This window comes from Aptenodytes patagonicus, chromosome 3 (assembly GCF_965638725.1).
Source record: "Aptenodytes patagonicus chromosome 3, bAptPat1.pri.cur, whole genome shotgun sequence".
In the NCBI taxonomy this organism is placed as follows: domain Eukaryota; kingdom Metazoa; phylum Chordata; class Aves; order Sphenisciformes; family Spheniscidae; genus Aptenodytes; species Aptenodytes patagonicus.
In genome coordinates, this window is record NC_134951.1 from 78,619,263 (window position 1) to 78,728,932 (window position 109,670).

At 42.6% G+C, this 109,670-nt stretch overlaps 3 protein-coding genes across 7 annotated transcripts; 1 reads left to right on the forward strand and 2 right to left on the reverse strand.

The window, feature by feature from the left end:
- The first annotated feature begins 6,761 nt into the window (after nt 1-6,761).
- On the forward strand, nt 6,762-38,765 carry SLC22A3 (solute carrier family 22 member 3). Its single transcript, XM_076333946.1, has 11 exons — nt 6,762-7,449; nt 20,484-20,587; nt 22,546-22,700; nt 25,648-25,813; nt 26,862-26,979; nt 32,267-32,364; nt 32,505-32,719; nt 35,807-35,915; nt 36,160-36,272; nt 37,645-37,744; nt 38,512-38,765. Exons 1-11 carry the CDS (start codon nt 7,036-7,038, stop codon nt 38,567-38,569), a joined length of 1,650 nt encoding a protein of 549 aa, XP_076190061.1. The 5' UTR covers nt 6,762-7,035; the 3' UTR covers nt 38,570-38,765.
- Nucleotides 38,766-43,014: 4,249 nt separating this feature from the next.
- On the reverse strand, nt 43,015-69,108 carry PLG (plasminogen). The gene is made up of 19 exons (XM_076333945.1): nt 68,984-69,108; nt 65,123-65,258; nt 62,603-62,709; nt 58,041-58,155; nt 57,051-57,190; nt 56,340-56,460; nt 56,099-56,217; nt 55,042-55,204; nt 54,313-54,443; nt 53,382-53,547; nt 52,466-52,632; nt 51,408-51,556; nt 49,844-49,937; nt 48,176-48,296; nt 47,356-47,430; nt 46,848-46,988; nt 45,897-46,003; nt 44,917-45,062; nt 43,015-43,707 (listed from the first exon to the last, which is right to left on the reverse strand). The coding sequence occupies exons 1-19, from the start codon at nt 69,030-69,032 to the stop codon at nt 43,546-43,548; spliced, it is 2,409 nt and encodes an 802-aa protein (XP_076190060.1). The 5' UTR covers nt 69,033-69,108; the 3' UTR covers nt 43,015-43,545.
- A 797-nt stretch (nt 69,109-69,905) lies between these two features.
- On the reverse strand, nt 69,906-108,837 carry LOC143158242 (plasminogen-like). 5 transcript variants are annotated; one of them, XM_076333940.1, is made up of 19 exons: nt 108,712-108,837; nt 105,742-105,877; nt 104,993-105,099; nt 99,128-99,242; nt 97,892-98,055; nt 97,235-97,364; nt 96,993-97,111; nt 95,354-95,516; nt 94,126-94,253; nt 93,103-93,262; nt 91,228-91,418; nt 90,082-90,230; nt 89,265-89,358; nt 87,182-87,299; nt 86,062-86,136; nt 85,395-85,535; nt 81,897-82,003; nt 80,208-80,353; nt 78,890-79,167 (listed from the first exon to the last, which is right to left on the reverse strand). In XM_076333940.1, the coding sequence occupies exons 1-19, from the start codon at nt 108,758-108,760 to the stop codon at nt 79,009-79,011; spliced, it is 2,451 nt and encodes an 816-aa protein (XP_076190055.1). In that variant the 5' UTR covers nt 108,761-108,837; the 3' UTR covers nt 78,890-79,008. The 5 variants fall into 5 exon arrangements, with proteins under 5 accessions (XP_076190058.1, XP_076190055.1, XP_076190056.1 ...); XM_076333943.1 differs by lacking the exons at nt 78,890-79,167; nt 80,208-80,353; nt 81,897-82,003 and adding an exon at nt 69,906-69,983; XM_076333941.1 differs by lacking the exons at nt 80,208-80,353; nt 81,897-82,003.
- Nucleotides 108,838-109,670: the final 833 nt, after the last annotated feature.

Sequence of the window (109,670 nt, forward strand, 5' to 3'; positions counted from 1 at the left end):
AACTGGCCTTTGTTTCAGCTCATCTGGTTGCTCAGGATTTCGGGATCTCAGACCAATGGAAACAATTCCTTGATTTTCAAATGTTTGTTGAATCATTCTTGCTTTGCGTCTCCACATCAGATATTTACATCTTTGTAAATAGATACATTTTTTTCTTAAATACACTCAGGAACATTACTAGGGAAGGGAAAATATAACAAATCCTGTGTAATAAATATACTGACATTTAAAAGCAAATAAGCGTTAAAACAACTGAAAGTACTGAGCAATTGAAGTACCCTGTGGTAGGTCCACATATCAAAAAAATGCCCGTTTTAAGTAGTGTGCTAGGTGCTGGATCGTGAACAGCGAGCATGTACGTGCAGCTAAATGGCCTTATGAAAGTGGTCTGGTCCCTCTTCCTATTAATAAAGCATGCTAATCAAGCAAGAGGTGAGAACCCAGCTGTAAAGAATTCCTTTGGGTTGGTATTATGCAGTTAGGACAAAGGACACAATGTTATAGCGGAGATAAACTACAAAAACAGAGTCAACTATAAATAGATTGTTACCACTAAGGGCTTCCAAAAACAACTACAGGGAGATTAGAGAAAGGCACTGAGGAATTACTAGTTCCCATCCATCCTTCCAGAATGACTCAAATTTTTGCTGGTGCATTTGGACTGTGCTCAGTCTCTGATGCTGCTCTGAATTCACCCATCTCCTGCAGCCTTTTTTATTTTCTGCAGAGCTGTATCTCGCTTCTTTTTCAGTGGTGGTAAAAATATTATTATCTTGGAAAGCCAGAAACAGGAATTTGCTGAAACTAAATAATTTTTCACATAAATATTATATTAATTCTCCCATGTGAAGTTTGATCAGCTAGCTATTCAGGCTCATGGGGTATTTTGAACCTGAATTGTCTCCTATACCGAGTCATGCTGCTTCTACCCAAAGCTGTCCATAAGATGGGCAGTGGTGGTCTGTGAGAATTGCTCTATTACCGTCTTCTCATATGTATGAATGCTAGCATTTTTGTTACACTGACCAGCTTAGTGGTCTTCAAAGATCCTAAGAGTTCTCAGAAACAGAAATGATGCAATAGAAAGGCCACAAAAAAGGCTTGTTGGGAATATTTGATATAACAGCAAACTGAGAAATGGTATGAAAGTAGATAAAAAAGACTAATGTTAGAAACTCTGCAAGGTTTTTTTGTGGGTTTTTTTCTTTTTTTAATGAAAGTCCCACTTCAGAACCAGCTAAGGAAGCAGGCAGCTAGTGAGTGGCACCCCCCAGAAGTCTTCATTGCAGTGATACCGTCCTTGATATGGTTTAAATGTTTCACCTTTATTCTCACAAAACAGGGCTGGAAAATTTCGCGCAAAGCCCTTTTCTTAATATTTAGAAATGTTTGCTTCCAAACTTGATGCAAACTGAGTCACAGGAGAGGGATGTGCAACCATGAGAAATCACAAACAAAACTGATGTGATTTCCCCCGTTCTTCCAGGCAGGACTTGAGGCAGGTGTGGCTGAGAGCGAAAGCAAGCTTGTGATTCACAGCTGGCTGATAACACGGGAGGATGTTTTTGTTTTATCAGGTCTTTACACCCATCTCTGGAAATATCCCTTGTTCATTCTGTTGTGTAAAATAGCCTTTGGTGAACTCAGTTTGTCTTATCTCATGGCCAAAATGCTCGGTTATTCGAAGTCATTAGCAAGGGTCCTGACAAACGTGCTGTGGGATTATGGCATATTTATCTGAACAGGAAGGCAGAGCCTGGTGCAGCCCCTCTGCTGGCCTCCAGAGTGACCGGGTGAAGAGGAAAAGGATGAGGGAAGCCACATATAGACTACAGAAATATGTGTATAGGACCCCCTTTTCCTCTGGCTGCCCTTCCTTCAGCTGGCCTTGGAGAAGCTGATGAGCCCTTTCAGTTCCTCCGTCTGTCTCATACTGTGCTGAGATCCTGACAAGCAGGTGTTCTCAGACGTGCTTGGAGAGCCATAGGTTTCTGCTGCTTTCCCTACGTAGGATTAAAGTCAGTGGGGAACAGACACTGGCTATCTATGGGCACCCAAATGTGTGGCACCTGGTCTCCTCCAACAGGCAAAGAGGAACAGCATGCAAGCGCCATAGTGGCGAAACAGCACTGGGTTTGGGTAAGAAAACACAGACCCACCAGGAGCCCATTTGCCTTGCGGCAGAAGATACTTTGACCCCAGAAAGAGTGTGTGCTAGGAGAGGTGTGGGGCAAGAGGGCAGTGGGGAGGGAGCTCTTGCTGCTGGCTGTGGTGGGGATGAGCCTGCGGGAGCCCCAGGGGCTGCGAGCACCTAAACCTCGTGTGCCTTCTACCCTCTGCACCCAGGCAGCAGGAGAAAAAGCTAAGGGTGTGAGAACGAGCACAGGCTGCGGGTGAAGGATGGCTTCCTCCCCTGCTGTAAGTTTTTTACCTGCATTTGCTCAAAATGACAGACTACGGGCTGTCTCAGGTGTGGTCACTACTGGTTTGGGTTTATTTTTTCTCTCCTGCGAGGAGAGAAACAGGAGCCTCTTTGATCCTGTTTTGCTTTTCCTTTCACTCTCTGCTTTTTTTCTTCCTTGTTTGGATTTTCCCTTCTCTCCCTGTGTCCCTATTTTCCTCTGCTGTTTCAGCTGCTGTCCTAGTGATGAGTACAGATCCTTCTGGTTGTTGTACTCTACAGTTCCTAGAACTACATTTATTTATATTTGTTCTTAGAACCAAGATGGTAAAAATAGCCTAAAGGCCATGGAAATAGTGAGGGAGGGGAGTATAATGCATTGTGCATTGCTTTCATGGATTGCCAAAAGGTGGAAACCCTGTTGATTGGAATTGACTTTTCCCATGTCTCAAAGTTAGCCTGTAGCTCACTAAGTTGATCTGGAGGCCTGGGAAAGGACATACTCCATTGAGTATAGTTGCCACCTTTTAGAAAGAAAAAGAGGAAATCTGGAAGAAAAAGAAGGAGGAGATAAAAGAAGATGAAAGTGGGTGGTGGGAGGAAGAAGAAAGATTAGTAAAGTGAAGGGAAAAACCCAACAGCAGCAACAAAAACCAAAGCACAAGAACTGTCAGAGAAAAAGTTGCATGTAATTTAGTGTCCGGACTTGGAATGCGACTGTACCATGTGTGGGAGCGGGGAGCGTAAACATCTCTAATTGCCCCACAAAGAGGTCTCGCTCTGATCTCAAACAATCCACTATTTATTTAATCTCCAAAACTGAGCTCCTATACTCTTTCCAGCCTGGCTTCTTAACGAGATATGTTGTAACAGCGTGAGCTCTATGAACATGCGGTGTTTCTGGGGCTGGCGGCAGGCTTCTGCACTGCAGCATGGAAGAGCAATGATTTTTGCATGGGAGAGCCAAACCCGCAGGATGCAGCTGGAAGGTGCGTGAAAGGTGAAGTGAGCAGTGAAGAATGACAAAGGGTTCTGCCATCTTCCGCTGTGAACCAAGCTTTGCCATTAAGGTCTGCGCAACGTACTTTGAGCTACTACTGCCGGGTTCCTTGTGGCAGTCTCTGCTGTGGGGTCACCAGGTAGCGGAGGTACAGATATTCCCCAAATGCAGGGCTGTGGAGATCCCTGCCCCTTCTTCTGGCATGGAAAGCTGAAGAAAAGACTGGTGTAGGCAGTCTGCTGGCCCTAGGATAGTGTGATGCTGACTGGTTTGCACCCCTGCTGCTTAGGGCTGTCTAGTCTATAGCAGATTTGTCTGGGGGATGAATATTTGGTGCAATATGAAGCAGCGTCAAGCGGTGAGATAACAGGCAGGGTGGATGATCGCTGCCCAAGCTTGTTCACAGGCCCTCTTTTATTTAGCAAGAGGCATGCGTCTGTAGGAGATCATAAACCTAGGTCATGCTTTTCTGTGTAACTTTATCATGGAAACGGTGCTGTTATGTAGGATGGTGCCCTCAGCTGTCTGCAGACTGGCTGAAGTCACTGCCCTACTGCTTATAGTGTCCCAGAGAAGGACTTTGAGGTTTTTAAGTGTTTCTCTGAAGCACTGGCAAAGGTTATCCAGGGCGTTACAGTGAAGATGTAACTTTCCAGGATTCAGTCAGGGTAGCTATTGATCCAAGTATCTCATGCTGTCATCCAGACATGTATAAACAGTAGTCTAGTGTCATGAGTGTACAGTGAGTGTATGTGCTTTCCCCTCTAGACTGCATAGTTTTCATTCTGCTTCCGAAATAGCTGTGACATTTGGGCCTCTAAACAGAGCTCCAACGGAAGATGCTCATGATTGTAATTTAGTTGTACTTCTATATCTCTTTCTCCTCTGCTCCCCTTTCATCACCCACTGCTTCTGCCTCTGCTCTTTCGCTGGCTTGCTGCCTTCCCCCTCCCTCTTTCTGTTCTCTTCTCCGCATCTATTTTTACTGCTTCTGTCTTCTTCATCAGTCAACATCTTCCTTGTTTCTTTCTTCCCTTGCTTCTTTCCCAGTATCAAAGAGCATAATTTTTTACTGTGTATATAGGATAAAATGTTTAAAATGCTGGTTTGACCCTGAGATTTGTCCTCAAAGATTTAAAGGCATTCTTTCAAGAGGTTACAGTTACAGGCTTTGTATACAAACCCATCATCTTCCTGTCCTTAGATGTGTTCAGCTCTCACAGTACGCGGAGCTGAAGTTCCAGGAAAACCTTGGGGAAGCTGGGAATTGCGTGCTGTAGAATAAATGCACTAATGCACACTCTCATGCATCTGTCACTGGCATATTTTAGATTTCTTTGACAAACTGGAGTCTTGCATCTCACTGATATGGTGGCAAATACTCATAAGCCATTTTTGGACAGAGAAATAAAAACATGGGTGAACACTGAGGAACCAAGGTCACTTTGACATCATCTATGCCAGACAGTTGAACTGATTTTACTGAATGAATCTTCACGTGTATGACCAGCAGTGTAACTGTGGGGAATGTTAGGAAGACTCCCAGATGTCTGCTGCCGTGACATTAGCGCTGATCTCTCTCAGCTGCCAGGTTTTCTGGCTTCAGGTCTGGCAGGCTGCGATGCACATGCTGTGCATGAAAGAGCATAATGGATGAGATGTGTGAAATTTTGACAACCAGCTACTAGACCATGCTTTCTTTTGCGAAAGAAAGTAGTTCCAGAAGCAATGTTGCAATAGTGGACTGAATTCTCACTCAACCAAATCTAGTCTAGCTCCACTGATTAGCTAAGGCATGGCAGTTGGTTGCACCAATGGGTTTCTGAAACAGGTAAAATGCTGAGCACAGCTACATTGGTACATGGCTTACAGGGGACTAACCCTTATGAGTCAGAATTGAGCTAATACCCAACAGGGATAAAAGCAGCATTTTTTATTGGGGTAAGGCTTGAGGAGCAGTGGAGGTTTAATACACCCTCGAGCAGAGCTGTGAGAGCAGCACACAGGCTGAGTATCAGGCTCTGTCCCTCTGTCCCCATTTGTTTGTGATGGTCCCTACAGAGACTATCTCCTCCCCAGTCGCTGGAAGCTGTCAGGATAAACCGTCTCACCTTTGACATTTCAGCATGATTGACCCCCCAATTAGCCCTGTTGGGATAAAAGAGCTTCTCTTTTGAAACCAGCCATCAGACAGTGCCCCATCTCCTCAGACACAGACCTGGGCCCAAAGGTGATGTGTTCGTGGTCTCTAAGCTTGATTACTGCAAAACAGTGTTACCGGGAGTCAAACAAAATTCCCTCAAAAGCATCTTCTGTTGCAAGCACAGCAGCACATCTACCTAGCAATGTGCATCTTTGCCGAGCTCACACCACAGCACCAGTCCTCATGTCTGTTACAAAGTCCATGTCAGATAGTCTGTATAGTAATCAAAGCCTTCCTTGATCTGGATCTAACTGTTTTGTACTTCACTTCAAAACCATAGACACCCATGGTCAAAGCTGTAGGTAACCAGAGACAAGGGATTGCAGGAGACATCTTTGATAGGTGCTGTCCCTCTGCTCCTTCTCGCAAGAGAAGAGAGTGGCCATGGACCTCATGATCCTGAATAAAGTGCAAAACACCTGCCGTTGCATGTCTGATTTGATTCAGGGAGCTCTGCACAAGATGTGCTCACGTGCACACAAAATGCACCCCAGTCCTCGCTCCCCCTTCCCTTCTCCCCCCACTCAAACAAACAGCTGAACAGAAAAGTGAAATAACTTGCTTTCCATTCATTTTTGAGGAAGAAAAACTGGTCATTTATCCTTTAAATATTTGGAAGACTTTGTGAAATTAAAATTAACAAGGTCATATAAAAGCCTTCTTGAACAGGTAGATCCAACTTTAAAAAAAAATCCTGGATTTTGGACTGGCGCAGTTTGTGAGCCTCGCTTTACACTACAGAAAGGAAAGACTCTTGCAAATTAAATCTGTACAGATGGCGAAGAAGTGCTTTGGAGAAGTAATTAAACTTTGCCGCAGTGTTCATTTCTATTTGCTGAAGGAAAGACTTTATGGCTCTCTTTGAAACAACTTTCTTTCTGCCCCTGCCATCCCGCAGAGAGGCTGCATCACTCACTGCTGCTTTTTGCAATAGTTTCTGTGCTCTTTCCCGTTTAACTCTCTGCTTTATCCTTGCACCTATTAACTTATCATGGCCGTGGTGGGAGTTGGCATTTGCAGCTCGCCTGCCCCGAAGGAGTTAACTGGGTTTATTACATAATCTGTTTAACATTCGGGATGAATAGGAAATGCACGCCCCTCCTCTCCTAGAATATGTTTGTGCGCTTTAAATCGCACTCCTCCCCAGCTGTGTGTAAGCCCCACGCCACTTGACATGCCCTGAGTCTCCGTGTGTGTGCTTGGGTGCGCGCTTGCATGCCTGCCTGCAGCTTTGCCCCGTTCCAGCTCCGCTCATGCTACCGGCGTTGCACACCCACGTGTCTCTGTGTGTGTGTGCGTGCACATGAGAAGAGAGGAGCGTGGGGAGGCGAGACGGTCACATTTATAGGAAGTGCCAGCAGTCACTGCAAAGTGTGAAAGCAAACTCTGCCATCTCTTGGACTGCTCCGAGTGGACAGACGGCCTCACATAATGCCATCTTTCGATGAGGTTTTGAAGGAAGCTGGGGAATTTGGAAGATTTCAAAAGAGGGTCTTTTTCCTCCTTTGCCAGACGGGCATAACTTTTTCTTTCCTGTTTGCCAGCGTTGTTTTCCTTGGGCAGGCACCGGACAACTACTGGTGCAGGATCCCTGGGGCAGCTGAATTAAGTGAACGATGTGGCTGGACGCTGGAAGAGGAACGATACTTCACGGTACTGCCCCTGCACCTGGGGAACGGGTCCTCCAGCGGAGAGTGCGAGAGGCTGGACATTGTGTGGGACACCTCCACCAGCTGCGCCAGCCCGCTCTCCCACTACGGCAATCTCAGTGCACGCAACCTGCTGCTTGCCACATGCCACGATAACTGGGTGTATAAACAGCCCCACTCATCCATCACCAGCGAGGTAAGGAAAATCCTCGTCCTCTAATCAGCGTCTTCCGTCCCGGTGCAGGATTGTGGCAGTAAAATGAGATTGCCGCTGCAAGGGTTGTTGCTTTGGTGGCTGGTTTTCCTTTCCGGATTTGTTTCGTTCCGAGTCACAAGCAAATCGGGACAATGACTATGATCAAGTGTCAGCGTCAAACTTTTAGGGAAAGGTGAGCTGATCTGAAGGGTGGCTCTCCAAAGCCAAGCACCCCATGCAAAGCCAAAACACCCCACACAGAGATTGCTTTGTTGCTAGAGGAATGTCAGATTAAAATAAAGAGTTAAGTCCTTGCAGCTGAGGCTTCTGGTGCTCAATTTTGGGCCAGCAACTTTGGTGGTGTAAACCCGAAGTGTAGCTGACTGATACCACTTGCTGATCTGGATCACTGTATGTTATCCGTTCTCTGTATTTCCAGTACTGAACATTTATGTCTGCAGGTAATAAAAAAAGCTGGTGGCAGACTGCCCTTCTGAGATCTAACAGAAGTCAGCAGAAATGATTACGCTTACGAAATAAAAAAAACAACGAATACACATTTTTGCCCAAAGCTATCATTCAGCTTTTCCTGAAATGTCAGTCAGAGAACTGCAGACTGTTACCACTAGTGTTAAGGGCTGGTAAATGTAGTGGCTTTTTAATAAGGCTGCGAAAGGCCATTTAAGATGCTTTCCTAGGAGATCCTCTATGTAACCTGTGATCGTGCCATGGATGTGCTGTGGTCTGGCTCCAGTACACAGGCCGCACACTAGGATTGTGTATTTTAAGGTCATCCTGACAGTAACTGTCACCAACGCAGTGACGAAAAATACGAAGTGTGCTTAGAGGGGTTGGCTAGGAAATCATCAAGGTGCACCACAAAATGTGTCAACACAGCCATGGGCTCTGGCTCCTGCCAGTCTCGTAAGCCTCCCGCTGCGGTTTTTAACGGTGCTTGCACTGGAGCTGTGCCCTCTGAAACATGGAGCAGGGCACAGCAGGCGAAGCCCTGAGCAAACACTGAACTGAAAAGCAGTGCCTATCCCGACCTTTCAATTCACCATCCTTCCCCCATCCAGCTGGGACCGCTGGATCTGCTTGCAGGATTCAGGCTCTTCAGAGCAGGAGCTTTGTGCTCTGAGCTCTGCATCTGACCTGAGCAGCTTTAGCCAGGATCTACGCTCAGGAGAAGATAAATCAGAGCACCTGGCTGGTCCTAGAGCAAAGCTTCAGAACTGGCTTTTGTGTGCGATTGCCGAAATCAAGGCTGCTTGGAAGGCCGCAAGTGACACGCAGGGAGCTGATGTCCCTGGGAATGACGTATCTCTGCCCATGTTGGCAGTGGCAGCCAGGGCTGGGTGTGCAGTAGGACAAATGCTGCCCGGGAGCCACAGCCTGGCTCCGGAGCGAACCGCGGGAGGCAGCTGTGGTGGGAAGGTTATGCTGCTGCCTCCGAGGTACCTCTGCTGGGGGACTGCGAGGGGTTAGGTCACGGTGTCTTTTACCTGGGCAGTCTGTCCTAGGCGTTCCCCTTAGAGCTTAAAAATAAAAATATAGAGAATTCTTTTCTTTTGTTGTTCCTTGTTTTTTCTCTTCAACCTTGCTGTAGGTGAACGCATGTAAGTTGTGTCCATAAGATTGTGCTCAGAGTTCGTGTATGGCAGCAGTTTGTGTATCTAGCAAAGCCACTGTGATTTTCCAGCAGCACTGAGCCACTGAGTACAGCTAAGAGAAAATGAAACCAGTGTTTGTGTTGCAGCAATAAATGGGAGTGAAAGGTTTAATGTTCTCTGGCAAACACCTCGTCCATCTGCACCTTCTTCCCCCCTTCTCCTGGGGAGACACTCCAGGGCCAGGGGAGAGGAGGGATGAAGGGATGCTTGTGGAAACGCTCCCCACCTGTGCTCCCAAAGGCACACACTGAGAAAGCCAGCGAGCAACAGTCTGCAAGTAGCAACAGGCTGGGACTGTCTGTCCCCTGTGCCGGGGAGCAGGTCCCATCATCAGTGTCACTGCTGCTCTTAGAGGGACTCTTGCTGACCAGGGGCACCTCGGCTGGAGGGCGCTGGGCTGTGACCTGTGGCACTTGTGTCCTGTTCCCAGTTTTGCAACATTTGCCGGATATATCACATCCCACGAGGCTCTGTTTCTTCATCTAAAAAGGAAACTTGTGGCATGCACGTCCTGGCTCAATTGCTTTGAGATCAGCTATTAAAAGGAGCTTGATATCTATTAATGTGTTACACATCCAGTAAAGACAATTTAAATCCCAGACTTAATTTAGTCTCCTTTCGCTCAGCTGAAGCTCTAACAAATCATGACTCAATTTAAACAGATCTGTGTTCTGTTTAATCAGATCACCAAACATGTCTTTTCTCATGTGTCTACTTGTAAATGCTTCATTTTGTCCATGTGTGCAGAAATGTTTCTGTTTCTTTCAACTATCTTAAGATTTCTGGCACTTTATGTCCAGCTGAATCAACAGTGGAAGTGACCAGGGAGACAAAGTTAAAAGGATGAGTTACATGACAATCTGAAGGACATATGTTCAGGGAGAGAGAGAAAAAAAAAGTCAGGATACTGAAGGAGTCCCTCCAGGCTTATGGCAACTGCAGACCTGGTGTGGATTTGCAGTGTGGCAGGGGAGGCAGAGGGCAAATGCAGGCATGCAAAGCTTTCGCTGGGAAAAGATGTCATATCATGGAGCAGTGATATGACATCTTTTCTGAACTGACAATCAGTTCTGAGCACCCTGAAGAATCATATGGCTGGAGGGACTGACTTATGAGGAGTTGTGAAATGAATGGTATTGCAGTACCTGACTTCATTGCTCTGATTTGTGCATGACTGGAGCATACTGCTCGCTGGCCACTCTCATCTTGGATAGCTATCTTCTGCAAAGGTGTTCACAGTAGCATCAGCAGAATGGAAGCAGGGGAAAAAGGGGGAATGTGGACTGATAAAAAGCACCCACTGCTTTGTAAGCAGTACCTGAGTTGCTTGCTGCATCACCTGCTGCTGCTGCGGGACTCCTGAGTCCCAGTGCTGGGGTACAGCGGGGTGCTGGGAGAACATACCAGGGCTTTCCTCCTTCAGGATTTGAGGAGAAGAGCAAAATCCATTAAGAAATCATCACAGGAACAACACATGGCAAAGCCAGTTAGCTTGGTCTAGTGACAGGAGACAGAGCACTGCTAAAGGTTCCCTTTTAAAATCTTCCTTTTGATGTCTAATGGTCCCTACTTCTGCAGTGACATGCCTAAGGGTCTCTGTGCTCCATTGCTTTAGGTCAGGCTTTTCCATGAGGGTAATCCAGATCAGAGAAGGAGTTGTCCACTGGTGCTCCACATACAGCCCAGCACCACGGTGCCTGAATTAGAGTAGAGCAAACCAGAGCTCGGATGATGTAAAAGTTTGAAGATATCAGCAAAGTCCTCCGCTATGCGTAAAACTTGGCAGCAACCCCTCCGACGCAATGTTGTCACAGGTGGTGGATCTGCGCAGAGGACCTTGGCCTGGTGCAATCTGCCCCCGTTTAATTGAACGAGTCTTGCACAGCTCCCTGTGAAACTGGAAGACGTGGCTGCGTGCGTCAGCGGCAGGACAGGAACCCAGTGGCTTCTCAGATTTTGCTTGGAGAGGGAGGCTGAGGGGGTAATTATCAAGCTAAATCCATGCGTGGCTCATGCCAGCTGATGCCATCTGAAACGATGCTGGTAGTAGCAGGTGGCTGGCGCTGCTCGGGAGGGAAGGCTGGTGACAGCAGCACCTCTCACAGGGGGAGGAGGACAGGAAAGGACGGCCTTTCTGTGCAGCAGATGGAGCAGGCAGAAGAGCAGGGGTGCTGGGGTGCTGCAATCGACTGGGGGTGCCGCAGCCTCATGCTTTAGCCTGGGGGTCTGGAAGGGAGTCCAGGTCACCCCCTGCACTCCGTAACACTTGAAGTAGGAAGCATGTTGCCTGCCATCTCCTGCCAGGTGAGCCTGGTACGCACGTACCCAGGACATACAGAAGTCAATAAACCTAATTTCCCCAGGAAACTCGGCTGAACACTGAGTCACTGACCTTTAATACTGCTGGGCTTTGGCACTATGTACTTTTGTCCCAGTGGAGAAAGTCTAGCACTCTACAAAAGGGTGGCTGGCGATAGTTTGCAAAGCGATAGCTGTTTTATTCAGACATTTTTGGCGGCAATGACTCCTAGAGGCATGTGCATGAATTACAGTGGCATCTGCAGGTTGAATGGCCTGTGGTGGTGGATGAAAGGAAGAGGGAAGTCTACATGGTTATCAGCAGCTACAGCACAGCTGGCATATTTTAGGCTTATTAGCAGCCTTTGTTGGCAGGAGTTCAGCAGAAGGGACCGATTCCAATATGCCCTGTCTGCAGCAAGTCTTCATGCCGTAGATGATGTCATTTCGAGACCTGGCAACAATTTATTGCCAAAATGTGAAGTCTGAGGTGGACAAATGATCATCTGAACATATCCTATTGCACCTGCTGGGAATAAATCTTCTTACTCCTCTGCTTGCCAGCTGTCTCAGAAAATAACAGTCAGCCAGCATTTGCAGAGAAGCCTGTAAGCAAAGCAATAATGTTTGTCTCAGTTTTTACAGTCCCTCAGAGCAGGACATAACATGGCAGTCAAGCTCAGGGTGGAGAAGGCACAGCTTGTCCTTTTGCTGTCCTCCAAGGCAACAAACAATGCAATTCACCCTCAAAGTGTTGATCTAGTGTGATTATTGTCATTGGCATGGCAGTACCCTGTCTTATTTCCACCGTCATGGTGGGATTAATATTAAGCAGTGCAGGGAAAGGGAAAAAGGGCAGACAGAGGAGCAGAGGGAGCAGCAATTGCTGAAATTCTTATGAAGCTCTAACTAAGCTTTCCCCATATGAGAGCAGCTGAAGCAGTTCATTGCACGAGTTACGCCAGCGGGGCTATGGTTCTGTCACTGCCGTTGAGCCAGCTGGTACTGGCTAAGAGTTTGGGCCTTGGTTTTTCTTACTGTTTTTAGGACATCTGCTGTTTTCTCCCCTTTAGGAGATGGTAAGTTTCTCTGCCTCCCTCTTGCTTTGGCCATGGATAGACATAAGAAAAAAGGAGGACAGAACAGGCCTTCTGTCCTAGGAGGCTCAATGAATCCAGGTGATCTGAGTGGCAGGGACGTGAAGGTACCAGCCGGGCCTTGGGCTATGCGCAGGAAAGAAACCTCCAAAGCTTTCGAAGTTAAGCTGTTCCTCAGGCCTTGAGCCACAGTGCCCTGGGAGCAGGGTACAGGCTGACTCCATTTGTTCTATTAAGTGCTCAGCTTGAAACAAGATATGGAGAAGGACAGTGTCCTTGCTTAGTCCCTTAACACTCTGACAGAAGCTTTGCCAGAAAGAGGAAAAAAAGGTAATTTCTCCCTTTCCACTGCATGCGCTTGCAGGGTGTTTTGTTGCAGTAAGGATGTGTGAAAGGTAGCAGTTTGACAGCCCAGAGGACAAGAGAGATGGAGAAGAGCTGCCCAGAAACAAATGAGGAACATGCAGCAACAGCCTGCATCTCCCCAGGTTTCCTTAAATGATGAATATTGCCCTAAGCCGTTTGTCACTGGGAGTGGAAAGGTAAACCAGCCTCTGTTTGGCCACTTTTATGAATGCCACTTAAAATGTGTGGGCTTTCAATATGTTGTTGTAATTGGGCTGAGGAATCACTGTAGATCTCTTTATTGACCAAAAAGTTTCATCCATCATTTTGAAATGTAATTGTAACAGGCAAGTGCTTCCAAACTCCTACTCAAAGCTGCTACATTTTGAGGAGCTTTTAATGACATGTTGTCATTTAAAGCAATGCATTTCTACAGGGATAGGCGTGCTGAAGTGTTTTGGCACTCGCTCGGTGCATAAAGGCCTCTCAAGTACCAGGAATTACAAGTCTGCGGTTAGTCTGCATGTCAAACTAAAATGGAAAATGTTTGCCTTCTGCCAAAGCTATGAAGAAATGAGAAGCTGTCACAGCCCTTGTGTTTCCCAGTCGTTAGTCATGTATGAGCATTTCTTCTGTTCCCATCTCAGCCAGTTCCCACTCCTTTCTGTAGAGATTACTCCACTGATGAACTACAGAGGCCCAGTGCAAAACCTCTTCCTTCTCCCAGGGAGATCTCACTCCGGTGGTTTGCTGCTGCTTTAGAGATCAGTAAAGTGCACCAGCGTAGTTCCTTCCAGCCACACCACTGCTACTGTAAATCTGCACTGGGATTTCATGTTGATGTTCAAGCCTCTAGCGGGTGGGAAAACAGTCATCACAGGGATGTATTTCTAAGCAGGAGTGTATGGCTGCCTGTACTGCAAGGCCATTGGGGTGGAAGGGACTGATTTTCCCCACTCTGTGAAGGACACTGTAGAAGGGGGTGTCCTGAAGGAGCTGGTTTCTGCTGCCTGTCTCTGTTGGCAGCACCTCATTTCTGCTCAGGATGGCAGCTCATTGCCAAGGCTAAGAGGAAAGGAGTGCAGATGTGGATTGTTTATCAATTTGGGCAGCGCAACCTTTTTTAGTCAACTCCCTAAAGGGAAGGAGGCTGTGTTCAGGCACACAATGCTTTTTGTCATACAGTGGATAGAAATTGTGCAGGTGAGCATGGCACTGAATGTAGAGATGGGTTGCAGGGTTGTGCTGGGTGCATGCATTTGTGCAGTGGGGGGCTTAGCAGGGAACATGGCAATGCTGAGGAAGACGTTGTGCCCTTAGCTGGAGCTGGCCAGCTGAGCTAGTTCACCCACTTGATGATTGCAGTGAGGAACTGGCTAGCTAGGTTTTAACAGGGTCTAGGTGTAGCCAGTGCTATACAGGTCAACAAATAGGCTTAAGATCAGGGGCAAAAAACCCTAAGGCTTTCCTTTCCTTCTCCATATCCTTCCCCCGACACTGTAGTAAATGTTCTTGCAATTAAATTTCAAGTTCATGGAGGAAAGGGGACTGAACACAGGACATGATGACATTATCTTTCTTCTGTGTTGTCTTGGGTGAGCTTATTCAAGTGAAAGCAGAAGTGTTTACTTCACGGCATAGACACGCACTGCGATGACACTGTTTGTGGACAGAGATACCTACAAATGCACAGGGAGGACAGGACGGTAAGCTCTCCTCACTCCAACGTCTCCCAGATGTGTCTCCAGAATATGTCCCAAATTTTGCAGCAGCAGGGGTGTGCTGTTGCAGCCGTAGAGGTGACGCTTCTGAAGGGAAACCTCAGCTGAGTCCCAGCTTGCCAAGGGGTGCGTGATGCTCAGCAATGAGCCACTGGTCTTACATCTCTTCTGCAGCTTATTTTCAACTGTTGTGAACTATATCTCTTCTTCCCTGGAAGTGCCAAACCAGAACGTTCAGGAAGAAAATAAAGAAAACCAAAGTCAGACAGCTGTGGTCTAGACAGATAGAGAGCCCTAGAGTTTTTGATTCTCAATGTTACCATTTTTGGAAACCGAGTGGCATCACAAGAGGGTAGTCTGTGACATTTAAAGACCATATGCTGGGATTTTTTTGGTATGTTATGAGAAGAACGTGTACTTTCAGGGAATGGGATCTTCCTATTACTCACAGTGGGAGATGGTTACTGACAGGGATAGCTCTTCTGCTCCTTCATGCCACCAGATATTTGCATGGAAGTGCTCCTGGTCGATGAGCTCCTCACAACGTGGACCGCATCTGCCTGGGCATAGGAGCAGCCTGTGTAGTAGGAGTGTAAACATCAGCCCATGCGTGGACAGGGATATGACCGTTCAGAAACAGAGAGGAGGCTCCACTCTGCTCCCTTTTATGGAGGCTGCTAGCAAGGGACGTGGGAGTTGTTTTGGGGGAGTGTTATATAGGAGGACTACTGGCTAACTGGAGACAGGCTGAAATCCTGGGTAAACAGATGCAGATGCTTTTCCTCCAAGTGATGCGGATGGGGATAACTATCAGGCACAACCAAACCAGGTCACAGCTGAAGTGGTGATGTGGGTCTGGCAGGCAGCTTGGATCAAAAAAAGATCTCTGCAGGGTGTGCAATTCTCTTTTAAAGGTTACATTCCCCTCTAAAGGTTATGTTTGCAGACGAAAAGCAAGACATTAGCAGGGTGATGACTTAAATGCTAGGTGCTATGTCAAGCAAACAGAAAAGGTCTGAGAATGCTTATCTGTACCAGAAGTTACTTAAATACTTAGAAAATAACAAAATGCAGGACTAACTTAGGAGACTACAGTTAGTGTATTGTCACTAATCTCTTCAGAAAGAGCTCATAGTTTCTTAGAAGTTTTCTGTGTTTTCCTGTTTCCCAGAATATTTAAAATATTTGACTATATTGTTAGCCAAGAGCTAGTTTCAGCTGCCACCTAAATAATCTGAAATTGCTGTTCAGATGAAAGAGTCCTCTGCATTAAAGATATTTTTCCCTCTCTCTTTCTGGCACATGTTCATTCTCCTGCCCTCTTTCATGACAGCTTATTCATTGCCTGTTTACAGTAAAGAGGGATCAAATTATTTAAAAAATAAATATACCCTTTGAAAAAGTATCAAAAGTATAAACCCTGAAAGTCAGTGTCTGCAGCAGGCACTGGGGCTGGTCCCTCCTGGCAGCTCTGTGCAGGCTGGCTGCTTGCCTGGGCATGGCTCCAGCGCTGCTGGGCACAGCCGCCCACCACCACCCTGGGAGCTGAGATCCTCAGCTACCTTTGTAGCTTTGTAGCTTTCCCTCTGCTCCTCGAAAGGCAGGTGCCCTTCCTGGGAGAGCGGATCTGCAGTGTGCTGAGGGTGCCAGGCCAGCACCATCTTGTGGCAGGGCGGGAAGCACGCCTCTCCTCCTGGGGGTCAGCTGTCCGCCCGACACTGCTGATGACAGCGCTCCCTTTGCCGTCACTTGGGCTGCCGGGATAGCCTCCTGGGTATTGGGAAACCTGGTGTGTTGGCTTGGGGAGAGCTGTAGTCCCAATGCAGTTTATAGGTGTTAGAAATCTGGGGCTTGGTCTCTGAAATCGGCAACTGAAATTAGAGGCAAGCAGATCTTAAGTGATCTACAATGTTTTTATATCTGTGTAAACATCATCTCATTTTGTCATTGCTTTAATGGTTTTGTTATTACATGCACCTTTTAATTTTGTTCTCAGACTAATTTATTGCTGTTTCTGGAGAGGCAATAATGCTCTTACTCCCTTCCCCATTCTCTTCTCGGCTGTTCTGGCTTATGAGGGGGAGTCCTCTCTCATGGCCATCTTCATCAGGAGCAATCGCAAGTGTCAGAGGACGTTTTGCTCTCTGACTCGGGCAATTCTGTGAAAGGCTTTTAAACCTGGTCCTGTATGAAGCCCTCCCTGCTGATCTATCAGCCTGGTATTTCTCTCCAAGGTTTTGATTTTTCAAGGAGCTGAGCTGCTCGTGAGGTGCTGAGCCATCTTAACCTTCACTGGGAGACAACTCGCTCTGAAGAGTACAGGCTCAGATCTCTCTGTTATTCCTGGGGACTGCTAGGAGAGAGGTGTGAGGGCTCCTCTCTGCACCTCTGGGGAATGGTGCTCCCAGGGTGACTCCACAAGCATCTGCTGGAAGCAGAATATAATGGTGCAAAGGTTCTTGTTAAACAGTGTTCGGAGCTGGAGCACAGATGCAGGTTGAAGCTAGCCTCTGTCATGCTCCATTACTGTAAACAAGTTTTGAGAAAGAGGTGGCACCTGGAGTAAGATGAGCAGGGAAATGCCCTCAGCCTGGTAAGAGCAGAGGACAGTTAAAAACCCCACCAGAGATGAGACTCTGGAAGGTCAGTGATGCCCAGGGATGCTGTGGAGCCTCCACTCTGAGGGTGCTGAGGGTGCCGGGCCAGCCTGAATGCCTGACTGGACAAGGCCTGGAGCAATCAGCTTTGATGTGAATTTGGATGTAAGCTCAAAGCAGGTCCTGCTGTGAGTGGGGGTTTGGATGAGAGGGCTCCAGAGGTCCCTTCTTTCAGAAAATATTTTATTATTCCAGGAGATGTGGGCAACAGCAGGAGCAACCCTAAGCAACAGCTCACTCTGTATTTGCAAGCACTGACTGAAGTCATTGGAGCAGCTCCTTAATGCTGTTTTTCCACCCAGGCTGTGGTCAGCCCCCAGCATCTCCCACAGGAAAACACAAGAGGGTTTTTATAGCACGGAACAGCCTGTAGCCAGCACAGCCCCCCTCAGAGAGCCCGGAAAGGTGGCCGGGAAAAGCCAGTGCACCACAGCCAGCTCTGAAGCCACCAGTAGGAAATGGCATGAAAAAACAGAGCATTTTGTAAAATAGCCCATGGTATTGGGCTCTGAGCTCTCGCTAGAGCTGTCACCTGCCCAGCAGAGCATGGTGTCTCTCCTGCTGGCACTGGTCTGACCAAAAACCCACAGGGAAGAGTGCAGCTACGTGGTGAGACAGGCAAGGAGAGTGAAAGACCTGTGCTGTGCTTTGAGGTCCCAGGAGAGCTGTTGCTGCGTGGTGCGAAAGCTCAGCTGAGCAGCGACATTCAGCACCTGAATGTATCACCTGCACCTGAAATTCAGGCCAAGCTGGCCAGAGGAGCCGTGCCAGTGACCCACCAACCAGGCAATGTATATATGCCTCTGTGCATACACCAGTCCAGCAGCTGTCCAGATGGTCCCTGTGGTGCATACATGGCAGTGCCAGCATGTCCAGCATGGGCCCTGGCTGGGGGACCTGCACCAGACATGTGCCTGTGAGGTGTCTAGCTGAGTACAGCTCTAGTTAATTCAGAGAGGTTTCCTTGAGCTCACGTGAAGCCACTCCTCCTGCTTGCCCTCTCTGCCTATCTCTTCATATGATTATTTCCTTTTCTGTTACACTTCAGCAGCACACTTTTGAAGCCGATATTTTCTTGTAGCTGGTTTTTAGCCCTCTGGTAAGCTCTATGGTCCTGTATAGGTGGCTGCAGATGCTCCTCTGAGAGCCCCAACCTCTGCCATCAGCAGAGTCAATTGCCTTGCCTTCTAAAATCTTCTTTTAGTGGTCATTCTCATGAAAACACTCTGCTTTCCAAAGCTGGTTCTTTTGATACTATTTGCCAGGGTTGTCATAGTTTCAAGAAACAAGAGGTTAAGCAGCATTTGAAGTCTGAAAGCGCTGCTCCATGTTCAGGCTGTTTTAGGAAAGCATTGCAATAGCCCTTGAGTATGACAGCTGAGAGCAGGTTTTATTCTTCTCGGAGGAAGCTGAGGTTTCTGCATCTCCTGCTCAAGATTTACAGAAGTGGAAGCCAGATGCTGATGGCCTGGCTTGGCTGAAAGGTGGCCAGTCAGGCTCCCTGGAGTAATGGGGTTGACATCAAAACCATGACTTTGTTTGAAGTCAGTGGGGGTGGGATATCTATCGGGTTGGGGACCTATGACATTACTAGCCAAGTTTTTCTTCACAGTTGTGAGAGCTGGAAACTGCAGTTCTCAGTCACATTCCCAGGCCTGCAGCTTCAAGAAAAACAAAAAGCCACAAACAAACCCAAATCCTGGACTTCCAGTAAAATCATCATAACTAACAACAACGATTCTGCTGTAGTTACTGTCAGTGACAGTGCTAATAGTACATTTGGAACCAAAACTGAGGAGTTTCATTTTAAAAAGTGAAGAATAGCCCATAGAAATGAGTGTGAATGACACCTGTGTGGAGTCCAGAATTTTAAAAGAAATGGTTTCTTATTTAGGTACATAAATAAACATTTAAGAATATTACTTTAGATTTTTGGGTCCAGATTCAGGCTCAATGAAATCCAAGTCTGGGTGCCCTCTGTATCTCCTGCGTAGGCACCTCTGAAATCCCAGGCCCAGGCAATACTCGCTGGGCATTACAGCAGGTAAATGGGCTAAGACAGAGCTCAGGCTCACGGCATTACATTTCAGAGTCTGGAGGATTGTGAGTGGCAAAAGAGGCTGTTAATCATCGCTTTAACCCACCCTGTGGCCACCCCATCCAAGCACAGTGTTTGAGCTCTGGTATTGTGGTACGCATGCTGGTGAGCACAAACGTGACACGCTGTATGCGCTTCAGCAACCAGCACCTTGTTAGCGATAAAAAGATTTCTTACAGCTCATGCCTGAAAGCAAAAGGGTCTCTCTAGGGTAAACGGTGGCAGCTGCTATTGTCTGTGGCTCCCCTTGGTCCTGAAGCCGTGCTGGTCCTAAGGTTACCCCAGGTATGAACCAAAACCTCCCGACTCCCATAAGGTATGCAGAACTTGGCAGGCAGCGGTTGGTATTTCTTTATTATCAAAGAACCTCTGAAGTAATTTCCAATGACATGCTGTCTGGATGACTACTTTGTCTTCCTCTTTGTCTTCCTTCCTCTCACCCACTTCCCTCTTCCCTTCACCCCACCCATCCCCATCCCCATCCCCATCCCTGTTAATGAATTCTTCAGATATGCACCAGTGTAACGTCATGTTAGGGAGTTATGGCTACTGCAGTATAAGGAATAGAAAAGTCTGGGAAAGCTACACCAAGAAAATACATATTCAATGTGTCTGAAATAGATCTAAGATCTGTTTTCAGTTTCCTCAGAGACCATGTTTTTGCTTTTATCTAGAAGGCACTAAGAAAAAGAATTAAACAATTTCTATAAGCTGATGTTTTCATTGGCTATAGCTGCGCCCTCTTATTCTGCACTAAACAAAGTCATGGCTTTGCCTTGGCAACGTATTTAACAGCATTGTGTTTGGTTTGCAAAAGAGCAATTTGCTTTCCATATCTGGACAACTGATGTATGAAACACAGCATCCTTTTAGCAAGGAGGAGCTCTCCTTCTATCTTCATTATAGTTTGAAAAGTGCTTGCTATGGCTGTGCTTCCCTGGCCCACTGGTGCTTGCTGTTGAACAAGCACATTTGAACTTCCCCTTCCCCTTCTCCTTCCCCTTCCCCTTCCCTTTCCCCTTCCCTTTCCCCTTCCCCTTTCCCTTCTCCTCCCTGCCTGGCCCTATGCAGTTTCTATAACGTTTTGCCCTGAGGATGATGAATGACCCACCAGGGGTGTTTATGCCTCTCCCTTGTTCCCTTAGTATAACCTTGTGTGCGGCAATGCCTGGATGCTGGATCTCTCACAGGCTATCCTCAATCTGGGGTTTCTGGCCGGCGCGTTCACCCTGGGCTACGCTGCAGACAGGTACTGTATAAGCGCTGCTGTCCTTTGATTTTTTTTGGAGGTGAAATCACCTGCAATGAGCATGCGTCAACACTTTGGAGGTTTAATTCACTTTGGATAAACATCCCCAGCCTGGCTTGACAAAACCCAGCCAATATAATCTTTGCTTCCTTTTGGGCTGGAAACTTCATGCAATTGTACTTACTGATCCTGTTTGGACATTAAAATGTCATGAAAAGACCCTTTCTTGTGGTTTCCGATGTTTTCTGTGCACATCTGGACCCAGGAAGGGCAGAAGGACACAGAAATGAAAAGGAAGCATTCAGAGGAGTTTTCTGGAGTGGTGTTTACTGGAGGATGTTTAATAGGCACCACTGATGAAGAAAGCAGCTACTTGAGGAAAGAAGGAAGGGGCTTAGTATGGTAATTCTCTCCATTCACAGGCTGGACTCATACACTTACCACCGAGGTCATAGCTCCCTCCAGCCGGTTCTCAACTGTGTTAGAGCTGGATGAATACCAAGGAGAAGATGTGGGTGATGTGCAGGCTTGAGCAGCTGACCTACCCCGGAACGGGGAGCTCTCATAAGCTCTTCCTTGCTCTTAAAAGAGGGAGCCTGGTTTGTGCTTTGTGCTGATAATTAATGGTAGTCAACCTATGTGTTGGCTGAGAGCACCACTAACGATTTCACTGGCAGAAATATTTCTTCAGGTCATAAAATACATTCTTTCTGCCTGTTTTATTTTTCTTTGGTATCTGTAATAATAGTAATAATAACTTAATGTATGATTTCTTTGTAGGCAGGAATACTTACAGAATTATCTGGAATGTCATCTCAGATAACAAATTTTGAACTAGCAAACAAAAATACTTTTAAGGAAAACCTGATCTTTCCAAGGAATATAGTAATAAGTGATTAAGGTAGAAAAGATGCCCCGGCACTGGCTAACTTAAGATATCTCTGCTCAGTGTCTGGCGGCAAAGTTATGATATTAGCACCTTAGGACTGTGTAAGAGTTACAGCTAATTATTAAAATAAAATAATATGTCTAGGAGTACTTGTGTATCAATCATAATGTAACTACAGTACAACTATGAATGTTGCACATTGATAGCACTAGGGAATGTGCTGCAGCCAGACCAGTGGACTCTTGTCTCCTTGACAGCACTCAAAAGAACGGATCTGGTTGAAAATACCCTGATTTTTGTGCCATATAAATTCTTCTCATGAAACGTTTTGAACAAAATGAACAAACAAATAGTCTTGCAAATAGTTTTTGGTAAGATAAACAGCTACATCAGTTTTCACAGTTTCTTCTTAAAACAGCAACAATAACAATGCAGAAGAGATCAAAATGGATATTCTAGTTGTGTTCCAAGGACACAGTTGCACAGGAAGGTTTTGTTGGGTATTTTTTTTTTTTTTGAATTATGGCTTACCTTGAGCACACCTATCAATAATGATGTTTTTTGCTGGAAAATGAGACTCCTGAATACATTAGGCAGACTTTGAAAACAAGCGGTCTTAAACTTAAACAAAACACTGGAAAATCACATAAAGTAATTAAAGAATAAATTACTTACTTTCACAGAGCTGGCTGTAATTACTATTAGGAGACTAATTTGTGAAAACAGATATCCCCAACAAAAGTTGCCTTTATTTCAACTGGATTAAAAATCTGAACCGTAACACATAGGCCATAGTTTAGCTACCAAAAGGTAAACTGTTTTCTAAAATAAAAGGGGGACTGGTGAGGACACCACTAGTTTTAAAATTAGTGATATAAAGACAGTGATAACTACTGCAGGGAAGAGTCCCATCTCCCAAGGGCCAACACTACAAAGTTTCAGGCAGCCTCTCTTTGGAACAAGGCCAGTCTTAAAAAGGCGCTTTCATATCTAGCATTAAAATGAGATACCGGGAAAAAAAATCTTTGTGGCTTTTCATGATTTTCACTTTCTTTTCCCTTTTCAACAGATATGGCAGAATCCTCATCTACCTGCTCTCCTGTCTTGGGGTTGGGATATGCGGTATCATAGTGGCATTCGCGCCAAACTTTACTGTATTTTTGATCTTCCGTTTTCTCCAAGGTGTGTTTGGCAAGGGAACATGGATGACATGCTACGTGATCGGTGAGAGCTGTTATCTTCTTTCTCTTCTGGTTAGGAAAAGTGAGGGATTTTTGGAGGACAAGGAGTCCAGCTACATCTGCTCTTGATAACAATTTTCCTGGGAACAAAACACTGGCCCTGAGGTCAGCAGACAAGGAATAACTCAAGACCATCCTAGTTAATGCATTTGTCCTCCAAGATAAGGTGGCTGCATGCAAATTGTAACTTGGTCTAGGCTCATGCCTGAACTGAATTTTTGTGGAAGCAGTTATTGGCCTGTGTCCAGACCATGCTGGGGACCCTCCTAGCAGCTAAACAGTCTAGAGTTGCCTTGCTTGGCAACATCTGCTAATTTGCTGGTACAGAGGTGGCCTCTGAGAATGGCAGCAAGTGCAGACTCTTTCTGTTACTCAGCACTGATATGAGATGGAAATAAGTAGCAGTGTACATGCCTGCCTGACCTCATAGGATCCCATGGAGAAGAGCGAGGAAGAAGTAATGCATTAGGGCAGACTAACAAGAGTGATGTGTCCTTCAGAACTGTCCAGGCTCTCCTTTTGTACCCATCACTGTGGTATCTGAATATGCCTGTGTGCAGCTGGCCATAGGCAATTCAGTAGCAATGCAACACCTTCTGCTGATGTTATTTGAGGACTTTTATGGCTATCTAATCTATGGACTCCGACGGGAAGGGATTAACATAAATAATTAAGAGGTGGAGGAGTAGAATGTGTACATATAAAGGTTTTCTTATTACACAGAAGATCACCAGGATGATAAAAATATGCAAAACAAGCCTCAAATCAAACAGGATACACAAACAGCGACATGGTTAATTTTGGCAGAGTCTGAACATCTTCCACAGATGCTCTGAGGAGTTAACTGCTTTTCCTCACTGGGAGGACAGACACTTGGATGGCTGCTCTTCATTCTTTAGCTGGGAGGCTTTGCTTAGTGCCAGACTGGACACCAGAGTCTATATTAGGTTTATTATTTCCTGAAAAGGGAAAAGGAAGGGAAGCTTTTTTATAAATAGCATCAAAACAGCAGGGATCCAGACTTTTTGATAGGTTATAGTCATGGCCCAGCAATGAAGCTCCTCACATAGCAAGCTTACTTTTAATGAGAAAAGGGTATTGTTGTGGCATCTTGAATGACTGCCAGGTTCAGAAAAGGAAACTCCTGTCTAGAGCATGAAATAGCATGGCATTAAGGAAAGCATCCTACTAGAGACGAGACATCAAATTTACTTAAAAAGAAAATCAGCTGTTCAGTAATCTACTGTGATAATCCAAAACACAGTGATAACATCATTATATAGTGCAAAAATTTGTAACATCACTGTAGTCTGTGAGGCCTGTGACATTTTTTTTAAAATTCCTGGTGGAATTTAGATGAGTGAGAGCAGAATTGCAGCCAGACATAAACGGTTACAGTGAGACCTGGGAACACCGTGGTGACATAGGTGCAAACATGCTTCTTCCAACCCCCTGTCTAGCCCTCTCAGCATCTAAATAAAGCCCAGAAGCACCAAAGTTTTCTGGGCAAAGTTACACTGCTGAGCAGCTCAGGTCCAAGATCCAGTGAAAGGGCCAGAAGCTGCTTTTCCCCTCACTTCCAAACACATAGCCTAATTTTAAACTGAGATCTTATCCTAAAACTTTGGCAAGTGCTCTAAGCAGCAAAATGTTTTATGACAGACTCATGGCTTCCTTAAAATGGCCAAGTTTTAACAGAAAGGAATGTTTTGCAATGCTAAGAGCAGGCTGTCTGACTTTAGGGAAAGGTTCAGAGATATGACATCATAGGGGACAGTCTATTACCACAGCCCTAAGCAAGGTGCTTAATTCTTGGAAAGAGTGATTCCATCTAAATCCCTTCAGGGATCTACTCTTACGTCCCGGGATCACTCAGAGTATTTACGAACTTAACACCTTTTAAAAGGCACATACAGATCACCGGGAGGATGGTTGCCATTAATACATCTCCCAAGCTACTGATCTGGGCTTCAGAATCACAACAGGCTGCCTCAGGAATGTCACTTTGCTTTTACATACAACCCAGCTCTTCCTGGGCCAGTGCTGAGCAGCTACCTTTAGGCAATACAGTTGCCCCTGAGCCGTGCAGACGTGATGAACAGTCAATAAAAATAGTAACGGTGTCATATCACCCTGCATTGCCAGCTGAAACAAATCACTGTTACTTGTAAAATTGTGTGTTCTTTAGTAAATTTTTTTTAAAAAGAAGTGTTTTCTGTGTATTATAAACCAAGTAAAACCCTCTGCTTTTACTCTGAAGTAATGGTAGCGGTGACAGTTTTGAAACAAACAAGAGACACTTCATGCATTGCTCATCTCAACCATGAATCTCATGGCCTGAAATATGGGCTTACACGGGTTTCAGAAGTGATTAGACACATTCACAGAATAAAAAATCCACCAAAGGATTGAAAAAAACCAAAACAACAAAGGCTATGTTTGTTCTAATAAATAAAACAAGCTGTGGACCATACCATACCTTATCGCTCAGAGCAACCAGCATGGTATGGCTAAACTCTCTTCCCCACAGATGCCTTGTCCATATTACCTGCTGGGAGCAGCCCCTGCCTGAAGGATCCTCTAGTCTGGGGCATGGGCCGAAACTGTGCCAGGAAGAGTGCTAACAATTTACCACTAAACATGATCATGGTGCAGGTCTCAACCCCCTGTTCTGGCCCTATTTAATTCATTAGTAAATACGCAGTCAGAAACCCCTCTAGCTGAAGAACGGTGGGTGAATTGATGAGGTATTACCCATGCTTGCCCTGGACGGCCTCGGTGACATGCTTACACGGCTGAAGGCAAGATTCTGGGCTAGACAGACTTGTGACCTGATACAGTACTATCCTTCCTTATGTTCCACCACTACTATTTTTCTTTCAAGTTAGGTTTGTTTCTGTGTTGTTTATTTTGGCTTTCTCTCTGCTCAGTGACGGAGATCGTTGGTTCTGACCAGCGGATCATTGGGATTGCGATTCAGATATTCTTCACCCTGGGCATTATGATTCTCCCTGGAATTGCGTACTTGGTTCCCACCTGGCAGGGGATCCAGCTGGCCATTTCACTGCCCAACTTCCTCTTCCTGCTCTACTACTGGTAACATTGCAGTCATTGCTCTTGTCATTATTGCTATTGCTATTCGAGCAGCTTGAGACCCCTGCTGTGGTCCCAAGTCTCCTGTGTGCAAGATGTTGTAGGTCAGGAAGAAGATATTTGTATATTGTTGATTTGGGCATTCTTAATTCCTTTTAGTGAATTGCAGACATACATTACTTTCCTTTTTCTGCCCAGGGTTTGCCTCTCTCGTCAGCCACAGCTGGCCCTTCACAGAACCCTGCTCTGCTCCTGCTTAGCCTGGGGCTGGCTGTTCATCTGGTTAACTTGACCAAAGTCTGCTTTTCCCATCAGCCATGGGACCCCACCTTTACCTCTAATTACGTACTCAGTTCAAGCCTGAACTTGCCCTACAGATCCCATGAGTTGGGCAGTACAGTTAATGAGAAAGCAGAGCACTATACTGTGGTGAATATCTGTCCCAGTGGCGTGCAGCCATCCGCTGGGCTGGATCCAAAGAAACTAATCCACATACCCTCTTCCTGCACATTGTTTCCTTAAACGTTGCCTGTCATGAACTTTTAAATTGTGAATCATCTTAACCCTAGGCTAGCAGAAACTGAAACACCAATCAGTAATATTGCTTTGTGTTCAGTTCATAAAATATGCATACATTTGAGCGTGCGTGTGTCTATCTTATGATGATACAGCTAGAAGTTTTCTGGTCTGCCTGTACTTGGTACTACATGTGTTTAGTGTTGACTTTCATTGTTCTTTGCTGTTCTACAGGCACCTTGTTTGCTTGTTGGTTATCGTACTTTTGACATCTATTGTGCAAATACAATAGTTAGGTTTCTTATTTTTCAGCTTTGCAGAGAATTGATATAGTCTATTTTCTTCCTTCTTGCCCGCAAGGATCAGATATTTTACAGGAGACTGATTGGAAGAGCACTCTACAAAAGAGGTTCTGTATCCCAAAGACTGAAAAATCAGTGTGTTGTGTATTAACACAGGCAAAAGGCAAAGGACTTTGGTTTACTTACGATGTTAAAGGGCAAAACCCCTATTTATGACTTCTGTGTTCTTACAGGGTGGTTCCTGAATCTCCACGTTGGCTCCTGACACGCAGAAAGGGAGAGAAGGCATTAAAAATCATGCACAACATTGCAAAACACAATGGGAAATATCTCTCACCACATTACTCAGAGGTACTGTCATCTGTTTGAGCTAGAGGGGTTTTTTTTCTAAACTTTCTTAATCTTTTGAAGGTTCAGTTGTGCTAAAATGCATTCGCTTTATGTGATGGGCAACACTTTTGAAGTGTCACACCAGAACAAGATTGTCAATCCCATATCTACTTTGTTAATTGCAAGAGGTTAAAAGTGAACTGGCTGGAAAGACATGGGCTGAAAATAGTTTGCAAGACAATGAATCAGGTCATTCATCTGCAACACTCCTACTTTAAAAACTTGTGGGAAATATCAGAAACTAGCCTGAGGGCCAATGGTATTTCACAGCAGCTGCCATTTTAGCTGACAGAGTGAGTGGAGACAGCAGGATCCACTTGCCTGGCTCCTTTGCTAGAACTTCCTTTTACAACTCAAAGAGAAGATGATGTAGAAAATTGGAATTTAAGTATAAATTTGCTTCCATCCCAATAGGGGGAAAATATGCCCCAAAATTCAAAATAGGGGAAGCACTGTCTGAGATCACTATTTACAAAATAGGACAATATATGTTAGAATTACAGTCCTTTGACAAGTGGTCTTGATGGAACTGAAAGGACTGATGCATTTCAAATTACACTATTGTGTCATTGCAGCATTTGCCTTGTTCTGTGCTGGGTAGCATTGCCTGGATCTCTGATCATGTTTACCGTGGCATTGGCCTTATGGTTCAGTGACGACAACAGATGTGGACAAGTTTCCTGTTCTCTAACAAACCAGGTCTGGAGCCTAAATGCTAGCTATTGTAATGTTAGAAATCGTTATTTGAACTAAGGAGAAAACCTGCAAATTGTTAGCACGCAGCAGCCCAGAGGTGGCATACTGAATACACTACAAGTATTTCAGACACTACACAGTAGTATCCTTTATGCCTACATACATGCATATGCTTATACATTCATTTTTATACATATACATATACAAAATTATCATGTGTGACTTTTAACTAAATTTTCGCTGAGACTAAAGGCAAAGACTTTGGGATGGCAGTGTTTGGAGGGGACTGATGTGTCCCATCCTGTCAGGAAGGGACATCATGATGTGTGTGCTTTGTAACAGGTAGTTGGCAACTTGGGTTCCCACAGCTTGGTATCTTACGTAGGTCTTCTTGTCGCTCTTCTTAAACAAGGGAGAACCTGAGAATTTAGCCCAGTTTATCCAAAAAAGTGGGGTTGCTTCACCAAACTCTTAGAGTATAATTCTAAATGAAACCCAAGCTATAATTATTGGCACTCTTCTGAAACACCAGCTGTTCCCAAATCCATAGGATTTTATTTACCCAGTGAGAAACAGGCTTCATAAATCATCCAGCCAGCCTAAGCAGCTCTGCTTATTCAGGGCCATTCCTGCTATAAATATAGACCTTGCATGAAGTGCGCACAGGAAGAGGTATGTGGCAACAGAAGGAGTATAGAAATGGCCAGCTGATTTATACCAATATTCCATTATCTTTCCACTTGGTTAAGTGCACGTTAATGACAATTCTGGCAAGGTAAAGTTCACACAACAGGTTCCACAGAGAAGCTGGGCCCTAACATATACCGTGCCCTTAGGATATATGACTCTGGACTAATGACTAGTCAAAACTAGCAGCAGAGATGCGTATGCTGAAACATACATTTCCACAGCCAGCTGCTTTATTCATAAGCAACTTGTTCAAGTGCCATAACATTGCTATAATAGCATTTCTATGGATGTTCTGTTGCTCAGGGGAGCACACAAAGGCTAGTGATGGGGAGGGAGGTTTGTCAGGGGAAAAAGTTATATATAACTTCCTTGGCCAAGAAACGGGATATACTGGATAAGACTGTTGTACATTAGTGAAGCAACATGACAGAAGGAGTTTTGATGAGCAGTAACAAGCTAGACCAGCAATTAGTGAACCATTTTTCCGATGGAAGCCAAGGCATCTCTGTGATACCAGCCAAGGTCAGGAAATCACCCTCAGCTGTCCCACAATGCAGAATGAGCTTTGCTAGTCACGTTGGAGTAGCATCTTACACAACTGGAGGACTGCAGACTGAAACCAGTGGGAGAGAAACAAACTGAAAAGACTGAGTAAGGAGAGAGAAAAGGGTAAATCCATTTATTGTTCTTGGCTGGGGCATATACACCGGTGAGATTCCCCTGTCCTGGTCAGCATTACCCAGTGCCTAGTGCGGCCTGAGACACATAGCAGGAAGGTTGTGCTGCTGCAGCTGCCCCTCCACGTTCAGCCCTGTGTTCCTACACCCACTTCCCCTCTCTAAACATCAGCATTTTCAAAGCATCATGTCAGAATGGAGATGTATGTCTTTCCCTGCTTCTTGTTTTAAGTTATATTAATTTTTTTTCTTAAGTGTCCCTGTTCACGACCCTAAACCACTCACAGCTGCAGCAGATTAACCTCCACACATCCAGATTTGTGCTGGATCTGTTCCTGGGACCTTTTTAATATACAATGTCTGTCATCCTTGGTGCTGTGCCCAGAAGGGAGAGAGAGCGTCTCCAGGAAGCGTATTAGTCGTGGATCAAGTGTATTTCTTACATTAACTCATGTCAGAATTCACTTTCACATAGCAACTCCAGAATTTCAGGCAAAGTGGTGCAGGTGTGGAGGGACAGGGAGAAGAGAGAGGCATTATCCATCAATGCATTTTGGCTAAGATTTGCCGATATATCTGTAATAATTTCATTGGCCAAGTCCCTCACATGGCTCTGGATGTAGCAGCCTTGCATTTTTATTGGCATGCAGAAACCACAGATGACCTTTGTATGAAAACAGATAAACATTTGCGTCTTTTTCTCTGAGAGTTACGACACTGGCACAGTTCAGCTGCATCCAGAACTCATTAAATTAATTGTAAATTATAAATTCTCTTTTTCCAGTTGCTCGTAATTATCCTAGCATGTTTTTTTTTCAAGCTAATTTTTTTATTCTTGGTCTCTGTCCAAAAGCAGAATGGACTGCAACCAGCTGAGTAAGAGCTGCTTCTTGAGAGAATCGTGTATCAAAAACCCCTCTCCCTTTATATATATATTTCTACAATATAGACATGTGAAGACATACATATTTCTAGTATATATTAACTTACATACACATGTATTGTAGACGTACATGGGTGTACTGTCCCTTGCAGAATTAAGCACATGCAAAACTATATGTCTGTTCTATGAGGAATCTTTAAAAATTATTGCAGAAAAACTGATATGTAATTTGGTGGGATATAAAAATGCCAGGGAAGTTGTTTATAAAACTTCCTCCACAGTTTTCAGATAGTGTATCTTTGGAAACTTGGGCCCTGTCATTGAATTCCTGACTGCACTGCTGTGAATAGCAAAGCTCTCCTTACTTCAAAGAACAAAAAGAGGAGTATTTTCCCCACAGAATTGACTTTCCACAGTGATTTTTTTTCTACATCCATTAAAAAAATGCTCAGTCATGTTTGGGGTTATTATGACTTTATTAAGACATAAAAATATATGGTAGCAGCCGTGCTGAATTTATCTTTAGTCCTTTGGAAAACTAAACCCATATTTGCACAAAGTCACAACGGATGACTGGCAGCCTGCTCTTATAAACAAAGTCACGGCAGCTTTATAACCACAATATGAGAGTCCAAGACGAGTGCAGAAACGCAGCAACCTTCGCCTGCCCCACAAAGGGCTCTGGCACGCAACAGAAGTGGCAGCGCTTTGAAGAAAACTTCTGGCTCTGGTTACAGAAGAAAAGCAAGGGGGAGTAGAAAGGAAGTTCAAACAAATGTGAAGTTTCTCTGTCCACTTACAAAGTTTTGTGTTGCTCAGTTATGAAAAAGCCATGTGTAAATACATCCAGCCAAATCTCACTGAAAAACATCTGTGCTACCTTATGATACGAAAAACAAATACAGGGTGAAAACTTTGCGCATAGCCCTGGCTGATCCGACAAGACCCTCGGGCAATGCCTTTGGCTTTACCTGTGTTCTCATGGATCTGCATGTTCCCACGTGCTTCTCTATCCTTTCACCCACGTCTCCCCGCCAGCCGGGATCGTTTCCTCGGGCTCCTGCACTCGCGTGGGCAGCGGATGCTGCAGTTGTAGAGAGGGGTTTACTCCTCTCTTTGCTCTCTTAGGCCTCCTCTCAGGAGGGGGACAATAACTGAGAGTCAAAGCAACCAGACTGCCTGAAATCCTCCTAAAAAGGGCCCAGCAGGTTTAACCCCATGTTTCCCACAGCTGCTTTGAGAGCTGATGGCAATCCCAGCCGAGGCTGCCAGTTCTTGGGCGGTCTCATGGTTTGTCCCTGCCTAAAACCACCTCTGCCTTCTCTTCCTTGTCTTCCTCACCTGCTAAATGAATATACAAACAAAAGGGCTGCCACCTGGCTTGGACATGACAGTTAAAAACTGCTGGCTACAGTTAAAAACAGTCTCCATCAAGGTGCGTAATCCCTTTTTGGCCCTGCTAATATTCTGGCTCTGCGATATCCTATGGCAATGAGCTCCAACACATAAACACAGGCTGCGTGAAATCGTGCCTTTTTATGTTATTGTTAAACCTTCTAACTAACGATTTCATTGAGTGCCTCATTGTGACTGTATTGGAGGAAGCTGTGAACAGATTTACTATACTTTGTAGGCAGTACGAGGACCATTAATTCATACTTTGCAGGATTTTCTTCTTCCAGGGTAAAATCCATGTTCAGCACAGTGCTTGTGTATTTTAAGACCCTCTGAATTTCACCAGTTGAATGTTTTGTAGCACCCAAGCACCTTCGCAGATCTACTCTTTCTCTCACTCCTTTTTTCTTCCTGCTGCCCAGCTGTGCCACCAGCCGTGTTTCCAAGCCCACTGCTTGCTGCTCACCCCCTTTCCCTGCTTCCCACAGCCCACCGCTTTGCCCTTCCTGCCATGGTCTCCTCCTCTCTGTCACCTCTGGCAGAAGGCAGCTCTGCTCCCAGTGACCCTGACATGACAACAACTGTTTATTGCCTTCCGAGAAATTCCAGGTCAACCTCTCTCAGTTTACAATGAGGAAATAATTTTTCCACTCTCAAGTCAAGATTGGGGATTTTTTTTTCTGATTTTTGCACGATCATCATTAAGGAAAACCCACAGCTGTGTCCGGTTATAAGCTATTTCCCATATCTGCACACTGCTCTGGAGTGCTAAAAGCAGCAAGCTGGCTCATCAGCACCTTTGCTCGCTGGACTGGAATATTGCTGAGCACCATGTTTACATAGAAACTCTGCCCCAGCACCTGCCTGACTCCCGACAGCTGACTCTACTGCTTACTTTTCTCCTCAGATCACTGTTAGCAATGAGGAGGTCAGCAACCCCTCCTTTCTCGACCTGGTGAGGACTCCCCGGATGAGGAGGAACACGCTCATCCTGATGTACGCCTGGTGAGTGCTCATGTCAGTCCAGCTTGTTGCCAGGGCAGGGGGTTTTGAAGAAAAAAAATCCCTTGTGACTTTTTAGGGCCTTTCCAGCTGCTTGTAGTCATTTGTTCGCCTCTCAACTTTTTTTCCCCTTTGCTGTATAGGTTCACAAGTGCCCTGATCTACCAGGGGCTTGTCATGCGCCTAGGAATTGTCGGAGGAAACCTCTACCTAGACTTCTTCATCTCAGGAGCTGTGGAGCTGCCTGCCGCTTTCCTAATTTTAGTGACAATTGATCGCATTGGCCGGCGCCTTCCCTTTGGAATAAGCAACATTGTGGCAGGAATTGCATGCCTTATTACTGCCTTCTTGCCAGAAGGTAATTTCCTTCCCGAAGTCAGGCTCTTTAGGTCAACAACTTCTCTCTGACACTCCTTAAGCAAGGACAGCAAGCCACACAAAACTGTAGATAAAAGTAAAAAAGTGTCTGGTGATGCAAGCAGCACTGCAGTCATGGAACAACATACCTTATTTGCTTATAGATTGCCCTGGGACATGTAATGGTTGTATCTTTGATGGGTGGTGAGTAACAGCTGGGTGTAGTCTTAGGAAAAAAGTGTATAAAGGTCCTGTACTGTTTTTGAAGGCAAATGCAAGGGAAAAGTACACAAACATAGAGAGAAAATACATTCCCTGACTTGGAAGACATTTAATGGTGTAAGAAATCAGTAATTTAGCTGAGGCAGCTTGGTGGTCTTCTCATTTGTAAATAAAACAACGCAAACCACAACATGATGTAGGGGCTGCGGCAGACAACATGGAGATTGTTGCCCTGCACTCACCCTCCCAGGGGTTTGGACAATGTTAAGGGTTGGAGGAAAGGTATGGCTTTTGATTGAGTCATTCTTATCTGGTTTCAAGGACAAGTAAAAGGTCTGATATTGCACACAGGCTTCCCAGCATTGCTATCTTTTCTTTAAATTGTTTTCCCTCCTGTGTAATTTTTTTTTATCCCCACGGAAGCATTTGGAGGTGTTCTGAAGCAAATGTTACCACACCAGCATGCTTTGCCTTAGCGTAGCTGGGGACCAGCAGTTGAACTGGCATTAGAGAGGCTTATTCCTCCCCAGGGATGTTCCTGCCAAAGTAAGGGACAGTCCTGGCCAGCCTTAGAGGTTTTAGTTCCCGAAGTTATATTGTGGGGCAATCATTTTCCTAGAGAAGAGCCATGAGAAGCCACTTCAAGAGTATGATGTGCCCATGAAAACAGGCAGGTTTGTGGTGAATGCAAAATGAAATCCTTCAAAGAGGTGTGTTGATTCACCTCTGTCTCAGTTAAGCTCCCTTTATAGGGATTCCTCCAAAAGTACTTAAAATTAATACTGTATGCTTGAGGAGCTTCACTGCTTTAATAGAAGCAGAAATGACGGGAGAGGGAAATGGAGAGAGAAGATCAATGATCTGTTCGTGGTGCTGGCACTGGTGGCTGTGTCACCATGCCCTGGGATGTCACGTTGTCGTCACTTGTTTGCATTCATCAGTTTGACCCACTGAAGTCCGTGAGGACTAACTCTGCTGTCCTGGTGGATTTCCCCCAGGTCCCCACTGCTGTGTGCCTCTCAGAAGAGCCGCCACATGTCGAGCAGATGCTGGCCGCCCCGTGCTCCTGTGGCAGCTCCCCTCATTCAGGGCACGGCAATTCAGGCTCAGAGGGCCTGGTCACCGTGTCATCTGCTGACTTTGCCAGCATCATTCTCCACCTGTTAAAAAAGTACAAAGGACCTGCTGGGACAGCAGGGACTGGGGACTATTGATCGCCTGGAGTTAGGGCTGTTGCAGGAGGAGGAAACAAAGACCGGCACTGGGGAGTTACTCCTGCAGGACACCTGCCTCTAGCACCTTCATGTAGTTTGGGCCACACCATATGCTGAGCATGGTGCAGCAGGTCTGGGGTTAGAGCAGGAGCATCGTGTGGGGCTGGTATGGCTTGAGTGAGGGGAGAAAGCGGTGGCCTGGGACCAGCAGGATGCTGCCACCAGCCTGCTCTCAGTAGTGGTGAAGTGCTGAGGGGACCTTGCCCAGGTGAGGAGAGGACAGCCTGGGGATTAGATACTTGCAGATGGGACACCTGAGGTCCGTGTCCTGCTTATATGTTTATACAGATGGGAAAAGCTGCAGCAGCAGCTTGTGAACGCTCAGTCACGCTGGGGTGCTCACACAGTTTGAGTCCCTTGGCAGAGGGAGGAGGCACACAGATGTCACCCTCACCTCGGGGGTCTGATGGACTGAAGAGGTACCAGGGAGACAACGTGGATTTGTTTTGTTCTTTCCAGCCTTTGCTTTTCTTACAAGTGTTTGAAAACATAACTTTTCAGGGCAAAAGCAGTGTCTTGCAACATGGGATGAAATTCAATGGGGGTTTGTTTAGTTGTTTTGGAAGGGAAATAACTCCAAGCATCTCATTTTTTGGTTCAGAGCAAAGTGAAATGTTTTCTTGTTCTTCCTATTGAAGTTTTGAGAAAACACAATCACTGCTGGAGCCCTCTCCAGTGGCAGAGTTCCCCTTTGTGCCAGGTTCAGGCTTGTTATTTCACTTGCCTCCCCGTCTGCCTGGTCGTGGCAACTGTCGTCTTCCAAAAGCATTGCAGAAGTGCTTATTGCATTCCTTGTGACGCTTCTCCAGAGGCCACTGGCTCTCCAGAGAGGGCAGTCGGAGTGCTGAGGGGTCGCACACAGCAAGATGGGATGGGTCTGCCCTGCAGTGCGGATGTGACCGTTGCACCCCCTGCTGATGTATAAAGGCTCCCTGCTGACATATACAGGGCAGTGGCTGGGCACCAGAGCTTGAGCAGAGCTGGGAGAACCAGGCAGAGCCACCAGGGCAGCATAAGGCCCCTGGGCCGGTCGTGCCAGGTACAAAGACAAGCACCAGGGAAGGGGAGGGGGAGGATGGCCAGGAGCATTATTAGGAGCGTGTCTAATGTGCAATGGCCAGACAAATTATGACATGTACTTGGCCTGCTCTAGGGAGAATTATTTTACTGTTGCTGCAGATGCACCTTTAGAGGTAGCTTCTTTGTGGTCAGAAGGCGTTGGGAGGTGACTCAATGGTGTTTCTTACAGCATAACATCCCTATATAAATAAATACTCCTTTCCAGAGCACAATTTGGACATGGTCATGGGAGCTTCTAACGTTCATTCCCCCACCCATGCTGTTATGCCCCACTGGAATCTTGAATCAATCAATTGGAAGTGATTTCTGATTCTCCAAAGCAGCCTCGCAGGATGCTGGAAAGCAATAAATGCCAGTATAGATTGGTATCTACAGCAGTGGCCTTTCATTCTGATTTGCACTGATCCAGTGTTTCTGTGACGTAGCTTCTGCTGACAGGGCCTGGGGCTCTCAGAAACGCTCTGCTGGTGCAGCAAAGGACACTTCACCCGGGTTTCTTTTTGAATGAACAGATATCCCATGGCTCAAAACGACGGTCGCCACACTGGGAAGACTGGGCATCACGATGGCTTTTGAAATCGTCTATCTTGTGAACATTGAACTGTACCCTACGACGCTGAGGTACATCGAAAGCTCCCAGGAATCTTTCAACTTTCCCCTCTGCTTTTCCCCATTCCCTATTTCACCACTTTTTAGTAAAACGCGGTTTTCTCCAGAGTTTCCTAACTGAATAGCCACTGCTCAATGTGGATGGCATTTTCTGATGAGATAATTTTGGAGCTAAGTCTACGTTCTGCTCCTTAAACTGCTGTTTCAACTGTTTGTTAGCGCCTCTCAAATATCTGGCACTATTTTTCTTTTGCAGAAACTTTGGTGTTTCCCTGTGCTCGAGTTTGTGTGACCTAGGTGGGATCATAGCCCCATTCCTGCTTTTCCGATTAGCAGCCATTTGGTTGGAGCTACCTCTAATTATTTTCAGTAAGATTTGATTTAAAATGTACTTTTAGTTTAAATATCCTCCTCCTAACAGAGCTTTTCTTTTGGGGCAAAAGTGTACTGTATGGCCTCATCTCTCCCTCAGACCAGCCCCGCTCAACCTTCATGCCTAGAGCAAGAGGCTGAATGGCAAATGGGTGAAATGTGGGTGTTTTCACGGCTCGTTATGGAAGACCTCCGGTCTGCTTGGGTGAAGCATAAAAGAAACTATGTGAGGTGCTTTAAGACTGAGAAACCTTACAGCTAAGTTCTGTAATTGCAGAGAAATAAGCTTAATCTCCCAACAGTAGAGGTTAATGTCCTTTAAAAAATATTTGGTTTGCATTTTTTGGTATATACAATTATGACTATGGATGTGGTATTAACCGTAACTACTTATGCCTGTCAAACACTTTTCCTCAGTTGCATTTTGGAAAAAATGAGCCCTGTGGATTAACTCTGTGGGAAAAAATTAGTTACTGCTAGCAAGGAAGCGGGAGTCTGTGGCTAAAACAGACTTTCAGGAGATACATGTGACTGGGAAAAAAGCAAAAGGGATAGGATAGAATAAGAAGGGAAACTGGTGCTAATTAAAATTTTAGCTTGAAAACAAAAACGGAAAGACAAAAGACATTTTAAAAAATTACCATTATTCCAAGAATAGACGTATATAGAAGTACTGTTCACATTATCTAATGCTGAAATTCTGCTGCTGCTGAATTGAATAAACAGCTACAGAATCAGAGAGGAACAGAGAGAACTATGCAACAGTCAGGGCTTTTACTTTTTGCTCCAGTCCTTCTATTTTTGACTTATTACGTTCTTTATATCTATGCAGGAAATTATTCCAAAATAACCATTCTTGATGAAATATTTCAGATTGGCTCTATCTGAATGCTCTTTCCCAAGGATGAATTTTTATTCTGAATCACATAATCTACTTTGGCCACGGATACACGAAGAGAGTATTTCAGGAGAATCTCAGTGGTCTCAAAAAACACAGATGCATCTATGTGATAGAGCCCCTTGAACAAAGGCAGATTTTTCTTATGTGAGAAATACCATCCTGGTTCCAGTAAAGTTTGTATGTGCTTGCCCATGTGCACTTATCTCAGGTTTTTGACTTCTGAGATCTCCCTTTTGGGACAATTCAGGCTGCAAATGAACCCTTAGCCCTCAAGTTTTTTTGTAATACGTTAAATTAATGTAGCATAAAGGTGTTTGATAAGAGTAAGGTAATCAGAAATAGCTGTTGCACTTTAAAAATCTCACTTTAACCTTAATCTGAATAAACTTTCCTCAGTGGATAAACCCCCAAAATAAGAAAAGTAACAATTTTCTTATTACTTTTGTATTTCTTCAATGTCCATTGTAGGTATTCTTGCAGTTATCTGCGGGCTCCTAGTATTGCTTTTACCAGAGACAAAGGGAATTTCCTTACCAGAGACAGTGGAGGATGTGGAGCAGCTTTCAAGGTATGATATGTATTTTCTTACGTTTACTTGGATGAGGTTTCCTGAGGGTGCTCTCCTCCAACCTTGTCAGCTGTCATCAATTATTGATGTTTTCCAAGTGTCAAAGTAAATTCCCTAGTCAGGTTGATGTTATGAGCAGGTGGTATTTTCCTCAATAGAAATGTAAACTTTTCAATACCACTAAGGCAGGTTGTTAAAAAAAAACAGGGGACAGAACCTGTATTTTTCTCATAGAGACACAAAGTTATCTTGTGCACCTCTAGAAGCAGAAAGTAATAGTGTGCAAGAGAGAGACTGCGAAGTATAGCCTGCAGCTCTCTGCTCAAGAGGACCAGCCATTACCTCAATCAAAGCATCCTGTGAGGAAGGACCCTTGATCATGGGAACATTTCCACAATTTGTGAAGTCATTGAAAAGTCACATACAAGATGAATTTATAGCTGAAGAGTTACAGGCACAGCTTTCCCACTGCTGGCACATGGCAAGCCAGACTCTTCACTGCATTGCGGGCATGCAGGGAACATTTATGCCTTGGCTTGCTTAGTAGTAAATTTCTTGAGGAGCTAGTGCTATACATTAATGTTTCAAACAGTGGCTTTGGATATTACATCAATAACTTTTGCCCGCTTCAATGTATGAACTAAAGAAAGAGGAAATTTTCTATGCAAAAAGTAAATGTTTCAGTATTGCAGCTTGGACTACAACTTGGACTACATCTTTTCCTGTTTCCTTCACCCTTATACCCCTCTCCCCTTCTGTTTCTTCAGTCATTTTGGTAAATGTGGCAAGAAACGGAAACACCAGGACACCAACTCTTATATTTGACCTTTGAAGGACGGCACTGAACAAAGAACCCTGTTCCCATATTTGTTGTCCACCTGCCATTGCTTCAAAATTTGCTGCAGAGTATGGATTAAACTCCATGTTCTTCTTCTAAGCATAAAGATGTTTAAAACAAGGAGTGTATTTTTCTATAAATATGGAATAAATTCATTTTTTCTGAGTATGCTGTTTGCAGGAAGGGAGCACTCTGTGGTTCTTGGTAGAGAACAGAACAGCTTAAAAAAGATGCACTATCCAGCTCAGTGAGGTCTTATTTATTTCTTTATGTATTTGAGCCATTTGTTTATTTCTAGTGCTAGCGTATACCTTTGGGTGTGGAGGGTTGGAAACAGTACTGCTTGTTTAAGATTTGGATGACTTTGGAGAAGAGAGGATGAGTATTTCAACCCGTTCTCCTTTACCTCTGGGGAATCTGGACAAACAGAAGATCTGATGGCTCAGGAATGAAGATGCTGATTGGGGTGGTCCTTTCTCTGGTCAGAAGGGAAGGGAATCAGAAGCATGCATGAGGAGGCCCTCACCCTGGTCTGCTCCTCTCCCCCAGCGAGCCTCTGCCACAAAAGCCCTGCTTCCCTCCCTGTTCAAGGACTTCCTGAAATGTGGCAGCAGCCCTCCTCCTCTCCTTCCCAGGGCTTTATGTAGGTGTCACATCCTGCACAGGGCATTAGCTCTGCAGGTCAGATCGTCCTGCTGCCCATCGGTACCTCCCCCCAGACCCAGCTGGGGTTCATGTGCCACCCCATTGTCCTGTCCCTTGGCCAGGGACCCCCATGTCTCCTGAGGGAAGGGCTTCTGTCTGCTCTCTCCTGTCAGGTGCTTTTCCAACCCTCTCTTTCAAGAGCTGATCTTTTCCTTTCTAAAACATGCTCTCTGCCCATCCCTACAAACAAAATTCCCTCTCCCTGACCACTGCCAAGGTGACCCCCAATTTCTGTCTTCTGTCCGTTATTATTATTTGTCATCTTTCTGTCCTGGGGCTAAATTATTTGGGTTGTTGACAGGGATGTTAAGTTGTCTTGGGAAGATGAGGAGGGATGAGACAAGAGCTTTTGTTATGGAGGGAAGTGTTAACTGGTCCTTGTTTCAAGCTGACATGTAGCAGAATGGCTTGAATCTGTGGCTCTGCAAGCAGATAGCAGGGACGGCCTGCCTTCCCTTTCAGCTGTATGACCTTCTTCATCAAGCATTGGGTCCTGGCCACTGACAGGTAAGCAATACACTCCTTACAGTGAAGGACTCGAGAAGATGTGGTGTTCAAAAGGCATCCTGTTACCAACAGAGAGTTAAATGAACAAAAGAAAGCCAATGAGCTCTTGTAATGGCCTTATAAGCTCAGAAAATAACGTATTTGGCATAAGCAAATATAAGACTGAGTTTTGAAGGTTCATACCACAAATGAGTAGTGCTAACATTACAGTCAGTGCAGCTGAATGACTACTGCTCCAGTCTCACCATCTTAAGAGCGCATATGGGCAGGTGCCTGCACAGGGGGATTTCCTATGGTGAGGAGTATACTGTGCATTTTAACAGTTCCCAGCTCCCCCTGCCTTTTCCCAGCAACTGCCCATACCACCAACCCTGCTGGAGGAAAACAGGACCTTTACTAGTATCTCGCTCTAATGTTTGCATGCTTTGAGCAGTTAGTGATGAAGGGCTGTCTTTCAGGGCTGTTTCTAACTTCCTCTGAGGCACAGTTAAATGTCAATGGGACACTTAGCAAAAGTCAGTACTGATTGAAAGATATGAAACTAAATGAACATCTCATAATATAGCTGGCTAATTGGCAATATCTAGAAGACAACGCAAAACTGGAGCTACTGCTGCAGGGAGAAAACTCCTCTTACACCAATATGGTCTTCTGCAGATAGCTGTAAACTCCCTGGGGCTGGCTGGCAGAGACCAGCCCTGAGCTGGAAGCTGTGGGCTTGCACTGGCCGGGTGCCATGTCTCAGAGCAGGATGGGAGTGCAGGCGCTTGGCCGCAGAGATCAGCCCAGCCTTCCTCGCACCCAGCCAGCTTGCACCACAGGCACGGCCCTCGCAGAGCCAGAGTGAGGCAATCAGATGCGATGCTGTGTGAACTGAGCCTCCCTCTTCCTTTTAATGTTTCTTCTTTGTGAATTTTAAATTTTTTAAATCAGTTTCTTAAACACTACAGCAGTCTGAGAAGGACTGCGGAGATTGTTTAAAGCTACATCTTGCCAAAGAAATATCAATATTATTTGCCAGCTGCTGCTGCTTGTGGACAACTAAAATTTGCTGAGAAGTGAGAGACATGAAGACTTTTTTCTGGCCTTTCAGACTGTTCTTTGTTTTGCATAGCATCATATGTTGCTCAGAAGAGAATATAAGTGAAATATTTCAGTATGTAAAATGGCTAGGAGCAGTGTTTGACGTTTGAATGTATTTATTTTCTAAAAATTCATTATGTAGAGGACAGCAGGAAAAAGCCTGTGTATGTGTTCTGAATTCTAATATGATAGTACTTAACAACTTCAGGTAGAGTTTGTATTTGATAATGGCTTCTGTGCTAGCTCTTACCCCTAACAGGGGGATTTTGTAAGATGAAAATCCTCCTGTCTCTGTGAGACTTTGGGTTGCCTCATGAAGGTTGTGAAGTGGGCAGTAACGTGTTGTACGACCAGCAGTTTGGTGACTGTGGGGTTACACTGTTGTGGGTGAGAGAGGACAGATGAGGTGGTGGAAGCAGAGGGAGAGCTTCAGTGAGGGAGGACCCCGGAGGAAACCAGCTAGGGTCGTGCAGACCACTGGACAGGCTGCTTGTTTGAAAAGAGTTACTATAAATTCATATGTGCCTCAAACCACTTAATACATTGAGCCTTATGGGAAAGTCCTACAAACTTCCCAGGCAGCAAAGCAGTGTTCTCCTAAACTGCATGGGTTGACACTAAAAGGGCTGTTGTGATGCACCTCAGTGAGAGGCACCTCTTCAGGAGGGGCCAAACTGCCAACTTTAGTAGTCTCGCATGTGTTATACTTCAGAGGCTCAGTGAGAGATGTGATGTGCATAGCAGACAAAGGATCACCTTACCGCCGCCAAAGACACATGTTCAACATGACCACAGAAACCCAGGAGCTGTGTTCTTCCTGCCCGCAAAGAGGTTCCCTAGACCAACAAACGGCTGAATGTGCTGTTTGGTCCAAATGTGCCGCTGCCACCAAATTTGCCTTGTTACTTCATCCCTTCTGTGTGAGTGGTTAGTGATAATTGACAATTTTTATTGCCATTGACACTCTCACAGAAGGAAAAGATCTCAATTTACATGCTTTAAGAGGTTATGAAGTGGGACTTCTGTAGCCGCTCAGGTGTGCCTAGGTATTTCTGGTGGGTTTGGCAAGGACAACAGGAGTGGGTTTGGCTGCCTACAAGCCAGGTATTAACCATGCCTGCAAGAGTTCACATTTGAAGAGCTTTACAAATCAAAGACCAAGCTGCAACACAGAATTTCTGTTGTTAGGGAAGTACTGTGCGGATTTCTTGGCTGACTTAATGATCCAAAATAATAGATACAGAAAATATGCAGAAGGGTATTTGGGCCCAGTGAATCCCCCCAACCAGAGAGGTGGGTGCAGAATGCTTTATCAGAGCTGTTCCTGCTCAGGAAGGCAATGCCCTGAGATCATTGCTTCTCCCAGAATCAGACTCCAGGTGTAGAAGCCTTAAAAATCACCCTGCCACCTAACTCTGTTTTATAGCTCTCATCTCCCTTTAAGTCTATGGGAGAAAAAAAGAACTCCTAGGATGCAACCCATCCCTTTTGTATGTGCATGCATACAAAAAATAAAAAGACAATCTAAATTAAATGATGCGCAGCTTGCAATGCCTGGGAGTGGACCTCTGCACTGCAGAAAGTGGACTAGACAAACCCCAGCCCAGGAAGTAGCTGTGGTACTTCGAGTACACTCAGCACACCCTGGGGATGCAGGAAGGATGCCATGCAGAGCCGGGGGTCCCCCGGCGCCTGTGGGGTGCTCCCTGGCTGATATGCAAGGGGTGCAGGGTGGGAGCTGGGGTTCATAGTTAGCAAGTGTTTAACTTTGGCAAGTGTGAGCCAAGCTTTCCCTGGGAAGCATTTCTGAAGGTCTAAGCTTTCACTTCCTATAACCACAGGCATGTGTACATAATTTTCTTTTAGAGAAGAAAAATGTACATGTAACGGTTATATAGTGAGATAAAGTTATATAGTGAAACAAATAGGCGTTATGGACAACAAAATTTTATAATATGTTAAATGCACTGTCATTACTTGCTGCAATGATTGACAGTTATTTCTCTGTCTTCACTATAGACTAACTTTAGGGTGAGGCTATTTTTTATTCACTGTTTTATATCTTTGATGCAACATTTGTACTTTTGCTGACACACAGATTTCCGTGTCAATAAAAAATACGAAAATACAAACCAAATGTGTTTGCTTCTTTTTTTTTTCCATCCCACGTATTTAATGCTATCGGATATATCTAATGAAACTTCACATGCATACAAGATATGTACAGTGAGATTATTCTTTGCTTTGTATCATCAAATTGGTAAGAGGCTCAGACAACTCATAGAAAATGAGAAGTATTCTCCTTTCTTCATTTGTTGGAAGCACAACATCTTGGGAAAGTAAACCTCATAAGAAAAAGTCATTGTAGAGCCTAATATAAGATTGAAATGCAGAAGTCCAGTTACAATTGAGGTTGGGATTTTTGGCACGTATTTCAGAGGTGGGTAAGTCTATTGTCAAACATAGCAAACCATAGAATGTATAGAAAGAAGGTAACACACTGTCAGTTGGGTTTCTTGGCAATAACTGTTAATTTATAGCAATTTAAATTGGATGATCATATTTATTTTGCATTCTTATGAATGATTGTAGCTTTAATATTGCACTTGGAATCTTGTATTTCTAATGTGCATACAGCTTTCCAGGAGAGAGCAGTCCACACTCAGGATCAGTTGTTTTCCATTATACTCTTAATCCAAGGAATATAATTGGAAACTCGAACGTAAACACCAGGTTTCATGGGTCGGGCACAGCCAAGGCCCCAAGAGGTGACTCCATGATGGACAAATTTATCTTGGTCCAGACAGACTAGAGGTCCTCCACTGTCCCCCTAAACAGAGAAAGAACAGGATGATTCCTTCACAGACAGCCCTATGAGCAAGAGTGGCCTTCTCACAGGAGGCACAGAAACTGAAGTACTTCTCACGTGTGAGGGCTGCATAAGCTATAAGAAAACACTGGAGCTCTAGCCAGAGAAGAGTTCTCTGTGCATGTTGTTGAACACTTTTGTACAGTCATCTCTTCCCGTAGGTAAGGTATTACATTTATTTTTGAAGTAAGGGGATTTGGTGAGAAGGAATCTGATTGCCCTTAGTAACTTAAACTGCGCTTCTTCCCTCAGTCTCTTCTCTGAGGTCTTCACGGCTTCCTGTTATTACTAGATGATCCAAGACCAAGTGAATGCATGCAGTCAAGCCATGTATCTTAAGATAGGAGTGCACGTCCCTCAATGGCCTGCTTGCCCATCACAGTGCTTGTGCATAGGGTAGCTGTGCTGTGTTGGCAATGGCGTTGACCTGCCAGCTGGGGCAGTCAGTCTGCTGTTTTCACACTTCTTTACAGAGTCATCTCTAGCTTTTCAGGGAGGAAAGTTTCCATCTTGATTCAGTATGTTAAGCTTTTCTAAGCCCTTTCATGTGTTTAAAGAAACTGAAGAACTCAATTTCAAAACCTAGACTTCTGAAGAAAGCCTTCATACCACACTTGTGAGATGAGCTATGCCAACCATATTCTTCCTTTTCAGCAAAAGGGAAGTCCAGCATGCATTTTGCCTCACCCGGTGTGATTTTCACAGGCACTGGCACTGATATTTAGAAATTAGTAGTTCCTTTGGCTGTTGGTATGGCTGCATGGCAGACTCCACTGCATTGTTCCTTGCCTGCTAACTGAGATGTCTCATGTTGTTAACTGAGCTAGGTTGGACATTGGCACTACTCTAGCCGGGGCAAGCAAAGTGGTCTGGGAAAAAAAAATCAGACCGTTAGTCATTCTAAGCTGGTTTCCATACACCTGGCTCAGGCAGCCGTGTATTACCATGTGTTCTGTAGTTCAGGCTTACCTGAAAAATTACCTGCCCCACTTCCTAGCAGCTGACAAGGGAGCAAGGGAAGAGCAGAATCCATGTGCATTTCTCAGCTTGTATGCCACGTGGTGTGGCAACATCCCAAGGCTAATTCTGAGCCTCTAAAGCCCAGAAAGAAAAGCACTATTTGATTTGAATGTGCTTACAACCCACTCTGATGCTCACAGACCTTCTTACCTGGCAGCTATCTGTGCCACCATGAATATTCCCAGCACACAGCTCGTGGTTTTTGACTCTACCATTCAAAAATTCAGGGCGGTTGCATATCTTATTCTCAATTACAGGGAAACCAGTTTCCTTTAAGTAGCCATCACCACCAGTTCCTTTGCAAATAAAACCAAAAACAAAACACAATAAATGACAAAGGTAAATGAAAACATTGAGGTATGGATAAGCAGTAAAATAAGCATAGTCTTTATGCACTATGCATATACTTTCCGTGCATAATATGAAGTGATACCAAAATCAGTAAGCATTATCAGTATCATGGTACTTATCACCCTCTACCACCCATCAAAATCCACACTGCGCTGATTGACTTTCCTGCTCCCACAGTACATCCATATGGATCCAGTACCCACTGATATTTGTGGGAGTCATTCCCAAGCCATTGTATTTCTCTGTATCTGAGTTTTCTCTGTGGAAGAAAGGAGGTAGGAAGTAAACAGACAGTTGAAAATGGCATGATGGGCAGAAGCAAAGAGGCAGAGAAGGTACTGATGCTCTTCTCAACCAAGGCAGACTGGGAGGTTTTAAAAATGAAAGTATGTTTATATCTGAGTGAGATCTGAACCAGGCTGGTTGGGAGTAAAATCACTGAAAAGAAGGAGCAAACCCACCTTCAGGTGATTAAGAAATAGCCTAAATCTAGAAAAACTTTCCCACTGACTGCGTAAAAGCCCACTTTGGAGAAAAGCAGAGTGGGCTGAGACAGAAGAGGTTTAGGGGGTTTCAGTTTACATGGCTCTGAGTGATTAGGGAGAATCTAAATCAGAGGGAGACAGTGGAAAGAATGGCAGTACCTGATGAATTTTGATGAAATAGGTATGCATGCAGGCTTGTGTGGGGTGTTTTTGGCAAAGAGAAAATACACTTTGAATACAAGTACATACCAATCTCCAAACACAGAGCTTTCAGATGTGTTAACGCTGTCTCACCTTTTGTATCCCCCCAGCCCGTCACATAGCACTCCTCTCTTCCTCCCAACACAGCATTTTCTTTTGGCAAACAAACTGGGATTACATGATTATTGATGGTTGCTGGGCTGAAAGAAACAAACAAAAGGCTCATACAGGAACAATCATTAGCACATTTATCCTTAATACCACCTTCAGGTTTCTAAAAAGATTTTATATACATTCAGAGCCCAAGTCAGTCTGACTTGCCTTTGGGTGCAGCTAAGACTAGGCTCAATTAGGAAGCCACATTAGTTGTATTGACCCTGCGTCTGTTTTGGACCTGCGTTGCAGCCATGGAAATCAAAGCACAAGCACTATATGTTCACATCTGCTTGCAGCTGTATGGACATACTCCTTTTGATTGCACAGTGCCTTGGCGAGAGTTTCAGGTGAATGGAAACAGATGCAAGAAGGGCCATACTGGGTATTGCATCACACATGCATACTGTTTGCCCGCACACTGGACAGACCTGCTGGAAGAAGATATCTCCCCACCACAGCATGGAAAAAGCATGGGGTGACATCATGCTAATGATGAGCTTTCAATCCTCATTACCTTATCAAGGTAGAAGCATGTAGGCAGAAACACAGAGTGAAAGCTCCTCTAGGCATTACCTCCTCCTACTCTGCTGCCACTGCCTCACCTCCCAGCAGCTGTCACCCAGCACATTGCCAGTCTGGGTCACTGCCCCTAGCCCTCCTCCCCTCCCAAAGCAGCCCTTTCCCTTTCTGAAGCCCTGCAGCTGAATCACCTTGGTTTCCACTGGAGCTTCTGCAGAAAGGGAAGAAAGAGAGGGTCTTAAATCGCTGATTGAACAGAGCATGTATAGAAACACATTTCCACAACACCAGCAACTACTATTTAGTTAAAATACAGACAAACCAAACTTGTCCCATCAGAATGAAGGAACGCTTCAGGTGAAAGGGTACCTGCTCAGTTTTATCAGAGCAATATCCACCCTGTGTGGCTCCTTGAACAATTTCTCAACATCTCGTTTTTGCGCTGATGCCTCTAATGCTCTTTTTCTGTGTATTCCAAGGTATACTTTATACGCAGATGGCCGTGAGGACCTATTGGAAATGATTGCACATGGTGAGCTGACAAACACGCACCCAGAACGTAAACCACTTATGATCTTGTTGGGCACCTTGTTCTGTCAAAGCCAGAAAAATAAAGCCAGCTTTGGCGTAAACTTAATTTCTTAATCCCTTATTTTGGCACGTGAAATCAAGTTGGCAAAAGTTATCACTCTCACTCTTTGTTTCTTCAGTCAAAACTCTGCTTTAATGAATGATGAATAGACTTGGCTCAATTCTCAAGTGTTTGCAAGCTGAGTCGAGAGACAGCTCATGTTGGCTATTGGGCCCATTTTATTTCTCCTCTGATTTTCTATCGTCTAGTGTAAAAAAATGCTGGTGGAGGTTATAACATACTTACCTCTCTAAACAGTGAGCGGCAGTAAGAACCCACTGCGGGTCTATGAGAGTTCCCCCACAGAAATGTTCACCAAAACTGTAACAGAGCAGAAAGGCGTGAAAAGGGCATTGGTTTAAGGTGGGGAAGTTAATTCTACTGCAGTTCATCAGGTAATCTTTCTAACATGTATGCCTTTACAAACTAAAGACCTTATTCTGCATTTGCATTAAGAATCAAATATTTTACTTTCCTTGAACAATATTTTGTACAATGACAGTAGTGTTGTGTGGACATTTTCATAAGGACTTGTATGAAAACACCTAGATCTTTGTTCCTAACCAGTATTTCTATTACTGGAAAACATTATGTGCAGTGATGTATACCTGTTCAGAGATTCTGGCTTTTATCTAGCTCTGATCACAGTCAGACAGCTCTGCAACTGGCCTTGATTCCTAGTTTTGCTAGTAACTTTGCCAGTAGCATCAAACGCTTACATGGAAGGACCGATCAAGATCTGTACTAGCCATACTTCAAACTGTTGCTTCTACTCATAGGATACTGATTCTACCATAGGATATAGTGACAGATTTAAAGTCATTCTGCCTTTTAGTTAAAGTGGTTTTGAAATTAGTGGTTGTATTGATTCTATAGGTATTTATCACAAAACAGAGCATTCTTGGTTGTCTAAATGACCTTCGCTGACTAGCACACATAAAGTATAGCCTTGAGCTATTTTTAAATTAAAATCAAGTTTAGAATGCTGCAACCACATACTGTAGCATCCCATGAGAGGCAAAGGTTCCTTGAATGTAAAGTGTAATGTAATGGGGCACGGCCATACCTTGTCCGGAGACTGATTTGCCAGGGCCAGGAGTGTGGATGCGAAATACACCCAGCAACAATCCTTTGAGCACACAACTTTGGTCTGAACTTGGGTTTTCCACACTCATACTGAGCAGGAGCTACAGAGAAAAAAAAAAAAGCACTATAAGGAACTTCAACGTATTTGCTATACATTCACTATGCACTCAGAAAACTAGAAGGGGAACCGGTTACATTTATCACTTCAGCTTTTGATTCTCTGCAGGCAATTATATACCATGCACCATGGTATATGCACAACTATATTTTGTTAGGTTACCTTCATCTGGAACACTTAAAAATGCCTGGCAAATTTTTTTCACATACACTTCTCAGTGGTCAGCAAATTACACATGAATAGATCTACAGTCAGATAGAAAAAAACAGAAGGTGAAGGAGAAGGAAACAGAGCAAGAAAAAAATAAATTCCCCCAACATCTTTAAATGTACTCTTACAGATGCCAGCAATGCAAAAGCTGCGCTGGCAGCTGTTTTCAAACTAATCTTGGTGGTACAGCACATGAAATTCAATCACTGTCTCTGCGGAACAAAATTTTGTCCACTCTTATCTCAGGATCTTTTGGTACTTCAGATATCTCTGAGTTATTAAATAATGTATTATGTAGTTCTTATTTAGCCATGGGAAACTGACTCTTGTCAACACAGAATTCAGAATTTGTTGTCAGTAAAAGGAACTACCTAATGAAATTAAAGGCAAAAGCCATGTTTTCTCTGTTTTTTAGCTGAACAACTGAACAAAAAAAAAATTAAAAAGAAATTGGATCTTCAAAATAAATACGATAACCATGTGAAAATGCCATTTTTCCCCCTAAGAGTGCCAGCCCAACACTTTCAATACAGTAGTATTTTTACAGTTACAGTATGTGCATGTTATAAAACATCTTTCTTTTTCTTGTTTACTCCATTTTGGGGTTTTGATCAGAGCACATTTTCTGCTTCTCACAGCTGAGAGGATAGAGCAGCAAGAAAGTCACCCTTCTTTTGAGTGGGAACTACCTCTCTTCCTGGCATAGCTTTTGTTGTTGATGGACATGAAAGGGCTTAAAACCAAAATGTTGTAAAATTTTATCATTGTACACCACCAACAACACCTCATTCAGAGTACTGAATGGCTTGATTACTAGTAACAAAGACAAGGGAATTTGATTAAATATTTAGGGCCAGATGCACTTTCCAGACATCTGATACGGTACAATATCAGAGGAGGGAAAATCTGTTTTACATCCAGGACAGAACAGAGCCACATGAGCAGGGGGTGCAAAAATTTTGCTGGGATAAGACCATCCCATGTTCAGCCTGGCCACACACACAGTTATGCCAGGTGACTAGGCAGGAGCAGGGGAAATTTCCACAGGAACAGCCTTATTTTGAAACACATGGCAAAACCCCCATGAGCTTCAGTGGACTCCAGGTATATCTTGTGCTGGGTTTGGGGCTTCCAAGTAATAAGCACCATTCTTAAGACTTCAGATGCAGATTTTGAGCATCACTTCCCCACAGCCTTAATTTCCAACCTAAAGCTATTGCACTGTCTTAGTTCAGTCTTTCCAATTAATCACTGAATGTCCTCCAGTTGTCATAAAAGGTTACAGGAAAGGGAGACACTAGTCTTTAAAGGAATAATTACGGCACTTGGGAATGTCACAGTACTCCCAGGCTTTTCTTGGGTCTGTTGTGTAGCACCAAGGTCCATTCACATCTCCATCAGGATTCCTGCAATACTGTAACAAAGAATAAAGACAACAGATATTAGCCAAGGGACAAAAAAACCTATCAATGCATGTTTCAAAATAAAATCAAATTAAATTTGGGAAATATTTTTTCTGCTTCCTTACTGATAAGTGATTTCCAATTCCTTTTGTCAAAATTTGTTTCATTTTTCTATTTGCTCTGTAAGTTTAGAAGAAGATAATAAAAATGAAACCTCTTCAACTGTCTTCAGCCAGTAAGCTTCACTAGTGCAAGCCTGGACCTCTGAGCTCTCAAAAAGTAGATCTTGACCTAGGATGGGATTTTCTAAAGCACCAAACTGTCTACTCCTGCTTCCACTGCAGTTAGCAGGAGCAGTAAGGTCAGCCCTGGGGTCTTTTCGCACCCACTCTGGTTGCACGACTCCGGGGCAAGTGGGCATTTTGTAAGCTGCTCTTGCACAACTTGGTGATGCCTATGAGTCCCAGGGGCAGGGGTGCAGTGTTCACCCTGACATGGGGTGCCTGGTTAGCTGAATCACTCTGTAGGTCTTACTGGCTGTACCAACTGATCTCTGCTCAGCACAGACACCTCACACAACTGCATGCTACCAGGTACTTTTCTACTTCCCTACTCTGAAATGTATCCATGTCTTAGGAAAAAGGAGAAAATGTTTGCTTCCCTTCCCTGAGAGTCCCTGCCAAATGCAAGAACAAAAAAATTATGGCAGGCAGCTTTTCGGAGGGAGTTTCCCCAATCTGAGCTGGAATTCAATACAGGGTATGTGATGCCATCAGAGGATTGGCTAAAGCAAGCTCTAAAATCATGTACCTGTAGAAAGAATAGTTCAAGCTGGCAACATCAAACCAGCTCTTTATATCACATACAGAGCTTGTCACAAACCAGGCAAGTATTGTATATGGGATGTTACAAGTCTAGAGAACTAGTGATGTGTTAGGACTAGGGAGGTGGAGGTTAGAGATGGGGAATGACTTACAGGATGGGTCAGATGCATGTATATCCTTGTATGATGGGCTGCGGCAGAAGTTGGAGGGCTGGAGGGGGAATTAGTAGCAGATGGGAGCTGCAATCTATCAGCTATATACCTCAAGGAACTTGCACTGAACATTGGATCCTTCGCCATCTCACCCATCACTGTTACTACTGAAACCTATGACCCCAGGTGCTCTTTCTGGCAGAGGACGTAGAGATGCTGCCCACAGACCAACTCCAGTTAGTCCTCAGCAGTGAGGAGAAGCAAATGCCCATCTGAAGCCCCTTGGCTGTGCTGCAGAAGCTTTCAATAGAGCTTCTGGGCATCTGTGTGTCCCACAGAAGTACAGACTGCTCATGACAACAAGAATTAGCATGATCAGGTTCTTGGATTGAACCAAGGAAAATAAATTAATTTACAAAGACCTGGCATGAAATGCTTGCTGAGGGACCATGAAGAAGACGGGCAAAGCTCAATGACAGCAAGTATTAAATTAACAGCTGCTTACATTTTTATCCAGGCCTGCTTCTGGATGAGTCATGGGAGTGAAATAGTCATGGCTATGAGGTCTCTGAGAACTCCACTCTTGACAAGTCCTGCCCCTTCCAGTTTTTGCTACTGTGCCACGATAATCTTTACCATTACCACTAATGCAGTCTGTGAAGAAAGAGGAAAAGGAAATGATTGTTAGCTGTGAGCTATTGGGCCACGTCCATACTCGGTGGTGGTGAAGCAGAAATAAATTTGAGGAAATATTACTAGGACTTATACATCCTACATAATATGTATACAAGGAAAGAAGGACAACGTAGTGTCAATGATGGCTAACAATCACATTTTAACTTCCTTGCATTTTAAATGTTTTCTTCATGATCATTAAAGTCATGAATCAAAGAAGCTTAGATTCAGTTGACCCCTCATGACTCCAGAAGTCAGGACCACAAAGACCATGCACTCATAAAGTCTTTCCTTATGGACACTGATATTTGTCCACTGCCACATTTTACAGTAGGTAAAAAGCAGTAATACGTGTTCAGCTAAAACTATTAGCCTTTTAACCAGAAGAACATGTCATATTAAAAAAATGAAAGCTGCAGCACTCTAACCATCTACTGCATAACAAAGTTGCATCTGAAATGAATTAAAAAATCCAGCTGTCCTCTGGTGGGAAATGGAGCCCTGGAAACGTGAATTGCATGGCACAGGAAAAGACTTTTCTGGAACACTTGCCAGCAAAATGCCAGCACCTCTGTATCTGCTGTCATTGATAGTAGCCCTCCCGCAGTAGTGTGGAGACTACTAGCCATCTGTTTCCTTGTGTTTCCAATATTGTCAGATGTAGTAAATAAAAGATATGATATTAATATAAAATCAAATACAGAAATCCTGCTATAAAATTCCACAAGAAAGTTCAGAAAATTAAGAGAGTGGATACAGTATTATATTAAATTCTGTAATTATCTAGAGTTTCCTGTATTTCATCCTCATTAAATTCTTGATGTCGTTTCTGTAAAAAAGACCTTGCTGGTTATGAGCATTTCTGGGGGAAGCAGAAAGTATTCTCACCAGGATCTAGTTCTAGTGTTGTCTGGGGAGGTTTTGGTAAAGTCACTGGTACATGGTCATCACACCTCTTCAGGTTGCAATACTCCCATCTCACACTGGGGTCAGTGGTGTAGCACCATGGGCGGCTATCAGCATCTGGGTTTCTGCAATAATTCTGCTTCAGGTCCCTACAAAGGTAAGCATATTATATTCCCATCCATGCTACTGCTCTGAGGAGAACTTGAAAGAACATTTTAGAAAGCAGGTCTGCTACAGAGTTAGCATATATCATTTATCATGTACTGTGTGCGACAGAAATCCTTTTTCCAGCATAAAGAAATCGAGAAACGTATGCAGAATATTCAAATACGCAAAATACTTATTCACTGATTAATGCTTATAGTAGAATACCGTTTACAAATCCAGATAAGTAAATGCACATATGTATGTTAAAGATATAATTCTTTTTACTTTTTCAAATCCACTAATAGCTTTTAAGAAGAAATAAGTTTTTTGCATTTTGGAATAAATACATAGCAAATATTAGGAATAAGAAAATAACCCATCCCTTCCTCAAAGCTCTAATGTACTGCAGACTAGGAAGCAAAGACTTAAACTCATGAATAAGCTCATGTATAGAAACAGTTCATTTTAGTATAAGGGAAAATTTATGATAACTCTTAATTCCTTTAGAAGCAATGTAGAAACACAGAGTTAATTAGTCTAAAGCATAATAGTGACAACTGTGATTTGTTTCAAGATGAGGTTAATAGAAAATGTTTCCACATTAAAAAAAGAAAAAAAGGAAGGGATTATTTTTATCAAGTACACTCCCTTCCCAGCTTTAAAACCATTGTTGTGTAAAGATCATGCAAATCAAAACGAATTCATGAATGGTCATTGTCCAGTGAAACACAGAAAAGGGAAATACACATACGCATTTGGGAACTGGTCTGCCGTTTTATTGTGTCGGTGTGGTGACATTGAGCTCCAGGCTTGACATTTCTTTCCCGTGAGAGTAAAAGAAGCTGTGCCACGGTAAGTCACACCATTGCCTTGATAGCACTCCTCAGTAATTTGAGCCTGCTCAGGCACATCAACAGCTGTAGTGAATAACAGAAACCAGTCCCTTGCATCATAATACTTTGATATTTATACATGAGCATAGAAAGCCAACAGAAAACAGCACGCCAGAGTATTTCACTGACCGCCACAGCACGCTCTCTGTAACAGAATCCTTCTCAGACTGTAGATCAAAAGGAAGCTTTCAAAAAATATTTGTAAAAGTTTCATGATACGCTAGATTAAAGCGCTTGTACATCAATTTTACTGTCATGCATGGGGATTTATTTCAGCTAATGATCCAAATAGTTCACATATGGATCAAAACTTCTCCATGGTGGGGGAATATCTGTGGCTTTGCCACAGATGCATGAGTAGAACAAGCCTGCCTTGTGTAAGGAGAATTTTCTTTTGATAGCTTTTTATGGAGTCTTGGTTCAGTGCTCTTAAATTATCTTAGGTTTTGCTTTGGATTCAGTTTTTCAGGAGCTGGCATGTAAAGCTAATTAACTTTTCCATGGTGCATTTAAAAATTTAGAGGTGGAGGGAACCACCACTTGGCAAAAGGAAAAGAACTCTGTTACTGCAGTAATTCCTGAGCTGGGTCAGTAGGTGACTTAAAACCTTCTGCACTTATCCACCAGGCTGAACATACCAGCCTGGGCTCCACACCAGGCTCAGGAGTTCAACTGATGCATAGCAACACTGAGAGTGACAACAATAATAGAACTGATCAGAGTCACCCAAGATTTTTCAAAATAAACGACGATGACCCTTCACTTCCAGATGTCTCCTGTTGGTCTTACCAGGGGCCTCTGGCTCTGTCCCATCACAGGAGGGGATGGTGCAATATTCCCACCGGGCGGTTCTGTTGGTGGTGTAACACCATGGCATCTTCTCACCATCAGGATTTCTACAGTAGTTTTCCTCTAGGCTCCTGAAACAGAACACTTGGCTAAGAAAAGCCTCTCATGGAAACCTAGTAAAGGTTATGAACAACAGGGGAATGTACCTTGCTGCCTAGTTTACTGTTGTATTTACTGGTGGGTAACTCTGCTATCATTTACTGATGCCATTTACTAGGTGAATAATTGCAATGCACTGGTGTTTTGGATGTGCTAAACCAGACATCTGCTAGATCGATGGATGAACTAAGAGATTGTATTTCATGTAGCACTTTGAGGCCAAGAGCAGCACAGCAGAAACACAGGATGAAAGAATCCAGCCCCAAGCAAATATCATAATTGCAACTTTCTTACTCCACATTGCTTCACCTGAGCAACAATACAGTAAAAGGATGAACTGAAGAGGGAAAAAGTCAATCAAGCAGAGCTTGCAAATCAGAAGAGGAGACACTAGTATCCAAGAACAAAGAAGTGAATAAAAAGAAATGTGAAAAAAATTTGAAAAGATGGAATCCAGCAGGTGATGAATGCTGGTGTAACCAAAGAACTTTGCCACATGGTTGAAGAAAAACGAAGTAATTCTGTGTGGTACTTCTCATGGACACTGAATAATGGAGAGGTTTCACTTACTTGCAGGGATAGTTTTCAGGAGTGCGAGCATGTCTGTGAGGAGATTGAGAACTCCAGTGCTGACAGGTATTTCCCGATTCAGTAACAGATATTGTGCCTCGATAGTCTTCTCCTCTTCCTGATAGACACTGACGCCCTGGTGCAGGAACTGGTGGGGGTGTTGCTATTGCAGAAAATGGAACTGAAATTTAGCAGTGCCTTCTAGACATATTAAGAAACAAAACCAAAATGAAAACCACTTTGAGCCTTATAATTAAGCAGGCTTTTTAGCTTTCTTTGCAGGTAAGTTTTAAAGACAAAAATGTTTGGAAAGTCCAAACGTTAGAGAAAAGATCTAGAAATGTCTTAACTTTTCTTTCTTCCATTTTAACATCTTCACAAGCAATCAGACTGTCAGAAAGGCATTTGCATCTGCCTCTTTACAGCAGCCAGGATACAATGCAACCAAGCGCTAGCAGCCCCATCAGAACAAAGCTGGAAAGTGAGCAATTGGTAATACTGTGAAGAAAACTGGGGTGAAAGTGGCAGGCCCATCATTGGTAGGTACAGGTATAGATGCAGATATAAAAGAGATGTACTCTAACTGGTGAGAGTTAGAGATAGCAAGGATGAGGTTTGGTGAGAAGCCCCAAGGAAAAGTATCGTGGCAAAGAGGCCTTTAGGGGAAAAGGAAATTGAAAAGGTGGAGAACCAAATTGGAAGAGCAAAACAAAAGCCAAAAGATTTTCAGGAAGAGTGAAACTGTTTGACATCAAAAGAGGAACATCAGAAGAAACAGCAGAACCACTGAAATGCCTCGTGATGGAAAAACACATCAAGGAAGGGAGATGTGCTCTAGGCAAAACCATTAGAAATGCCTACGACAGAAAAGTCTAGCCTCAAAAGAGCTATCAGAGGTTCATTTCAAGGTTATTTTTTTCTTTGAGATAAAAGTCAGCAGTCTTTTATTCTTTCTTTTATCTTTGGGGCCTCTTCTATTTGTTCTAGCTCCTTGCACCACCCTGAATGGAAGCTGTCTAGATGTCTTTGTGTCTAGAAGTCTAGAAATCAGACTCACTGCAACGAGGAATGTTGCAATATTCCCAGCGTTTAGTCGGGCTGGTAGTGAAACACCAGGGCCGAGGTTCACCATCGGGATTACGGCAATAATTCATCTTCAGATCCTTCTCTGGAAAACTGGACAGGAAAAATATTTTTTAAAAAATGTCACTAATGGCTGTAACAATTATCCTGTCTGGGATAGGGTCATCTTCAGGCCACCCTTGATGATAAACCACCCATCACAGAGTCTGACTCACTTTTCTGGGAGATATCCATGAGAGTGAGGTTCCTGGGAGTCCCAGTGCTGGCACTTAAGCCCAGACACCGTCGTCGCAACTACTCCATGGTAGTTTTCTCCACTGCAGTGCATGCACTCCACTGTAGGAGCAAGGCAGAATGAGGACAAGAGAGACAGAAAGTCCCTGAGGAACTGGTCCGTAAACACTCACACTCATGTCACATGAAGCTCAAGAGCCTGATCAGAGCACAAGGCTGAAGGACAGTCTTTTTTTGGCAAAGTAAAAGCTTAATTTTCTTGGTAAGATGACTTCAACTAGTTGATTACATGTATAGCATTCCATTTAAAAAAACCCCAACATTATAGACCATAGTTTTTAAAAGAGCTAAATTAAAACTACTAAGCTATAATTGAAAATCTGTGCCTTGCTGCTGTCACGTTTTATTGACTTTTGCACTAGCAACTGTCATTTGGTTCAATTCTAGGATTATGATACGTGAATACACTCATAAACCATTTTTTTATCTAGGGAAAAAAACATGACTTTTTACAGCTGTTTTGGGGGTCTTTTGATACCTTCCTTGTTGGTGTTGAAAATGTCTTTGGAAAGTTTCAGGTTGAACTAAACTCAAGTTTGGAATACTCAATTAAAAATAAAAATATTTGAATAACTTCACATTCTTGAACACATCTTCCAAAAAGGGAAAGAAATCTGTATATGTATCCTGACCTTCACACTCTGGGATGTTACAGTAATCAAATCTGGTAGCAGGATCTGTTGTGTAACACCAGGGTCCCTTTCCATCATTATCAGGATTTCTGCAGTAGTTTTCCTCCAGTCCCGCATCAGGGTATTTTTCAGGTGTGTAGCTGGAACAGAATTTAAATGGGATTAGAGAATAAGGAAAATGTCCCAATTGTTCAGCTGAGGACTCTAAAAATGAAATCTTTATCTGAGGACCATTTTGTAGATGTCGTTCGTTAGAAGTCTCCTAATTGCTACTGTGTGCCATTGCTGAAGAGTTAGAAGTGCCATAGCTACAGACTTCAGGAAATATGCTGCCTCTAAGGCCAGTCATGTCTTTAATACTTGCATTTACTCCAGCTGTTCAGTTTCCAGTAATTTTTACTCAGCTGAGACACTTTTCAGTGTGTAGAGAAAAGTCTCCTCTGGGACATGTTCCCTGGGAGACGCAGTGAGAAGATATTTGCTGAAACGGGAGAGTTCTCTGTAACCTGAATGCTATGCCATCTCAATAGGAGGTTACCAAATAAACTCAGTTGGGTGTTTTTCATTAAATACAAGAAATACTGCCCTGTTAATTGTCTATGGATTCACTGATAAAATGATGTACCTCTGTCTCATCTGCCACATGTTATACCTTTAGCCAAGAGAAGTTCTTGCCCTGGTGAGATTAATGGAAAATCCTTATTTCAGCAGAACCAGGTGCTTCCCTGTCAAATGTTTTGCTCATGTAAGGACGACGAAATTTAAACGCAACTGCCAAGACTGACAATGTCCCTATTGATCATGTAGCCCTAATTGCAGGTCTTTGAGTTAAAACTCAGATTAGAGAATTATCTTATTCTAGATAAGTGTAGAAAAATATTTTATAAGATGACTTTGAACACCGAACAAATTGCTTGTAAGACTACTTAGCACATATAAATAGCTTAGCAAAATTTCAGAAAAACATAAACATATATGAAAATGCCTTACTTTGGTTTATGGGGGGCATTATCAGCCCAATTCTGGCATGGCACACCTTTCTGAGTTTTGGCTTCTGTTCCTCTGTAATCCACCCCTTTTCCCTTCTTGCATTCTAGAAGATAAACTGAAATGGTATGTGCTTAATTAATCAGTATCGTGACATGTTCATTGGATTTTAGCATACACAAAATCCATTTTCATGCTAATACTTTTAAATACATTTGGTCATATTTTTACTTTCTTATGCCATCAAAAATAGACAACTCACATTGTAAAAACCTACTAATTATCTGATGTCTAAGTTGAATTAATTAGCATTGAAAGATTTATGTGAAAGCCAAAAACTTCCAAACCAGAATTCCAGAGAAAGAAGTGTAACACAACCCGGTTCTTTTAAGAACATACTATAGTAGATTTAAATAATAAAATATGCTTTTAACATTTAAATATGCACTATAACAAAATAGAAACATTCTTTTTTCATTGCATCCTATGGTGTTATCGTAGTTATGCACAGTAATTAAAATGAAACCTTAAAAGAGAGCCACCTGAATTCAGCTGAAGAAGATAACAGGACAGAATCACAGATGAATACACATAGCATTTTACCAGTTTAAATAAGCAATTTTTTTTAAGTTCATATAAATGCAGATGACATTGTTTTATTAAAGTTCACCATGTCATGAATGAGATTTAATTAATTCATGATATGTTAAAACATTGACTCTCTGTTCTACAAGATAAAATGGATTATTGGTTGAAGGTGCATATTATATATGCTTTTGTATTCTTAGATTTTGGAACTTCGTAGTACCTTCATGAAAAAAAGAAAAAGAAAGAGTGAAAGAATTAGCAATGAAATCCTGTCTTTATATAAGTCAAGGGGAATTTTAATGCTGAATAAGCCTGGGGTTTGTATTGGTAGCCTTGAAAACATTAAATTATTTTAAATATTAATCATTAAATTAAATGAGAACGGAAAGCTCAATTTTGTCATTTTTTTTCCCAGGAGGAAGGAGCAACCATAACCCCATTGCAGCCTTTAAGATCTTCCTGGGAGGACTGAACAGTCACCTTTCCCAGCAAAAGGCTGGTCACTGCCAGGGGAGAGTAGGCTTGCAAGGGGCAGCTCTGCCAAGTTCACGGCTTCTGAGTTCTGAAGGAACTCAGATCTTGGCACGTTCCCTCAGAGCTTCTACATCTGTAGTTTAGGGATAGTCACTGTCAGGTAACATGTCCTCTGGCTTGGAAAACTAAGCAGGAAACTCATTGAACATTTCTCTATGCACAGGGCATATTTCATCAGACAGTTCCTCCTTTCTAGCTGCAATGAAGCAATCTGTCTTTTAAGTTGTGACCTGGCTTGTCTCAATGTCTTTAAATAGTGTCCAAATTTTGCGTCAGCTTTTCTCAGCATCAAAGTTATACCAAAGCTGACATACAAGCAGAAGATTAACATAAATCTGGAGAAATAATGCCATTTTACATAGATCTGTCTTGTCAAAAGTGAAAAGAACTAATATTTGAATCTGAAATAAGGTTCAGCTCTTCTGTGGGCCGATAGGTAATTTAGAATTGGATTTATAGATGTACTTTTAGGCATGCCTTTATTTCAATGTATATATATGGCAAGTTTACTCTAGAAACTTAGCTGGAAGCCATTTGGATTCCTCAAACAATTTTGCAATAAATTAACATTAAAAACCTCAATAACTGAACATGGAATCAGTCAAGTGCTGACTCTTTTTGTATGCATAAACTTTTGACCGTTTATATAACCTTTAGGTTTTTTTCTGTCTGATGACAAATAACTAACTTTGATCCCCAAACTCAACCCATGTCCCTTGGGTTAACTATTTACAAACAGCTATGTGGATAACAATTCCCAAATGCTAGCTTTAATTCTTATTACTTTTTCTATAAGCCAGAGAATGTTAACTTTCTCTTTCATAGCACATACCATAGAAAAAAATAATTTTTAAAACCGTGAATTTTACACCAATTGTCATCCTTTTCTTTGAATGCAATGATAAAGAGGCTTCATCAAGTAATTGCTTCAACTGAAAAAAATAACTTTGGTTTCAGCAATAGTATTGCAAAAGTGTCTGGGCATATGAAAGGAATTTCCTTGAAGTATCAGGGCAGCAGCAACTGCTGGAGGCAGTGATGTGATCTGCCTGGATAAAAGCTACTTTTTCCCTTCTGTTCTATAACAATAGATTACATTGACATTATCATTAGAATGGACACATAATTATTTGAGACCCTTTGCAAATGAAGATATGAGCAAAGGGAAACCATCTGACCCGTACACAATAGGCTGCGTTTTTCACGTTCACGATACCTAGGTCCATCTTTTGTTTTCTGTAGGTAGATGTGCAATTTTTGGACATTTCAGTTATGTAAAACTAGTTTTTCACACCTTTGCTGCTGGGGTTCTGGTTTTCAAGAAACTAAACTCCATGCCTATGACCTCAAAAGGCTTAAAAGGATGCCGTAACAAATCCTCACTGAATATTGCAGGGCTCTCATCCAGGTTCTAACCTCAGCAAATCCCAGGCATGTCTCAAAAATAAATAAGAATCACAGTATAGCTCCTGATCACAGTACTGAAGCAAAATCAGTACGGATTATTTACATGTAAGTTATTTGTTCAGTCTTTAAAATTTATTACTTGCCAATTGATCCATTCAGTTTTCCTTCTACAATAGGAACTGCAGAAGATTCCTTAGCATTGCTTAATCATGATTCAGGGAAATTCCCACCAGCTTCTGGATATAATAAAAATATCTTATGTACAATACATTAAATTACCTATCAGTTGTATATACAAAAAAAGGCAGCTGGCTGTAGGCTTCAGAAAATATCAGCCTGAAAAGGACTCTAAGTTGTCTTTGGTCCAAATCCCCCTAAAAAGCATGGACAGCTTCTGAGCTGGATGGGGCCACTCAGTGCTTTGTCAAGTCAATATCTGCAAGGGTGAAGGCTCCACAGCCTCCCTGGGCAATGTGGTCTAGTGCTTACCCACCCTCCCCGTGAAAAATTATTTTCCTTATATCTACAATGTCTGAATCTCATTTGGATGCTCAGCTGCAATCCAGCTAAAGCTATTGAACTACTACATAAAATCTTCTTGCAGATGCTATACACATAGCATTATCTTATCCTACAAGTCTTTGTAGGTCAACAGAGGAGTAAGGATGCAGTTTTCTGGAGGTCATTGACATTTACAGTCTAGTTATTGCGATTCTTGACTTTTGGTTAGAAACCGGCCTATTGAAACCACTGCATGATTTGCAGCAGCTGAGAACCTGGTTCATTTTTCCTCTTCATGCACCTTTCTTTGTTGAAGGAGACCAACTTCTTGGTAGCTGCTAGAGTTTCCAATTTCTGAGTATTCTCAAACGCATTTATGTTTTTTAAAAAGTTACAAATCAGCAAATGGTGAAAGGTAATGTTCAGAAGTCATTTAACACAGAACAGTAGTAATTCTATTCAAAGTTTACCACTTTATCTTACATGTCTGAATGATCGGAAAGGAGATTGTTTTCTCCCTTGTGTATTACTAAAGTCAGAGAACAACACAATGGAACTTATGTTACATTAAAAATAAAACACATTCCTTCTTCCCTGTATATAGAAAGAGCTCAGTGCTTCATTATGTAATTCAAAAATAGTCTTAAAACCCAATCGTTTGTCTGCATCTGGCATTAGGTGATAGATTTTTAAAAGAGATGATAAAAAAATTGGATAGTTGCCATTTCTTAAAGACAGACTTCCTATTTTCAGAAAGAATAGATCAAATACACTTAAGTCACATAATCCTCATCTATGACAAAACTGATCAGAAATAAAACATGTACAAAAGGAGAATACAAAAATTCACCACGTCAATTAATTATATCATAAATATATAGATTAGGGTAAAAGTTTCACCGAATTCATTAATGGAAGAGTACAAACATCATATAACGATATACAAATACTATAAAAATAGTTCATTTTTATCTGAAGCGTAGTTAATACTCTCATACTTCTGACAACGTGTGCAACTAAAAGAAAGTTGATTTGAGTCCCACCCAAGTAAACTATGAATTTTCTTTAGTGATACAAATGAAATTATTTGGTAGTTTCCACCAGTTTTCTAGTGGGCAAAGGTCTGTCTCAGAAACCATTGACAACACAAGTAGCTCTTCCTAGTACCCTCAGCAGAGACAGAGAAGATGCAGCTGTAGGTTATTGGCTGGTTTAAAAGGAGAGGAGAGAAGGGACCCTTAAGCACCTCCATTATTCCCAGCACCTTCTGTGTTCCCTGAGCAACAGTGCTCTTTTCTGCCTTGTGGAACCTAGGATTTAGGGAGCAGGAAAGATGATGCTGGAGCACTAATCTGGGGAAAAAAATGGTACTGCTGCTATATAAGCAATGTGGCAAAAACCAGGTGTTAGGTAAAGGCTGACCTACCCACTTCGTCTGACCCGGTGAAGGCTTAGGCCCCATTTACAATAGGGTTACATGAGACCCACTGGAAAGCATAGCTCAGTGAAATAATGTAAAAAAGACATAGACATACTTCTTTTTTCATAAAGAACTGCATTTGTTCTTCTGAATATTACTGCTGTTTTGGTGTTCTCAGCCAATGTTAAACACTGTTGGTCTTTACTGGTGAATAAGAAGGCCCTGTTGAAATTAAGAGGAGAGAGTAACGTAAGAAACAATAGCTGAATGTGTGCATTATTTTCCTAAACACCTTTTCTAGTATTCAGTTATAATTTTAGCAAGCACTGCACTTCAGCAATATTTAAGATTGAGTAATGTTTCACAAATCACTGAGTATCACAGCTCCCATTTTCAGTGGTGACTTTGACTCCTAAGTCTTCATACCAAACTTAGGTTGAAAGGGAGCTACATGAACAAATTATGACAAGGGATAAAAAAGAAGGTTTAGAATGTTCCAGAGACTCCAGACAACATGCTGAAGAGGATATATGCGCAAGGGACCTTGACCTTATTTAAAAAAAATTAGTGGTCAGTCAAGAAGTGAGACATTCTACAGTACTCATCAGTTACCAAGGAACAGGTAAAACACAACAAGCCAGGACCTTAAATTATCTTGTGATAACTGTCCTGAGTCATCGTAAGTGAAGCAATGTGAGCACTTTGGAAAACACAGCCATTTGTCTTTTCAGCAAGTACCTAGTCTGTAGTCTGCAAAACTGGAGTGGGTAGTGTAACCTGTCCAATAGTATCTAAGGAAAACTCCTGACAGGCTAAGTAATTTCTACAGCTAGCTTTTCTGAACCAAAAAAAGAGCAATAGCAACATGGCATTCAGTGGGTAGGTTTATACCAGGAATGTAAATACTGACAAAAGCCGTTCTGTAGCCCTAATACCAGCTGGCATGATCCCGGTGCGCCTGTAAATTCGCACAGCCTCTCCCCAAAGGAGAGGGATCACATCTGGACTCATTGCTGGGAACGGTGTCTGTGCATTGTCTGGGGAGTGCTGGTTGCCCTGGGTCAAAAATACACTGGGCACTGTTCCCCCCGGTCCAAGCTCTCAGTAATGTTAAATTTACAAGTAGGGATATAGCTAATGAGCATGGTCCAACACACTGCTAAGGTGGGATAACAAGTCTGAAGTACTGATGTGAACTCATTGGTCTGAAGCACTGATGTGATGGTGCTGCAGCACTGGCTTGGTCTTAAAGTTCTGCCTAACAGTGACCTTTCTTCCCCAAGATCCTTCCCTGACAGATAGCATCTGTTGTCTACTGATTGTAATAGATCTCACATAATTGATTGAGGAGGCAAGGACAAAACAGCCCTGACGTTATTCCAGTGTCAGGTGATGGTAGGCTCAGACCTGAGGCAGAGGCTAAGGAATGATACTGTATCTGAATATGCCTCAAAAGAGAACAATAATCCTCTGCAAACTGTAAATATATAATCTGAATATACAGACCTGCCCTCTCCACCTTCCTCCCTGCCCTCCCGAGACAAGTACTGCTGAAGCTCTGCCATCTCTGTGTGGTTTTCAGAGAGGGGAGCAGGATCAAAGGGAACAGGTGGTACTTCACACATTCAGCCAGCAAACCCCTGTCATCCTTCAGGGTTACACCTCTTCAAAATAAGTCTCATTTTCCCTTTTGATTTAAAACACAAAGTTATAAAACACGTTTAAAAAGTCAGCAACAGGGTATCCCTGCCTTGAATAAAAGCCTGATGGAGAACTAAGTGCTGGAAACAGCCCTGCAGACAGGCAGTCTGCTGAGTTCAAAAAGGTGTGCTGCAGAAGTGGTATATCAAGAACTCATGAAGAGTAGAAGAGAAAACCTCCCTGCCTCGTATGTGAGGACAGCCTCCCACCGCAGTAACAGCTATCTCTCCTCATTACACCAGTTGCCTGATGTACTGCTGAAGCTCAATGGGTTCTGAGGCTTTGGCACAGGAGGCTCAGAAGCCTTAGGCTCAAAGCAATAGGCTCCCCTGAGGCAGGAGCCTGAGCAAAGGCCGGTGGTACAGACTGGTCAACATCTTTCATGCTTTCTAGCCCCTTGGGTCTGGTTAAATGCAAGTGCAGAGAGAGGGCTTGGCTGGAAGCAGGGTTTAGGATTGTTAAGGTTTAGATGGCCATGTCTTTCTCAAAGTAAATAGAAGTTGCCTAAGTCCAAATTCTAGTAAAATTCAGAATAATGGATGCATCTGCAAGATAATAGGTAATGCAATGAACATAAGCAATGCCATTACTGCTGTCCTAAATTTCCAAGCAATTAATTATGACTCTTTATTGCAAAAGGAGTGCAAGAGTCTTGTTAAAACCATGTCAAGTCAGTTTTCAGTGTGCCAAGCTGTGCATCAAAGTATCATAATGTTTTCCAATAAAAATTCAACATAATTTTCTTAATTTCTCTATTTCTGCTGTCTTCATCCATATGTCCCAGGCATTCTCTTTCTATACATCTGTTTTTTCCAGCCAAGCTCAGACACACATACTCCTAAGAAATCCCTCAAAAGTTCAGACTGCTGATAAATAAGGCAGACTGCTCCATCATCTGCAATGAAAGATGTATATGGGAAACAGTGGAAATTACCTGCAAGTAAATTTATTTTCAGTTTCACATTGCTCTGCACATTCTTCTTTACTATTTGTCCTATAAATTTGCTTCTTAGGGTTGAGCAGCCAAGCTCCCTCTGTTCTCACATAGCTGTCTAGTATGTTTCCTTGCACTAAAAGGAAAAAGAGAGAAAGAGGTAAAAATGTGAATGCTGTTTTGATTTATTTCAAACTTTCATGTTAAATTCTTTGTCACCTAGTTGAGTAACATCATATTTTAATTGCTGGAATAATTGCGTTAATGGTGACAAAATATGCGTAAATCTTGCCTTCCTAGTATGGTAAAGGGCAGCATCACTGAAAACCCCATGTAAGGCAGGACAGAGAAGTGGCTTGAACAGTGCTTTTTATCATTCTGAAAGTCATAACAAGTAACACAAACCTAGGGTATAGAGTGATGGGAACAGAGAAGACGATCCAAGGAGCGAAAAAAAGTGAGGTGTTTCAGAAAGAAAATATTGGTCACCCATACTTTGGAGAAAGTGGAGAAATGGGACTCGAGAAGGGTGTGAAACAATGATTGTCCATTGCTGGTACCTACCCACATGGAACAACTTCAGTTTTATCAGTCACCCCATAGTTGCCTCTTTTCAAATGCTCTTGCTCTTGCAAGAAACAAGCTAGCCTCAGTCACTGGGGTTATCACTGTGCTCATGTTCAGTTTATCATTTTTGTAATAACTCTGTATTGAACTTACTTCAATGAGGAGCGGCTGAGGGAACTGGGGTTGTTTAGCCTGGAGAAAAGGAGGCTGAGGGGAGACCTCATCGCTCTCTACAACTACCTGAAAGGAGGTTGTAGCGAGGTGGGTGTCGGTCTCTTCTCCCAAGTAACAAGCGATAGGACGAGAGGAAATGGCCTCAAGTTGCGCCAGGGGAGGTTTAGATTGGATGTGAGGAAAAATTTCTTTACTGAAAGAGTGGTGAAACATTGGAACAGGCTGCCCAGGGAAGTGGTTGAGTCCCCATCCCTGGAAGTATTTAAAAGACGAGTAGATGAGGCACTTAGGGACATGGTTTAGTGGGCATGGTGGTGTTGGGTTGACGGTTGGACTCGATGAACTTAGAGGTCTTTTCCAACCTCAATGATTCTATGATTCTATGATTCTATGATTCTACTTAATAATCAAGGTAGCAGATGTTGCCCTCCATTGCAGTGAATTAACACAAGACATTAAAGTGGTAAATAAATTCACCTAACAACCTCTGAGCTACAGCTGCATGTGAAATATATAGGATGCTAAAAAGTAAAGCTATGTCTAGAGGTAAACTCCAAAAATGTTCAAGTACAATCCTTCTTGTAAGGGACTTTGCCATTTAGTATTTTCTTTTTCTGTTACAGCTATGCAACCTCTGAATGCTTAGCTATAGTTCACAAAACTGACTTTCACGACTTCCAGCTGTAGGGTCATGGAGTTGCATGAGTCCTGTGATTTTTAGTTTCTTTATCAGATGAGCATATGACTGTACTGACAAACGTTTGACTCTGGGAGTTACCTGTTCTGCATGGTTTCAACCCCGGACAGCTGGCCCATGGTCTTTGCAACACATCTCAGTCCTGCTCTGTGCCCTGTTTTTGTGCCTTGCTTTACACAATTGCTGAATAAAAGGCATACAGGGTATGAACCAGACCCTGGCTTCCCCCTCATGCATGACAGCCGTGCTGAAGAGAGGGACTTCTTTATTCATCTTTTTCTGACCCTTCTCTTTCTCGGCTGTAGCCCAATGCCAGCAGGAGGGACAGAAGGTAGCCTCGTCCCACTCAGACCCGCAGCCTGTGCCTGGGGGCTCCACAGGGATGTTCAATGAAATGTCTTTCAGGCTGAGGAAGGCAACTACTCCTCCCTTTCCTGAGTAACACTCTTTTGTAGCGTGAAGCAGGCTCATATGCCTCCTGCTACAGTTAAATTCCTTCATCTGAGTGCTAGCTCAGCCTGCAGTTGAGTATTTTCTTTAAGATCATATTGCACCTACAAGACGGAGCTGATAAAATAGGCATAAAAGCCAAATTATGCTTCCTCTCATACCATTGCAAACCCAGAGAAGTTACTGGAGGTTTTTTTCTGCACGTAGACCAGGAAAGAGTTTGGCCCTAAGGGTTGACAGTTTAACAGTATGCATGAAAGAAAAGGATAGCTACTAAAAAAAAAAAAAGATAAAGTGAAAAAGGATACAATAAAATTTCATGTGACAGGCACAGGAACCACTGATTCCACTAGTTATTTTAAAAAAAAAAGACATTAAGAAGAAATGAGTTTTGAGAGAAAACATTAAACTAGGTTAAAACAATATCGTAGGGACACTGCAATGCTCTCCACAAGGACAAGAAATACAAGTAAAGAATTCCTATTATGGTACAGCCTCCATGCAACCTTAATTCTGTTCTGTTTTGACACTTTGCAATAATATTGTAATTATAATTACAGCATTTGATTTTTAAAATATTGACAGGGTCATAATTTATTTAAGTCATAAAAATATTTTTTCCCCTTTTCTGTTATAATTACAAGGCAGGGCATAATACTTCAAGAAAAAAAATTAAAATATATGCAAGCTGAATAAAAATGCAGTAAATTTTCTTGCTACCATTTTTCCTCTGTCTATGGAATTTTTCAGTGTTAGAAAGATGTATTACCGCCTTATTCAGAAATGCAAATATTTACCACCATTTGATAAAGGATTTGCAAACAAAAGTGTAGTATTGCAGACAAAAGCCCAAATCCTATCTCTTCCTCCTCCATATAAAATTCTTACTTATTTAAGAAGTGTGTTTGATTTGAATGAGGCTGTTCTTCTGCAAAAACAAAGCTTAGAAACTACAATTTAAATTAAGATGATCATTCTTAACATTAAATAATATCTAGAATTTTTTATGCTGGGGCATGTCTCTAATATTTCTAGCTAAAATCTACCCATACATTTTTATAACTGTTACCTTTTTTATATTTTAAAACTACATATGTAAAATGCTTGTGTATTTTATTGGGGTTTTTTATATGTGTTAGCACACTCATAACTATATTTTTAACTGCAATCACAACAGGCTGTGTAGTTATACAGAAGGCCTGAAAGAAGATGTGCCATCTGAATACCATAGTTCATTGAAGTTTGAAGTTTTCAGGACAGAGAATATTTATTCAAAATTTCTGAAGAGTTACAATCTACTAAACCCAAAAAGATACATGTAAAGATCCTTACTCAGTTCTTGTCTGTTACAAATTATTTTGTCCTATCTTGCACAAAAATAGTCTTGCAGCACCAAAAATACTGCAGAAACTAATGCTGACCAGATTTTGGCCTCCCTATCACATGGAATGAAAAATCTCCTGTTAAGATCGTGGCTATGAAAAAGACTGAAACTCTAGTGTGTAGAACAACTTTTCCTTTTCTTTGTGATTTTGTTTTTCACAATGTATTTACATATTTTAAAACAATCAAAATAAGGATCAGAGTACTTGGCAATAACAGAGGAAAGAAACAACCCTAGGATAAAAGGCTGCTGAAACCAGAGACAGCCATGTCTTTGTAGCAAGCTTTTGATAGGCTGCTTTCCAAGGGTGCCCCCATTTCTGGCCATGAGGCATGTTTGCAGGGAGCCATTTGTTCCCCACACAGACATCAAGGCTGTTGATCTTCTGGCGTCTCTAACGAACACGACACTGGAGCAACCACAGCTCTTGCTTTGTTCAACAGCAACTCTCGCTGGCCAGCAAGCCCCAAATCCATTGCTGTCTAGGTAAGTGGTGACACAGAGATTTGGGGACCTACCTTCACCAAATGGAGCTTGCAAGCGTTTGGCCCCATCTCACCTAGGCAAGCGGAAGGAAAAGGACTCTTACCTGAGCTGAGCAAGAAAAGAAAGAGAAAGGCGGCTTTGCTAATCCCCATTTTGGCCCAGCTGGCAGGTGATGGAAGTTGTCTGTGTCCATGCACAAAGTTTTATTGACTCGCACTGGAGTGAGGCAGCATCAAACAAACAAGGCAGGTAGGTTAAGTTAATCATTCTCCCATGCTGTGACCCCCTTTGCCGTGGTGTGGCCATTCAAACAACCTTGAATTGGATGTATTACCAAATCAGACTCGATCATTTGTACTGGATGCTGGGAAATGTGAAGGCACTCTCTTGTTTTGCGGGGCATGTTTTTGTTCTCAAATGGTTAGGTCTTTCTTTACTAGAGAACAGAAAGGAATAATATTGCTAGAAAGCATGGGAAATCATATGTCCAGGCAGAATTTGGATTTCTCCTGACAGTAGAGTCCCAATGGTAATTTCAGCCATGCATACCTGTATTGATTTATAAGGACCAAGTTCCATTTAATCTCAGGGTAAGCACTATTATCAGATCCAGATATAGTAACTCTGTAAAATAGTTGAATTTTACTTTTTTATTAAAGAATTCCTTCTCTCATATGTTTCCTTGACCTAGGCTTTCTTTTTTTCTTCTATTTGGGAGTAAGACTTAGAGTTCATTTTAGTTCAATAGCATAACTTTAGGTTTAAGACTGATAGATAGCTATTTAATGTTCTTCCTTACCAGACATTTAACCTCACACTGCATGCATAAACTCATCCAGCGAGGGTGGCAGACTTTGCTCATCCATGTGTTATCCTGATTTCAACATCAGCTCACTCTGCATTTCCCAAGTGGCCTTTGCCTTGGAAAAGTTGCACTGCAGCACCATTTCATGGCTTCTCTTGCATGTTAGGTCACTGGTGTTGCTTCAAAACAACTTGTCAAATCAAATGTGCTAGTGACTCACCAGAGGCAGGAAGGGGCTGAATACTGGACGAGGAAAACAGGCTGGAATGGACGCTGCTAGGTCACACAGTTCAGACATCTGCAATTGAAGGCAAAAAGTTCATAGAATCATGAGTTCCTTCTAAAAACTAGTGAGGCTATCCACATCCTTGTTGTCCTGCTTACTTTAAGTAGAAATTACATCGCACTGAGGGCTTGGAAAAAAGCTAGGGGTACAGGAGTAAATACATAAGAGAGGCATTCTAGTATGGGAACCAGATTAGCTGCTATTTTACAGATTGTGTGAAAAATCTAGAGCTGATCCTGCTTGTAGTCCTGTGCTATTTTCTTCCTGTAGGGTGCTGTAATACCATGTTATCTGGTTGTCTTCTGTGCCTGAAGCTGTTTTAACGCAACTTGTGAACAACAGCAAAGCGTTGTATATCTGTAGAGCCTTGGGAGACCACTAACGCTGGGCCAGGGAAACAAAGTAGATAGGCCCAAGAGAGGAGCTGATGGGAGCTGGACTCAGCTCAGGGAAACACCTGAAGGGTGACAGAGAGAAGGGGTTGGGTACTGTGCAATTATATGTGGGATCTGGCTTATCGAGTTTAGGAACAATTACTCATGGGGAAAGAAGGATAAAATGAAGGAGCAGAATACAAAGTAGGCTTCACTAGCAAGTAGGCTTTTGAAAGGTACTCAAGTCTGGTTTAGTCTCACATGATTTTAACAATCTTAACCCCATCTTCAATTCTCGCTCCAGATCCTGGGTTCCCTCTCTCCTGCCCCACATCCCCCAACGCCTTGGCCACTGTCTTGTCCCCAGCGACAGCCAGCATCTGCTCGCCAATCCCCATGCCTCCTTCCCATCAGATATCAGATAGTGGTTTTTCCTTACTCCAGTGCAAAATTTGTTTTCTGCACAGCTCTGCCCTCCCCAGCACCTCTGGCACCTTCCCCATCCTTCTGTATCCCTCATTTCCACTGAGGTATTCACTGGGTTACTGCATTATGGTACACATCTGGTGGTTAAAGTGTACGAAAAAAGCTGCATATGTGGGTTACATGTAGCTGTTTCTCCTGCATGGGAGAGGATTTAAAAAACCTTGAGTTTTAACTGAGTTTGTAAAACTCTCTGATAAACAGGATGTTTTAGAGATTTTAATCAGATCAGCTTTTCCTATAGGTTTTCAAAACCAAAGGAGCTCATTGTGGTAGCTAAAGGTGTGTTAACATGTCACTGCGTCCAGGATAGTTTGGGAACATCTGCATGCATCATGTAAACAAGAACTCTTTTGCAAGCTTTCCTCATGTTAAAGGTCTACATATACTCCTTCAGGTCTATAGCAGTTTCCACTTTTAGGCTTGGGTCCGGCTCTTCTCTCAATCTCACTGCCTTGAACCTGGTTGATATGCATCTGATTCAGTGCAGCTGCTCCTGATTTATTTCTGAGGAAAGAAAAAAACACACTTGTATTGCCATTCCTTTCAAGGATGGCAATGTGGATTTGGACAAATATTATATATCTTTGTCTTAATGTATCTGATCCTGGAGAACTGGACATGGGGATACTGCCAACAATCGATCCTGGTACAAAAATGCTCATTCTGTAAGTTTTCCACGTGAAAATGTCAAAACAGGAGAAGTGTCTTTCATCTGCCAGACTGGCACACCTCACTGCTGCTTTGTGACAAGCATGTGACCTCTCAAGGCATTGTGTTTGAAATGAGCTGTTGTAAACTGTCTCCTTTTGTGCCTCTCCTCCTTTCCTCTTTTCCCTCATAAGATCCAAGTGCCTAAATCTTTCTCAAGTTCTGGTCTTGTGGTGTTTGTTCTCGTTTATTTGACCACTGTGAGGCCTACCGTAGGTGGAAGTTTATCAGATCTGATTTCAGAGTCAGGGTACATTAGTTAGCACAGTGGTTAAAATACAAACAACAGTAGGAGGCTTTTTAAATAGAAGTTGACCCTTGAAATTGGGTTTACTGTCAGCTCAGAAAAATCCCCTGCAAAAGAAATTGCAAACAATGTCAGACCACAGGTCACACCTTATTGAATAAATTCACATAAACCCAATTCCCCTAAATTTCAGAATCAGAAAATGCCATAAATCAGCCACTTAGATATCAGCGATTTGCTAAGAGGAGAAAGGACCAAAGGCAAGATTCAGTTGTTTGGAGGGGAAAATCTCAAATGGCAGCTCTAAGGAAGGGCACAGCTGCAAGACTGGGATGAGCGTGAACTAGAGGAGCTCATGTAAGAGCTCCAAAGGGTGATGGTGTGGCATAGATCCATGGGCAGTTGGGAAATAAGGAAGGTATTTTTACTGTCTTTTCAAAGACAATCAGAACGAGTGACAAAGTGAGACTTACATAGCCCTGATTCACAGAGCCAGAGGGCACTTTGGGCAGTGGCCCCAGAGGGATAATGTAGATGGTTTCTAGCGGCAGGTGCTGCTGTGGCTAAGGTGGGAAGGGTTCAGGAAGGAAAAAGGTAGCCAAGTTAAAAATAAAATCTGTCCTTGCCCTAGACCTGAAGGAACACAGAGGGCAGAAGACCTGGTGGATAAGCTCATCTCTGCAATTTCTGGCCATAGAAGCTAACGTATTCAAGGAAAGGAAAGTGACAGTGACAGTAAGGAGAGACAGAGAAGATGTTTTTCCAGTAGTGAAAGTTTTAGTCTTTGAGATGTTCATTTGTTCTGGCTGCTGCCAAATATCAGAAATCAGCAGAATAAAGTCAGACAGACATATGAGAAGCAGAGAGGTTAGGAAGTGAGCAAACTGAGTGTCATTTAGAGTAGAAAGATCTAAAGAATTAACTATTGGGGTTTCTGTGTTGCTGAAAAAATATCTGGAAAAACAGGGACCCTGCAATTGCCTTTAACAGAGCTGTGAAAAGCATTAATGCCATAGAGAACCTGACAGCAGCCTTTACTGGAGATGACTAAGAGAAAATGCAGTCCTTTCCCCTGCCTTAAAAGTAAGCAGCTGAAGAGTGAATTCAGCTGTAAATATTTAGAAATAGTGCCCAGTTCAGCAGCAGTGGCATTTAGCATGCAGTGTGCTAGAGCTCTTTGTACATGAGGGACAACTTCATCATGTCACCGCTAGGTAGGAGGGCAAAAGCATTCTCCATGTCCTAGACAGAGAGCTTTGGAGAAACCATAGCTAAGCTAAAGGATGGCATACAGCAGAGCGACCCAGTGGGCAGCTTTGAGTCCTGCCCGAGTGTCCCCGCATGTAATGCCCAGCAGTAGCACTGCTTTGGGAAACGGTTCCGCAAAACCACCGCAGTGATCTACTGTAGCCTACTCCACGTTTCTGTTCGTGGGAGCACATGTCCTGCAGGCAACCTTGTCCTTTCTGGATTTTGTTATTCTCCTAGCGTACCGCAATCACCACCCTGCCTGCGAGTGCTAGTCACTCTTTACATGTGGGGCTGCACAACAGAAATGGAGAAGCACTATATAATAGGGCCTGAAATGCAACCTGTATGTCTATTTTTCTTTTTAATTCTGTTTTCTTCTTGGAAGAGTCTATAAGAAAGTGAGTATCTGTTTGCACTGAGGCTCCTCAAAGACTGGTGCCTGGCAGGTCACGGCTACACTTTTGGCACGTAGTTCCTGTCTCCGCTGCCCCAAATCACAGGACTCAGCTGTGACGGCTGTTCTGGAGCCCATGCGGAGGGAGGGTTTTTGAACTCTTATCAGTCCTTCCTCTCACACATAATGGTGCAGCTTGACTCTTTGACCACTCTGTTCAAAATGTCTGGTGTTACTGGGGAGTCCTTGGATGAGGGTGAGGGCTATCTGGTAGCAGAATGTAGAAGAGAAAAAGAAGAAAAGAAGCATAACCACTATTCCACTTCTGGTAAGAAAAGCAGAGGAGAGAACGTGTGGAGAGATTTTGCATTTTACCCAACAATTGCCCAAGTGCCTCCAAAGACCCCAGCAAAGGCCTGCTATTTGTAAGGTGCTGTTCTGTTTTTTTTCTACACACTTACGCAGTTATATACAATGATCCCTGCAGCGGTGTATTGTTTACTGATGGTTAAAGCTAGTGATGAAATCGGCTGTCTAGAAATGTCACTGAAATAGGATGAATGTTTATAGCTTCTTGCTTCTATGACAGTTTCGGAAAAGAGGAACAAGCAACCTCTATTTTCCACACAATGTATATATTGAAATTACCAGTGCAGTTTCTACTTGTCACTTGCATGTTGCTTTATTTCCATGCTTGTTCTTGACTCATTAACTTGGATAAAGGAAGGATGTTCTAACCAGTTTAATCTTATTGAAATAAAATGCTAAAAGGGCAAGGCAGCAAACAATGTTGTTATATTCCATTCAAGGCTGTGTTGAATGGGATCACTTCAAGCCACTTGAGTCAATGAGATTTTGAACAATATGTCAGCGAGATGAGAATATCACCTTCAGATTTAGTTTAATATTTTGGCAGATTGTGTGTGTGTGTGCACGTGTGAGTGTGTGTGTTATGTGTGTGAGTATAACACACAATAACATCTTCTTTGTTTACAAGCTGTCGTGGTTTAACCTCAGTCAGCAACTGAGCACTACGCAGCCGCTCGCTCACTCCCCCCCCTCCCCCGGTGGGATGGGGGAGAGAATTGGAAGAGCACAAGTGAGAAAAACTCGTGGGTTGAGGTAAAAACAGTTTAATAATTGAAATAAAATGATAATATAATAATAATAATAATAATACACAAAGCAAGTGATGCACAGTGCAATTGCTCACCACCCGCCGACCGATGCCCAGCCAGTCCCTGAGCAGCGGCCCCCCCGGCCAGCTTTCCCCAGTTCATGTACTGAGCATGACGTCACATGGTATGGAATGTCCCTTGGGCCAGTTTGGGTCAGCTGTCCTGGCTGTGCCCCCTCCCAGCTTCTTGTGCACCCCCAGCCTTCTCAGTCGGTAGAGCATGGGAAATTAAAAAGTCCCTGGCTAGTGTAAGCATTACTTAGCAACAACTAAAACATCGGTGCGTTATCAACTTTGTTCTCATCCTAAATCCAAACCACAGCACTGTACCAGCTACTAGGAAGGAAATTAACTCTAGCCCTGCCGAAACCAGGACACAAGCAGTTTATAGAAGTGTTTATGATGGCTCCAGTTTAATAGATGTTGTTTAAAATTCCTTTATTCTTTAAACATTTTTATGCCCCTGTGCAAAAAGACCTTGCCATTAGATTCCACAGCTTGCATTTGCTGGAGGCAGTATCGGAAAAGTTGTTTGTTTGGGTTTTTTTCCCCGATTCTCATGTAAACTCCTGAGCTAAGATCAGGAAATTTTACATTAGAAATCATGGGTAATATGCTGATCAGCTTTATCGTTTGCTCTTATCATATTTTAACTCAAAGTAAATTTCTGGAAGATATGCCATTTACATATGCCATGTGTCCAAAAGACTGTAGCATATCATGTTCTATTTTTGCCAAAGAAAGTGCAGAAATATAAGATTCATCACAAATAACTAGGTGGAAGGTGGATGAAAGTGGAGTGAAAACTTAACCAGATCATGCTGTGAGCAACTGGAGTTATCTTCATAACTTTTTTTCCAAACTTGGTTTCAAGGTCTGCAACACCTTCCCTAGTTACAAACTGCCCATTAGTCTTGTAACATCTTGTATAAGATAGCTTCTTGAAGAAAGTGCACTTCTAGCACTCAGAAAGGTTTGAAGTGCTGCAGTTGTCTACAGGCTTAAGGTACAGGAAACCAAAAAAATCCAGTGGTACATTTGCAAGCGTGACAGAGTAAGAGCACACAGTGCACCGAAGCAGACCCAAGAAGCACGGATGAAACAGAGGATGGTACTTGTGTACCAAGGATGCAGGGTGCCATCTGATGACAAAGTGCTGGTGTTATTATCAGAATTAGGGTCCAAGTTCCTAACTTCTGTGACAATGTATTGACACAGTCCTAGTAGTAATGAGTTGCACTGTAAATATAAAAATAGATTTATTATTTAGTCAACTAAAAGACTGGAAAATGCAAAAAGCCTTGCCAGAAGTAGTGTATCCCTACGTGCCAAAACCAGGACAGATGACAGTAAATCAAGATGATAGTAAATCAAGAATTCCCATGCTGCAAGAGAACAGCTAAAACCACAGTCATTTTCTCAGCCGGAGAAAATAATGCAGGATTTCCAGACTGTATTCTCATAAAAGCTAAAAAAAACCCAAACCAAGTCACAAAATGACACCCAGAAAAGACTCAAATAACTGCGGAATCAAGTCAAAGAAGATTCAGAAAATATTGTAAAGTGAAGGCCAAAGAGAGTCTTCAGCCCCTGAAAACATCCTGTAGCAAGAGGATGGACTGCTAATGAATCACACGGATTTCTGGGAACGAAACCGAATTTCCAAATGTGATGCATAGTGACATGAAAATTGTCATATTTATTAGTGTCCAGGGAGAGCTATTGGTATATTGACTATTTGGTCAATACCAAATAGTATTGACAGGTACTCTGACAAGAGCATCTGGGGAGAACGGCCTTTTTTAAACCTTGAAATCAAGAACAATAGCCTTTGGTTTACATGAAACAGCTGCAGCATTTCAGTGACAAACGTGCTGGGTTGTTGGGTTCCACGAAGACTATGCAGCTGCACACGTCTGTGCTACTGCAATCTGTGAATTACAGGCAGACCGTACAAAACCTCTGCAGGCAATGGTATCGCCTAGGTTAGCAGACCCCCAGCAGGCACAGTTCAGCATCTGCTAGCAAAAGATGGTACCAAATACCTGAAATTTCCACTAGGCAATGCCTACAGGCACTGGGGAATGGCTTACAGGCACCAAGAGAAACAGGAACAATTTCTGGGTCTGGCCAGTTATTACAGAGAATTTGTGCCAATGTTTTTTGAAGGAACAGCACTACTGGCAGAACTTACAAAAACAGTACACGGGGAATAGAAAGCAAGTGCCAGATGGCAGCAAGCCTTTCATGTGCTCCAGGAAACATTGCGCTCAACAGGTTCTGAAAGTATCCAAGTTTACTGAGCATACAACTCAAGAAAAGCCTTTGGGGCTGTATTACCACAGGACAACTAGGGAGAGATGCACCGAGTACTGTACTTGAGCAGAAAACTTGTGCAACTAGAGAGTGCATTATATTGATGACAGAGCAAAAAGATCTGTTTCTGGGTTCACACTTCAGCTTTTTCTCCAACCCTGTCTCATAGGTTGATTAAGTGAGGTGAATGGTAACAACAGGCTGCAGAAGTGGTTGTAGCCTGAAACACGCTCCCCTGTAACAGCCTGTTACATGTTCAGCTGATCGCACAGGGAAAAGTGGAAGAGACTCACCAACATCTCCAGCTCCTCTGGGTCAGAGCACAGAGGTCTGTGATAGGGTGAGAAACTTCACACTAAGGGCCACGTCCTTTAAAAAGGTGGCCTGTTCCTATGGCTGCTGTGGGGGTACACAACCAAGGGCAGACTGGATGAAAGGAGAGCAGGAGGTCAGAGAGGGGGACAATATTCAGGATCTGGAAGGAATCCAAGAAAAAGATGCTGTCAAGAAAGACTGAGTTAAAGAACAGCTATTCAAACAGTATCATGATGAGCAAAGGAAACTGATGAGTGGGTCATAATGGAAACCATAAAGAACTGATAGAGAAGATCAAGGAGTGAGTAGAGAGTCGGCAAATTTTTTTTTTCACTCTAGCTTTTTAAAAATCCCAAAATGAGTTTATAGAGCCTGATCTCTGTAGAGTTCTTATAATAAAGTACCTAAATACTAGATACAGATTTATAATATACTTTAAATCAGGCAAACAACTGGAAGACTAAAAAAATACAGAAATCCTTGTTCAGATTACAGGTCCGTAGGAGGTGTACATTTCTTCTGCTATACATATGCTGTTTGGAAGTGGTATGTTTTTAAATGATACACAGAAAATTGGAACAACAGCTGAAAATGCTGGAACTAGCTTTGGTAACTGACTTGGAGTCAACGGGACAGGTGGGTTTCTGTTGATTTCTGATGCTGCTGGAGCATGTCCCACTCAGCAATTGCCTTTGGTCACTGCTTGAAGAGCCTTTCTCTAACCCAGCCTTTCCTGACAGCTTCAATAGCAGTCCTTTTCCATTGCTCTGGGTGGCAACGAGGCCAGGTTCCGTGACTCTGGGAGGCTTGACTAACCTGGGGGTGCCCTTTCTTTTTCCACCTCCCTGCCACAGAGCGCACAGGAGCATGAGCTGCCAAGCTTGATAAGGCAAACACCAGCGCCCTGGCTTCACTTGTCCAGCCCTCTGAGACATCCTTGCCTCTTCTGGAAATAAACTGAAAGAGCAGTTTCTTTTAATTCCTGAACTCTATGTCAGGGCTGAACTGTTGGTGTCACAAGTGAGAGCAGGATTTCTGTGTTAGTGCCTCACAGACATGTGACCCATACTATATGCCATCCAACTCACTGCTTTGCCCGCTGTAGTGGATAGTTGTTTTTTCCATGCAAGCATCTAATCTACGAAGGTTAGATGATTGCACAGCACAGCACAAAGCTCTGCTTGGGTGGTGAGAGTGGGGGGAATTAGCCCCAAGAAGAAGCAACCTCACCAGGCCTTCATCCAGCTCCTGGCAGCAAGGGCACAGTCTAGCTTGGCCTTTTCTTACCCAAGGCAGTGGCTGAGTTTGGTTGTTACTTTCTTATTCCTGGAGCAGCACAGAAAGGGGAGCAGATGCCAGTGATGGGTACAGGGACAGGCCTGATATGGGATAAAGTTTCTTGCACAGGGAAGACCTTATACACAGAGATAGGCCAGCTGCTTGCATGCACAGAGGAGAAAAGCGGGTATCTGAACAAAGAGGAAGCCACTTTCATGCGTTGGAGCATGTCTCAAAAGAGAAGGGTGAAGTAGGAACCTTACAGCTGCTGCCACATGCAACATGGTTGACTTACCCAGGCACAACACAGACACACTGACCAACAGTAATAATTGGTCAATTTGGCTATTGCTTTGCAATAACTGCTTATGCTCAGCCAGTAATGATATTTATTTAAGATTCTTATGAATTATTACAATTTTAAAACCATATTTGGAATGCTGTTTCTGATACAGGGACTGCTTTCCAGAAAAGCTAGCCTGCATCGAGATTCAGTGGGCAATCATTGCATTCTTGATCCAAGAAACAAAATTAGGAATTCGGACAAAAACAGGCTTTGATGGCTGGGTACAGTCCAGTCCCCAAGACGTGACTCCATATTGGACAAATCTGTCCTTATCTTGGCAGACCAGAGGTCCTCCAACTTCAGCCTAGAGAGGAGAAGAGAGAATAAGGTGACTCCTTTAGTGATGGAGGCACTAGACATGCAAACAACAAAATACTGGCAGGAATAATATTGTGGTAACTCTGAAGGCCTCAAAACATGACTGAGGCAAGGGCTGTAGAGAGAGGGAGAGTGTTTTATTAGACCTGCTGGAGTAAAAAAACGGGGGAGGGGGAAAGTTGTTTCCAAGCATCTAGGCCATTCCTCTGGTCTGAAGAAGAGAGACACAACCACCAATCATGGATGTGGGAACGTCCCCAGATCACTGTGAAGCCAATTACACACAAAAAAAGGAAGTTTCTCAATTTTCCACATCCTCTGACCTACTTGATCCTGGACAAAATGAATATAATTGTTATAACGCTGTTTCTTAAAATCCAGGCATGGCAGGAGATGAATACCTACGTCCAGTGATCTGTACGCCTATCAATGAAGGCACTGTCCACACTCCCAAAGACATCATTTGCACCGGCAGTCTTGAACACCTGCTCAGACAGAGCAGCATTTGCTTTCTGACTCTGTCTCCAAGTAGCTACCAGCTTTTTATTGAAAAGCTCCCAACACGATACCCTCCATTAAGAAAACCACATTTTAAAAGTGTTTTCATATATTTGTGAAAATTAGAAAACTGGAAGCACTTCAAGCTTTATTTAATCAAGGGATTAAATAAAGATGTGGTACAACTCCAGGCTGCACCAGAAACAGTCAGTAGTTTCCCCTCTGTCTCTAGGAACAAAGGGAGGTCCAGGTAGTATATCACAGGCTTTATTTCAGGTGGATGGGGTATTCACAACACTAGGCTACTATGAGTAGGATATGTCAGCACGCAGTTCTGAAAGGAAGGCAAAATTACCCTGTGCAATTTTCTTGCTATTCTGGTTGACTGTGTGAGTGAAGAAAAAATGCTATGTGTACTTCAGTTCTTATGCTTCATGCAGAAGCCTTGAATTGCTGAAGCTATTTCTGAGCCCTGAAAGTACAAATTGTCATTTGACCTGCTTACACTCAAAGCTAGATTATTCTTACCTGGCAGTTACCTATGCTTCCAAAAGTAAATCCACCACAAAATTCATGATTTTTTACACTTCCATTCAGAAATTCAGGGTGATTACATACTCTATTTTCAAGCACGGGGAATTCCATGTCTTTTAATCTGTTGTCTGTATCGGAACCTTTATGAACAACCAAGAAAATGTAACAGTTATAAGGGGTAGCCTGGGCATTGTGCTCCAGTGAAGCCTCAGTAATGAAAGGACTGGGATCCATCCCCAGCTCTACTATAGTCTCTGAGGTCCTTGAAGGACCTTATTATATCTTTCAACTTTTTTGTACTTGGATCATACCCACCCTCAACAAGCAGAGGTTATTCTTCTTTGCAAATTGTTACAAAATAAATAAAACTAGATGCTTAGTATTCTGAGCCATTGTGTCCGTTTGTAGGCTTTCATTATGGTGCAGTAGCAATGGCTTGTTTCAGGGGGAAAAAATGTTAGCTTGGATTTACTTTACATTATTTGAACTCTTTCAAGCCTAAAGATAGTGTTTTCTTGGTAAGGAGAATTTTCCTGAAGCCAAGGTTGAATTTTCCCAAAACACAGTTTATTTAGATGTGGGGGTCTGCTCCCCCTCCCCTGCTGATTTCATGAACTAGTTGCATGACATGGCAGGACCCTCTTTCCCACTGCCCAAATGCAACAATGGTCTGTTGATTTTTCCATCCTAATGCACTTCCAGAAAAAATCTCGTTTGTACCATTTTTTTTGTGGCTGTGAGCACTAGAACACAGGAAGCAGCTGCCACCGTGTGGCAAGCTGAACAAAAAAGAAAAAAATGCAAGGTAAGAAAGGGAAAAAAGATGAGAGGAAAGCCGGTAAATACTGTCTATCCTGAAGAAAAGTGTTTCTTGATAATGCTGATGAGTTACACTAATAGTAGAGTGATTATTCTTAAGCATTATTTTCAGAGCATCAATTTTGTAGATAAATGACACAAGAAGGGGAAAAAGGTACTGCAATCTATGTGGAAGGTTTTTATGGTGAAACTCAGAGACAGGGACACGTTCTGTTCATTTCTTTTTTTTAATTCTGTGGATGCACAGACATAGAAGAACCCATTGGCTTTGATTTACAGGTGGAGTATTAATAAGGTGCTGTCTGGCAAATAGGGTGGGAAGGGCATCTCTTACGTGTAGGTCAGCAAGGCCAAAAGTGTGTACGTGGGAGCTGGGACTGAATGAGGGCAGATGCCACCATCACTGCTGGAAGCCACAGGGATGGGGAATCAGCTCCTGCTGCAGCAAAAGTGGGTCAAAGAGGGCTGGGTATTCTCAATCCTCAGCACAGGTAGAGTGAGAGGTGGGCAGCAGGAGACCACATAGGTCTTTTTAATGCTAGATTGTGAACAAAATTCAGGTAAGGGTTTTACTGACATTAAAAATCTTCAGCTTGAACTCCACCCAAAGGTGGCTGGATCTGAGCAAGCTCTGACTCAAAGGCTTCACAGTTCCTGGGATGCCATCTTATCTCGGGGGGGGGGAAATGATGGGGGAAAATTCAAGCTCTGAGAGAAAGATATAAAAAGAATAATGTTGCCTGGTGACCTCTAACTTAGTTAAATCTTAAGTAAAATCTGTTTTTCATGTCCTACCACTGCACATATTTTGGGATAGGATTTGAAAACCTGCCTAAGTTTTCAACCACACCGAATATGCTTTACCTCTTGTTTTTTCCCAGGCAGTTAGAAAACATACTGTGTTTCTTTCTACCATCAGACTGGTTTCAGGCAAACAAACTGGTTTTACATGGTCAGTAATTGTTACAGGACTGGAAAACAAAAAAAGAATAATTAAAAAATCCTTAGAAAAATTACCATCAGCTTGTTCAGTCTTCATACTCAGAAGGCTCTGCATGGAAATGGCGTGGGGAAGGGTGGAGAAGCTGATGGTGCCTTAAAACTGTATAGATGGTTGTAAGATGGTGCCTAGACACTTAGTAAAAAAATAGGTTACTTACAGGAACTGAAAGTCTCTGGGATGTGTTTGTGGGCACAGTCACAGTGCGAGTGTGTTTGCAGCATAGTGCTAGAGCGCTGATCTCTAGTTACCCCTGCGGTGTGTATAGGAACATGCACAAGCCCAAGCCCAGCCCCTAGCAACCCTTGCAAGTGGTTTGAACCTGACTTCTCTCAGATCCTCCCTGCCTCAGAGGTCATGGACATTTTCAGGGACTTCACAGGAGGAGGGAAGGATGGTTGAATGAGTAAATAAGCAGAAGTTGCAGAAAATTCCTTTTTCCTCCGGTTACATGGGTGATATAACGGTGGGTGACATCATGCAGTATCTTACACATTACTAAGTCTAGCACCTCAATAAAGTAAATACCAAAATAAAACTCTTCCTCATCACAACATTGTGCCTGGATGCTTCAGCACTGGAATAAAGCTCAATGTGGACTGGACAGGGCCCTGGGAAGCAGTTCTGCAGAAGACGAAAACGTTGCATACGGAGGTCTTTGCTTCAGACTGTCTGATCCCTTATTGACTTTCAGACATAGATGTGAAAAGATGAGGTGGCTTCTGAAAGGTATATCGTCCTAGGAGTCAGACAAGTGCAAACAGTTTTGGTACAGTGAAAGTATGTCTGAACACGCTGTTAAATGAGATCTACCACTGTCAGGAACCTACCCTGTGAAGGTAAGTTCTGACTGTGAAAAAAAGTAAAGGGACCTGAATGAACTCCAGATGTTCGGTCAAGGTAAAATGAACCTTTATAATCTCTTTTCAGGCCCAGAATGATTTTCAAAGTATGTGATGTGATAGCTAGTGAGGTCTCCAATGTCCAGTTCAAGGGAACTAACAAATCCCCCTGTTCCTAATCAGGCTGAGCCCCAAGAAAATTCAAGAGAATGAGAGACCAAAGGGAACTGACTCTGACCCATCTTAAAATAAAGATCTCTCCAACACAAAAATCTGAATGAAACATGAACGCAGCAGTCCAGGAGGGTAGGAGATGCTAACCAGCTCCTGTGCTGAAGCTACAGTTGTGCCAATGCTGTCACCATCATTTTGAACTCTACCCTCCAGCCTTCTGAAGTCCAAGATGGCGATCTCAAACCTCTACTCTCACATGGTTCTATGAAATTAATCCTGCATCAGTTCTTTTCCCTGTAAGAATGAAAATCAGTTCTGCGGCTTCCAAAACTAGTTCATTCACTTCTCAATAAAGTCCATTTTTTTGAAAGAATACCTGAAAATTGATAGACAAGAGGAGATTAAAGCGAGAAAGCTCGGATTGGTGTGTGTGGGTTCTTGGTTTCCAGGTTTCTCTAGGTTTCTAGTGCTGTTCCTCTAGGACCTTTATCTTCAAGGTTGTATTTAGCACCTCAGGTCTAATTCCACTGGTAGTATGGCCCTCACAGCAACTCTGGCTCCTGTCTGACCTGCTGGTGTGACAGTAGCCAGGCAAACATTTTTGAACTACAGCAACAGAGCATTGCAGCTTCTGCTTCCTCAACATCAAGAAGTTAACTTTGTTTCTACCTATGCTCCTATTCTGCACCAAGGAAATTCTACATCCATCCTAAGATGAGACAGCACCTAAAAAACTTGTTGGCGCACAAGGAACTGGCCTTCGAATGGGATTGAAACAAACAGAGTGGACACTGGCACCTTCTCAGAGGCCTCTGTTGTCTGGGTAGGTAAATGAACAGGAAAGCAGGGAACAAGACCTCAGAAGATATATCGGAATGTGGACGACATGACATTGAAATGGAAGTATAAAGTCCCAGACAGCACACATCTGCTCAGGAGCATGGCACATAATTCACCTGGGACTAGACTTCTACTGAAACCAGTGATCCTCCTCAATAGATCAGCCCTCCTTTGGGATGATTTTGGTCAAGATCTTCACAGACCTGCATCAGTTCTCTGACAAGTCTTGTCTATTGCCACAAAATCCAGGTATAGGAGTAGCAACCAGTCTTCTCACATCATATTTTCTTGGGTGATCTGTTTTATGAACAGACAGTGAAGATTTGGAAATAACAAGGTCCACAAAGAAAGCTGAAGACAAATGTAAAAAAGGAATTTAATGAAGTTGAAAACAAGCAAAGTTGATCGAAGACAGAAACTGAGGGGTATGATACCCATATCTGCTATTTATGGCATCTCACATGCAGAATGTGCTCAGATGGTGAGTGCTGCTGATGCAAAACTGACTACAGTGCTATAGCATGCATGTATCTACAGCGCACATGTGCACAGAGCACCCAATGAAAGAGGAATTGAATGACATAGTTACAAGCACTAGCAAAGAGTAAAACTGGTGGAGCATGAGTTCCTTCTACTCACCTGAAGTCAGTGAGTTTTTGATTAATCAAGCACCAGAGAACCTGAGTTGAAATTTAAGTGAAATTTTTCTAAGTTCATTAAAGCTGTATGGTGACTTTTTAAAAAGAAATGCCCTCTCAGGTCAAACATGAGCTTTTCATGATCTTTAATCCATGCATGGTGAGTGTAAGAGCAAGAGGGAAACCAATGAGTAAGTAGAAAAGTTTCAGGAGCGTTCCAAAAGGGAACAAATAACATTGAAGTAACTGCACACATTTCACAGCAGACTGCTCAGATATCTAAGCAAGACACAAAAGAGGGCTTCAGGCAATTACAGTTATGCACAGGATTTTTCACTATATCACAAGCAGGATCTGGTTTTACTGAGTTGTTGGCCAAGTCTGCAGCTCGTGAAATATGGATGTGGCCTGGCCTGGAGCACTGCCAGGGAAACTGGACCCTTCTACTTGCTCCATGCAGAAGCTGTGGTGCCTCCTGGCCAAAGTTTCAGTTGGAGCTCACAACCCTCAGGGCTGAGCAGGAAAACCGTCCAAGCAGATTCTCCAGACACAACTCCACTTTGGTTTGCCTCCACCCTCCCTGCTTCAGTGGAGCTGCCGCTTAGTGGGTGGCAATCCCTTCCATCCTAACTGGTCCTTGCCTTTCCTAAACTGTGTAAGAAGCTCACATGGATTCTGCCAGTGGGGGCATTCAGCAGGAGAGATGCTCAGGGTTTACTCTTGAACAGATGCCTATGCTAACACTTGAAGGGACTCACGCTCTCTCATACCATCCCACAACCACCCCTGAGAGCTAACTCTAGGCTAAGCTAACTCGTGACTTCAGAGTAAAGGTGTTAGGGGTGGAAAACTTGGACTGAAATGGTACCTGTTCAACTTCAGCAAAGCAATGTCTGCTCCACTTGGTTCCTTTAATACTTTCTGAACACTTTGGATTTGCAGGGATGGCTCTGCTGCATTGAGATTCTGTATCCCAAGAAACACCCTGTAGGAAGAAGGCTTTGTTGACCTGGAAGAAAAGACAGTGGCAAGGTTATACATCCATACTTGTAATCAGGAATGTCGCTCTTACAAAATTCAGTGGTTTCCCTGGAGAATTGCAATTAATAAGATGGTCAGGTTGCTGCTTCTGACCATAGATACCTGCATTTATTCTTGGGGAGGAGGAAAATGTGGGGTTTTTTAAACAGTTTGATTTTTATGATCATGGAAAAATCCCATGGGCTCTAAATAATGTGGCACCTTCTTGCAGTGTTCACAACTCCTAAAGCCCTAAGGGTCAGCTGCTAGCCACAGTTTTTCCAAGTGCAATTATGACCAGCACATCATTAGCACACTTTTCAGCATGCTTTGGGGTGGGCGAGAGGGCAGACAACAGAAGTAACCTCTGTTGTGCTCTGCTGCACTTTCTTGCTGGCAAGAAAGACAGGAAATAATGAGTAACAAAAGTGCCTTATTTGGTACATCTTGGTCCTCTGTTGATTTTCTCATACAGATTTAGGAAATGCCTGTCACTCGTTCTAGCAGATACTCACTCTTGCAAGCACTGAGCTGCAGTAAGGACCCACTGTGGATGTATCAGAGTGCCAGCACAATGGTGCACGTTGGTACTAGAATAGAGAAGACAATCACATTCATTTAAGACTGCATAGTCAATTCTCCACCATCTATGCTGTGCACAATGGGAAATAGTAGCAAACCAGCAATATGCCCCCCCTTTTACCAGTCATAGTTTGTCTTTTGCCAATGGCAAAAGAAATCAAATGCAGATTTTCAAAGGACAAGCTTTATTTGCTCCAGAACATGAGAGACATGAAAAGAAATTTGACACCCAAGTGAAATTTTTGCAACAGGGCACTCTTGCTTTCAGGAATGTAATAAAAATAATTACATTTCCTAACAATGTCACTTGTGATGTAATGGGTTTGTCCCGATTAGCAATTAATAAAAGGATACATCCTTCTGATTTGTGGGGTTGCTTTGGACTAGTTCTTCAAATAAACCTTACTATGGACTTTTAACTTTTCTTGGGATAATATTTATTATGGTGACTGTCAACAGCTCTATAGAAATTTTCATTAGCCTTTCTGTAAGCATTTCTTCATCTCCTGTTCAGCCACTCTCATTATGACTGTGGAAATGTTATGCATAATTGTTTTTTTATACTGAGAGGTTATGGTCTTCCTATGGCTTCTAACACAGCTAGGGTGATCACAGCATCAATTTACATTTGAAGCAGATTGGATGCTAGGTGAAAAGGGATGATCAAAACCTATTCATACACGTTGCAGGTTGGTGCTATATTCCTGGGCTTAAATCCCCCACTGCAGAATGCAATTAATTGTCTTTATCCTCAGTGGGAATTATTCCTTCCCCATTTCAGTAATAAAGGTGTACTTAATGTCTGCAGTTCAAGTTTGCCTTCTAGAGATTCAGGAGAAAGTGGGGAGTTTGGGATTAATGACCCAATAAGTAGCTGTGGACATTATGATTAAAAAAAAAAAAAGTTTATTTTACATGCTAAGGCATTTTATATAGAAACCAAGACCAGTCTCCAGAAGCATATGCATTGTTTCCTGTCAGTCTCCGTCTAACGCCTGTTCCCTGTGAAACCCTGGTGCTCACGGATGGTGATACAGTCTGGAATACCAGTACCTCATCCTGAGACTGACGTGCCAAGGCCAAGACCCTGGAGGTGCGTCACACATGCTATATTGCTCACAGGCTCGTTCACTCCTCATTGGGACTTTTCCACAGTTATGCTCAGAAGAAGCTACAGAATAAAAAAAGCTACAATGGAGAATTTTAAAACGGTTCTGTAATGCCATCCATAGTGCAATCAGATAAAAAGAGAAAGGCATAAGACATTTTTTTATCTTCCTTAGGCTTTCACTCTTTACATTGGTTAATAGAAACTAAGGGTAAAGGAACAACCAGAACCTTTAGACTCCATTATATTATCATTACCTTGAACATTTAAACCTGAGGCTAATATATCACATTTGACATGACAAAATATTAATTTACCTGGAAAAAATTGTTAACTATGTCAAGTATTTGGATGTAGCCAGATAACATAAGTAAAACCACAATGAGCCCCACCCCAAAAAGAAAATCTATAGAGAAGTTGAAGGGAAAAGAGAGCTAAAGAAAGTAGAAGAAGCTGAAGGGAAAAGAGAGCTAAAGAAAGTGGAAGAGTTTATTGCCCAGACAATAACAACAATTTCTAAATTCTTTAAAACGTTACAGTCTGCACCTTGGTTGAGTTCAAACCAATCCCTAGGTTATAAATAAAATTGAGTCACTGTCCCCTTGTCATAAAATATTCCAATTTTCCCCTCACACTGCTCACTCTGCTTTCTTGTTAATCCAAATCTCTCTGAACTTTTTTAAATGGATTGAGCTTGGGTGCTCAGTAAGGACTCAAGTAACTCTTTCCAGAGCTTCATATGGTGCTACAGATGTTAAATTTGTTAGTTCCAGTATGAGACAATTAATAAAGTAATCAAAGGCAAGAGACTGTAAAGTTCCCCTACACCTTAATTTAAAAATCTAGTATTCAAAAGCTGTTTTGAAAAGAGATCAGATCTCAAAGTGAAGCTCCACCACAGCAGTTTCAGGGAGCAGGTTTTACAGCTGTGGTATGTGTTGTTTGTATACCATTCCTTATTCTTTTTGCCTGCACAGCTCTTAGGTCTCATCGACAAAATTAATGCGTACAATCATAATGCATTGCTGCTTAGAGGAACAGATTAGATGGCCAGCATGAAGAATATCACATACTCCTGAGGGAGTGACCACTCTTCACTATTTTGTATTGCTACATTGTCCAACAGAGCAGGGACCTGGCCTCTAGATGTTACTGTAGTAAAAATAATACATAAGATGAAGAAGAAATAGACTTTTCATATCCCTGCCAGATATATTAAAATAAAAAAAAAATCTGTCAAAATGCAGGCAAGGAAGGGAAGAGCAAAGCAAATGAGATGACTGCCAGGTGTGCCAAGAAGTGCTCCCAGTACATTACAGTTGTTATTGATGCCCACTGCCAGGGCACCACAGAAGGTAAAATCTCTTTCGCTGCTGAATTTTTCAGCAAACGCTACACCTGCTCAGTGTACTGATTACTATCCCAAAATAGAAAAAAAGAATTAAGGAAATCTGCATAAAATATCCAGGACCAAATTCACTCCCTACCCCAAAAGAAAGGCAAAATATCTAGGGACAGATTATTTTAACATCCAGATCAGAATAAAAATTAAGTCAGCAGAGGATGACAAGTGTTTCAAAGGATGTAATCTGTGGTGCTCCCAACTAACAGGAAAAGTGTATGAGCAGGTTCTCAAGGCATTAGTCCTGCCACGAAGTGCATGGAAAGACTAGCATGAACATCAAGGGTGTGCTTGTGTTTGAGGGGCCTGGGGAAGGAATACCTCTCTTCACAGCTTCACTGGATATTTCAAATTCAGCTAGCAACTCTGAGTGCTTAGCTTCACTGATGATAAAGAGCACACAGATTGTTATCTATGAAATCTTACTGATGATTCTTGGCACCAGGTTATCTAAACTTTGTCTGACTGTTACAGGTGCCTGATTGTGTCAAACTTCCATACAGACCTAAATTCGAATCTAAAGCTACTGCCTACTGCATTTTTTTTACGGTCGGATTGAAAACATTTTGTAACTATCATAATAAGTTGTAGAAAGGGAGGACAGAAAAGTCTTTAAGGATAATTACAGCAGCGTGGGATTTCACAGTGCTCCCATTTTTTTTCTGGGTCTGTTGTGAAGCACCAAACACCATTTACATCTCCATCAGGATTCCTGCAATACTGTAATAATTACAAAAACAGAGAATGAAGACTCCAAATGTTAGCCACAGAATGAAGAAGTGCATGTTTTTAAAAAAGTGTTAAATTAAAACTTTGAATTATTTCCCCCAATGACTTTTCCACTAGATGTTAAATGCTTTCTATTTCCTCTGATCACAAAATTCTTTCTTTCCTGTATCTCAAAACTATTAGGTGAAATTAGAAAAATATGATGAAATTGCTATAATTTTCTTCATCCACCAAGAGTCACCCTAGCTCTAGTGCTTTTTAAGGCCTCCTGAGAAGTAAAGTTTGATATAGGATGACTAAGTGCTTTGCACTAAAACATTTATTGTTGGCCTAATCCTTCTTCCTCTAAAGTCAGTGAGAGCAAGTTAGGTCAGCTCCGAGAATTTGCCAGAAGCCTGCTTAGTTTGTGACAAACAGCAACAGGCATCGCTTTGGGGTATGCAGAAATCAGGGAAGCGCTGTATGATTCTTTTGCGCTGCTTGCCTGTCAGCATCAACCCCATGGTGTACCTCTGTGCTTGAAGTACCAATATCCTAGGTAATGTAAAATGCATCCTTCCCTCCTCAATGCTATTATAGGTCTGGGCTATCAACATGATGACTTCCAGATATGCTTAACCTGGTCTATAAAGACTGAACATGAAGTGTTTACTGAGGGGTCATGGAGAACGGAGACAATGTTCAATGACACCAATGGCATTAGCAGCTGTTTACATTTTTATCCAGGCCCGCTCTTGGATGAGTCACAGGAGTGAAATATTTGTGGCTATGAGGTTTCTGAGAACTCCACTCTTGACAAGTCCTGCCCCTTCCAGTTTTTGCTACTGTGCCGCGATAGTCTTTACCATTACCGTTAATGCAGTCTGTGAAAAAAGAGGAAAAGGAAATTATTGTTAGCTGCTGAATCTATATGTGGTGATGGTAAGCAGAAACAAGGCAGATTAAGTACCTTTAGGACTTGCACACTCTCTAGTGTCTACAGCAGAAAGACAAAAGTGTACCCTGTGATGTGATCTCTTAGTTTGTCAAGATGGATGTCTTCCTGGATGTACCGAGTAACTGAATTGGAAAAAAATTCAAGGAACTTCAGGCTAAAGATTTTTGTAACATATTGCAAATATCTGAAAAGACTCCAAGATTTTTGCCAAGTTGGTATCAGTAAGCACCTTCCATGACAGAAGCGTATTTCAGAGTTAGCAGCCCATTACACTGAGAGAGCATTTGTTGCTTCCGAGGACATTGCTTCAGGTACTTTCTTCTGCTGCCCATGAGTAAGAGTACAAAGCTCCATTTAGGAATGTATCTTTTATCCAACCCTGCCACCTTCCTTTGCAAAGTATATAATCCGTGGAAAGCTCTACTATACATTCAGAAAAGTCACACCACTTTGACCAACATGGACTATTAATTAAGGAAGCAATGAAGCAGGATAGAGCAAAAACCTGTTTCGCTTGGTGCATACACTTTGCAAAACATGGTTGCCTATGAACAATACAACAAGATAAGGTCAACCTCCTGAAAACATAAAGCACAGCACCAGCAAAATTCCTATAACAACATCATCCACTGTGATTGTATTTCAATAGCACACAGCTACAGAAACACTGGAAATTTTGTCTATTTTCTTCTTGTTCCTCTAAATGAAAAAGATATCCTACAGAATGCACTGTAAAATGACATAGGCTACAGGATATGAACTGACTAAAGAGTACTTGCTGCAAAATTCAACAGTACAGATCCGAAAGCTGGAGGAGGGATGTGACTGTTACGTTGTAGCACTACTTAAGAATAATTTTGATAGATTACTATTTCCTTTACCCACAGACTCTACGGGAGGTGACATTTATAGCCAGCTGTTACCAGATGTGGTGGGTGTAGTCAGGCCAACATTTTGTGCTGTCGTTGCAGGGGGGTCATTTGGTGCAGGCTCTTGTGTGTGATCATCACACCTCTTGAGATTGCAGTACTCCCATATCGTGCTGGGGTCAGTGGTGAAACACCATGGACTGTTATCACCATCTGGGTTTCTACAATAGTTGTCCCTCAAATCCCTGCAAAAATAAGTACAATAGTCACGCTGCATAAGACTGAAAGTAATCATAGGAATATCTTGCCAAAAAGATGTGGATCTGTACTATGTAGAGATTCATAGAATCATAGAATCATAGAATCATTGAGGTTGGAAAAGACCTCTAAGATCATCGAGTCCAACCGTCAACCCAACACCACCATGCCCACTAAACCATGTCCCTAAGCGCCTCATCTACACGTCTTTTAAATACCTCCAGGGATGGGGACTCCACCACTTCCCTGGGCAGCCTGTTCCAATAAATACATTTATTAATTGTTTACTTCTTGGCAGATATCCTATTACCAGCAAACACATTTATGGCTGTGATATGCGTGGAGAGTTATATTTCACATGTACATCAGAGTCATAAATATATTTATGCATAAGGAAACATAATTCAACTACTGGCTTAAATTCTGGCTGTAATACATCAATGTGCTGAGTAGCTAAATAAATGCCCAATATGCCAATAATTTAATTTCTAAGTACATATGTATAAGCATACACACTTGTGTGAATTAATAATAAATATGCAGGAAGATCCATACTGTTGGTAGGCAGTTATGCTTCACCAAAATTTTTATTTTTAAATGTCAAAGGGTTCTTTCTCATATTCAGAAGAATGGCAAATAAATAGTTATTGAAATGATCCCCCCACCTCCCCAAAAAAAACACTTCTACTGAATTCAGTGGGAGCACTCCCATGCCTGTGCTTGCTGGAGCAGGGGGAAGTAGAATTCCTCTCTTCAATAATTTGCAGACATGCAGTATTTCCCCATCCTGAATCACAGCACAGTCACAGAATAAAAAAAAAAGAAAAAAAAAAGCTTTTTTTCAAATATGCCAGAACACATTAATTCCACATTTTACAGCTTGATTTCAATTTTTGTAAATGTTTGTGAAAAACAGCATCCCCTCTAAGGATGTTCCAGTTTCAGTACATCAATATTTTTGATGCCAAAATATGACTGAAAATTTAAAAAAAAAAATTTATTTAGGGTGACACCATAAAAAAAGCAGAAAAATAGAAAAGTATCAACCTTCCCACTTATACTTGTAATCCATCGAGCAATGATGGATTTCCTAGCAATTGTCATCTTATTGCTTTCCTACCCTTATTAATAACTGGCACATTAGTAATTATGAGTAGCTCTCTAAGTCATCACTGGTCCAGTTTTGTTAGTCTGAAGAAGACAAATCAAGGGGGGAAATTCAGTGTATGCAATTCTGGGTGCCCAATTCCAACTACAAAGAACATTTAAATGATAGTTCTAATCATAATATATCTGACTGTGTGTTTTGCAGCATAAATGCTGTGTTCTTCCCAGATGAAATAAGTAGAAAGGCCACAACAAAGGTCTCAAATTCATAAACAAAATGCATATTTCAGCAGATGCCCAGACTCTGGATACAAGTCTCCCGGTGTCGGTTACAGAAGCTCAGATTTAAGAGTAAAGGGACACAGCTGCATTTTACTCAGAATTTAAATAACAAGAAAACACAGTTTTTAAAAATTAGACTAACAGAAAATGTTTCCGTGACTTGGAAAAATTCTCTTTTATAGATATATTCCCTGGCAGTGTTTTAAAGCATAGACGTGCACAGATAATACAATCAGCAATGGTCATTGTCAGATAAAGCAAGAAAAGTTGTGATAAACATACGCGTTTGGGAATCTGTCCGGGGTTTTTTCATGCCTGTGTGGGAACATGGAGTTCCAGGCCTGGCATTTCTTTCCTGATACAGTGATGGAAGTTGTGCCACGATAACTCTGGCCTTTGCCTCGGTAGCACTCCTCTGACAGGGAAACCTGCACAGGCGCATCTGCAGCGAACAACAGAAACTGGTCTTTGGCATCACGATTTTATGGTCTTACCGAGTAGGCACAAGAAAGCATCAAACACACAGGACAACAAAAACACATGACTCATTTATACAGACAGCGTCCAGTGAGACCATCACGGCCAGCATGAAAAGCAGAAGGGCATTTCCAAAGATATTTCGAAAACTTTCACAGATTACCCTCATATGTCAGATGCCGTTCAGTGGAAGGTTCATCCCTTCATCCCTCAGTTTCCTTTTGGTATATGTGAACATGTTTGAATTAAAGATCAGAAAGTTCCCATGAAAAATCCTCAAAGATTAGATGCTAGTGATTTTGCCCCTGATATATTTGTAAAATGGACATTGTGTTAAACTTTAATCTCTCTATTATCCTTTTGATTGCACTAAGACTTTCTTGTTATTTTTTATGTTTAAATGAATGGATGTTTCAGATGAGATTTTTATTACTTTGGAAGATCCTGTCCTCTCTTTCATGGCTACTTTCAAAAAATGGGACTTCCTTTTATTTAGCACTTTTTTATCCCTTTAAACTTATTTTTCATTTTTCAATTAACTTGCTAAAAATGTCCAACATTGGGGAAAAAAAAAGGAATATAAAAAAATAAACCTCTGTCATCCTGCAATTCTTCTGTTGGGACAGCTGGTGATTTATATCCTTCACTGCACTTCCTTAACCATTGAAAGTCCAATATTTGGCAGGTTTTGTAACATGCCAAGCAGAAAAACTGCATTAACAACAGTGACAAAGTGACTGAAAAAAGATTTGACACATTTACAATGAGAAACAATAAGTCTCTCACTGCTTTAAAATCCTTCTCTCAAGTACACTCCACTACTCATACCAACAATCCCTTGTTCTGTCCCATCACAGTGTGGAATTGCACAATATTCCCACCGAACGCTGCTGGTGGTGTAGCACCAAGGCCTCTTCTCTCCATCAGGGTTTCTACAGTAGTTTTCCTCTAAGCCCCTGAAACAGAAACACCGGCTTTAAACTACTCATAGAAATCAAGAAGAGTTGTATGGAAGACTATTAACAACTACTGCATGCAGAACTCAACTCAGTGGTTACATTTATTCTTTTTGGAGGTTACCTCATGCACCACTATTTTGGGACTAATCAACAGCCTTCGAATTTATAGTCTAAATGCTGATGATGTATGAAGAATTTTTCCAATGCTTATACTTTCTGCTCCTGTTTTTGAGGCCAAGATACAGCAGTAAAAGCTGACTTCAAAACACAAACTGTTGGTGTACCTGACCGTTACGGTAAGAACCAGGCGAGGCTGGATGTCACAGACTGATCCTGGAAGCATGTGCATATGAGCACTGGTGCACACTGCTCTCTGCCCTGTGATAATGGACAGGGTTTCACATGCCCAGGAAAACTTGCAGGATCCATTTCACAACCCACAGGATCAAAATATTGGAAGAGGCTGCCCAGGGAAGTGGTTGAGTCCCCATCCCTGGAGGTATTTAAAAGACGAGTAGATGAGGCACTTAGGGACATGGTTTAGTGGGCATGGTGGTGTTGGGTCGACGGTTGGACTCGATGATCTTAGAGGTCTTTTCCAACCTCAATGATTCTATGATTCTATGATTCTATGAAAATACAGAGCTAAAAGCCTGGTCAGTCCCAGCTCCCCTTGCTCATTGATAATGCTCTGCAAACCCAGCTCCTCTGACCTTGGAGCACGAGGATGTATTGGAGCATCTTGGACCTTGGAGCATCGCTCTTCAGAAGACTAATGCATTGAAAGTGTGCCAAGTGTGCCAAAACACAGCCAGCGGATTTTTAACATAAAAGTAGTAAATACTTATAACGCTGCAGTGGGATGTGGAGGAGACAAGTGAGACAAGTACACGAGAATAAAGCAGCTGGTAAAAAAGGGAATGTTGAAAAAAATTAAGAGCAAGACCTGAACAGAAGTAATGAGAGCTGACAAAAGGCGAGAATACAGCTTATCAACATAGCTGCAGAAAACCTGTGCTATTCTTGCCTCTGCATCTGGGTCTATAAGTAATAACTATGTTCTTTCTTATTTGTTAAAATGACGAGGCTCAGCATACTTGCAGGGATATCTGTCAGGAATCCAGCCATGTCTGTGAGGAAACTGTGTGTTCCAGTGTTGGCAGGCATTTCCCGACTCGGTGATGGCTATCCTGCCTCGATAGTCTTCTCCTTTCCCTGAAAGACACTGGGAGCCCAGGCCAGAGACTGGTGGGTGTGTAGCTGCAACAGGATTTAAAAAAAAAAAGAAAAAGGAAAAGAAAATAAAAGAAAAAACACAGCTAGACAGTGCTTTCAAAAATATTAAAACCCCCTCTGTTTTCTGTAATCTCGAACATGCATTGTTTTCTTTTAGCAGAGGTGACATTGGTTGAAAGCCATGGCAAAACCAAAGTGTACATTTTAACAAGCAGTCGGGCTGCCAGACAGATGTCCTGTGTCTGCCCTTTTACGGCAGTCAGTAAATAATTTTGCTGGGTCGAGCCAGATTTTGTGCCTGCAGTCCCCTGAGACCAGAGCTGGAAAGGCAGTAAGTAGTCCTGTACAGTCTGGTAAAAACAAGTGGGATGAAGGGAGCACATTAATATAATACACATGGGTAGGGTGGAAGGGCAGAAAGGATAAGGATAAGGGCGAAGAAGAAATTGTGAGAGAAAGCAAAACAGCCTTCAGAGCTGAGCCTCTGGAGTCAGTGAATTGGGAAAGTGGGGCAGAAGGAGGAGTGAAAGAAAGTGAATTGGCCTGGCATGTGGGGAACAGCAAAGGAAGTAAGAGTAACGATCAGAGGCACAGAACCTGCAGAGGGCAGAGAGAAAATGAATCTACAGTGCATACTTATTATATACTTTCTATATGGAATTTCCCAAGGAGACAAGTATGAGTCTAAAAGGTTGGTCTGTTCCTTAAACCGGTTTTAAGTTTTAAGCACAAAATGGGGATGCTCTGCTAACTTTCACAATTTACTTTATCATACAGAAGTCTATAAATAGTCATTCTTCCATCTGCAATTGAGCATGCTGAGGTGAACTACATCTAGCAAACACATGCTGCTGCTTAGAGCACTGGCAAGTGCAGATGTATAAGAAAGCAAGCTCTAGAGATAAAAACACAAAATTTTTCTCAAAGTGCAGTCTAATTCTACAAATGGCAATGCTAATCTCGTTATTCAGTGCTTTGGAAATGTCCAGATTTAATGAGCTCAGCTTAATGGGTTAAGCTAGCTCACTGATAAGTCAAGTTTTTCTCCTGAGGCCTGAACTTGTTTCTTCCTTCATCCCTTGCTAAGAAAAAGGCAGTGCTGGCTGTGCTGGCCAGACCCAGGTAAAATACCACAGTATGGCTACATGGTGGTTTACGTGTTTTCCATGAGTTAGCAGGTCAGCTGAAAACTACCACCTGATTTAACCTGAATGACCTGCCTCTCGGGTAAATTGAAAAGTAAGGTGGTTGAAGACAAATTAGGGTTTCTATAACATCTCCAGCATTATTGCACTTCGTGACATCTGCATCCTCACTGACCTTACATGATTTTATGTAACAGAAATTTAGTCAGTGATTCTGCTTATTGACGTGCACTTTCCTCGGTTCACAAGGATTTCCTCGGGTTACTCAGAACTGTGATTTCTTGTCTTTCCCCTCCCTGCATCATTTTTATGAGACAAGCTACCCTATGGAGTGATCTTAGGAAATCAGACTCACTGCAATGAGGAATGTTGCAATATTCCCAGCGTTTAGCAGGGCTGGTAGTGAAACACCAGGGCCGAAGTTCGCCATCAGGATTACGGCAATAATTCATCTTCAGATCCTTCTCTGGAAAGCTGCACATTGAAAATGAAAGAGAAGCTTATGAGTCAGCTATGGCCGGCTGTAGGAATGAGGCTGTCTGCAGGCAGAGTCTCCCAGGCACTGCAGGAATGAATTCAGCGCTGAGCGTGACTCACTGTTTCAGGGTAAATCCATGCATATGAGGTTCTTGGGCATCCCAGCGCTGGCACTCAAGCCCAGACTCTGTTCTGGAAACTTCTCCATGGTAGTCTTCACCATTACACTGCACGCACTCCACTGTAGGGCCTAGGCAGAACGAAAACAAAGCAAGGTTCGCACAAGCCTGTGAATTCTGATCCTGATCTATTCATGGAAGACTACACTGAAAGGAAAAGAGGGTTTTACTCCAGCTAATGATGAAAGGAATCCAGAAGACCATGCATTACAGCCTAGCCAAATGAATAAAGCTTTAGGGATACATGTCATTTGGAGGGAAGACTTTGTTGCATATCTGTATGTACTGATAGCAATGGGAGTTCTGTATGTAACACATCACTTGGGTCAATCTTTACTCTTGTTAAAATTAAGTAAATTGCCAGGGGTAAGAGCAGGACAATATCAGCAAATGATTAAAAAATTTCAGTTCCTCCATATTTACAAAATTACTTTGATAACTGGAGCCAATTAGGAAAACAACCTTTGTGTTGAGAACTTCTTAAGTTCCAGCTTGATCTAAATTCACATTTGAAATCAATCTGCAATAATAAAGCAAGAACAAATAGCAGGAATAATATTACCTACTCAAACACTCCTTCTCTGAAAAATAAATATACCTTCTCCAGTGTGCGTGACCTGGCTCTCGCACTCTGGGATGTTACAGTAATCAAATCTGGTAGCAGGATCTGTTGTGTAACACCAGGGTCCACTTTCATCCCCATCAGGATTTCTGCAGTAGTTTTCATCCAACCCTGCACTGGGGTGTTTTTCAGGTGTATAACTGTAATAGTATTAAAATTCTATTTTAATTCCAGTAATTTAGTGGAGCAGAAGGGAAATGTCCAACTTGCTCAGCTAGCTGTGGGCTCTGTTCATTCACAGTAAAAATGAGACAAACAAATTCCCCATTGTAACCTGTAAATGAAATCTGAAAAACATTCTGTAACTACCATTATCAGTAGCTTCTCCCTAGGTCCCAGTTGCCAATGATGGGTGAGCTTACAGCCCGTAAGGACTATGACAGTCTCAAAGGACAATTATTTTCTTTAATAGTTGCATCCACTTGATCTAGTCAGCTTACTATGGCCTGTGGATCTGTCATGTATTTCTCTTAATGCAGCTACTTTAAAAGTGGAGTATTTCTTGAGACTATTCACCAAACACAACTGGATCCTAATTTGCAGAGATTTTGAAGCAAGTGACCCTAGGCTTCTTCCTATAGCAATCCTCCCAGAGAAGACTAAATGGCTTTTAAACAAAAAATTGAAACAAGCACATCCAAGTTTCATTAGCATAACATCAAAAAATAACTTTTTAAACAGATAAAACTCCAACATAGATCAGAGAAAATGGGCTCTCTGCTTCCACACTTGCTTCAGTGAGCCCACTGGCAGCCAGCCCTGAGAAAACTTTGCCTGGGCAGGTCCCTTAGATGCTTTGCTGGATGTTTCTTCTTAACTGTCTCTGTATGGCAGGCAGGAGGTCATAGAGCTGACAGATATCACTTCTTTTTTTTCACACCTCATACAGAAGAGAGAAATTATGGCCTCACTGTCACCAATAGCAAAACTTTCATCATGGGTTGATAGAGGCAGCATTTCATCTTCTTAAGAGGCCCAGCATTTAGACACAACTTCTCTAGCTGACAATGCACCCTTTCCTTACCCATACCATTGCAGTTCTCTGCTAGTAGGGTCAAAAGGAACAAGACAGATGAAGATAAAGTTGTCTTTAAAAGTCACCTGACAACTGGCTTTGATAACATGCACTATAAAGTTGTTTATACACATGAAGTTGGGGAAGCTTGGAAAAGATTCAGGACAACATGAAGACAAATATAAATATGGCCGTACTTTGGGTTGTGAGGTGTTTTTTCTGCCCACTTCTGGCATGGAATACCCCTCCGAGTTTTGGCTTCCGTTCCTCTGTAGTCCTTCCCAATCCCTTTTTTACATTGTAGAAGGTAAACTGAAATGGAATTGGCTTTGTTAACTCAATGGTGTTACAACACTGCATCTCTTGAAACAGAATCTGCAGATATAACTCTGAAGTTCATCAGTTTATGATGAACCATGCTTTACCCATGTTTTGAACCTCTTGTGCATGCAAACAGAGAGATGTGATTCCATAAGGTGTTTTAAAACAAATTAGTAAGCAACTACTAGGCAACTACAGAGGAAAATTCCTGAAGCATTTTTATAAAGCTAATAAAATCAAGTTAAGAAAACAGATATAACAAGTTACAATTGGTTTTGACATGTATAAAATGCATGCTTAAATTGCTATATTGCTGGAATATAAAGGAAGACCTTTCACCAACAGCTGGAGATTCTTTAAAATTTATTGTTCATAAGCACATTCACAGTACCAGTATCATGCAACTATCCTTTCAAACCAGAGAATTTTTAGTTATTGGAACACATTTGTCACATAAGTGGCCCCCAGACCTTTGATTCCTCTTAGCCTCAGACTCCCAGGTACTTTCTAGTGGGATTCCAAGGTAGAGAGAATGCAAAGCATGTTGATGATGCTTTTATTAGCAACAGACACTGAAAAATCTCCAGTTATTGGGGGGAGTGATCCTCATTTCCCCTTCCAGAAATTTCTTTGCACAAGAAGAATCCCCCTGAGCCCTCAAATATAAAATGGAGATGTTAGAGCAAAAACAGGAGACCAATCTGATAGGAAAAGCTGAACCTTGTTTGGACACCTTGCCATCACAGTGTGTAGCTGGGACTACAAATGTCTGTGCTGCATGTCTTACCAACAGGGGCTCTTGGAGCTGCTGCCTAGTTGTCAGGGTACTCTTGGAGTACCCAAAAGTCTTGTCACTGCTGCTTCAACACTGGTACTCCAGTAGCAGGTCCCAGCATGACCATCTCTGGTCAATAGCCTTGCCCATGGACTTTCTGATGTTGCCAGGTACTTCCTAAATGATTTTAGCATGTCTAAATGCTAAGTCACACTCATCTGACACCTGGGGAGAGGGGGTGGAGGCTCTGTACAGCTGGATCAGGAATAAAGACAAGCAAGTAACTTCCCTGTTCAAATGGCACATGGAAATCACCACGGATTTAGACCTTGGTATTTGATCCCTCTTAAACAGAATTTTTAGTAACATGGCTCCTTTTCGCTTGACTCCCAAAGTCTCTCTTACTTTTCTGTCCTGTACAGGACTTTGCTGTCCTGGCCTATAACCCCTGAAAGTCTGTGTTCCTCAAAAGAGTGATGGGATCAAAAGCCAAGCTATATGTCAAGACAAAATTAAGGTTTGACTGAAGAAACTGCTCTGTAAAGAGGGAGAAGTCTCTAACCAAGTTCTTAAGGATTTTTTTCAGTGACCAAGTGCAAAAACTGCGATTATTACCCATACACGAAGGCAAGCATTCCAGATGGCCACTGAGCTAGTAAAAAGGCCATGGTTCTTAAACTCTGAGAGGCCAATTAGGATCAAAAGAAAAGGCACTCTTGGAGGTGTGGGTGGGAAGAAATCTGACTCAACATAATGTAGTGAGCGTAGCCTACAAAGGCTATGTAGTTGTGCCTTGTGAATTATTCCTACTATTAACAAGGAGGTTGTAATCAGGAGAGGATTCCTCATACAGGATTTTGCCATTAACATAGAGAAAGTAAAACTGTAACTGCCAGACATATGTTCATGGAGCCTTTGTAAATATGGACAATCCAGAGTGGTCTGCATACAGATCTCGAAGTGTCTGTGGTGGGATAAAATGTGAGTGCATAACATTGTGCGGCCCAGCACAGCCAGACAAACTCTTATACTCATAGAAGGATGAACCTTTTGGCTTTAAAGTAGCTGTTCTGTACAGATCTTTTGCATCCAATCCCAAGGAAAATAAGCTCTGGCAAAGACTGATGCCAGAGTAGCTGTTATGAACTCCAAGGTCTGAGTCAGGCATAGGTGAGATTGTACAGCCATCATGAGCCTAAGGGAGTGACAGAGTCACAGATGTCCTGGAGATTGCTTCCTCCAAGCAGAAGAGATTCCATCATACCTCAGCAGAAAGGAGTTTTACAGCACCTATTTCTTGGTGCTGAGGAGTCATGGTGGGGACAGAAAACCTTTCTGAGGCCTAAGGACACTAAATGTCTTTATTTGCAAATTCAAGTTCAGGTTGGGTGATGCTGGCTGTGATAATTAGGTTGCTTCTAAGAAGGTGAGTCTCACTTTTACAACACACTTTAACAGCCTTATGAGAAATATCTCTGGTTTGAGGTGGATTGGGGCCATTACAGATACCAAATGCTGCCATTTGGATTGTCCAGAAACTTCACAAAGATGTTGGCAGTGGTAGCTGTGAGTTTCAGAAGGAATGAGATAGTCTTGCATATTCCTGATAGTGAAAAATAGAAGGAAGATGACTCTACATCCTCTGTTTGAAATAACAGGCACTGTAAAACTGTCCCCTGAAAAAACAAAGGAACCAAATCTCTGGCTGCTAGAGCTAAAAGCAATTCCTGCTGAAGCAGACTCTCAAGAGATATCCCTAAGAAGGCAGAGGTAGTGTGTTCCATAGCGGCAGCATAGGAGCTGAATGGTATAGCCAAGGGAGGCAGCGTGTGTCCCAGGTGTCAAAGGTGTGTCTCCCAGAGTGCAGAAGGCAGCAGGAGATGAAGATGAGACAGGCAGTCCCCAAATTGCTGCAGATCATAAGAATGCTGGATGATGAGCAAATGATGCCTGATAACTCATTATATGAAACTGAAGAGTCTGTGAGGCAGATGCCTTTTTTCCCGCTCGTATCTAGCTGCCTTAAGCTTGGGTATATGGGTTGAGTCGTTTCAAAGAACCACCACCATCAGCACGAGGATAAAATAGGGAAAGAGAAAATAGATTCCACATGAAGGGATTTGGTATCAATGACCTACTGTCCAAGCTGTGGCAGTGCCTGACTGCAGCTTTCAGTGACATTGATAGATGCTAAATATGAAGAATTGATTTCTGCTCAGTCTGCAGTGGGAGCTGAGAAGAGTCAGCCTCTACTTCGAAATAATCAGAAAAGGTCTCCCAGTCACATCAAAGGGCTGGTGACTCTACAGAAGGGCTGCAGATGAATGCGTCTGCTCTGACAGCCCACACAGTGATGGCAGTGAAGGCAAGAGAGGTGGCTACCTGCCGTGCCTAGGTGGGACACTTAGTTTCACCCTGTGGAAGGACAACAGGTAACCATGTCTCTGTCCTGGGCCTGACACCCGGACAAGTGCCTCCATTCATGGGGGACCCCTGCCGTGACAGGCACCTACAGGCTAATGAGCTGGTGCCTCGGTGTGAGGAACCAGACACAGTGTCTCCTGCAGTGGACTCATGTGGTGACATTTCCTTCAGTCCTGGTCATGGCCAGGAAGGAAAAGCTCCGCTTCCAAGAGGATGAGGGGAGAGGGGAGCAGACCCATATCTAACCCTACAGTTTCAGTTAAGGATAAAAAGTAAACAAGACAAATCCATTCTGAAGCATGAGAGGGTGCCAAGCTAGGCCTTTTTTCTGCAGGAAAAGGTGGCTTCAATGGGGGTACGAGCAGCAGAGCTGAAGGATCTGACTAGATTTCTAGATTACATGTGTTCAGGAAGGTCACTGGGGTGAACATTGAGGCTGGAGGCACCAGGCCTGTCTTCCAGGCAATAGCTTAGGAGGAGGCGGACAAGAAAGAAGAGAAGCCAAGCAGTGCTCTCTCCTTTTCCTGAGAGACCAAGGCTCCTGGGTATAAAACCAAGTATTTTGCTGCTGAAATGAGGATCAGATGTGTCTCTTCAGATGTTTCAGAAGCTTGGAAAAGCTTGAACAATGGCAAGCAATGTAAAGGGGCCCTGATGAAGTTAGGGATATTATCTTGATTTGTACCAATTTAAGCCTGAGTTATTGTCTGGCCCTCTGTGACAGCATATAATTAGGGTCAGTGAGAATTATTCATTCACTTAGAAGGGCTAATTTCAATTTAATAATTAATGACTTGTACATGTGTCTCTTTGATTTCAACATCTGCAGAGGAATTTACAGAGCACATACTCCTCCTTTATCCTGTTCTAACATCAAAGGAAAACTCCAATAAATTTTGACTTCAGTAAAAAAACCCCACATTTAAAGTGTTGAGGCATTGGCTACACCCATTATTTCTACAGGTATTTCACTTGTGCCAGAAATTATTTGGCTGAACTTCCTCCAATATTCTTCTGTACTGGTGACTCACACATCAGTGATCTATGAGGAACATGTGAAAAACAAAAGTGGAGAAGAGCTCCCCATAGGCTTTAGTCTTGTGAGGTCTGTTACTGGGGCAGGGGGGGACATGACTGGAGAGCTAAAATCTTTTGATCAAAACAACTGTAACAGTGGTTTTGCCTTTTAAAACAGGAAGGAATCTGACCATAATAACACTCAAGAATCAAGCAGTACACTTCAAATTCTAGCTTTTAAGGCTTTAGTAATCTGTCCGAGTTAAACATAAACTGCAAGTTCAGGAAAACTGGTGAGAAAATCCACTCGTTGTTAGCATAGAAGGAAGACACCAAGGAACACGTATTGTGCCGTAAGAACAAAATGTCACTGGCTGATAATCAGCTAGAGGTTAAGCTAGTACTTACTGAAGATAGCTGTTACAAACTGAGTTGCACCTGGTGCCGTGAACCTGATAACCCATTATCCAGTCCAGTAACAGAAGACTTAGGATACAGATGTTTAAATGTTAACATTCTAGCTTTTTGTTATATTTGGGGCAGATCTCCAGCAGAAGTTAATGAATTCATCAGAATTGTATCAGTTTATACTAGCTGGGAATTTGGACATGAACTGCTTTCTCTTTAAAACTTTGATATGGCAAAGGAGACCTGCACCATGGTTATTCATGCAGTTTCAGTTTTCTGTATATCTTTCAAATGCTTCAGAATTGTAAAGACACTGAAAATAATTGTCTTTTCAAACAAACTGAAATGTTCTTACAAGAAATGTTCACTATTCATCTTACATATCAGTTAGTAATAGGAGCTTTCTTTTTCCCAGAAGACACATTGAAGTTAGTGTTTGTGACTGCATTATCTACGTTCCCACAAAACTTATGAAGATAGTCTAGTTAAAAAATATTTATTTTTCCAGCTATATAGCATCTATTCAAAACTTAGAAAAGCATTAGTTAATTAATTCCAAAAATAATCTTAAAACCAAGCCACTTATCTGAGCCTGGCATACAACAAGAATTAAGCATAAACAAAACAGCTTACAAAACATGAACATTTGATTATAATTAAAAAAACCCCACACTTATAAGTCAATACAATATTTCAGTCAAATAATTCTTGACTGAATTATTACACAGAAAATTAGAGGAGTGGGTACATAGAAGTAGATAATCCTGTAGTCTTGAAAATTTGTATGACCAAGGACTCTGCCAGCTCCATGAAGCAGAGGACTGCAAATCCTTAAAGGGCAGAGAAATGCATGATTTTTGCTTTGGAGTATGTTTATTCTGCCTGGTCCCAATAAAGTATGACTGAAGGAGTGAAATATAAGTTCAAATATAAGGAGCCTTGATGCTATATGTGAAATTCTCTGGCAGTTTCAGCACAGTTCATAATGGGTACAGGCCCACCTCACTGAAACTGTCGCCACCTGCAATGGTTTGCTCCAGCACCGCAGCAGAGAATGCAAGGATGCAGTTAAAATAGGCTTAACATGGAAATGTGTACCGTTTTACTATATACATACTTTTCTTCTCATAAAGAACTGCATCCATGCTGTTGAACATCACTGTCATTTTGGCATTTTCAGCCAGTGTTAAACACTGTAGCTTTTTCCTGGTGAATAGGAAGGCCCTGTTGAAATTGAGAAGGAAGCAATATTGACATAGGAAGCAATATTTTTAATTCAATTCAAATTATTCAACTAGCAATTATTTTTCTATAAATTATTAACTTACTAGCACTGTCTTGTATCCATTTATATCTTTCAGATACTGCACTCAATATTTGAGACACTGAGTAAGAGATTGACATTTTCTACTGCTCTGAAGTGGCTGACTTTTTCAGGATGTATGACTACGTGAATAAGTTACTGGGTGGGAAGCCAGTTACTGCATTGGCAGAACATTATCAACAGCATCCTAGCTGCTCAGTTTAGCACCTTTCCCTACGACGAATTAGAAACATGTCACCCTTCTTTTGTGAAACAAGGCAGCATCCAAAGAGACGTAAGCACCTCTCCACGTAACACTGGATAAGAGGAGGAACTTGAGCATTTACTACAGAATGAGTAATACATGTAAATCCACCCTTTACTTGACCTTGTGGTAATTTATGGGTGGAGATAAGCCACAAGCGAAAGGCACACGCATGGGCAACACTGCTGTAGGCAGAGCTGCAGCAGCATGAGGATGTTGGTTCTGAGCAACACTAGGAAAATATCATTGATATGCAGACACCCACAATGACATAGTTTTAAGATTCAACAGAAATTACCTGCAATTAAAATTTCTTTCTGCTTCACACTTCTCTGCACATTCTTTTTCATTATTTGTCTTGTAAAACTGTTTATTTCGAGTAAGTATCCAAACACCATCTGTTCTTAAATAGTCATCCAGTATATCTCCTTTCACTACAAGGGAAGGAAAGGAGTTGGACATTAAAAATACGAATGCTGCAGTTAAGAAAATCTATGACTTTGAGTCTGATTTTTCATGTAGCATTGACAGGTGAAGGCACCATTTATTTTGTGTAATTCTGGGTAAAACATGATAAACTCTGAGGAAATTTCTGTCTCCTGACACAATCACAGCTGTATGACTGGAACATGTCATAGGAAAAAACAGCAGAGGAGAGATGTAGAGAAGCAGCTCTGAATGGAGCTATGTATGGGTTTGAAGCTGAGAACAAGAAATGTGAAACGAGTGAGAGGGATCGGCGAGAGGAACTAAATGGTGTCAAACAGTCAGAAAAAGATGAAGGGAAGTGATATCAATATTAAAGTTTTGGAGAAGCGTGAATTGGGACGATGTGAGATTATGACCTCCCATGTGGATGGTGCAATCACTACAGTTTTACTGGTCACTAAATAGTTGTTTGTCCTAAGATGTCTTGCCCTGGAGCAAGAAACCTCAGTCGTAAGATGACTATATAGTCTTTTACAATGGCCACCATTATTTTTGTTGTAATGGGTTGAGCAGACTTACTAATGAATCTGTCAGCCTGCATTCTGTTGCAACAAATTAACCCAAGATTTTAAATTAGTAAATCAATTAGTATTATTATATCTGAAAGCTACATGTGCGTAAGATGTATATGACGTACCTGCTAATACATTTAAAACTTAGCTCCAAAATGTTGTTGCTCACAATGGAGTTTGCCATCTAACTGATTTTTTCAATATAAAGATTATAAAGTCTATAAAGATTCTATGTTTCTGTTCCTAATTTCTACAAAAGTTTATTTCCATATCCAGCATCAGGTTACAAAGTTACAGAAGTGATATGGTTTAATTATTTCACTTTTCAAGCTAGATTATTATTGACAGACACAGGAAATGCATAATCTTGTACAGCATAATCGTGTACAGGTAATGTTGTGAATCTTTCTTTTATGCAAACACCCATATTAGTCTCAATTCACTGCAACATCACTCCAGTGTAATTGACTCCTGTGACATATAGGTCATCCATCACCTACCTCCACATGACACATTTTCATATAAAATAAAAGATATTTGGGCCACTAATGAAAGTAAGATGATTAATTGCCTGAGCGCAATCTTCTGTGATTGTTTGCAGAGTTGGCTTAATGCTATAAAATGTGCATGTCTTAAGAAATCCCTGACAATGAGGCCTCCCGTATCTAATCTTACTGTTACAGTAGGACTATGTGGAGCACCAACAGCCTACCAATTTCTCCTGATCGACTCAGCAAACAAGTGTTTCCTCTCCTGGCCTTTTTCCTAAGCTAACTGAGGCCACTGTTCCAGAATTGCAGGGGACCAGAATAGGAAAATATTACTTTCCAAACTTTAGTGACTCATCTTAAAACCATATGTTAATCCAAAAAGCTCTACTTTGGATACCATTCCTTTTCAGTGACCATAAAAAAAGATTTATTTCCATTGGTTTAAGAATGAACACACGAGATTTTGGATGACATGCATAAGCTAAAAGGCAGCACAGTTGGCAGAAGCTTAGATAACAGAATGTGATGTTAGTTGCCCGAAAAACAGTGCAAAGTGTAAACTTTAAAAAGAATACAATAGATTTAAAAGTGCAGTGGGGAATGTATTATTCTGGTTAAAGTCCAAGTCTTTATAAACCCAGACATGACACATGATAATTAAACAGAATATTCAAATATATGTGAGCAAACCAATTTCTTTTTACATATGTATCTTTCCAGACTTGACCAGTACTATTCCAGAAGACATAAAAAATAGTTTTAAGGCAGTTTTGTGGACCATCACTTTGGAGAAAGTGGGTTAGAGCTGATAACAATGAGCAAATAAAAATAACTTTAGCATGTCTTTTATAACCCAGCACAATCATACAATGATACATCCCCGTTATTCTGTCATATTAAATGTCTGAGCTATTAGGAAATCATACAAACTGTACTGATATATTTTTAACAGTACTTTTAAAAAGTCATTTAAGGGCCATACAATGGTATGCAATGTTAAAGTACTAGAGAATGTATCTGATTGAAATCTGATCGAAATGTATACTACATGTGGAATATATATTTACAGAATTTGTAGTTGAGCTTGAAATTCATATATTACCTCTAGTAGAACACCTGTCTTCTTTTGGAGTTGTAAAAAAGAATTCTAGACATATTCCTGGAAAAGTTGATCTAGGTTACTGAAGATTACGTTTCTACCTACTGCCCCCAGGAAAACAAGGGGGAACATTTTCTTATAAGTGTTTGACAACAGAAAATGTGAAATTGCTGGAATATAAAGGAGCTTTTTCATTTTTAATTTTGTTTTAAATATTTCATTTAAAACCTTTAAAACTCCTATCATAAAGGATGAAAATCAGGATCACTGTGCTTAGCAATGCTTGGCAGTAAAAACAGCCTTAGCTTTTGATCCAAAGCCTGCTGAAACCAGAGATAGCTGTCTCAGTGACTGCTATGAGTTTTGTAGCAGGCTTTGGGGCTGCTTTCCAAGGGTGCCCCCATTTCTGGCCATGAGGCATGTTTGCAGGGAGCCATTTGTTCCCCACACAGACATCAAGGCTGTTGATCTTCTGGCGTCTCTAACGAACACGACACTGGAGCAACCACAGCTCTTGCTTTGTTCAACAGCAACTCTCGCTGGCCAGCAAGCCCCAAATCCATTGCTGTCTAGGTAAGTGGTGACACAGAGATTTGGGGACCTACCTTCACCAAATGGAGCTTGCAAGCGTTTGGCCCCCATCTCACCTAGGCAAGCAGAAGGAAAAGGACTCTTACCTGAGCTGAGCAAGAAAAGAAAGAGAAAGGCGGCTTTGCTAATCCCCATTTTGGCCCAGCTGGCAGGTGATGGAAGTTGTCTGTGTCCATGCACAAAGTTTTATTGACTCGCACTGGAGTGAGGCAGCATCAAACAAACAAGGCAGGTAGGTTAAGTTAATCATTCTCCCATGCTGTGACCCCCTTTGCCGTGGTGTGGCCATTCAAACAACCTTGAATTGGATGTATTACCAAATCAGACTCGATCATTTGTACTGGATGCTGGGAAATGTGAAGGCACTCTCTTGTTTTGCGGGGCATGTTTTTGTTCTCAGATTGCTTGGCCTCACTTTGCTAAGGTAAAGCTGGGGATCATGGTGGTGCAAAGTATGGGAACCCAGGCACAATCTAATTCTACACACTCCTGTATATTCAGCTTTAGGTCCTAACAGTATTTGGAGTCACAAACTTGCACTGCTTAGGTTGGAACTGCTTCTGATTTATGCTTTTGTGTAAGCCAGTCCCCAAAACCAGGCCCTGATAATGCTAACTCTGTATCAGAATTTCAACAATCACCAGTGTCCTTCCTGGGGGAAAGAAGCTTCATTCTCTCAGCCGTTTCCCATTTCTGGGTTGGTTTTTGTTGTTCATGACTTGGGAGGCAGTGTTCACTTTGCCTCAGTGTATAATGTGCCTTTGCCCTCCAGACAAAGCTCCTGATATCTCAGGTCTGCCCAGAACTTAGAGTGCATGCAGGGTGCCCCACACATTTCAGCAACACCACCTTCATTACCCACACGGGGCTCAGCTAAGGCAAGCTAGGCATTCCCAGCCAGAGTGCCCCCAGGAGTCTCAACTAGTTTGCCTGGCAAGTTGGTATAGCCTTCATCTGGGGTTGGTGGGGCAGAGGAGAACAACAGTTAGGAGCAAGGTGGGAATCCCACATATTCCCCTCTGTGCTGGGAGAATGATGGTTCTGG

Coding starts and splice junctions, on each gene's coding strand:
- SLC22A3 (XM_076333946.1), top strand. CDS start 7,036: ATGCCATCTTTCGATGAGGTTTTGAAGGAAGCTGGGGAATTTGGAAGA. Junction 20,588..22,545: donor CTGGGCTACGCTGCAGACAG/GTACTGTATAAG, acceptor CCTTTTCAACAG/ATATGGCAGAATCCTCATCT. Junction 26,980..32,266: donor TCTCACCACATTACTCAGAG/GTACTGTCATCT, acceptor TTTTCTCCTCAG/ATCACTGTTAGCAATGAGGA.
- PLG (XM_076333945.1), bottom strand. CDS start 69,032: ATGGGGATTAGCAAAGCCGCCTTTCTCTTTCTTTTCTTGCTCAGCTCA. Junction 54,444..55,041: donor CCTGAAAACTATCCCTGCAA/GTAAGTGAAACC, acceptor GTTCTGTTTCAG/GAGCCTAGAGGAAAACTACT. Junction 47,431..48,175: donor CAAATCAGTCTCCGGACAAG/GTATGGCCGTGC, acceptor GCTCTGTTACAG/TTTTGGTGAACATTTCTGTG.
- LOC143158242 (XM_076333940.1), bottom strand. CDS start 108,760: ATGGGGATTAGCAAAGCCGCCTTTCTCTTTCTTTTCTTGCTCAGCTCA. Junction 97,112..97,234: donor CATGGATTTACCCTGAAACA/GTGAGTCACGCT, acceptor TTCAATGTGCAG/CTTTCCAGAGAAGGATCTGA. Junction 93,263..94,125: donor GACAGAACAAGGGATTGTTG/GTATGAGTAGTG, acceptor TGTTCGCTGCAG/ATGCGCCTGTGCAGGTTTCC.